The sequence below is a fragment of the Ruditapes philippinarum genome, unplaced genomic scaffold, assembly GCF_026571515.1.
Source record: "Ruditapes philippinarum isolate M1 unplaced genomic scaffold, ASM2657151v2 ctg570_1_1_1_1, whole genome shotgun sequence".
Lineage (NCBI taxonomy): Eukaryota > Metazoa > Mollusca > Bivalvia > Venerida > Veneridae > Ruditapes > Ruditapes philippinarum.
The window spans coordinates 67,210-185,087 of NW_026859409.1; the positions used below are offsets into that span (position 1 = coordinate 67,210).

General features: G+C 32.4%; 4 protein-coding genes across 4 annotated transcripts; 2 read left to right on the forward strand and 2 right to left on the reverse strand.

Annotated features, from left to right (window-relative positions):
- Positions 1–6,697: 6,697 nt before the first annotated feature.
- On the forward strand, positions 6,698–7,890 carry LOC132756395 (BTB and MATH domain-containing protein 38-like). The gene has a single exon (XM_060747463.1). The coding sequence runs from the start codon at positions 6,782–6,784 to the stop codon at positions 7,865–7,867; it is 1,086 nt and encodes a 361-aa protein (XP_060603446.1). The 5' UTR covers positions 6,698–6,781; the 3' UTR covers positions 7,868–7,890.
- Positions 7,891–15,454: 7,564 nt separating this feature from the next.
- Positions 15,455–17,310, reverse strand: LOC132756396 (uncharacterized). The gene is made up of 2 exons (XM_060747464.1): positions 16,813–17,310; positions 15,455–16,134 (listed from the first exon to the last, which is right to left on the reverse strand). The coding sequence occupies exons 1-2, from the start codon at positions 17,230–17,232 to the stop codon at positions 15,577–15,579; spliced, it is 978 nt and encodes a 325-aa protein (XP_060603447.1). The 5' UTR covers positions 17,233–17,310; the 3' UTR covers positions 15,455–15,576.
- A 5,850-nt stretch (positions 17,311–23,160) lies between these two features.
- On the forward strand, positions 23,161–26,580 carry LOC132756397 (histidine N-acetyltransferase-like). Its single transcript, XM_060747465.1, has 4 exons — positions 23,161–23,314; positions 23,811–23,992; positions 24,911–25,132; positions 25,545–26,580. The coding sequence occupies exons 2-4, from the start codon at positions 23,828–23,830 to the stop codon at positions 26,106–26,108; spliced, it is 951 nt and encodes a 316-aa protein (XP_060603448.1). The 5' UTR covers positions 23,161–23,314; positions 23,811–23,827; the 3' UTR covers positions 26,109–26,580.
- A 6,651-nt stretch (positions 26,581–33,231) lies between these two features.
- LOC132756394 (protogenin-like) lies at positions 33,232–111,024 on the reverse strand. The gene is made up of 22 exons (XM_060747462.1): positions 110,688–111,024; positions 84,999–85,322; positions 81,969–82,110; positions 68,543–68,679; positions 62,693–62,821; positions 61,928–62,086; positions 59,165–59,316; positions 58,363–58,480; positions 56,665–56,802; positions 54,762–54,867; positions 52,969–53,045; positions 51,734–51,922; positions 49,295–49,405; positions 48,493–48,675; positions 46,937–47,207; positions 44,488–44,615; positions 43,579–43,746; positions 43,062–43,271; positions 42,721–42,960; positions 37,136–37,253; positions 36,529–36,703; positions 33,232–35,976 (listed from the first exon to the last, which is right to left on the reverse strand). Exons 1-22 carry the CDS (start codon positions 110,746–110,748, stop codon positions 35,626–35,628), a joined length of 3,687 nt encoding a protein of 1,228 aa, XP_060603445.1. The 5' UTR covers positions 110,749–111,024; the 3' UTR covers positions 33,232–35,625.
- Positions 111,025–117,878: the final 6,854 nt, after the last annotated feature.

Here is a 117,878-nt window from a genome sequence, read left to right on the forward strand (position 1 = left end):
ACGTCAATGTGACCTTGACCTTTGACCCCTTGACCCAAAATGAATAGGTCATCTGCTGGTCATGACCAATCACCATACCAAGTTTGAAGTTCCTAGGCCTAAGGGTTCTTTAGTTATTGATCGGAAACCGTTTTAACATACAAGGTCAATGTGACATTGACCTTTGACCCCAAAATCAATAGGGGTCATCTGCTGGTCATGACCAATCACCATGCCAAGTTTGAAGTTCCTAGACCGAAGCGTTCTTTAGTTATTGATCAGAAACCGTTTTTACTTACAATGTCAATGTGACCTTGACCTTTGACCCCTTGATCCCAAAATCAATAGGGGTAATCTGCTGGTCATGACAAATCACCATACCAAGTTTGAAGTTCCTAGGCCTAAGCGTTCTTAAGTTTTTGATCAGAAACCGTTTTTACTTACAAGGTCAATGTGACCTTGACCTTTGACCCCTTGACCCAAAACTCAATAGGGGTCATCTGCTGGTCACGACCAATCATCATACAAAGTTTGAAGTTCCTAGGCCTAAGAGTTTTTAGTTAATTGATCGGAAACCATTTTTAACTACAAGGTCAATGTGACCTTGACCTTTGACCCCTTGACCCCAAAATCAATAGGTCATCTGCTGGTCATGACCAATCACCATACCAAGTTTGAAGTTCCTAAGCCTAAGGGTTCTTAAGTTATTGATTGTAAAGCATTTTTACCTACAAGGTCAATGTAACCTTGCCCTTTGACCCCTTAACCCCAATATCAATAGGGGTCATCTGCTGGTCATGACCAATCACCATACCAAGTTTGAAGTTCCTAGGCCTAAGGGTTCTTTAGTTATTGATCGGAAACCGTTTTAACCTAAGAGGTCAATGTGACCTTGACCTTTGACCCCTTGACCCCAAAATTAATAGGGGTCATCTACTTATCATGAACAATCACCATATCAAGTTTGAAGTTCCTAGGCCTAAGGGTTCTTTCGTTATTGATCAGAAACCGTTTTTACCTACAAGGTCAATGTGACCTTGACCTTTGACCCCTTAACCCCAAAATCAATAGGGGTCATCTGCTGGTCATAACCAATCACCATACCAAGTTTGAAGTTCCTAGGCCTAAGGGTTCTTTTGTTATTGATCAGAAACCGTTTTTACCCAAGAGGTCAATGTGACCTTGACCTTTGACCCCTTGACCCCAAAATCAATAGGGGTCATCTACTGATCATGACCAATCACCATACCAAGTTTGAAGTTCCTAGGCCCTAAAGTTCTTTAGTTATTGATCGGAAACCGTTTTTGCTTACAAGGTCAACGTGACCTTGACCTTTGACCCCTTGACCCCAAAATCAATAGGGGTCATCTACTGATCATGACCAATCACCATACCAAGTTTGAAGTTCCTAGGCCTTAAGGTTCTTTAGTTATTGATCGGAAACCGTTTTTGCTTACAAGGTCAATGTGACCTTGACCTTTGACCCATTGACCCCAAAATCAATAGGGGTCATCTACTGATCATGACCAATCACCATACCAAGTTTGAAGTTCCTAGGCCTTAAGGTTCTTTAGTTATTGATCGGAAACCGTTTTTGCTTACAAGGTCAATGTGACCTTGACCTTTGACCCCTTGACCCCAAAATCAATAGGGGTCATCTACTGGTCATGACCAATCACCATACCAAGTTTGAAGTTCCTAGGCCTAAGGGTTCTTTAGTTATCACTCGGAAACCATTTGGTCTACGGACCGACGGACCGACGGACCGACGGACCGACAAGTGCAAAGCAATATACCCCCTTTTCTTCGAAATGGGGGCATAAAAAAAACAGCAGACACAATACCTAAATAGACCCATATCAACCACATCAAATGAAAGTTTGGACACTGCCTTACAATTCCTCAATTATGGGAAAAAGATATACAATTAAACAAATCTTATTGAGTTAAAAGGAATCTAATGACATATGACCTAAACGCTTCTATAACTGGATTTTTATCTCTATGGTACATGCATATCAAGGTTGGAAATTCTTTAATTACGGGATATTTCAATTCAGATTTAATAGAAAATTTATTATGTCAACAAAGAGGAATCATAAATGGTTTAAATACCAATCCTATTCTAGCACAATATGGTCCATCTCAAAATGCAATTATATTAGGACAAAATATTAATAGTTCAAACTCTGGGGCAAGTACTGCCTTATTCACAGCAAATAAGCCATGCCGACTGAATCCGAATAGAAAAAAATCTGCGAAGAACGCTACACTATCAAAATTATGTAATATATATAAATATCAATAAATGTGTGCATGAATATCTTGAACACCTATTAATCCAGATTTTAGTAGATCTACATTGAAGATTTTCCTCGATTTTTACATTTCCGTATGTTTGATCAAATGGACCTTTCCGGTTTTTCGTAGCGGAAGATTTAGCCACAGCTTTACCATTCATTGCTAGGTCAACTGCTCACAAACAGTATCACAAACATAAGCACGTGTTCTTTTGTGCACACCAGGTCAACCAGTGACTATGTTTTATCTCAGTGTAGCGATTGGATAACAAGTTAGCCAATTTACATAAAACTGTAAACACCGGAACGGTCCATACGATTACTTAAGCCTTTACTGTAAAGATCATAGTATATAATAATAATATGTCTTATAAAGGTCATGCGATGTGCATTTCTAATTTAATTTAAGTACAACAGAGCTAAATCAAACAAACAAACATAAAGTTGTGGTGATGGTTACTTGAAGTGATTCCTTTACCCTACATGAAGCGGCATTGAAGTATCTGACGATAACTTTCTATTCTTGAGATATTTAAAGTGTACTTACTTCAGAGAGTGAGATGTTCCTGTTCCACAAGAGACATTCAACACAAAACTGTGACCATATAGCCAGTAAAATTGCCTCTTCCTGCTCTTGTCCGGTAAAATAGCGGCAAACGGTAACTACTCATTTCTATTTTAGTATAAACATTCAGCCCGGAGCAGTATAAGTGGTGGCGTAGTATAAGTGGTGGCGTCAGCGCATGGAGTCCAAGTTCTAGCCTCAAAATCTATCCAATAATAGCATTTTGAACTGTTCTTTGGGTATAATGTTTATACACTGATAGAGAGCGCTTTCGACCGCACAACAACTTTCGAACTGCTGCGAAGGCAAGATTTAATGTATGGATTCAACCAAAAGTCCCAAGAATAGAGGTCAAAACTATAAGCAGGATGTAGCCAAACCCCATTTCTCTTCTCCATTTATTAAGCTTGAATCAAGGCTGACCGGTGCCCCGGTGCATTATCATGGAGTAATTTGATCCTGGGCACCCCGGACCTTGGGTTAATGTAGCGATTAACAACAGCAGTGAAAACATGGTCAAGGTAAAATGTTCCAGTGACACTACCCCCCCCCCCTCAGGCACAGCGACCCTAGCCACTATTCTATCACTGTCAAAACAGAGCGTACATAACTCTCTTAACGTCTCTGCTACGCCGAGAAAGAAGTTGGTGATCGCTGTTTTCAACTACCCACATTTTGTTACTGACTTTTTTGTTGGGCTTAAAAAAGCAACGTTTCATTCTCATTTCAATTGCTCTCTCGATCTTTGAACCTAGTCAATAAAGCCGAGGCTTTTTCATCCCGCGCCATTTTATAGTCGAAGTTATCCAACGGGCGAAAACTTTCCTTAACTTTAACTTTTCTTTCAAGATGGAATACACATATGACGCATGATGAAGGCCAAATGTGTCACTTATCTCCCCCAAGGAATATCTTGCATTTTCATCTACTATGGCTTTGTCAGTGCTCATGTCTTTTACAGAGGTAGCGGAAAGTTGCTGCCAAGGGCGGGGTCATCATTTACATTAGTTCTACCTTCCTTAAACATTGACACCTACCTGGCAATTGTACGATATGGAATGGCATTTTTTTCATAAACTTCTATATCCGTTTTTATTTCTGTAGCGCATTTTCCCTATAACCCACGAATTTTGCAATAAGCTCTTTGCTCCTCTCTCAAATCACAATGCAACTCAGCCATGTACAAAACTCCATGTGTATATTTGAATATGACCTTCTAAAATTTTATTGCACGTGCCAATCGTGCGAAAATAGACTGTTGGTTAGAAATATCAATTATCTTTCCAACGGTATATGATACATGTATTTTCACGTGCAAATCATGGTTAAATTGAGTTGTTGCCACTTATTATGTAATATATATGCCCCTCCTATATAAAGTATAGATGAATAGTACATGTATAAATTACTTCTGGTAAAATAAAAACTTCATCTGTTCAGTTTTTGAAAAATTCCTATTGTAAGACTAAGAAATGTGCAACAAATAGATACTAACCAGTAGGTAAGTAGCTTACTTCTACAAATACATGCACTGACGCAATCAGCAATAGCTTTGTATTTATAGGTGAACTTTTGAAATTGTTTAGATTGTTTTCTAGAATCTATAACAGTAATTGAATAGATTTTAGATTGTACAATCTAATTAAGTATAACTGAACTTGAACAAAGGGGAAGCCATTATCTCATAATTGACAAATCTACATGTAGCCTTGACCAAGAGACATTGGCTCATAAGGCAAAACTACTTTCATGGTATCTTGTTAAATTATCAAACTACCTTTACCCTTGGAAAACAATTTATTTTCCTGCAAACAAGAACATTTAGAAAATGGCGTATGTTTCAGTTAACGGAACTTTTATTGTCATTTTTTTATTTATTAAATTTTCTTTATTTATCAATAGTTTGCAAATTTGTAAAATGCATAGGAACTCGAGAACGGGACCGCAGATTGCGGCGTATATTTTCGATCTTGTAACGGTTTTTAAATACGTTTTTGCTACATCTAAATATCTTTTAGTATTATCCGAGTGTATGGACTCAAAAAATATATTATCAATTGAACCCAATCTGTCTCTTTTAAAATTGGTCAAATTTTACGGTATTATATAAAAAGACAAGGAGTGACATCCGCCATTTGCCGCAACGTTTTCGGCATGAGTTTTTCCCCTTTGGCTACAATTGATTACTATTTTTTTCAGAATTTTGTGCCCGTTATTTTTGTCAACTATCAGGTATCGTCCGGATATAACGTTAACGGTTTATTGTTTGTACACGTGTTGACATGTATAGGCGGCATTATAACGGGCTTATTCGTGTATTGATTTGTTAAAATGGAGGAAACAGACACTTTAGTAATATAGTCCAACTGATTTTGTCTACCTGAAAAATGGAATATTTAAACATGATCCATAGATAAATATTTTAGGCACTCATCTCGTATTCATTACTAGAAAAATTAAAACAAAAATCAAGCATATCAAGGGGGGTAACTTACGCCGAACGTTGCGGCAAATGGCGGATGTCACTCCTTTTCTTTTTTCAATATACCGTATGTTTGACTGATTTTTAAATTAGCAGATTATATCTAATTGAGATTAGATAAATAAAGACCATCCGCTCGCATAATATGAAAAGATATTCAAAGGTCGGACAAACAATATGTAAAGCCGGTACGGATTCGGATTTATGCGCCGCAATATGCGGTCCTGTTCCAGAGTTCCTATGGTAAAATGTTGATCTCTTGGTAAAACACTTAACATGTTAAACTATTTTGATTGAAAACTTCGTTTTTCATGAGTATGAATATTAAAGGTCAACTTTGACCAATGTGAACACCAATGTGAACACCTTCCACGTGGATATAAGTCATTACCGCAAGATAAAGTAAAGTAAAGTAAATAGAAAGTAAAGTAAATAGAAAGTAATGTAAAGTAAAGTAAATAAAAAGTAAAGTGAAGTAAAGTAAATAGAAAGTAAAGTAAAGTAAATAGAATGTAAAGTAAATAGAAAGTAAAGTTAATAGAAAGTAATGTTAATAGAAAAGAAAATAGAAAAAGCTAGTAAAGTGAAGTAAAGTAAATAGAAAGTAAAGTAAAGTTAATAGAAAGTAAAGTAAAGTAAATAGAAAGCAAAGTAAAGTAAAAAGTAAAGTAAATAGAAAGTAAAGTAAATAGAAAGTAAAGTTAAGTAAAGTAAATAAAAATTAAAATACTAAATAAATTAATATATAAATAAATATCAAGATTATCAAGCTAGTAAAGTGAAGTAATGTAAATAGAAAGTAAAGTAAAGTAAATAGAATGTAAAGTAAATAGAAAGTAAAGTTAATAGAAAGTAATGTTAATAGAAAGTAAAGTTAATAGAAAGTAAAGTAAAGTAAATAGAAAGCAAAGTAAAGTAAAAAGTAAAGTAAATAGAAAGTAAAGTAAATAGAAAGTAAAGTTAAGTAAAGTAAATAAAAATTAAAATACTAAATAAATTAATATATAAATAAATATCAAGCTTATCAAGCTAGTATAAATAAGTAAGTCAATAAATATATAAATAAATAAATAAATAAATAATAAATAAATAAATAAGTAAAGATTATCAAGCTAGTATAAATAAATAAATAAACTTTATGGTAAACTGGGCTGAAATGTCAGATACCACTGAGTCCTTATTTAACTCTACGTTGATTTAACAGTGTTTGCATAAGAAAAAAACAACTTCTCTATCTTAATTTTTCTGATCAAATCATAAATAAGTAATACAGATACAAAATGTATAAATAATGCACATTTGATATTTAGAAAATGCCGTATGTACCGTGCTCTGTCTTTTACTAGTGTGTTGCTATAATTCACCAAATAAAAACATCCGGTTAAACGCTTGCGAAATACATCAATTTTACTAATAACATTAAACGCTTGAAAATGATATAATACTACCCCGAAGATGGAATCACAGCTTGTTGAAGAAGTTGTAAACGTTGAAAATGACGAAAAATGTAAGGAAGTTGGCAATAAAGATGAAACGCCTACTTTCGATTTCACAGAAAAAACATGGAAAGACGATTTTGTTCTTATTGTTGAAAATAAACGACTACACGTTGTAAAGGGTATTTTAGCGTACGCATCGCCGGTGTTCGATACGATGTTTCAAGCAGAATTTAAGGAGAAAAACTCAACTGAGCTTGACCTGCTTGGGAAAAAAGTTGAAGATATTCAGCAATTTCTGCGATGTATTTATCCATTTCCGGCCGAAATAAGTTCTGAAAATGTTAATGCCGTTCTACCTTTGGCCGAAGAATATCAAGTATTAAATCTTAAATCAAAGTGTGAGGCGTTTCTACTAAAGCAGGTCACTGGAACCATATCATCTGATGATCTTTACAGAGTATTAGAGCAGGCTAACCTTTATAACATGACCTGTCTATTGCGAAAATGCGTTGATGTTGCTTCATGTTTGAAAGTGGAATCATTCCACAGAGCAGAAAAAAACTTGAAAATCAAACCGGAAGTGAAATATATGATCCTTGATAGAATGGTATCTCGTCTTCAACCAAAGAATTTTCTTGAAGTTTTGAAAAGATACTATGAGTCTTATCTGGAACCACACCAGATACCTGAAATTACAGATTATAAGGATTGGGATGGAAACTTGCTGCAGGTTACGTCTTATATCAATAAATGGAAACCTTTTAAAATATGCATGCATGGTATCGAAGCTAATTGTGCCTTATTTATTGCAGACGCGACCTACGGTTCAAGCATCTTTAAGGTAAAAAGCAGTACTACAGGAGCCGAAGTGAAGAAGATCAAAATTTTCGGGAGAATCGTCTTAAAACCTGTCAGCTGCGAACATAGTGAAAAGAGAAGCCAAATTAACTTTGAATGCAGCAGTGAACAAGCGGAGGTAGATATTAAAATACCAGATTTACGATGTAGCAAGCATTTCCCAAAAAGTGGTTTTGTCTACCATGGTAAAGTAGATGTAGAATTACTATTGTTGGCGAAGAAACTAGATATAACTGAAAATTAAGTTTTGAGGCATTTGCGGAGCACGTGACCTGCTTTCGGTAGATGGAGGAGCACGTGATCTGTAAACCTTGGTTGTTTAATAAACACGGGGGAGGAAGTGTTACACGAAGGATGGAGTTCTTATGATAACTTGTTCAGGAGTTCTTGTGATAACTGTCACGGAGTTCGTCGGAAAACATCTGTATATATTACAAAAACTCTCGTTAAAAATGGTTATTTTCATCGTTCAAAATGAGTTTTAGGTGCTAAATTAAACTTTAATAATTAAGCTTGTCTTACATCTTGTATTATGTGTCAAAAACTAATTCACTGGCCATTTTTAATCGCCTTTTAATCGCCTCTTGCTATAAATCTGGTAGTTTTCAGTAAAATTTCCAAATTATTTGCCAATTCACAAGTATTGATCGGTTTATTTCTGGTCTTCATCCTTGCCATACATAATTACCTAATAATAATGCAAAATTGCAAACATAAAGCACCGGCTAACAGATTTATACCCGATTTTTCAAATGTCCCGGAGTTCTTGTAATAACTCTGAAGATGTCACAGAGTTCTTATGATAACTTTTGTTATTGCCAGTGTGTTTCTTGCGCTAAATCACGGCACGTTTTAGTGTTTTTTATTCTTTTTTTTTTAATTCTTTTGAAATATCAAACATTTGTTTAATAATGTTTCAATAATAGAATAAAAGCATGTGAAATGTTAATTAAATGAAGAAAGTTGCGCTGAATGTGCAGTAACGTGTCGTAAAGGTAGCAAAATGTAATCAAAGAAATAATTTGACTTCCATTACAAGGTACTAATTCACTATAATTATACTAATTACTAACAGTGAAAAAGAAGTAAAAGATGGGTCATCTATTTTGCCAATGAGCATTGTTTTGATACATTACTCTAAAAAAAATAAAAATGATAGCATTTCTGAGGCAAAATGGGCCTTAAATTATTTCTTTGCAAACGTGTATAGTTGCATTTTACTTGCCAAGGTCCATTTGTCTTTGGAATAAAAAAAAAACCCACAAAACAATTGTAAGGCACACGTGTTGGCCAATGAAATTCTAACTCATTATCATTAGGAATTCGTTTCACCTAAAATACTTTTTTTGTTTTTTGGTCATTAAATAAATATAAATTGCTAATTGTTTTACAATGTCACATTACATGTTATAGAAATCAATTTACAAAAGTGTTGGTATTCTTGGTGTTGTTCTAAATGTTGTGATTTACATACAATCTGTTCACCCTTTTTTCAAATCACTATTTCAATTTGAATGGTTACAAAATATTGTTTTTGTAAAATTATTTTTGTTAAACCACTTCCGGTGATCAGTCCTACTAAACGTTTCGGTCTTTATAGAAGAAAACAAAGTTTATATCACATATTTTTAGGTTGGGTATATATAAGTCAGGATAAAAAAAATATAAAGGATTTTTTTTTTGATAATGTTGTTCTTTGATCATTACCTAATAAAATTTTTTGCAATGTATGTTGTTGTTTTTTACAACTGCGTCCTTCATGTACTAATTTTCCTTGAAAGTGACACAAAAGAGGTCCAACGTCATAAACATAAAAGATCGACCGGAAAAAACATGCAAAAGATATTATTAGATATTCTCAATTCTTAGCTCAATTTTAGTAAAAATGCTTATTATGCGTGTTATTGACGGTGTTTTTGTGCTAGGGCAATAAGACGAAATTGAGTGATTAAGTGAATTTGGCTTATTGTTGTCTGTTAGAATTGCAACAAGGTCAAACATGCATATGGTACAAGTCTAACAATATTTTAAGAATAAAGACAACGTCAAAGGGTTTGAACAGCACAATCTAATTAAAACCTCTAAATAACGCTCCGCATTTAGATCTAACCGTGACCAAATACCAAATCATTTCTGGTGACCTTTCACACAGCCAATCATCGGCGAGCTTTCATAATTTTGAAAGCGATGTGGTTTATAATTTCAACACTGGGAAAACCAATACTGAGTAGGTAATTTTCACGATTTCGAGAATAAACATGGCGTCGTCCATTTATATTAGCCGACAGGGAAACTGGCAAAACAATCTTGCCCATTAAAAATTGACCCTATAATTTCAAGTTAATTTGTTAAAAATTACTTCAAACATTTTTTTTTAGCAAAAATCAACAATTTGTTTAACTTGCACGGATAACGGTATTTTAATACTTTAATACTTTTTCTAATGCCTATGTAACATCCGGTTTGATTTCATGGATAAAAATAGCTTTTTCGGGAAATCCGAATTATAAAGAAGGAAAAACATATGCGGTGGTTATCAGATCTACATAAAAGAAATAAGGAGATTTAGTCAGATTGTGAACAGCATTAATCATTGTACAAATGTTTATACGAACGAAAATTGAAAAAGTTCCAATATATATCCTATATACATACATAAAATAATACTTCGCCCAGTTAAGAAAAGATTCAGATAGAGTACATCGGTATGCATTAACAATATGAATAGATGATGTGCATTTGTTAATATAAACATTATTGTCTAATATAAATCAGAAAGAAAGGTTTACTTCGTCAAAAACAATTAGTATGCGTAAGTTGCATTTTATACCTGTAAAATGCGTTTTACATTACTATTACAAAGGGAAAAAACGAAACAAAAACAATCGTAACATTTTTTTATGAAAATTAAACTTTGTCGCAGAAAAACTGAATATATGAGACATATTATTATTTTATACTATGATCTTTACAGTAAAGGCTTAAGTAATCGTATGGACCGTTCCGGTGTTTACAGTTTTATGTAAATTGGCTAACTTGTTATCCAATCGCTACACTGAGATAAAACATAGTCACTGGTTGACCTGGTGTGCACAAAAGAACACGTGCTTATGTTTGTGATAGTGTTTGAGAGCAGTTGACCTAGCAATGAATGGTAAAGCTGTGGCTACGAAAAACCGGAAAGGTCCATTTGATCAAACATACGGAAATGTAAAAATCGAGGAAAATCTTCAATGTAGATCTACTAAAATCTGGATTAATAGGTGTTCAAGATATTCATGCACACATTTATTGATATTTATATATATTACATAATTTTGATAGTGTAGCGTTCTTCGCAGATTTTTTTCTATTCGGATTCAGTCGGCATGGCTTATTTGCTGTGAATAAGGCAGTACTTGTCCCAGAGTTTGAACTATTAATCTTTTGTCCTAATATAATTGCATTTTGAGATGGACCATATTGTGCTAGAATAGGATTGGTATTTAAACCATTTATGATCCCTCTTTGTTGACATAATAAATTTTCTTTTAAATTTGAATTGAAATATCCCGGAATTAAAGAATTTTCAACCTTGATATGCATGTACCATAGAGATAAAAATCCAGTTATAGAAGCGTTTAGGTCATATGTCATTACATTCCTTTTAACTCAATAAGATTTGTTTAATTGTATATCTTTTTCCCATAATTGAGGAATTGTAAGGCAGTGTCCAAACTTTCATTTGATGTGGTTGATATGGGTCTATTTAGGTATTGTGTCTGCTGTTTGTTTTCTTCTAGTAATGAGATTTAAGATAAAAGTATTTGCGAGTCGTACATAGTTTGTTTTGGTAAGTTTTCATTCAGAACATCATTTCCTTATCTAGAACTTGAACTGCTATATGATTTCGCATTTTTGCAGCAGTAGTTAGTTATTTGTTGTATGGGGTATGTTTTGTATGAATAGAGCATCAATCCATTCTGAACTGAAATTGATTTTTTTTTTCAAATGATCCTATACAATTTTGCCGTTCAAAATAAGAGATCTGCCTTGTTTTGAAGAATTTGATGAAAAGCTAGATTTTTAATTATTCCGTACTTTTTCAAATCATGCATTATGTCTTTCATATGATCAACAGTATTATGATACATAGGCACAGGCGAATGATATCTGGATACAATATTATAGCGGGGTTCTAATTATTTTACTAAGTTCCTAAATCCGTCACCTTCAGTTGTAGTTAATGGCTACATATCCGTAACTATATATTCAGCGATTCGTTGCTTGACTGGAATTGAGAGAAAAAAGGTTTCTGCTTATTAAAAAAAACTAGGAACTGTTGTTTTTTGTTGTTGTTTTTTTTCAAGTTGTTGGGGTGGAATGTGAACCGTAACTTGATCTTCTTTGTATGATGATTCCATTGGTGGTAGACTTGATAGTAAAAACTTCGGGACATTACTGCTGGTAGACCTACTGGTACCGGATGTCACAGAATCATTGCTTACTTGAACCCTAACACTTTTGAACATTGTCCGGGACATAACTCTAAAACTATAAGAGGTACGAGGGCTGTCCAAATAATTCGTGCACTGCAGTTATTGTCGTGAGTTATTTATAAGAAAAATCATGAATTATATATCACTTGAAGGGGAAGTCTGTATCAGATAAGAAAACAAAAGAAAAAGCTGCGTAACTGGCATGTCGTAAAAAAGAATCGTCATAAAGTTACCTGAGTAACTTAATACCGGCGCACAACAAAAAAAATGGGTTAGTTTATTACTGTGATTGTGCTTGTAAAGTGGCATTTGCATTTTATGTCATATTTTGTAGAGAAATAATTGATGCCAAGTATTTTGTAGTTTGTATTGTACTTACGCATTGTACATGTAACATATTCCACCAGTGCACGAATATATTGAACAACCATTGTCACATACGCCGGCATTACGGACGGACGTCTGCCTGACCGGTTGTCATCGTCTACCGACTCTCGCCCCTCTACAGAGCGTTCATTGTGCCATTTAAAAATCAGCCTTCGTGACACTGAAGTTGTCCCGCTTGCCCTTTTAAGTTCTTTGTAGGTATATGTTGGTGTTTTACCAATATTTGCGCAAAATTTAATGATCGTCCCTTTTTCCAGACGCTGAGCGACTGACATTTTCACGCAATTACAGTATTGACGACCACACAGGAATGTTTGATTACGACCGTTACAATAGGACAAATAACATAATATTTTCTACTTTCGTCCGGAATACGAACACACACTTTTCCCTGAATTTTGACATTTATATGTAGTGTTTAAAGAATACTGTAATGCACTAACCCAACTTTTGTCGTGGGCCGGTATTACGTTACCAAGGAAACTGTATGACTATTCGTTTTCACGACACGCCGGTTACACGACTTTTTCTTTTGTTTCCTTATTTGAGACAGATTTCCCCTTCAAGTGATATATAATTCATGTTTTTCTATGAATAACTCTTACGACAATAACTGCAGTGCATGAATTTTTTGGACAACCCTCGTATCAACATGAAACTAGATAGATCTCATTGAGTAGGTGTGCAGTGCATAATAACCATAACTCTGCTTTTCCTAATTTTTAAATTATTGCCCTTTGTTTATTTTTACACTTTGAACTTTGTCCAGAACATAACTCTAAAACTATAAACGGTATCAACATGAAACTTTGTAGGTAGTTAGATCTCATTGAGTAGGTGTGCAGTGCGCTAGAACCGAAACTCTGCCTTGCCTTAAGTTTGAATTATTGCCCTTTGTTTATTTTTTCACTTTGAAATTTTTCTTGGCATTTTCCCTTTATAAAGTCTGAATTCGAGGGTATTTTGGCGTTGAATTCCGTTCTCGTTTTGGAAAACTGTTTACCTTTCATACCCGATATTTGAAAAATGGAATCGATATTGAATCGGATTATAAAGATCACATGTATTTAAAAGACTTGCTAAAATTTTATTGCATGTGAAAATCGTGCTAAAATAGACTTTTGGTTAGAAAAAATATCAATAATCTTTTCAACGATATATTATACTTTTATTTTTACGTGCAAATCATGGTTTAATTGAGTTGTTGCCACTAATGCCCCATTTCATTATTAGGGTTATTTTCAAAATATGTATAATGACTGAGTAGCGAACAGTGCAAATTATAATTAGACGGTACAGAAAATCCAACGAATGCTAAGTCACGTTGAAGAATTCATATACAAGTGTCAAAGAAAACTAGGGTTTTCTATGGTGTTCCGTTAGTGACTGCCTATATCGTATGCATCCACTATAACTAAAGTTATCTTAAATCTTAAAAAACTCAACCCCAAGAAAGCACAAAGACGCGAAATTGCGTTTTTACAATAGTACTTTCGCGTTTTTATCATCGCACTTATGTGATTATTACATTTTCGAGTTTAGCAGTTTCGAACCTTCATGTTTTCATTTTCGTACTTTCATAATTTCGTACTTTCGTTTTGTAAAACATAAATGTAAACTTTTATTGAAAATCGGACAAACTACAAGGCATTCTTTTTGAATGCTTTTGTAAAGTATGCTTTAAGATCATGCAAATGTTGTTGTTCCCGGTCATACCTTTGAAATAAATGGCAAAACGTTTAAAGTAGGAAAAGTGGTGCCCTGGTTTCAAAAGACAATCCTCTGTAGTGTGTGTGTGTGTGTGCGTGCGTGCGAGCGTGCGTTTGTGCGCGCGCGTGTGTGTGTGTGTGTGTGTGTGTGTGTGTGTTAGTGACGTGTACAGTGCTGAATGCCTAAAAGCAAAGTCGCATAGAGAACACAAGATTCTTTATGTTAACCTTTGGTATGTTATTACATTCTTTAAGACGCTTTTTGGTCCTTTACTATATACGTTGAATGTACGTGTTTGGACGTCGACTTAAGATTATTCCACATGATTTTGTTTAAATTGAGTGCAGAGCCGGACTTTTTGATGGGGGATTAATGTATTAATTTTGTAAAACAATATAATATTGACACGAGCAACATGGGGTATGTCATTATCCTTATGTAAGATCGTTATTACGTTAAGAGTTGAAGCAGAGGGACAACGAAAGGGCATCGAATTTTTTCGACATTTAAATTTCCCTTATGTGATGCCCATAAACTAATAACTTCACACCAAAACAGGCCTTCCTTTCCCTACCAAAAAGGATCGCTCTGAAGTACGCAACAGTCAGCATATCGTTCTTTTAAATATTTGGTCAATATTTTTATGGCCATCAAAACCCTTTAATCTGATTCCTTTGCCGATTCGTATTTCCATTAGTTTGGTGGGCCTTCATTGTCCAAAACCCTATCCCAAGCAAAATGTCCGTGGGAATTTCCAAGTGTTACGGTCGTTTTATTTTTTGACCGGCGATGATTCTTTCTCTTACATGTGCCTTAATGTGTATAAATTTTGACAGAAATATCATACTTTCGACCCGACCTTAAAAAAACACTTCTCTTATTTTTTGCGGATTTGTTTTCCCATTAGTTTGGTGGTCTTCTTTACAGCAATATAAGGTCAAAAGCCCTAGTCTAACAATTGCAAAATGATTTCCACGCATCATGGTAGTTTTTTTGAACCGGCTCTACATAATGTGTATAAAGTTTCGTAAACAAAATGAAAGCTTTTTCTCTAGCAAACCGTTAAAACACCATCTAAGTGATTCCGTTGCGGGATCGTTGCAATTGACCTTGACATAGCTGTTTGATCAATATAAATGCACATTGTTCTACAAGATCATATAACACAGTATTTATACTGATTACATAAAGCTATTATTGATCTTCTTTGGGGATGTTGAACAAAAAGAAATTTAGATACACATTTTATTCCAGCAACGCTAAGCACTTCAAACTTATTTATATTCAATGTTATATCGATATTTAATTCTATTCCCATACATATACATAAACGGTCTTAATTAAAACTTCTAAGACAGAATCAAGCAGCATGTTTTTTTTAGGCTAGATGTTTTTCGTACAGATATAGTTTGGTACACACTCGTTCTGGACATGAATAAATCAAGTCATTTCTCTGCAATCCAATACACTGAAAAACGTTGTCCAGTTCTGTCATATCGAAGACCTCGTCAACATACAACAACAAACAAACAGAACCAATTGTTTCCTTCCGGATGTGACGTAGATGGTAAACCACGTGGCTTTTCAGTGAAGAAATATCTGTTCCAAATACATCCAGATTACAGACAAAAGGTGGGACTTGTGACGCATAGGTTGTGCATATTGTTAAAAGTCCTTTTGCCTTGGTTACTTCACTTATTTTCACGTCTGAAACTATTTCCATCCTGTTTGGTGCCTTAAGGAAAGGCACGTTTGCTGGAATAGCCCGGTAAGGAACCAAATCTACTACGATCCTGTCTTTACGAAAAAAGTATTGTCGAATGACATCATTTGATAGGAATGCTGTCAACTCTTCATCAGTTGGAACAATTAGATTCTCTGTTTCTGTTTCCAGAGTCTGCAAGTCACATTTATCAAACACAAACCGTACAATAGGCTGAAAATTAAAATATTCTAATCGTAATGTATGTAAAGTAATGCTCATTTACGTGCAATACTTTTGTGACACGTTCTTGTTTCGAAAACTAAAATACTCTTAAGCTATTCAATGTAGTAACTACGTACTCTTTTCAACGGCAAAAGTTATCGAACTTAACAATTGCCAACTAACAGACGTGCTTCACCCATTTTCATATTTTTAATGACACGTTTGCTCACAGATCATTTGGACGATCTTACAGCTTTTTTACTACATGTAATACATGGTTTGATATTTTGAAAATTAACAAATTTTAACCAAATTTTGAATCGTTTTAAAAAAGATATTAAATTCAAATATGTACTGATAACAAATAAGTCTTAGATTCCATGTTAAATATTAGAGTTAAAATAGATTTTATCATAGTTTGGAGACTTTATTATTGGAAACGTGCCACAGTGAGTGCAGCTATTAGCTACCCGCACTAACTGTCTAGAGCATGTTTGCTGTAAGGTTAATTTTTCTAAGGTTTACTTATTGTGAATTCAGGAAAGAAATGTCATATTCAGATGTTCGTTCATTGGTTACATTTTTCTAGGTTTTAATATTGTGACAACAGGGAACGCCTTTTAATTTTTGCCTATGAAGAACATCAAACACTCGACAAATCAGATAGCCTCGTGTTTATAATTATACCTTAGTGATAAGTAGTTGGTTAACAGATTTAAATGACTGTTTTTCTGTTATTGGGTTATCGTCCCCTGTAGTAAATGCATGTACTTTGATCTTAGATTCATTTAAAACGTGTGTTTCCAGTTTCTTGTACAAACCCCGCCCACTCACGCTCGAATTTACTCTTGCGGCCCGTGTCACCACCGTCACCCCGTCGTCAACGACTACCGCCGCAACAAAGCCAACCTGTAATCGGTAAAAAATACTTTTAGGAACAAGCCAAATAAATAGAAAAATATGTGCATAAATATTACTGCGGCAACATAGAAATGGTTCACATACAATTAACAAATGTAAACCATTTATATCCGTACATCGCCAGCACAAAAAAATATATGAATAGAAAAATCCATATAATAACAAAATAGACAAGGCAAAATACATCAAAAAGGAACAACTGCTGTCATACTTTAGTTGGGATACAAATATATAGAATAGAAAACGAAGCTCTAAACCAGTTTGGTGTAGAGTCTCGTCACCGGCTCAAACAGTAACCATAGAGCTGGATATTGCGGTTTGTTTCGGCAGCCGATGTAAGATCCGTATTACAATAACGTTTTTACCCAACGGCTAAAATTTTTGGGTGCGTAACCACGAGAATTTGTTTTTACAGAACGTGCATTGCTAACATTTTTCAGTAAATTTTACTAGAAATTTTGTAATTAAACGAAATATTTTTCTTCTTCTTTTTACCTCCCAGTCAGCTCCAAACATTGAACTTACCGAAGCCAAAATAAATGTTTGCGGGCAAACACTGTTATTCCATTGACGCCTCCAGTGGTGTGTCATATACTTAAATAGCGGTACTTACAATTTTGTTGTCAAGGACAGCCACATAGGGCGTTGTTAATGGACACGTGATAAAATCCTCATAGTATGCGCTCAAGTTATCTAGCCCATCATACACAATACGATTGATATTGATGACATCCTCTTTGTCAGTGGCTGTTGCTAGTCGTATTGATACGCCGTCCATCTTTGTAACTGTCAAATTAACGTTTACGATATGAATAGAAGGATAAAGTCATTTGTCTTAATCCTTGTTGCTCTTGTGTTAATATATATTTTTATTATTACTGACGTTTATTTATTTAAGTACATGAACAGTTGAAACAGATATGTATTTATATGTTTACTGAAGTCGTTAAATTACTTCTTAAACGAATTGAATTTTCTGGCATAAATCTTTTGCAGATGTAAAATTTTCACGAAATGCTCAAATATTAGGAAACTAATATGAAAAATATGAAATAGTTAAGCCAAAATATCATGATAAAGTTGAAAACAAACCCATAGAATCACGCATAAAATCGCCTCATAAATTCACTAAATTATCCTCGTCTTCAAGTTAACACTTGTGGCTTTTAAGTTGAATAAGTTACAACTTACCTGAACTTTTTCATGGACCGACATGTTGTTCGTTATTGCTCATTATTGAACATGTCAGGTGGTTGTGTCATACAATAGCATGATGACTATCATTAGCATGTTGTCTCATTATATAGATAACATTAACTAATTGAAATACTATGTATATGTAATATAAATGTATATACTAAGTAATGTTATACAGAAAATATACCACACTGCTCCAACACTTTGGATTTATTATAATCTAATACCGAATGTTTAGATTATTTCTTACATTTGCATTGAAGCAAACCATCAAGTATGACAAGAAATGTTTTTAAAAGGCTTTACTTTGTATTTTGTCCGAAAAACAGTAATACCTCTCTGTTTAATAGGCATATATCTTAACTTTATAAACTGATCCGAGTTATTTCGAAAAAGTAACATCATCGCATAAAAACGCTCACGCTATGACACTGACTGGAAATAAATTCAAAGCAATTGGCTTTTGTCACCAGTAAAGGTCAATGCCAGCCTCTTTACTTTTGGTCAACCAATATTGAATTTTCGTTTTTTTCCCTAAAGTTGATAATCAATTGTTCCAAAACTAAAAGTCCATTCCAGAAGTTCAGCAGGTAAGGGGTAAAATAAACTTGATGTTCTAACTTTCTCCTCCTTTTGTTCCTTCTTTGTTGATTGGTATGGGCCGAGTGGTTAAAGTCGTTGTCTTCAATCATTTTCCCCTCACCGCTGTGGGTTCGAATCCCGACAGGGACTTTGGATTCTTTCATGTGAGGAAGCTATCCAACTAGCTTACGGAAGGTCGGTGGTTCTACTTAGGTGCCCGTTCGAGCCTGAAATAATGCACGGAAGGGCACCTGAGGTCCTCCTCCACCAGTAAAGGTGGACCATCGCCATATGACCTACACTGTGTCGGTGTGACGTAAAACTCAATCAATCAAACAAACAAAATTGTTGGCTGGTTGTTGCTTTTATACACATATATTTTAACTGACAGCGTGTGGCCTGGTGGTTAACGCGTCGTACCAATAACCTAGGGATTGCTGACCGCGTGGGTTCAAACCCCGTTAGGGTCAAGTCGTTGCTTTAATGAGCAAGAAACTTTACATTTATTGCTTAGCACTGGTTGGTTCCAGAAACGGACTCGAGAGTGTTTAAATAAGTATTTAGCTTCCAACACAATCGAACTAAAATAAATTAGTATAAATATCTAACACCCATACGTAATACAGCTGATAATCAACTATAAATAATAAAAAAACACATTAAAGAGTTCATAAATCTTGATTTATTGTTTCAGTGTGAGAAAAGGAGCATACATCTCATTTGCACATGTAAATGTATAATATGACTTTTTTTTATATAAATATGTTCTCAACCACACCAATTACGAAAATTAAACTATTGTAAAAGTATTAAAAAAAGGAAAACAAAAGAAATTTTGTAACCATTTTGCACATACATTCTGACCATCACGTTAACATATTAGCAACAATTATTTCAACTTATGGTAATATCTAAATCAAAAGAAAACCAAAAATAACTATATAAAACATAAAAAAATAATGTCAAGAAATACAAATATAAACATAAATTAAATTATTCAACAAAGAATCCTATTCTATATTATACTGTTATTTAATTGGTGTTTGTGGAAGACGCAAAACTGTTGTCCCGATTCCAGGGTTGACAGCAAGCTGTTCCACAAACACCAATAAAATAACTGTTTTATTACCTAATGCTTTGCAATCAAACTATAATATTTATTGCAACAACATATAAATAATATTTTTACAACTGTTTTAAATGAATCCTACAGACGTTTGATTTTCTAATAACCACTACCGTACATTGAGCTAAGAGTTCATTTCATATAAGGACATGAATGGTGACATGTTCTGGATCCGTACTCTCAGTGCCTGAAAGGGCGGTTGACCCTTTTTAAGCCTAGGATATATACATACAGTACATTACATCACTGCGCATGCACAAGAATTAAACAGTTGTAAATTAGCAATTCATATTTACGAAGGCATGAGGTAATAATATAGAATGTAATGAAACATATAACTTATGAAATAAAAGTATTTTCAAGATCATTTTTAATTATGATAAAGGGTGATTATTTATTATAGCTCTTAATTACCTATGAATGCCTTCTATAAATACAAATTGACCAACTATGTTAAAATCTTTCAAGAAACAAACATTAGGTTATGAAAAAAAAGCTTTTGTTGATTTATTTTACAAAATATTTCATCAAATATATTTTTTTTACACTTCAATTTCCGAGTAGCAAATTGAGATTAATATTTTAGCGGGATAAAAAAAGAAAGACCTGTGGGGACAATTTTACACTTTACAAAGTCACAGTGTCAACTTCACAAATTCACGATTTTAACTTATTATAATATTGCTAAAAACATTAAGTTGGACCACTCACAACCGTCAGTAGCATCTGATACACACGAGATTCGAGTTTCAAACATTTACACGGTCTTTCAATCGCTTTCTACGCCATTATGCATCCTTGTGTGAAACGTTGCGGTTTCGTTGCTATTGGCCAATCAGAAGACTCGTTACAAAATATCGAACAGCTGATTGACAATGGCGTTGAAAGGAATCTAAATACCGTGGAAAGGTTTGAAATTCGAATTTTACGTGTATCAGATGCTACTGACGGGTGTGAGTGGTCCAACTTAATGTATTTAGTAATATTATTTAGTAAATTCAAGTGATTTTGACCCATACTCAGCTGACAAACATGTATTAGTCTATGTTTACGTACCGAATCGTTGTGCCGCAATTCTGTCTACCAAGGATTTTTAGCACGAATTCGCTCGTTTCCTGATAGATATTTCATGAACGGGAAGGGCTAGAGACTTGGGGTTGGTCTCATTTGGAAGCTTTATACAAACGTGAAATAGTGATGAAAGTCGTTTTTAATTGTCCGGCCAATTGTTTTCACAACGGCTCGGGAAATGAATCCCTTGCTCGTAGGCTCGAATCTGGAGTTTCCGGCCTTCTCTTAACTTATAGTATATTTTAAAGGGGGTCATTTTTTACAATTTTTTTTTTGGTTTTTGACACTTTTAAGATGAACACAGGTTTTATTATCAATCTGGTCATATTTTTTCATCCCAGGTCCGATACTCGTGCCTGTGCTCGGAGCATATATCTCACAATTGCCAACAACATCATTAATATAGTTCTTTGGTGATTTGTTGTTATGTAAATGTCAAGTGGTTAACTATAGTTACTTTACGCGAAAACCGGATACTTATCTGATGATCACGTGGTTAACTAGTTAATTAACACATTAATTACTTATTACTTATCTGTTTTCAAATATGGAAAGTGGAAAAATATTTAATACGTTAAACATGATCGCTATCTGATGGCACAGAAACGTCACCATACAAAATTGAGCAACAAATTGTTCCATCATTAAATTATTAAATAATTATTATTCATCATTCAAATGATATCATCCGAATATTAATTTGCCACGTGTATGATAAGTTTAAGTTTGATAGTTTAATTAGGTGTATGAATCTCAATGATTATCATTATCTAGAATATCTAATGTCATTTTGTTGAGGCTGGATACCATTGAGGTTATTTTTAGAACTTTATTTTGAACTGTTACTTCATAATATAAACATGTTACTGAATGAGGCAATAAAAACTTTAATTGAATCTAAAATAGTGTTGTCTTATATCTTTTCTGGTAGCATTACTGTTACTTAATGCATATCATTATACGATAAGTTATACGATATATAGAGGCTACTGTATTCAAGTTTTTTTTCGAGTGGTATGAAAATAATTATTTCATGATTGGCGGTAGCCACGAGTAAAATGTTTTAATTTTCATACAACAATAGAAATAATTATTGGTCGTAATCGTTATCAATTTATAATAGGCCTTTTTTTATTTCGAGTCAAAAAGTCTATATTAAATCCACATCGTAACATACACAGCCTCGTTTTCAGTTTCAGAATAGAAATTTTTGGATCAAATACATAATTATCATAATCCATATTGTCTCGTTTTCATCCAAATACCCCACCCAATACATATATGTGGGTATAAATCGGTTTTACAAGACAGTTTCATAAAGATATTTATAAGCATTTTAAAAAAATACTAACAGCACTTATGCAAGGAACAATAACTTTTTATTCATTTCCCATTTTAGAGCCGTAGACACGATACAGTGTCCAGTCTGATATGATTTATATATAATTTATTTTTTGTATTATGAAGCTTGTAACTGAAATGATAAAACATATGCCCGTTTATGCGTAGGCCTACTAATGGTATTTCACAATGTTTTACGTGACGCGTTTTCCATCATTTCTCTGCTGAACTAGTAATACATTTGCAAATTACAGGTATTTAGGCAGATGACATAGATTAAGGAATTTGTGTATGTGAAATGTTAATAAACGTTGTGATAAGTTCTGTTACGATTAACTGAAGTCTTACTAAACTTGATTAAAGGTAACAAGCAATCATTGGAGAGGTCATCAGACCTCTCTACAGTGTTAAAATGATTGCTGGTGGCATCCATTTTTTGCGAGTCAAATTTAAGTTAATGAATCTTAAATCAAGCCTAAAATCATTACAGCCAGTGTACAAAAAATGTTATGTTATTATCTTAGCTATTTAAGGGATGTAAATAATAAAACCGTCGTGAACACGCAAGTTGTTCGGTTATATGAATGCATAGTTTGCCTTGCAGCTGGTAAAGATACTGCTTTATTTCGTAAATGCTATTCCACTTACTAGTTTATGACCCTAGTTTGTTCAAAAACAAAATTGTAAATTAATGTGAACGATATTCATAATTGTTGCATATTACGTGCTTAATTACTACGTATTGTACTGCATTAATATATTTAAACATGGTGTTGAATAGTTATTATTATCTCCATACAGAAGACGGACAAAAGTTAGTTAATAAATGGCCTTTTATCATTGACCTCAATCTTAACATTTTACAAATCTAGAGATTCAGGTGTGTTTATACTTCAGCGTACAAATAATTCGGGTTTCTTATTTGGTGTATTTGGACTGAATATTCAACAGGTTTGTTTTAAAATTTCATCATGTCTGCCATGCTTTACTTCTAATTGCAAGAAGTTGTTCAAATATTGAGCAATTCAATCGCAATGAGCGCCGCTAGCAATAAAATGTTAAAAACAAAGAACCCTGTGCAATTGAAATAAAGATACTGTTAAGTACTTTGAAAGCTCTCTCACATATGCAAATTTTGGAACCAAGATTGAAATATTTTTTATGTCGATGTTTTAAACTCTCGCAGACAGAAGACTTTCTCTAGTGAATGTCAAAGCATTTTATTTAAGATAGAAAATATTCTTAAACTTTTAGAAATAGTTCTGTATAGCTTAAACAATGAAAACATTTGTCAAGAATTGATTACGGTATTCCTGTGTTTTTTTAATTTTATTTTCGTATTTGCGTCTGGCGCCAAATGGAGCAAAAACACGACATGTCACAAGTCAGTCACCATACATACTATACATGCATCTATAGTATGTTTACAGTACAAATACTGTTTTAGACAAGAATAGAGAAACTATGTACAGCTTATCAATAAGACCAGCCACGCCCTCTGACAAGGATGAAGTCCTTGGTATCCACTGTAATGTGTATGATGGGCGGGACTATCTGGAAGCATACTATGACGATTTCATCACGTGTCCTTTATCAACGCCCTATGTGGCTATCCTTGACAATAAAATTGTAAGTGATGCTATACTTTTCTAATGTTTTCTATTGCTATAGGTCGTTGAGTCGTTTTGCTTTCTTTTGCTTACTAACATTCTTTCAGTCACGCCTTTCATATGTTTTGTCATCAATTAGAAAGGTTTAAAGGCCAATAATACATCAGAAATGCTATCATTTTTATTTCTCAAAAGATGTTTATTTTTGGTATCTTCTTTTTTTTCCCAAAAATTTACTCATTTTCTACATACATGAACTATTTTTTGCATCTTAAGGTTTTGGCATTTGATACAATTACAGTGAATGAATATTTAGTATGTGTGAAAAAAAAAAACAACAACATTATATAAAATTAAATGATAGTGTTTCCAGTGTTTTATTGTAATATATCAGACGATTATATTCTGATAAATCACTAGTGAAATTTATAAAATATAATTTTCACTGTAGCCGGACTATATCTGAATGCGGATGAAAAGAAAATCATAACTAAATGGAATAACAGGAAGAAATAAATGCCGTCATGCGTAAATTTTATTTCTTTAGGACAAGAAAGTCGATCTCATCATACATCATCTTAAAAATGTAACAAAATAAGAGAAATTCAACAGACCTGTATTTCAAAAATTGATGATGTGACGTCATGATGTGATGACGTCACAAAGGAGGAAGCGTGACGTTACGCGGCAAAATTGGTAAAAAATACTTAAAATCACTTAAAAAGCATGAAATAAAAAGAAAATTTATTTGTTTTACATATGAGATTGAAAAATATTTCATTCGTGAACACCAGCTACTGTATTTCCATTCGTGGCCACGCCACTCGTGAAAATATTGCATCTGGTGTTCACTCAGTAAATATATTTTTCAATCTTACATGCAAAACAAATAAATATCCTCTATTTGTCGTGACGCGGCTCATTTTATTATGAACAGGTTGGTTTTATAGCGACGCTAGTCATTGATGACGGGGAAACTGTGATTACTAGAGCAGCAAGGATAAATCCTAGCATGAGTGGGCGTGGTTTGTACAAGACGTTAAAAGCGTATGCGCTGAAGTCCTCAAATGTAAAACGACATGCATTTACAAAAGTTGACGCAAATCCAGAGACTTCTAGAGAGTCGTTTATATCAAAGAACCAACTAATAACTTCAAGGGTAGGATATATTTTAAATCCCCTCTTGAAATCTAAAATGAAACCGATAAAAAGGGTATGCTTAAATATAGCTAGTAAAAATATTAAGCCATAAGGATATTTAGCTGGCAACTAATCCAAGAGAATGAATTGCTAATATGTTGATAAGAAAATTCTAAAATGCTCTGTTGTAAATCAGTTCAGCTTCTTTTTCACATAATTGATCTTGAAACATGGCATGTACATATTTTGATCATTCTGTCCTTCGATTTTATGCCGATTGCTTGTAGAATTATTTTGATATTAATCAGTTCCGTCCCTATAGTGTCTTTGCTTTTATACTCCAAAACTGAATCATAGTTAAATTTATTATATAATGAACAGATATTATTTGCCACTTATCTTTATATTTCCACTCTGGTTTCCCTTTTTAGCCATTTGTACGGTTTGTGTTTGATGCACGTGACTTGCGGTCTTTGGAATCAGAAACAGAAGAGATTATTGTCCCAACCAATGAAGAGTTAACAGCATTCTTATCAAATGACGTCATCAGATCATACTTGTGTCGTAAAGACAGGATCGTAGTGGACTGGGTTCCTTATCGCCCTATTCCAGCAAACGTGCCATTGTTCCGATGGGCACCAAACCGGATGAAAATATTTTCTGATGTTTCCTTGAGTAAAGAACAAACGGTAAAAGGACTTTTAACAATATGTACAACCTTTGCCACAAAGGACCCACCTTTTGCCAGTAATCTGGATATATTTGGAACAGACGTTTCTTCACTGCGAAGTCACGTGGTGTATCATCTACGTCATATCCGGAAGGAAACGGAAGGTGCTGTAAGTCTGCTTGTGTTGGCAGAAGACGATTTTGATATGGGAGAATTGGACAAAGTATTTCAGTCGGTTGGATTGAAGAGAAATGACTGGTTTGATTCTTCATATCCCGAAAGAAAATATTCTATACAATATTTGTATGAAAACCATTTAGTTTAAAACAGAAACACGCTGCTCGTCAACTTTTTCAGATGTCATTGAGGACCATATCCAGACATATATTCAGTTTTTCTGCGACAAAGTTTAATTTTATAAAAAAAAAATGTAACGATTGTTTTTGTTTCGTTTTTTCCTTTTGTAATAGCATTGTTAAACGCATTTTACAGGAATAAAGTGCAACTTACGCATACTCATTGATTTTGACGAAGTTAACCTTCCTTTCTGATTTATATTAGACAATAATGTTTATATTAACAAATGCACATCATCTATTCATATTGTTAATGCATACCGATGTACTCTATCTGAATCTTTTCTTAACTGGGCGAAGCATTATTTTATGTATGTAACTATATAGGATATATATTGGAACTTTTCAATTTTCGTTCGTATGAACATTTGTACAATGTTCACAATCTGATTAAAGTTCAGATCTTCTTATTTCATTTATGTAGATCTGATAACCACCGCATATGTTTTTCTTTCTTTATAATTCGGATTTCCCGAGATTCTATTTTTATCCATGCAATCAAACCGATTTTTACATAGGCATTAGATGAAGTATTAAAATACCGTTTTGTTAGAAAAAATGTTTGAAGTAATTTTTAACAAACTAACTTGAAATAATAGTTAATTTTAACTGGGTAAGATTGTTTTGCCAGTTTCCCTGTCGGCTAATATAAATGGACAACGCCATGTTTATTCTCGAAATCGTGAAAATTACCTACTCAGTATTGGCTTTCCCAGTGTTGAAATTATAAACCACATCGCTTTCAAAATTATGAAAGCTCGCCGATGATTGGCTGTGTGAAAGGTCACCAGAAATGATTTGGTATTTGGTCACGGTTAGATCTAAATGCGGGGCGTTATTTAGAGGTTTTAATTAGATTGTGCTGTTCAAACCCTTTGACGTTGTCTTTATTCTTAAAATATTGTTAGACTTGTACACTTGTACCATATGCATGTTTGACCTTGTTGCAATTCTAACAGACAACAATAAGCCAAATTCACTTAATCACTTAATTTCGTCTTATTGCCCTAGCACAAAAACACCGTCAATAACACGCATAAATAGCATTTTAACTAAAATTGAGCTAAGAATTGAGAATATCTAATAATATCTTTTGCATATTTTTTCCGGTCGATCTTTTATGTTTATGACGTTGGACCTCTTTTGTGTCCCTTTCAAGGAAAATTAGTACATGAAGGACGCAGTTGTGAAAAACAACAACATACATTGCAAAAAATTTTATTAGGTAATGATCAAAGAACAACATTATCAACAAAAAAAAAATCCTAAATATTTTTTTATCCTGACTTATATATACCCAACCTAAAAATATATGATATAAACTTTGTTTTCTTCTATAAAGACCGAAACGTTTTGTAGGACTGATCACCGGAAGTGACTGAACAAAAAATAATTTTACAAAAACAACATTTTGTAACCATTCAAATTGAAATAGTGATTTGAAAAAAAGGGTGAACAGATTGTATGTAAATCACAACATTTAGAACAACACCAAGAATACCAACACTTTTGTAAATTGATTTCCATAACATGTAATGTGACATTGTAAAACAATTAGCAATTTATATTTATTTAATGACCAAAAAAAGTATTTTAGGTGAAACGAACTCCTAATGATAATGAGTTAGAGTTTCATTGGCCAACACGTGTGCCTTACAATTGTTTTGTGGGTTTTTTTTATTCTAAAGACAAATGGACCTTGGCAAGTAAAATGCAACATAGATACGCGTTTGCAAAGAAATAATTAAAAGCCCATTCTGCCTCAGAAATGCTATCATTTTTATTTTTTAGAGTATTGTATCAAAACAATTCTCATTGGTAAAATAGATGACCCATCTTTTACTTCTTTTTCTCTGTTAGTAATTGAAATAATTATGGTGAATTAGTATCTTGTAATGGAAGTCAAATTACTTCTTTGATTACATTTTGCTACCTTTACGACACGTTACTGCACATTCAGCGCAACTTTCTTCATTTAATTAACATTTCACATGCTTTTAATCTATTATTGAAACATTATTAAACAAATGTTTGATATTTCAAAAGAATTTAAAAAAAAAGATTTCTGAAGAATAATGTGCCTTTAAATTAAATATGTCCTATACTGTCTTTATTATGATTTTAATTTGGAACTTTACATTGAGGAAGAAAATACTGTTGAACATCTAATTAAACTGAATTGGTCCACACCGGAAGATCTGCAATACCTTAAAAAATTATGTTGATACTATTTGGTATCATTTGATACAAAAACCATAAAATAATTATATATGAATGTTGTAGGTAAGCAAAAGTTGTATGGACATTAAATATCTATAAATAGCAGATTAAAAGTGTTCTGGAACAAAAATATTATATTATTTCTTCATATAAATGCTCATGCTAAATCACTTGGAACTAGATTCAAATGATACATTTCTATTGTTTTTATCAATATTTGAAATATTTATTGAAAATTTGCACATTTTAGACTAATCCACTTTAAGATTTAAGCTTTTACAATCATTATTGACTTATGTCATTTTAAAAGTTCTAAAAATAACCTCAATGGTATCCAGCCTCAACAAAATGACATTAGATATTCTAAATAATGATAAACATTGAGATTCATACACCTAATTAAACTATCAAACTTAAACTTATCATACACGTGGCAAATTAATATTCGGATGATATCATTTGAATGATGAATAATAATTATTTAATAATTTAATGATGGAACTATTTGTTGCTCAATTTTGTATGGTGACGTTTCTGTGCCATCAGATAGCGATCATGTTTAACGTATTAAATATTTTTCCACTTTCCATATTTGAAAATAGATAAGTAATAAGTAATTAATGTGTTAATTAACTAGTTAACCACGTGATCATCAGATAAGTATCCGGTTTTCGCGTAAAGTAACTACATTGTATAGTTAACCGCTTGACATTTACATAACAACAAATCACCAAAGAACTATATTTTTCAAGTTGTTGATAAGTGTGAGATATATGCTCCGAGTATTACATATATTTATATAGTAGATAATAAAATGTTCTAGAACAAAATATTATTTTTCATCCTAAAGCATTAAAACTATATCAATATTTTTTTTTCAAACAACTTTTTATAAGAATATCCAAGTGATACGTTTATGTTGTGTTTATCAATATTTGAGCCACGCCATGACAAAACCAACATAATGGGTTTTCGACCAGCATGGGTCCAGACCAGCTTGCGCATCCGCGCAGTCTGATCAGGGTCCATGCTGTTCGCTAACAAACCGTATAACAAGTAGAGAAACTGATAGCGAACAGCATGGATCCTGATCAGACTGCACGGATGCGCAGGCTGGTCTGGATCCATGCTGGTCGCAAACCCATTATGTTGGTTTTGTCATGACACGGCTCATTTGTAAAAAAAAATCATGGAAAATGTGCCCATTGTAGACCAACCCACTTTAAACCTAACCTAGTCACAGAAATAACCTATCAATTGACAAAATAAATTATATAAAATTTTCTTTTATTCACAAGGAGCAGGGAAGAGTTTGGTTAAAAAAAGTTAAATATGTCATATTTTACACAACAGAATCGAAATACTTTGATTGAGAATGAAAGCTGCATGCCTCCAGATGAGCCGCATTAATTTATGAAAATCATGATTGAGCAAAAATGTACTAAGATTTTATTAAAAGTAAAACAATTCACAATTCAAGTACTTACTTACATGTTATATGTACAAAGAATGGCAGATTTTGCTGTATTTATTTCAATATTTCTACTGCGTGACTAACGCAGTAAGGGCTTTTTTTCGTTATATTTTGACCTTTATTTGGTAATTTTTGTGTATTGAAAGTGCCGTTCGCAATGAGTAAATTACTTTCTTTGTCCGCTTGAAAATATTTCACTTTTTATTTCATTTGCAAAATTTCTATGAAAATGAGCATAAATCTGGCGGAATGGTGCTTTAAGAAGAAACTCTTAAATTATGATTTTTTCCCCCAAAACTTTCTTTTTAAATTGTTTTTACACACATCTGGAGGCACGCCGCTAAAAACCCTGATGGAGCCGGTGTCATCCTACAAGCATCTTTTCAGCGTATAAATAGCATGACCGTTTTTATTGAAGTTTCTGTCAACATCTAAAATTTTATTCATAAAACACACATGAATACAATATTTGAGCCGCGTCACGACAAAACCAACATAGTGCGTTTGCGACCAGCATGGATCCAGACAAGCCTGCGCATACTCGCAGTCTGATCAGGACCCATGCTGTCCGCTTACAAACTCTATAACAAGTAGAGAAACTGATAGTGAACAGCATGGTTCCTGATCAGACTGCGCGGATGCGCAGGCTGGTCTGGAACCATGCTGGTCGCAAACCCATTATGTTGGTTTTGTCGTGACACGGCTCATTTGTATACATAGAATAATGATGTGCTCAGAAATGATATTGACATAGATGTGGTTGTTGTAAGCAGGTAATTGTTTAACAGAGTTTGAACTGTATATCATATCGGTACAAACGTCTGCAATTTGCCAGAAGGAAAACAGTTTTAGGATTGAAGCAGGTCTTATATTATTTGGAAGACGTGGAAAAGATTTAAAGAATGAAATACAGTATCACCTCGGCAGATCGTCCCCCTAAAGGGAAATGGCCACTTGCAACAAAAAGTATTATTTCTTCTAAAAGTAAGCATTCGCAATAAATTTAACCTCTCTAGAGGACCACCTCTCAGGAGCAACCGAAATTTCTGTCTGCCATAGAGTGTCAATCTGCTGAGGTTTCACTGTAACTTCAATATTAGTAAGTACCCTAGTTGCTTCTTTATGAATTTCTACTTTTTTCTTGACATCTATTGGTTTACGTGAATTTCTATTTGATTAATGAGAATTTCTTCTAAATTCATTCGAATTTCTATTGATCCACTCGAATTTTTATTATTTAACGTGAGATTCTATTTATTCATGTACATTTCTATTGATTAATGTAACAGCTATTTTCTATTGAGTCACGTATTTTTTTCTATTTGTTGCCACGAATACGTTAAACAGCATGGTTTCAATGAATGTAATTCAAATAATTTTGTTGACTAAATACTTTCTTTGTTAGCAATAAATCAATTAAAATCTTATATGATGACCTGTGAACTGTGCTGCATTGAAGATAGTGTATGGAAACTTTTATACTTGGGTTTATCTCTAATAGAATATAAAAAATAACGCTTTAAACGTGCTATATCATGACGTCATAAATAGTGCTTTATCGAAGATATAGTATTGTAATCCGTAAACAGTGCTTTATCAAAAGTATAACACACTCTTTAAACTGTGCCCTATCGTGATATATGGTAAATATATTCTGTTAATCTCTATTAAAAAAACTAGAAATGTGTCCATAGGACACGGATGCCCCCACACGCCACTGTTCTGTCAATCTTATGACTCTAGGTCAAATATTTTTTGGACTACATGTGCCACAAGTTAAAAACTAAAAATCAACAAAGGGCCATAATACTGTTAAATTTGGTCGCAGCAAAAATTCCTTCCTTTACTACCATCTACACATTAAGGTTGTTCATCCCTGGAAGTTTAAGCAAAATCTGCCATCCGGTTTAAGAGGAGTTGCGTTCACAAAACTTCTACATAGTATATAGTGATAAAATCAGCAAAGGGCCATAATTCTGTAAAATTTGGTTGCAGCAAAAATTCCTTCCTTTACTACCATCTACACATTAAGGTTGTTCATCCCTGGAAGTTTAAGCAAAATCTGCCATTCAGTTTAAGAGGAGTTGCGTTCACAAAATTTCTACTTAGTATATAGTGAAAAAATCAACAAAGGGCCATAATTCTGTAAAATTTGGTCGCAGCAAAAATTCCTTCCTTTACTACCATCTACACATTAAGGTTGTTCATCCCTGGAAGTTTAAGCAAAATCTGCCATCCGGTTTAAGAGGAGTTGCGTTCACAAAATTTCTACATAGTATATAGTGAAAAAATCAACAAAGGGCCATAATTCTGTTAAATTTGGTCGCAGCAAAAATTCCTTCCTTTACTACCATCTACACATTAAGGTTGTTCATCCCTGGAAGTTTAAGCAAAATCTGCCATCCGGTTTAAGAGGAGTTGCGTTCACAAAATTTCTACATAGTATATAGTGAAAAAATCAACAAAGGGCCATAATTCTGTAAAATTTGGTTGCAGCAAAAATTCCTTCCTTTACTACCATCTACATATTAAGGTTGTTCATCCATGGAAGTTTAAGCAAAATCTTCCATCCGGTTTAAGAGGAGTTGCGTTCACAAAATTTCTACATAGTATATAGTGAAAAAATCAACAAAGGGCCATAATTCTGTTAAATTTGGTCGCAGCAAAAATTCCTTCCTTTACTACCATCTACACATTAAGGTTGTTCATCCCTGGAAGTTTAAGCAAAATCTGCCATCCGGTTTAAGAGGAGTTGCGTTCACAAGATTTCGGGACGTACGGACAGACGGACGGACAGACGTACGGACGGACACTCGGACGGACAAGTGCAACGCTATATGCTCCCACTCTGTGGGGGCATAAAAAGTGTGATAACTTCAAAACTGTGATAAATCGGAAATAAAGTGCATGTATGAAATATTTTAAATATTGCTCCGCCGAGCATAAAATGTAATAATAAGTGTTCAAATGTCTCACAGTCGGTCAGCCTGTGCACTTTTTTGCATGGACTGATACCCTGAAGTAAAGGACAATTTATGTAACAGTATTCAAATTTTTTCGGCCATGACTACAGTCAAATGTGTATTTATGAGGTTATTGCAGCAAACAAACAAACAAAAAAAGAACAGAAAAAAAACGACTTTTATTCAGGGATATACTGTAAAATACTATATTTTCGCAAATTTTCGCCAAATTTTTGTGACTCCAACATTTCGGAAATACTGGCGAGGTTAAAGACACAGGAATTTCCATGTTCAGTTCTATTTGACTTTAATATTACTTAGATACTTAGCGAACATTTTATGTTCGCGAAACAGCTTTAATTCGCGAAATTAACGAAATGTAATTCGTTCGCGAAAATTTCTTGTTTTACAGTATAGGAAATAAAAGAAACAATCGAATCTTTAGGACCTTTAATTATCTGGCCATATCATTAGGAGACATATAATTTTTTTCATAACTTTAGAACAAAAAAAATCATTACAATACAATTACACTGACTGAACTAAAAAAAAAGTCTTACACGTATTACATAAAATGGTATGAGTTACACATTACATAGAAACGTTAAAACACACAATGTATAAAAATGATATGCTAAAACATAATAGGCCTATGCGTATTCTAATGTATGAACTGTAAACATATATAATTTCTAAAATCTCTAACAAGATTTTCCGTAAAATCCTTCATATTTATAATCATATTTGAAAACAAAAGCTGTCAAGTCGTATTTTAGTGTGCGGGGTTGGGTTCGTGGTTAAAACATTTATTAAATAGTATGTTTACATATTTCCTAACAATTATTTAAGATACTTTTTCTACTAATAGCATAAACATTTATAACTGTAAAAATTTTCAAAAAATCTAAATGTATGTAGTTATTGGTAGATAGAAAGTGTTACTTCCAAAATAATTCGGTTTTTATATAAAAATCACATAAACAGGCATTTAATACATATCCTATACATGTATATGTTTCACCCTTAACCACGCTAAATATCAAAAATGAACTTGTCCATCTGCCAATCTGGACAAAACCACTTATCATTTTTAGGGGAAATTTCAAAACATGTACTGATTGACTAGCGAACAGTGGAGATTATGATCAGACGACACAAGCGCGACGGCTGATCTTGGTCTGCACTGGTCGCATAGGTAGATTCAGTTGCCGCCAAACAGGCTAACCTGAAGGTCAAGGTCACATGGACCAGACGCACAAACGCTTACAGCAGCCGATGAGTTACACAGAAAACATGCGTTAAATACATGTATTAAGTTGCCAATGCCATAATTATAATCAACTAATGTTAACTTCAACACAAATAACTTTAAGATAATAAATCAACAGTTTGAAAAAAAGGTTCAATAAGGTTATAGTTTTATAGTTATAAATTCATCAGCAGATCGTATGAATTCGGCAAACTACGGCAATTTCCGTATCGTGTATTTATTTTTACGACACGGAAAGTAACGGAATATGCCGATATTTCACGAGCAAATGATGCATGAATTTATTTTTTACATTTGAGCAAGTCGGTGTATAATAACCATATAAAATTACAAAAATCATGTGACATCTAAATTGAATATAAAATCCCAAATTACGAGTGATTTTTTTGAAATTTGAATTTTAAAACATGTTTCCATTTTATATGACATTTACTATTTAACATGTACATTTGCAGAGCATGTGGACAACATCAACTCTTTCAGCGAACATGCCTGAATTTCCGTCATACTCTTTAAAGATTCATTTCAGAAAATTTATCTCAAAGAAATGAATTATGTTATTTGTTTTTCAATATATAATTACAATTAAAAGGGGAAGAACATTTCGAAAAAGCTTGCTAAAGATAACGGTTACCAAATAGTAATCTTACAGAAAAAAAGGGGCTATTTACAGCTCAAATATTTAAATTATGTGATTTGTAATATGTGAGAATAAAAACACTCTCTGATAAAGAGCAATGAACTTTACATAACCCTTCCCTTACCACCCTAAATATCCTAAATGGACTCGTCCGTCTTTCAATCTGGACGAAACCATTCCTCATTTTAGGAAAAAAATCTAAATATATACTGACTGATGAAGCAAACAGTGCAGACTAAGAACAAACGCGCACGTAGGTGCCACACGGCATGATCTTCGTCTGCACTGGTCACGTGGTTAGATTCAGTTGCCGCCAGCAGGCTAAGGGTTAATCGAGGTAAACGTCTTGTGTCAAATGTTCACCAATTATCAAAGCACAAAATGCAAATAAAAATTTGTTTTCCCTGAAACTATTTGAAACTGATGCCAAATTAATCTATGCCCTGAACGAGTGGCAGCGCTCCGCCTTTTCAAAAAGCACACTTGAGGTTGAATCCCTGTGAAACATATGTCTGAGGTAGTTAAAAGTCTCGAAAACAGAACAGAGAAAACGCTTGTTCGGTGCTGGCATGTCACTGTGTTAATTATGATACTTTTCCCCTCTAGTTATGCGCCTCAGTCAAAACCGTTTGAAGTCAAATGGTAAGAAAAATATCATTTCTTCTTCGAAATATAAACATTTCTAAAGCTCACCGTCTTGCCTACTGGCAATAAAATATGAATTTATAGGTACAAATTATAGATTTTAATTTTAAATTTAAATCAATTTAAAAATTAAATCCATTAGCAGACCATTAAAATCAAATGTTAGACTGTTGGCAAGACTGTTGACAAAGAAGACTTCTGACGGTTGTCAAATTGACTTTGGCGTATACACGAGGAAACAATTAAGAAAAATAAAAAAAATACAGCTGAAAGTTTATTTGAAATGATTTTCTTCGCCTAAGTTGCCATTTTCATCATTTTCAACAATGCCTGAAGCATTCAGCGAATCAGCTTCTGAATTAACCGGGTCTTCAACACTCTTTCTACTGTCCATAAAGCAATCGTCACTAGGGGCAATGACAACGCGAAGGTCAATGTCTTTGCTCCCTTTCATCATCGGTTCCTTCTCCGGTAGCTCACCGTTCTTTATCGGATGATAAACAATGTCAAAGTCACTACTGCATGGTGTGGTGTCACATGACTCCGTATTACTGGTACTCACCGTCGGATTATTTACACTTCCGGTTGAGCTGGGAGACAGTAAAGCGCGTTGCTCGTTTCCAGCCTGTAGCAAATTAAAGAAAAGAAGAATAATGGTTTTAATTAGGATCGGAAATGTTAATCGAACACGTAGCTGTACAGTGTGCTGTAATTTGAAAGGTCTACATTTAAGCTGCATGAACCATTTAACAGTAGTATCGAGTAAGTTTTTCTTTTTGCACAATACACCTTATTTTATTACACGTAAAAATAAAGATCGCCCCTTGGGGCATTTTGATTATTGTAAATATATGTCCTTTGATATTTTGTCTACCTTTGTTACCAAGCTTTGGAGTGAACTAAAATATGATAAAAACTATGTATTGGCTCTGACCATCTCGCATTGGCCCTGTTTTACCAATCGGATCCTCTCGGCCCTTTCCGTCAAACTTAATATTGATAATAGCCAAGATATTCCGATTGCCTGTTTAATATGTATCATTTATGTTGATGTGAAAGCTATCTACTTCAGAAAAGGCAGAAATTCTTTTAAACTCGTAATATGGGATATTTATGCTATTTTATCATTTTATAAAAATGAAAACCTCTTGTGTTAGATATCAAAATATGTGTTCACCTTGTAAGTATAATCAGTGTTTTCCAGCATCCGTCTCAACATAGGTGAATATGTTGAATGGTGCTGGAGGCGACTTGTATCTGCGTTGCCAAGGTAACGTCCTGGCTGCTCAGCAGGATTGAACCGGCAGGCTAGCTCAGTCCGTGGCCGGTTTTGGTATCTTGACCTCATTTCCCTATAGGTACAGAATTATTGTATATTTCATAATTTGTTATGGATATAGAATTATTTTAAACGGTTTAATAGAGCGAGAACAAACACTGTTTTTCCCCACGTGGTTTCTTAAGGCCAGAATACGATCCTAAAACGGCAAAGTCGTCAAAAAGTGTCAAAAAATAGTAAGGGACTTAAAAGTTCAAAATGGCAAACCTAATGTAGCCAATAATCTTAACGCTTCAGTTCAACCCCACAAAATATTTGGTAGCTTTTTTCATTTCTTTTTCCCCCCGATACTTGTAATAGGGTTTGTAAGCGAACAGCATGGATCCTGATCAGACTGCGCGGATGCGCAGGCTGGTCTGGATCCATGCTGGTCGCAAACCCATTATGTTGGTTTTGTCGTGACGCGGCTCATATGTTTAATGTGTCTATAAAATAGAGTGAGTACCTTTGTTTGAAGATAACAAAAGTAATACAGATGACTATGCAGACCAAGCCAACAGCACACCCGATTATGATGCCCAGGCGCTGTTCAAACACACTTCGTTTACTATCGCCTTCTTCCTCTGAAATATAACATACATATTGGCTGGTTAATTGATTTTGTTTCCTGATATACAACAAATCGGCACGTAGATATCATAGAAACAAAAGGGCTAATCAGCCTTGCAGTTACGTTTATTGATTTTGTTTCCTGATATACAATCAAACGACACGTATATATCATAGAAACAGAAGAGGTACTTAGCCTTGTGGTTAAATTCTCTGTCCTTCAACTCCTAAAAATCGTAAATTTTACTTTTATTACCAGTTTTGGTAAGTTCAAAGCGGACTTGAAGCTTGCATCAATATTCTATAAATTTCCTTTACTACTGAGTTATATATTTCTTCGTTATAATTTTCACGTTCTGTTTAAAGTGCCCCAGTTCATCTATGTAAGATTTTCAACTTTTACCATTTTAGGCGTAAGGACCTCTGTGGAGCTTTTTTTTAAAATAAATAATGTTTACACTAAAACAGAAACTAAATGTAAGAGTAAATATATATGTACTTCCTTGCCAGAATTTATTCATATATATTAAGTATTATACAAAGAAGCTCTTATTTTATATTGTATTTATAATTATAATATATTTTTTTTATTAATGAAATTTCTCGTTAAATGCCTTTTTTCTTTTGAAAACGCTTTGAAATAGACTCTATCCTTATAAAGTAGTAGACTTCGTTTTTAAAAAAAATATTTGAAAAATACTTTTGGCAAAAATGTATCATCAAAATTAATCAACCGCACAATCTTTTTAAACTTTAATGGTTTTTACGTTGCACCAACACAGTTAAGGTCATATGGACGACTCTAACTTTACTGGCGAAGGAAGACCTCATATGCCTTCTATCGTTTGGTTTATGCAGAATTTGTTTTAGCTCGGTTGAGAAGGAAGCACATAGCTTATAGAGACACTCTCAAAGCTTATAGAGACACTCTCAAATCTGTTACTTGAACACTCTCAAATCTGTTACTTGAACCAACCAGATCTGAGTAATGAGTGTAAAGTTTCTTGCTCAAGGAAACAACGGTTCGCACCTTACTGGTGTTTCTAAAGTAAAATAACCAAGGATTCAAGGCCATTTTAAACAGGGATATATGATACTCAATGTGAAAAGATACTTTGCCTTAATAACAAGTTCATCTTTTACTGAGCTGATTTCATTTCAGTACTAAATTATTTCAAATTTAAACGAGTTTTACAAAAACTGACTAGGTATGCATGACTTAACCTGGGCGAAAATGGGAACAACTTTAAAAATCAAGAGGTACGTCATGTATCGCGCAGGGAATTATAGACAGATCTGATTTTGAGAATTTGGCTCTCTATAAGATGCTAGAGGCATTTTGTAGTATAAGTGGTATCTTGGTGTATTTTACCTATTTAAGGTATGCTGAATCCGATAAAGGTGGATACCAAACTGAAAAACTTGATCTTGACCATTGAAATGGCCATTTAAATTGACCACTAAAATGGCCGCCAAATTTCTTTATCATAAATGGATGATATAGCAAATAAAACTTTTAAGGAAAGCCTGAAATTTGTCACATCATGTTCAGGTAAAAACAAATTAGACACCAAAACAGAATTAAACAAAATAATTTGATATTGCCGAAAAATCCAAGATGGCGAACATTTTCTATAGGCCAATATAATAGTAACAAATAAAATTAAAGAAAATTTTAAGGCATTTATGCAGCGAACATTACACTAGATATAGAGCTTTCATGTATTTTATCTGGCACTCTATGCAAGCATATAGGGTGGCTACTCAGATTCCTATTAAAGGCATCCTTCTCTTGATTACTATTGGATGTTTGGTGTTTCATTTTTCCTGTTATTGAGTCGTCGGTCGTCGTTCCTTCGTTCTTCTGTTATTTGGTCCTTTGCGTCGCAGTTCTTTTGTTATGAGTTTCTTCTGTTATTGGGTAGTGGATCTTCATTCTTCTGTAACTGTCATGGTCTCAGTTCTTTTTGTTGTCAGATGTTCTGTTTCGGGTCCTCGGGTTTGTTGTCAATTATTCTGTCCTCGGTTCGCCGTCTCTGTTATCGTATCGGGCCTGCGTCTCGTTATTTTTTCTTTATAAATCTTCGTCTGTTCCGATTTGGCGTTGTTGCAGTTCTGAGTGTGTCTCCTGTTCTGTTTTGGGTGGATTCAGTTCTTCTGTTATGGTCCTGTCTTTGTTATTTCTGAGACGCGTGTTAGATCGGTTATTGTCTGGTTCTTCTGTTATCGGTCCCTGGTTCTGTTTTTCCTGTTAGCGGTCCTTTTTGCTTCGAGTTGTATGTGTTGTCAGTTCTTTTGTTTAAATGGTCCCTGTCCTGTTTTAAATGTTCGCCATTTGTTTTCAGTTTTTTCTGGTTTATCGGTCCTGTCTTCTGTTTGTCATTTTTCTGTATGGTTCCTGTCCTGTTTTTTTCTGTTATGGTCGATGGGGCCGCGTTCTCGGGGGCGTTCTTTTTGTTTGTTGCCGTTTCTTCTGTGATCGGTCCCCTGTTTTTGTTTAACTGTAAAGCGGTTATTGTCCTGTTCTTTGGGTTTCAGTTTTTCTGTTATTCGATCCCTTTTTGTTCTTCTGTAAGCTGTTATTGTCTGTTCGTTTGTTATCGGTCAGTGTCTCTGTTCTTCTGTTATCGATTATTGTCTGTTTGTTTGTCGTCAGTTCTTCTGTTATCGGTCTGTGTCTCTGTTCTTCTGTTATCGGTTATTGTCTGTTCGTTGTCAGTGTCACTGTCACGGTCACTGTCTTTGTGCTTCTGTTATCGGTTATTGTCTGTTCGTTTGTTGTCAGTTCTTCTGTTATCGATCCCTGTCTCTGTTCTTCTGTAAGCGGTTATTATCTGTGCGTTGTTTCTGTTATCGGTCCTCGTCTCTGTTCTTCTGTTAGCGGTCCTTGTCTGTTCGCTCGTTGTCAGTTCTTGTCTCCGTTCTTCCTTCTGTTATCGGTCGTCGTCTTCGGTCTTGTACTTTCGGTACTTGTTTCCTGATCCGTTAAGGTCTTCTCTTGTATCTATCGTTGCCGTCATTCTGTGTCGATGTCCTGGTTTTGTCAGTCTTGTAGTCGTTTATTCGGTCAGTGGAGTAGCGGGGGATCGAACTCACGAACCCCTTGATTTGTAGGCAGACAGTGTTACCACTGCACCATAGCGCCCGCTCTGAATAATAACCATTTTTGAAAGTCCTTTATACATTAAATACTATTTCAATGGATCACAAAGGGTGTATTACAATTATATTTTAACACCTCTATTATGTAGCCAACCCACGTGACTTTATAGATGGTCAAAGAAAATATTACTCGATTTATTACAAGTAATATTTTTATAGATAACTTTGCTGTAACTTTAAGATATCCTGGAAATTTATTCGAGGGTACCCGGAATTCTAATGTACATCAAATGATGTAGAATTTTCTCAAAATCATGACTGAATTCCAAAATTTTCGAGAGCTGCCATGGTAAAGCAAGCACACGTAGCAATCTCCCGGTTTCAGACATTTTATGACTTGATGAAAATATGCTGTTGTTATTATTGTTGTTGTTGTTGTTGTTTTTGCTTTAACTTTAAATTTCAAATTAAATCGCCACTTATTTTTAAACAAGATGGTAAACATTTGTTGTTTTCTGTATTTTCGTTGAGAATGTGATAAAGTATACACTTCTAAGTTTAAGATGACTTTTTAATATTATCGATTATCCATCGTATACCTTAATGCAGGTATAAATGAATTATGCAGATATTATTTTCGGCAGAAAACAGCAAATACAAACAAAACAACACACAAAATGCAGCATACATGTGTAATGTTCACAATGTGCTGAAAACGGCTCTTTATTAATTTCAACATTTCAGCAAGTGACACATTTTATAAAAGAATGGGACAGAAATGTTGTTGTAACCATTTAAAAAGTAGGATTTGTAAATTTGTAAGTTGGATATTTTTTACCTAGTTTGCTCAACAGGTACAGAAAATAGACAGAAAACAACTTTCATAGATTGAGATAGAGCCATAATGTCGTAGATATTTGGGTTACAAAAGGAGTTTTTGATCCTGATAATGTTTTAAGTAGGATAAACATAATACAAGCTTATATTCTTAGAATTGTGTACTGCCTTAATTCATTTTTTTTTAAATACGTGCAATTATGTTTTTAGTTAGTTTCTAGAGAAAAGTAAAGTGATTGACTGATGTGTGAGAGGTCTATGGTTCGATTCCTACTGTTGCCTTTTTTAAAGACCTATTTTTTTTTATTATTTTTTTTTTTTTTTTGGGGGGGGGGTGTGTGGTTGCAGTATATATTTTAAAACACTTTTTGTCTCGGTTTGTGTTGTATTTATGGCATTGAAATGACATTTGGTGATATTTCAAAATAATATTTTGATATTAATTTCAAACAATAAATACCATTATAAGTGCAAAATATATGAAAACAAAATGAACAACTTAAAAAAACATAGCTACATATAATGTTGAAAATTACGGAACATCTGAAGTGACATTTTCCACACTTTCTCCCGGAATCGAATTCGTTTTTACGAGATAATAATTCCCAATTAGAAATATTATTTCGTTTTAACGAAATATAAAATCTAAATTACGAAATATTGATTCGTTATTACGAAATATTATTCCGTAATTACGAAATACTAATTTGTTATTACGAAATATTTATTCTTTGGTAATACATATAAAGACGGATTTAAAACTGAGTTTATTGTTAAATATAAGTCAAGTTAACAAAACATAAATTTAAAGTGATTTTTTTCAATCTAAGCCATATAAATTAACTAGCTAGTAAAACAGTACTGTATATAACTGTTAATTGAGCCATTTGGCTTATAATCGTTATATTTGGTGGCCAATCTCATTAAAATCTGGTCATATTGAATAATCATTTGATTTTGACAAGAATAATTAATTGCATCATATTGTATCATAGTTTTAATGACCTATTTTAGTATTTTTAAGCGGGCATTTTGAATTGACCTTTTGAAGGTCAATGTCAATTTTTTTTTTCTTGGTATCCACCCTCATCGTCTTCAGCATACCCATATTAGGTTAAAACACTCAAGATATTACTTGTACTATTACATGTATTAAATGCCTCTAGCATTCATATTTTCTTAAAATCATTCCTGTCTATTAAATCAACCGAATCTTTAGACTCATTTATAAAAAAAAATGTTAACTTGCTGGTAACATTACATTATTTCCTTTCATTCTCCATTGTTATCGTATTAATACAATCAAATGATGTATTTATATCATTGTATGAAACTTTGCTACGAAATAATGTAAACTTTGATGAGTACGTGATGAATCTTGACTCTTCAAGCAACTATCAATCATAATGACACGTGACGTATCCCCTCCCATGTCCTGCATTAGTACACGCCCTTTAATTTAAAATAATGGACCTCGTTCTTTAGGTCCTCAGATACCAAATATCTGTGTGAAACTATGGAAAAAACAGACCTCGTTCTTACCTGGGCAAGAATCGGAATCTTTACACTTCGGGCAACTGTTACAATCAAGAGTGTCAATCATAATGACACGTGACGTATTCCCCGCCCCTGCGTTAGTACACGACCTCAATTTAAAGTAATAGACCTCATTCTTTAGGTCCTCAGATACCAAATATCTGTGTGAAACTATGGAAAAAACAGACCTCGTTCTTACCTGGGCAAGAATCGGAATCTTTACACTTCGGGCAACTGTTACAATCAAGAGTGTCAATCATAATGACACGTGACGTATTCCCCGCCCCTGCGTTAGTACACGACCTCAATTTAAAGTAATAGACCTCATTCTTTAGGTCCTCAGATACCAAATATCTGTGTGAAACTATGGAAAAAACAGACCTCGTTCTTACCTGGGCAAGAATCGGAATCTTTACACTTCGGGCAACTGTTACAATCAAGAGTGTCAATCATAATGACACGTGACGTATTCCCCGCCCCTGCGTTAGTACACGCCCTCAATTTAAAGTAATAGACCTCGTTCTTCAGATCCTCAAGTACCAGAGATGTGTGTGATGCTATGGAAAAAATTATTGTTATTCACACAAGTTAGTTTCGCCCCAAGAAAATACAAAATAAAAATCGTACATGTCTTTATAATATAATATACTATGAAGAAGGAGATATTTTAATATCATGAACTATTCATAATTTTAAAGAAATTATTAAAGTGTATAATTACAAGGGTTATGAAAAAAGACGTTTATATAATATACATATGATAGGATTGCATTTATTAAACAAAAGATAGAAAAGGACATAAAAGACTTATTTTCAGATATGATTTCTTTTCACAAAATGTTTATAAATAAACAGTACTCTTACCATTTTGGTGTATAAAAGACCACGCTACATCAGGGACGTCATTCTTTGAATTATAATAAATTATATAAGATGTTATAATGCCATTTTGTTGTTTAGGAGGTCCCCATTTTAGCTTCACCGTTCCAGGGGAGACAACCTCAGCACGCAATATCTCGGGAGGGGAGGGAACTGTAAAAGAAATGTTATTATAATTACATGTTAATTTATGCAAAAGTTGAATCGGATTATACAGCTTAAGCGGTTCATTAATTGGCATAAGAGGAAATTTAAAAGATGTATGCTCTGTTTCATAAAAGTTTTGTTCTTATAAGATTTTTTTGGTTGAATTCTTTTTCGAAAAAAAAAAGTTTAGGTCATATGGCACGTTTCAGCTTTAATGGCGGACGGAAATTTCAGGTGCCCTTTTTGCATTATTTCAGGTATAAACGGGCAACTGAGAAGAACCACCGACGTTCCGTAAGCTTCCGATAGCTTCCTCGTATGTTAGAATTCGAAGCGGCTCGAACCTACAGCGGTGAGAGGCAAGAGGTTTGAAGTCAATGACCTTAACTACTCGGCCACGCACGAACTTTTTATAAGATAAAGAACATAATATGTTCAAAGATGTAAACCCATGCAACATAGTATCCAATACGAGTTTTCATTAAATGAAAACAAATACGTTTTTCTTTGAACTCTCTCCCTTTTCGCAAAATTTCATAAAAGTTTTATATATTTACAACTCAAGTTAATTTCGAGGTTTACTCATTTAGTGTTGAAATGTCTCTCTGAATTTGAAGAACCGTTGCCTTCGTACTGCTTTTATCATGATTTAAAATTTGTCAACTGGTTTTAGTATGTTTTTTCACAGATGTAGATAACATTATATTTATGTCTCTGGTTTTTTTGTAGTAGTTGTTTAAAACTTACTTCCTTCTTTAGTCTGAACAATGACGGGTTTGGAGAAGGGTCCATCAGCAGAAGTTGTATGTGACTGGACAGCCACGGCATACCAGGAGAACGGTTGCAACTTGTCCAATGTTATATAGGTGGTAAAACTGAAATTGACACAAAAAAAAAGTTAAAAAAGGTTACCTTCTAAACACTAAATGGTTTATTTGTAAATAAATATAGTAAAACAGCAGTAGTTTTATAATATATAGCATCGGTTATCACAACTGAATAGTATCGCATTACATAGTTCTTGCTAAATACATGTATGTAAAGAAAGCATTAAAGGGACTCAACCGAGTTGTTTTAACACGACGAGACTGTAAATTATTTTTTCGAGGTTAATGTCGCATTTGATGTAGGTCTAGACAAATAACTTATGTGCAAAATTACAGATAACTTTTTTTTCAGAAAGAAAATATTCTAATTGTGAAATATGTCCATAAAATTGAAAAGCATTTCAAAAACGTTTTCACTCAAATCGGGCTAAAAATGGCTTTTAAATACGATTTTCAATTTATTTCTCATCTACACAAAAATCCATAAGTATATCCGCATAGCTTTAAAGAACCATCAAATGGTTTTTGTACTGAATAATTTAATAACAATGTCATTTTTCAAAGATAATTATACGATTGACATTTAGCCTGCTATCAGCAACGTATTCTAACAATGCATCTGTGCCGTTTGGTCATGGTTTTCACTGTTCACTATTCAGTCAGTACATATTTCGAAAATTTCCCCTAAAATGATCGATGGTTTTGTCCAGAGTGTTCATTTAAGATATTTAGGGTGGTAAGGGTTCAAGGTGTCTATGTAATAATGGAATGGTAGACACAGTTGTTAATGAAGAATTCAGTGATCATATAACTCATTTTTAAGGTGACATATCATATGCGCAATGAAGAATTTGAGAATCGTCTAAATCAAGTTTTAAGTGACAGATGCTATGCGCATATTCATTTAAATACTTTCATGTACATATTTTGTATGACCCTTGAAAGCTGTTTACACATTAATAATAATGATTTGCAATCGTTTAAGAAAACTGTCGCAATAAAACAAAAAGACAAGGAAAAAGAAAACCTGCACTCCATTCCTTTTCGTTCCATTTTCTAAAGATTTACCTTGCGTCAACAGTAAAGCGTTAGACCGGAAGTCTGCGTCAGACCGGAAGTCTAAGTAATAGACTCTTTGCCCTACTTTTTCATCCAATGAGAACGCACTAATTCGAAACTTTCTGACAATCTACCTCGCACAGGCAATAAATTTTTATAAACTATTCATAACCTTATCGTTGACCTACTTTTCGTAGACACGCGCAGTGTTTAAAGACAGTTTATGTCAGTTATGTTCAAATTTAGGCCTTCCTATTGGACATAAAAGTAGGGCAAATAATAATCAGTTTCAGATATAACATTGTAATGTTTTGCTTTAAAGATACTTATTAATTTAATCAATTTTCAATCATGTTAGTTCCATAACGTAGTTAAATTTATACACAGCTTAACCATTTACTTAACACATTTCAAAAGCAATGACAGAAAATTGAAAAACTATCTTAATTTTCAGTAAACGGCATTGACAATTATTTTTTTCCTGAAATATCATGTTGTTTTTTTTAGTGAACGGCATTGGCGGTTTGAGCAAGGTGCAGTTCTGTGAAACACTCTGAAAATGTTACTTACCAGGATATGAAATATAATAGTGCAAATTTACGTAAAATAAATTGTTGTATTGCTGATAAATAAACCCTAAAAACTATATTTTTTCAGAAATATCATGTTACCTTATTTTATGTAAAATTATCTGATTTTCAACGATGAACGACATCTCCGGTATAACCCGGAATTATCAAAAGATGAACTGATATACTTGATCTATCAAGACATTTCATCTAACCAAACCATACATTAATTACTGCCACCTGTCTCAGTTTTAGTGTCAATATTTATAAATGTTTAGCCTTTGATTCGATGTACTTTCAGGATCTTGATCCTTATAAAAATTTGTACTTTATTTAAAAATATTTCCTTACTTCAAATGTTCAAATGTTAATTATATTTGAATAATGCTTTTAAAAGATAATCCAAATTTTAATCAATATATTAAAATTGCCTCGTAGTGTTTTGGTTTAAAACCTTTTGTCATTTGTATTGTACCATAAATTTGTATTCCAAAAAGAGTCTGTTTTCATGAAAATAAGCAATCAATATTTGACATTTATAAATGTACGAGTACATTGTGCCAAAATGTGTTTTATTATATCTACAATACCAGCTGTGTAGTACAAAAAAAGCAAAAGCCTTAAAGCCTTGTCACGGACGGAATGTACCGAAATATTCCGAATTATCACAAGGCTATAATGGATTTACTCACTGAAGTAGGCGGGCCTAACCATATTTAACCCTCCCCCATTATAACACACCTGTCTATTTCTACTGGTAGATTGTCCAGGACAGTTTCATCCTTCCTCTGGAACTTGACAGTGTACTTTACTATATTTAGCCTCGTTTTTGGCTTCTCCCACGATAAATTTATAATTGACGACGAGCGTGATTCTGGGTTAATAATATATGGGGGCGGGGGCTCCATTTCACCTTCGTGTCCAACACACTGATACAACTCCGTCACATAGCCCCTCACCACGTTCCTCTCATCTCTTTTCATGAAGTCAATCTTATAGAAGACTTTATGCTCTATATTAAAATAAAAAATATGTTTATATTAACATAAGATTTATAACTTTTCCTGAAAAATAATACATGTCTTAACACTTCTACTGTGGTTACAAAAAAAGAGAAGAAATATTTGTGACTTAAAAAAGATTACTTCACAATAAAGGATTACATTTGTACATGAAATTTAATGCTAGAATATAAAATCATGTTTTACTTTTTGCGTCTTTTTTTAAATTAATTATGTTCCATTTTGTCATATTTGACTTTCTTCTTGCACACGTTCGTCTCGTCAATTCTCACAATAGAATTTAAGAACATATTAAAACGGAAGTTAAATTTGTCGAGGGTAGTTTATTACATGTTTTATTAGGAAAGTCTATTGCTTTTCAACCGCAAACCTGTAGATGAGTTTTATGATTTTGTAACATATATAGATCCACAAGTTCATAGGGGCAATGTTCCATCACCTTAGAACTAGAATTGTTAGAACCTCTGAGAAGCTTAGATTTGAAAGTACAACCGCAACTCATATTGATACTACTTAACAAGAAGTATCATTAAAAATATACTCGGACGAGTTAAAACTGCTTTTACTTGCATGGTGGCTTTCAGTTTGCACATGTTTTGTTTTTTTTTTGTGTGTTTTTTTAGGGGGGATCTCAAATATCCGAGAAAATTAACAAGAAACTGTGTTTCCGATACTCCTTTAGATTATTTATACTTTTATATATAATTTGGACATGTATACGTTTCAGAATGATCCTTTAGATTATAATACTAATTTTAGAATGGCCAATGATATTCTCGGATTTCAGTTTGCAATTTTAAAATGACCAATGAAAATCCTTCTTATATTCAGTTCTTCCTTGTAAATTTTACAGGAAGTCAAACCGTTCTCAGACGGACTTCGTCAAAATTCATTTACATGATAGGTAACCGTCATAAAATTCCACTTAGTTAAGATCTGGGATTTACATCACTTTCAATATACAGGGGTCAAGTTGGTTCAGGCATTAATGCAAGATGTCCAACATCTGGTCCAACCATTTTAACTCTTACAAAAACCATCATCTAATTAATACATGACTTACATGTAGTAAAACATTTACTACTGTACTGCAAGGAAGCAATTTTTATGAAGCCACTATTACATTTTTTTCTGCATCCAATTGGATGCAAGATATAAAGAACTGTGCCATCCAAGTAATATTTAAGGGATATATGAATGTCAGATACTGCATCCGTGTAATCACTGGTTAAGATATGAAGAAATTACTAAAGAAGAAAAAAAAGACCAACATACCTAGCCCGGCCACGTCAAGACGTGTAGTATCTGCTGTAATATTGAATTCCCTTACAGGTCCACTTTCTAGCAACTTCTGAACAACAACCCTATAGCTTCCAACAAAGTTGCTATCTTTTTTCCATATGATTGAAACTGCCGACGAGTTTAAAGGTTCAAAAGTCAATGAGGGAACTGTTGATTCTGAAGAAATAGGTAAAAAGAAAACAAACCAATTTAAAGTCATGCAATGGACTATTTTTACTAGATATCTCTTTGGTAATAAAGTAAATACTTCGAATTTGACGAAAGGTCAAATGATTTTATACGACTGTGGATGTTTTTGATCCGGCTGTTGCAAGAAAATGGTGGTTAAATGTCAATTAGAAAAACATTTAAAGGCACATTATGTCTCTAAAACGAATATTTTTTTCTTTCTTTAGAAAATGCAAATAGTGGTTTTAAAACATTTTATTAAAAAAATGATGGTTCAGGTAAGTGTACAAATATGGTGATAAATACTGCACAATCAGTTTTTAATCGCACATATTATGTATTTTTTTACTTGAATCTTGAATCTATGCACTTTTCTTGGAATCTAAATACATTTTCTTCAAGTGTCATACAATAATTTTGTTTAATAATACTCTTCTAACATTGTTTTTTTATACATAAATAGTTTTCCCCTCTTTTTTGCGTTTGGTTTTTTATAGCAATTTACAAGCAAAACCAGATATTGCATACAATCTTGGGTGAAAATGACAAACATTGTTTTGTTTTACATGAATCTTAAATAGTCTCCAATTACCACCACTCGTCTTACCATTTATATTAGACACAGGTGTACGATATGATATCCAGTTATCTATGTCCGGAAAGCCTTGGGAGTTTCCGGCAAGAACTTTTACCACGTATTCACTGTTGGACTCAAGCCCTGAAACATATGCAACAAATTATTTATAACTATATAACTATTATACATTACATGTTTTGTTTGTGTCAGCGGGTGTGGCATAACATTTAATATAACTTTAATTTATCCTGAGAGGGCACTTGTACTACTTGTGTTGGACATATTTAGAGTTGTTCAACCCGACAGAAAATTTAATATATTTTACAAAAGCCATATTTTACGTTACTGTCGAAACAACATGCTGACAGCTATAATGATATGAGACCCTGCATTATTCCTTAAAAAAAATAAACGCTGTATGCGTATATGATTTGAACATCCAGCTTAACACTGTGTTAGTTTCTTCCGCTAAAGTTTTATTTCTGCCATTTTGCAGAAAACACGCAAAAACAATTCTTTGTCTTACAGTCTGGCTTCTTGTTTTATTTGATAGGTTAAACAATGTTCAAGAAATATTACGACATTCATATGAGATCGTGTTTGTTTGGAAAAAAGCAACAATAAATAAAACATTAAATTTCAATATCAGTATTAATTCGGTGACACTGTGTATCATTTAATCGTCCTTGGTCACACAGTGCAACATTTTTCTTGTCGCTCCTAAAATTGAGCGCTGTCTTAAGGTGAAGCAATGCTACGGCGTGAATAGTTTGCGTCAGGAAAACTGAGTGTGTGTGGGGTTTTTTTTGTTGAGGTTTAAGGAGGAAATGAAACGAACATCTAAAATTTCAGTGACCGGGAAGGATAACGTATGACATTGATTTGTCAGGAAATGCACCTTTATTTAAATTGACTTTGATTTCGTTATAAACTCGTGTGCAAGAAGCATTTGTGGGGTTATGCGATTAGTTGTGAAGGTTGGATTTTGTTTTACGTGTCTAGACGAAAATGAAAGTTTCCAGGTGGTTCTTTTGAAGGTCATAGAAGTAAATGCTAGTATTTTTTTCATTCAAATTCCTACATGCGCAATGATATAGTGAGTGCTAAAAACTTAAAGGTCAAGGTTTGTATTCTACTGTTTCTAAATGCACGGTGATGACATAGCCTTTATGCCGTGTCATTGAACGCTTGGAATTCTTCACATTTTTAAGTGCACGGGGATGCTTTACGTATGCTAGATCATTGAAAGCAATGCTTGGAATTCTTCACTTGTCCAAAAGAATGGCCCGAGACGTTGTGTGTATGATAAATCATTTAATGAAATGTTTGGCATTCTAAGAATTTGCAAATGATATAGTGATATAGCAGTTCTATTAATGACCTTTCAGTGCAATATAATAGGGCAATGGTTTGAACAAATCACATCAATTGCAAGATTGTATTGGAAAATGTATCTTCGTATATTAGCGAAATGCTTTATCATGCGGGGTTGCGCTACAATTCATATCGGGACAACCCACATCGGGACCATCCGTACCGAAACAATCAAAATCGGGACAATCCATATAGAGGCAATCCATTACAGATATATTCAGCTCCTGCTTTATCATAAAAAGCTGTTCTATTCATTTAATTTTCTATTTATTTTTATTGGAAATTCATTTTACGACGTATATTCGCACATTATTTGTCATATTTATCAAATGTACCATATGTTTAAACAGAAAAGGAACGTGAGAGGATCGGAATTATTATGTGGGACAAAGAATCTCAAAAGGGAGCGCCAAAGATAGAAGAACAGTTACATATATACGTACCGTCTTATTAAGATCAATGTATCTTAAATAGTTCTCAACTCTGTCAAAAATATTACCAGAAAAACATAAAGCATAATGTTAAGGGTTAAAATATCAATTTATTATAAGTCATTCAAGTACTTGTTTCTTTAGACACAATGTTATTCCTTTGTATATCCTTGTAAGGCATCTTATAACAACTGAGTTATTACTGGTATTTAAGAAGATACGATCAGATTGTACAACCATGATATGATATGTATTTAGATACACCCATATCGGGAAAATCCATGTGGGACAATCTATACCGAGACAATCCATATTGGGACAATTTATATCGGGACAAGGGATATCGGGACCATTAAACCGGTACCATCCGTACTGGAACAACCAATATCGGGACAATCCATATGTAGGCAATCTATAGCATATCAGTCAAGTCTGCTGTAGATTAAGCACATAAACAAGATACAAAAAATAATAAGTGGTGATACGTAAATTTGTCAGTTATTTTGTACAGGCAATGCCCTACTTGAATAAACACCATTTTCACGAAAACCCATATTTAATATTTTAATTATGACGGATTAGTTTTACTTGTTTCATAATGATTTCAATATCTATTCAAAAATAAAATGAGAATTTTTTTTTTAACAAATGCCGGCACCCTAACCTGTAACGAGGTAGCTTTTAGTGTCTTCTGGGAGTTGTATGACTGTGATCATTTTGTCTTTGGTTCCGTAACTCAGTTGATACCTGTTGATCCATCCATTCCGTTCTGATTCCGGAATTTCAGTCCAAGAAACGCGAAAACTCGTACTTGAGTCCGGTATTATCCTAACATCAGGTGCCCCCGTTGGAACTGAAAAAAGTGTTTTATTTAATAAAGTACTATGCATTGCGGAAAATTGGATAATTAAATAGGTATTTAAAATATTACTCTGATTTCTTCATCAGTTACATCTCACTAGTGTTGCCATTTGTTTTCTTGCATGTAGGGGCATTGATTGAGTCTTGTTTTAAACTTTGTTTTGAATCAAGCGTGTTGAATACTAACTACTGTGGGCGGTGCAAAGAGGTGTTTTTTCTTCATTATATGACATAAAAAGAACGGGGGTTTTGTTGTTGTTTTTCAAGGTTCCATGCCATTTATTTTCCTCGCAGTAGGCACCGTTGCCAAGAGTGGTTGCACTTTTTTTCTATCTTTCGTGAACAGACTTGGTTGGTCAATCCTAGTCTGCAATTTTCATGTATTTTTATTGTATTTATTGCTTCAGGGAGATCTCCCCAGAATTCTTATAAAAATTATACAGAAACAGTTCTGGAAGCCAATAAATTTCTTTGTATTAATCTAGTGAATGTAACTAGAAAAAAAAACATTTTGGAAGATCGGTTACTTATATGGAACAAACGAACTAAAAAATTGCAAAATCTTTGTTGCAGTCTGTTACTTTAAAGCATCGCACTTGATTGATGTCCTTGTACGCATAGTATTTTCTTCTTGATTTTCTCGATCACAAATTGCATTAATTCGAATCAGCCTTGTGTTTTAACATTGTCGTAATTGCAGGTTTTAACCTTCATTTTCAGGTTTGTTAGGACAAAAATTGTTACTAAATATTAAGGTTTTCTTGAAGATGCATATAGTGCACTCTAATTTTGAATAATATCCTACCGTTCTTATTTTATTACAAATAATATATATATATATATATATATATATATATATATATATATATATATATATATATATATATATATATATATATATATATATATATATATATATATATATATATATATATATATATATATATATATATATATATATATATATATGGCTCGCATATAAGTAAGAAAGAATCAGAATCAATATATGTAGCACGTCATTACGGAAATTATTCCTACCTGATTCTAATGTACGGACTGTAACAGATTTAGACATGCTGCTAGCGCCTTTGCCACTTATGCACTGTACGGCAAACCTGTAAAAACACAGAACAATTTTGTTATGATGTAAGTTGCAAACTATGCACATGCTTTGAAAATTGTCGTCTGCTAAAACGTCGTCTGCTTTATCCAGTGAATTTAAAGTTTTACCCATTTGTCTAAATATTCAAGTAAATGGGCGTCTGGTGTGACAAACGGTTTTCTTTTGACCGCGCTAAACAAGCAAATTTCAACTCTTTTGTAAGAACTAAATTGTAAAGAGTAGCTGTTAAAACAACTTAATTATCTTCACAACTAAGGCAAATGTTCCTGCTGGAAGGAGACCTGAGTTACCCTTTTTGGCATTTTTTCAAGCCTGTGCAGACGTCTGAGTAAAAGAACCAACCCCTTAAGCAAAGATACCGGTTTTTAACACTGCTGTTCTGTTGTTGTTGTTGCTGCTGTTCTGTTGTTGTTGTTGTTGTTGCTGTTGCTGTTATGTTGCTATTGTGTTTGATAAAATACTTTCTATGTTTGTATATAAGAGTTATGATTTACATTATACTAATTTTGTCTCCATTTGACTTTTTTTCCGAATGTCAATCTAAAAGGGTATTATCAAAGGAGTGTGTAAAATCAGTTTCAAATAAAACCGCCATATCTGACGCATCAATATTTATTGTGTAGCAAATATTTTGCAATCTTTGTAAGTTATCATTACAAAGCTATTGACTTTTTTTCCTGTGGATTATTTTCCAATACTTCAATATTAAAAGGAGATTTTAAAGATTGCATTTAGATCTGAATTTCTATCCTGTAAATTTGCTTATTGTATAGTTATCATATATATAGCTACATAAACATGTCACCGTGTCAAAAGAGTGGGCTGAAATAAGTATATTCATACCCCTTCCCCCACTGCGACACCGCCATAAATTATATTTTCATTTCTCCTCTTGGGGCTTTTTATTAGTAAAACTCATGCCTGTTACAATTTTATTGTTTGAATCGGCTAGGATCGCCATTATCTGGTTTATGACACTATGAAATAGTCTTAAAATAAAATTATGAAAATATGCTTGCTGGTAATCATTTATGACAAGACATTTAACATTGCAGTCATAAGGAATATGAATATGAAAATACCAGTACTAGTATTACGTTATTTGAAAAAAAATAGAAGTAAAAAAGACTAGCTTGATAAAAATATGCAACAAATCTTTAGTACCAGAAGATACTAGGAATTCAGAAGTAAATGCTTTTTATCATATATTTATAATATATAGGTAATTTGTAAGTGTAGAAAGTCAAACCACTTTGATACTTTTGTTTATCTTTTTTCCTGTAAATTTATTTACTGTAAAATCATATATTTTCGCGAGGCACAATTTTTGCGAAATTACAATTTTGGACTAATTGGCGGGATGAAATATGTGCAAATTCGTGTTGCTGTTTCTACTTGCCTTGTATATTGTATCATGAACTTATTTTACTTCCCTGTATATTGTATATGAACTATAGAACTAATGCTACTTGTCTGTATATGAACTAACAAGCTAATTTACTTGTCAAAGAACTTCTTGTATATGAACTTAAGAACTAAATATATTCGCCTGTATCTTGTATATGAACTAAAGAACTAATTCTACATGCCTATATCTTTTATAGGAACTCATGAATTAATTATACTTGCCTGTATAATGTACATGAACTAACGACTTAATACTTCTTGCCTCTTTGTATATAAACTAAAAAAAACTGGTTCTACTTGCCTGTATTTTGTATATGGTTTGAGGCCGTCAATTACTTTGAAATAATGTTTGGAGACCTCCCTCTCGCTGTCTGTTTGGAACCAGCAACGTCCTGGGCATTGTAGATCTAAAATAAAACCATATATCATTCAGCATTTAAAAAGGGTACATTTGAACAAAAAAAAATTTAAAACATATATGAAATATACGAGTCGCCTCAACACAAACGCTTTTGGTGATGTTATAAAGTAGTTGACTCTTGAATTAATACGCTAGTATACATAGTTAGTACCAAAAACACCATCAACGCCTCATTAACAAGAAATGTAAATGAAAGAATTATCATATTCAATGAATTTAACGAAGTAGAAGAAAAAGAACAACAACAATCAAAGGTTTTGTTGATTTATTTTAATCACACGTAGTGTTATGCACTTGTAAATAACATTTTCATTATATCTGCTATCTATTTATAAGTTCTTACCTATATTAAACAATGAAATATAATTGATATTGGCTACTTTTTACAACTTCAATATTAAGAGAGCTTTGGGACTACTATTTAGGTGTCGGCCTCTCATCTCAGGTATCGTGGGTTCGAGACTTCCTGGGGTCACAACAATGTTTCTTCAAATGACACCAGCACTCGTTAGTTTCAGGAATTGGATTAGAAACTGGTTTTAATAATTTAAGTTGCAATCTTTCTTCACATTTGAGTTTAAAATAATCTAATACTTTGTTTAAATGCACATAAAGTAATAAAGCAGAACGTAAATAAATATGTTTATCACTTATTTCAACATTAGACATTGTTTTAGAATTCTTGTAGACTTAGTCATGATATTTGTGGGACAGTATTTTATATACACATAAGTGCAGAAAGGCGAGGGTGTAATGAAACGAGAACGATTCAAATCAAGTATGAATGATCTGACAGTCTGGAGGATGATTCAAGTAATGTAACGCAGCACGCATGCGCGAAAAAATAAAGATAACAGTTAATATAATCATTATATTTATAAGAGTAAATATAGGACAACGGAAACATTAATTTAAGACCTCTTAACCTTGTTTATATGACACGGAAATAGGAAATTTTAAATAACTAAATATGAAGTGTGAATGAAAAGGAAGGACGAAAATAGCATTAAAATGCTCGCTCTATTATCAACACTTCTTTTTTTAAATTTGTTAAGAAAATTTCCCTCAAGGTGATGAATGGCTTTGTCCAGATTGAAAGATGTACATTTAGGTTATTTAGCTGAGTACATGTAAAGGTTTTACAATAATATATTTCAATTAGTTAATTCAGTTTAGTTAAAACATTTACACTGTCTGGATTGAGTAGAAAGGTGCCTGTGGCTTATCTCAACCGCAAAACCACATTAATTACTATGCAAATGAAAATAACAATTAGGAGAAAAAAAATCAATGATTTCAATGGTAGAATACTACGTCATCGCGCACCTGCAAAATGCTTCCAATCGAACTGATTTTTTGCAAACATCGGTAAAAATTTTCTCAGTCTAAGAAATCCATTATTAAAAGCCAATCTTAAGTGCTCTACATTATGTTTTGATATCTTAACGATTTCGATTTCTTAAAATAAAAAAGTATCTTATCTTCGATTCGACAAGAAAACCAATCCGATTGACAGCATTTTGCAGGTGCGCGATGACGTAGTATCCTACCATTGTATGTCTTACCGTTCGAAAGCCTAGTAGTATAAATAAAATAAAATAATACAAAGACCTTATTACACCTTTATTCGCGTTATGTACTGCGTTTTTTGTTTGGCGTAATAACGCATTTTAATTCGCGTTATAACGCCTTTCCAATGTTTTATTTTATTTTCGGCTTTCGTACGGTAAAAATTACTTTGTGTGTGACATTGATTTTTTGTTTTTGTTTCTTTCAAACTTACCATGTACAAATTGATAATTAACCATGTAAGCTACAATAGGAAAGCCGTCTGGAGTGTCGGCAGGTGACCATGTCACGTTCACTTCGTGTGAAGAAATAGAAGTAGCTGTCACGTTTGTCACGATATCTGGTGTGTTTGCTGTGACAAGAAAATAAAAAGAGTAATTCATATTGACTCGTATTGTACATATTAAGCAATTCTCTAGAAGTTTTTTTTTTTTGGAGTCGACGATCCCAAATAAAACGTCGGTATTTCAACCGTGTTTGTAAAGTTTTATGAATAACGGACACCAGCTTTTAGTCTTTTTGATGTACAAATTAATCCAAAGCATAAAAATAGTCAAGTTAGTACACAATTGTTAACATTGAATCATTAAAGATTCTGTATGTTGTAATTAAGGTTGTTACCACATTTAAGTGAAATTTTATATACGAGTATGTATATAATTGAGCCGTGTCATGACAAAACCAACATAGTGCGTTTGCGACCAGCATGGATCCAGACCAGCCTCCGCATCGGCGCATTCTGATCAGGATCCATGCTGTTCGCTTACAAGTAGAGAAACTGAAAGCGAACAGCATGGATCCTGATCAGACTGCGCGGACGCGCAGGCTGATCTGGATGCATGCTGGTCGCAAACGCACTTTGTTGGTTTTGTCGTGACGCGGCTCAATTATGCTTCAAACATCGAAGAATATGTAAAATATGTACTGCAAATATTTGTCCACATTATACGTAATCATTAAAATGTATGCATTCATTTCTTATTGAAAAATTTGACTTAAACTTTATAGAAAATAAATTTCTAATTACCTCCCTTTATTAACATGAAATGTAAACTCGGTTAAATCTTTACAAATAATGCTTTTTGGAACTTACAATATTGATAAATCTTCATTTGAGCATTATATTTATGTTAATAAATCATAAAATGACTTACAAGATCTTTACAGATCATGCAAAATGAGAAAGAAAGATTTTATTTTTGAAAAATGCACTAAATTAAAAAAGTTTTAATTCCCATCGTTGGTTTCATACTAGCACAAGACAAGATCGTAAATTATATGATATAATAAATTATAATATAACAGTATTCTATTGTTTGTTTAATAGTCCAATGACTTTGTGAGTACGCGTTGTTTTTCTCAAATAGACTTTATGATGGATAGAATGTACGCATAACATACCGCTATAATGATTAATTCAACTTTGAAAGTATAATATTATAACAGTCAATGGAACGACAAAGTTCCGACCGAAATAAGAAACGGGACCGATAAGACCTACAATTGAGACGGAACGAATTTAGAATTAGGACTGACTAGATCTATAATTGGGACGAACTAGAGCTGCAGTTAGGACAAAATGAGGACAAAACTACATTTAAGATGTTAATGATTGGGACAGGCTAGAGCACAAAAGCTACAATTGGGACATAAAAGAGTAATTGGAACTGACTAGAGCTTTAATTGGGACTATGGGTACAATTAGGGAAGCTACATTAAAGACAGACTAGTTTGAATTGTGATAGACTAGAACTACAATTGGGAGAGACTATTCGATAAGGAGACGATTAGGACTGACTTACTTAAATTAGCTAGGACGGACTAGAGCTACAGTGTGGACAGAATAAAGTTACAATAGGGACGAAGGACTAGAACTTCAATTTGGACGGACAAGAGTTACAAATGAACTTACGTTGTCTCTCAAAGATCACAAAAGATGTCGCGACATTTATGCCAAGTGAGTTATTAGCTATACACTGATAATAGCCGGTGTCTTCAAGGCGACCATACAGTATAAGCTGGGGATTGATCTGAAAATGAAATAAAAAAAATCAAACAAAATAAAAACACGACTGCATTTGAGAAAACAATATCTTCTGATAACCTTTTTAAAAATCTCATTATTTTTACGGCATTAAGTGTATAGCCTGCTCATTTAAGTGAATGTTACTTGGTGAAAAATTCAGTATTTTTTCAATTAAGTTGAACAGTAAGAAATTCCAACGAGGCTTCCGGTTTCGATTCACAAAAAAGATTACTGATCAAGAAATATTCTATATATGGGTTAGTTTTTATAGTAAAGAGCTCGCATGTATGCCAAGTAAAAGGCTTTGAGCTCATATATGTTAGCTTTTCATCTAGGCAAGTAAGACACCTAGAGGACTTGACTTTTCGAAATCTGAACGTGACTCAATAGGCTTCGTTTAAAATTTATAATAATGTATAACAGCGAAAGCTCATCTTTCATCATGTCACTAATATATATATTTCCTTGTGCAGTTAGCCTTGAACTTTAGCAAGACATAATTTATAGTAAGATAGATAGGTGATACCTGTTCTGTTTGTACGTATTTGTTTTTGGTTTTACCTTGAAATGAAAGGTTGCTATGTAGCTAGTAAATAAAAACGTAATATCACCATATCATATGATTTTCTTCCATTATTGTTCATCATAACAACAATTACGTGTAATAAGGCTGTTCTAAAGAAGTTACCGTTACTCTTGGAGCTGGATAAATCTTCAGACCATTTTTATACCATTGCACCGTCGGCTTCGGATTTCCGGTTGCCTCACACGTGAGTCTTGTAATGGCTGCCAGTACATTTCGGAAGTACGGCAAGGGTGTTACGATAAATTTTGGTGGCTCTGAAAACATGTGAGAGGTACATTTTAGCAAAACATGAAACTAACACAGATTTAAGCGGTATTTGATTCCCAAAACTAAACAAAATTGGAATCAATATTTCCGGAAGACCAAAATAAAAAACCACAACAAAACAACACAACCACAAAGTAAGTAAAGTGCAAGGTCGGTCTAACAGCTGCCACGCATCAGTCTGTTTCAGAGACAAAGCAGCAGATCTAACTTTCATTAAGTTGTTAATTGTCTGTCCATTTTAAATACAATATGAAGTTTTGTACATGTAGCGCAGACAATCAGTTACTTGAAATGTTCATCGGTTTTGCTTCCTTAAGTGTGGTAGATGAACGAAGAATTCAATCTTATATCTCTGATTTAGAATTCATTTATACACTTTTTAACTGATCGATTATTTAAGGATATTTATTTTAACATTATACAAATTTACAATATAAATATTTACATGTGTCCAAAAATAATACTAATATGTGTATTTATGTAAATATCTATGATTTTCAAACTGTAACCATAGAAACTCTTTGATAATTAACATTGCTAACATTTTGCGTGTTTCATTATAATTGTATGATTGTAAAAATGTAAAGAATGTGCTCTTCTTTTGGAGAAAATAAAGATATAATTATTATTATAATTTTTATTAATATTAATATTATTATTATTATTATTACTACTATTATTATTATTATTATAAAACATATTTTATAGAAGGAAAAAATGCTTGACAAACGGTGTTTATTTTCAGACTTAGAAAAGAAGCTGAAAATCTTAGATCTAGAATACACATGACTTTTGCTTAAGTTTTTTTCAAAGCAATGCATAATAAAGATTTAAGTTCTAAAGTTTCAATAGCTTTTTATTACGGAATGCCGTTAGGGCCATCGCCTATGAATGTGTTGATCTGAAACGCGATAGTCGATAGTACGATGGTGAAAACGCGAAATCACCAAACTACGATGGTGAAAACGCGAAAGTACGATGATGAAAACGCGATAGTACGATGATGAAAACGCGACAGTACGATACTACGATGATGAAAACGCGTTAAACTATCGTGTTTTCACCATCGTACTGTCGCGTTTTCACCATCGTAGTTTCGTGATTTCGCGTTTTCATCATCGTATAGTCGAGTATCGCGTTTCAGATCAAACCATTCATAGGCGATGGCCCTAACGGCATTCCGGAATGCCGTAAGGGCCATCGCCTATGAATGCTTTAATCTGAAACGCGATAGTCGATAGTACGATGGTGAAAACACGAAATCACGAAACTACGATGGTGAAAACACGATAGTGCGATGATGAAAACGCGATAGTACGATGATGAAAACGCGATAGTACGATGATGAAAACACGACAGTACGATGGTGAAAACGCGATAGTACGATGATGAAAACACGACAGTGCAATGATGAAAACGCGATAGTACGATGGTGAAAACGCGTTAGTACGATGATGAAAACACGACAGTACGATGATGAAAACGTGAAATCACGAAACTACGATGGTGAAAACGCGATAGTACGATGGTGAAAACACGATAGTTTATCGCGTTTTCATCATCGTAGTATCGTACTGTCGCGTTTTCATCATCGTACTTTCGCGTTTTCATCATTGTACTTTCGCGTTTTCACCATCGTAGTTTCGTGATTTCGCGTTTTCACTATCGTACTATCGACTATCGCGTTTCAGATCAACACATTCATAGGCAATGGCCCTAACGGCATTCCGTATTTTATTGATATGGTGAAGGTTAATTCTAATGTTACAAAAACGCTGCTTTATTTGCTTTATAAGGAATCTTCGTCGTAACAGCTGTGTCATATGTTGAACGAAACAAGGCTTTGAAACTAATCACAGCTGCGATGACGTTTTTTGTTTCGTTTTTTTCAGGTCATTTAACGTTATATTATTAGTTATAAAGATTGTTGACAGGTTATATGGCCCTATATAAACGGCTGTTTGTAAATATAACCCGAGCCGCTAGGCGAGGGTTATATTGCAAACAGCCGTTTATATACGGTCATATAACCTGTCAACAATCTTTATAACGAATTTATAATACAGCAAGCATCATTTTTAGAGGAATAAAGCGAGATTTCTTTACAAATCGACAACAGCCGTGTATATAAAACTATATAAACGTCACGATTATCCAATGAAAAGCGACGTTACAAACGTGCAGTATTATAAAACGTTATATAACCCTGACACTCATTTCATCTTTGGTAAAAATACAAAAATTCATGGAATTCTTTAGAGTAAGTCTTTTATTCCGTTAAAATACGGAAACTGAGAATTCTTAAAAAAAATAAAATATACTATTTTTAAAAAAGAAAATTGGCGTAGGTTTAATTTAAGAGGAATAATTTGACTAACAGCACTAATTTTTGAATTTTTGCATAATGGTTTCAATTCAGCATATAAAGAAACAGCAAAATAAGGCTTTGCTAACCTTAGTTACGAATTATCTGCCCTTGAAATTTGCATTTTTTTCTAATTCAAGGTGAAATACAACGTAAGATTTGTATATATAAATTAACAAGAAAAATATGCTTTTCTTAAAATATTTAAGCTCAAAACATCCAAAGAATCGCACCTTTGACTTTGATACTGTAATTTCTAGTGATTATGCCCCCTGCATGTTGGACAACACATTGGTACGTCCCGGCATCACTGCGTATGGTGTTTGAAAACTGTAGGTTTAATCGACCGGACAAATTAATTTTCCCTCTCTCCTGTCGAACATCGCTTCCATCTTGATATATAAAAATATCAATGGTTATATATGAAAGACATACTTTATGTAAGGCTTCGAGAAATGACGAACCAATTTTGTATCTTCAGATTAGCGAAGTTATGCGCTCCTAATACATTTAACAAATATATTTGAATACACAGTTTAACCTGAGCTATAAATGTGTCTTCCATTTTTCAACATTTTATTTAGAATAAGGATCACTTACTTTTCTATTATGATAACCGTTTTCTTTTCTAACTATAGAATATGGATAATTTACTTCTCTGTTATGATAACTATAGAATAAGGATCTTTTACTTCTCTTATATGATAACTTTAGAATAAGGATCACTTACTTCTCTATTATGATAACTATAGAATTAGGATCACTTACTTCTCTATTATGATAACTATAGAAAAAGGATCACTTACTTCTCTATTATGATAACCATAGAATAAGGATCACTTACTTCTCTATTATGATAACAATAGAATAAGGATCACTTACTTCTCTATTATGATAACTATAGAATAAGAATCACTTCTCTATTATGATAACTATAGAATTAGGATCACTTACTCGTACTTCTCTATTATGATTACTATAGAATAAGGATCACTTACTTGAATACCTCCATGAGATTTTAACATTCTGACCCCCCTCGACGAGACACTCGAGAAGGGCAGGTGTACCCGATATTACACTGAGATTCTGAGGTGTGTTCAGCAGTGTTGGCGTTCCAGGCAAATGTCCTAAAATAGAGAAGATATGTCCTAAAATAGCAAACATATCAGGTACAAGCTCATGTTCTAAAAAGAGAAGATATGTCCTAAAATAGCTCATGTTCTAATGTTCTTAAATAGCACATATATGAGATACAGGTTCATGTCCTAAAAAAAGAGAAGATATGTTATAAAATAGCAAATATATGATATACAAGCTCATGTTCAGTTTGTCCTTAAATGGCACATATATTAGATACAAGCTCATGTTTATAATATAAAATATATGTTCTTAAATAGAGAATATATGAAATACAAGGTCATGATCTAATGTCCTAAAATATAAAGTATATGAGATACAGGTTCATGTCCTAAAAAGAGAAAATATGTCGTTAAATAGAACAGATATGAGATACAAGCTCATGTCCTCAAAAAGAGAAGATATGTTCTAAAATAGCAAATATATGAGATACAAGTTCATGCCCTTAAATAGTTAAGAAAATAAATATAAGATTATGGACTGAAATAGTGTTAACATTTTAAAGATTACAGTCATTGTCTGGGGTAACCTGTCTACATATTCATAGAATTTCATCCCAATTGTCCATCAAAATATACAAATATAGAATATAGCTGTTTACAGCCAAGCGAACAAATCGTGTCCTTCAAGATCACTTTTATATTACAGTACTTTTAGAGTTGAAAATAATAACCATATAAAGGCATATTAAACCGCAGAAATTACAATGTCTTTTTTTCTCTCTTGAGGACAGACAAATCGTTGTTATATGATATTGTGATAATGGATAAGGAGCATATAAGATGATAATCACCAAAAGATAGCAGCGTTGAATGTAAATTAATTTGTCAATATTAACCAAAATTGGGAAAACGTAAACAAATTTGGTATTTTGTCTTCCATACAAAATATTTAATCAATTCTTACTTTAGTTATGGCAAAGATGGCAAAAAGTTACAGTTTGTATAGTTATCAGGCCTATAATATTTCAGAAACTATAATAGTACACCAAAATTAAAAGATTTGTAAGAAATATTGTCTTTTGGCGGTGTGGGAGAGGCGGCTAAATAAGTCCTTAAGGTAACACAGTATAAGACAATGATTTATGGTAAAAATCTTATGGAAAATGTTTTAAATTTGCCAAACATAATTTCAGATGACAATTTATAATTCCCTTGAATATAAAAAAGTGTAAAGGAGCAAAATAAAAACTCGGTTTCGTTGGATCGGTTCATTAAAGGTAATGAAAATTATAGCCCATGTATTGTCACCGGATCAAAACCTTATTCAGTTTCCAACACCTCATGTGTTGGAAAAAAAGAATAAAAAACAACGAAATAAATTATAATGAATTTCAGAGTAAAAATATAAAATATGGAAATACAGCAAATATCTCAAATCAGTTTTTATGCTTCACAAATAATCCTTTCGGCGCGATATGGCCAGAAATATGTCTTAAGCTTTGTTAATAAGCATTTAACAATGACTTTAAATGGTCAAAATCGTTTTTGAGCAATATTTTTTAAAGACAAAAAAAACAACAAATGTTTTATACGGTTTCTTCAATGTTTTTATTCATGTATATGAACAAGGCCTACGTCATAAATGTGAAATAGAAATGCAAGAACGCATCAAACGTCAAAATTGAAAATGACGCAGCCTTCTGTGATTGACCTGTTAATGGACAGTATTGGCCGTCAACGCTACCTGTCACCGCCTTTGCCATTATTCAACATTTACACAGGAAAATAGAGAAAACATTTAGGTCATGTAATTAAGAATTCCTTTCAAATATTTACTGGGTTCAGTTGTCAACGGAACCTTATTCAGTATTTTATATTGGAATTTTTCTTTTTAAAACACGAGAGCTGCATATACATCACTGTGTAATTTTTTTGTCGTATGTTTAAGGCGTTAACATCGCAGCCTGAGATAATTTACGGGAAATAAGATATCTAAATGTGACATTAAAATTGGATAATAATGTAAAAAAATGCATTTTCCGTAAATGAATCAAATGTATGAATCAAATGTCAGAAATAAATATAAAGCGTCGAAAGCAAGAGCCTTTAATAAAGTAAACTTTGAAATAAATTATATACCAGAAAATTTGTATAGCATAAAGAATGGTTTTAGATATTTGCTTTTCCTCCAAGTTCAGTTTTTCTTTCATTACATTCTATTTCGGTATCTTTTATTCCAGTGCTTGTGCCGTTGAATACTTCTTGAACCGGTGCCAATATTGCACTTTCCACTACCTCTAATGAACCGACAAAATCAAACGATTCTGGAGTAAGACATCTTTTGGTTTGACAGTATATGTTCGGCGCCTATTTTCATATGTAAAGAACCTTGCACCTAATACTGACTAAAATGATTTCCGTTTGTTCAAAATGATGTATCTAAATTCAAAATTTCAGCATTTTCCTATTTAAATGTTGATTCTATTTTAGCCGGTGCTAGGGGGCGTTTGCATTTTCCAGTACAGTCCATGGGCAGGTTCAACAGCAACATTTTCAATCGTTCTTTTGGATTTTTTCTCTATTAATCAAACTAGACAAAAATAATATGTTTAATGAACACATTTTTTTTAAAAAAAATAGCTGATTTTTTCAAAAAAAAACCCATACATTTATTGCTGAATATATAGGAATAATGATTAGCAAATTTAATTTCTTGATCAACAAAATGATCATTTAGGATCAAGACTCAATATTTTTTATTTGGATTAATATTTCAACGCAAACATCTTGTACTTTAATCATATTTTTTTCTTACATTTCTAAAACATAAAAAGGTCATTTTTTAATTCAATCTTTAAGTTAACATTGAATATTAAGTCTATGAGAATAAACTTTTGGAAAAAATACATATAAATTTTGAGATTTATCCTTAAAGATAATGACTTTGTTTTAGCAAGAATTCAGGCTTGTGTTAAGGTTATTGTAGATGTGATAGAGAAATCAGTTTAAGGTAGATAAAAAATTTCTTATGTTGTCCAGTATTAAAAAACTTGTGGTTTAATTTGGCGGTGCTGCCCGGCCTTATTTGCAATGACTTGCTGATCGCGGTATAATGTGTTTGAGAGAGTATTTATATATATTTTTAATAACCAAGAGGTCTTATTCATTAATTTACTTCATGTGTTGATCGTTACTTTAACCTTTACCGACATTTAATACGCATCTTCAACAATTGGCGAAAACAATTTCTATCCACAAATAAAACAAAGATCGTCCTTGGATTATTGTCTCATATTTATGAATGTCAGGCATGAAATAATTGGAAATAATAAGTGTTCGTGTCTTTGATGAAATTACGTCCACCTTTCGCATTGTTCATTACTATCGTGAAAATTAGACACAGTCATGATATTTTGTATACTAAAATTCGTCTGCAGAAAAACAATTTTCATTTTACTCCATGCGAATTCTAAGAAATAATGACAAAAAAAAACAAGAACTAAATATTGGATCGAAACGGACGTTCCCATATATAACTTTATCATTGAAAATATATAAAAATGCATCTATCTGAAAATAACTGCAAGAAGAAGTGATAGGAAAGGTAACTTTCTACGAAAGACCGGTGGGGACATTTCAACTTCATGAATTCCCGATTTCAACTTCATGAATTAAACTACGCGAATTCACGTTTTGAATTTAACGATTTCATCTTCGTGAATTCATGATTTCAACTTCATGAATTCACGATTTTAATTCTATGAAGTCAACTTCACGAACTCATGTTTTGAGCTTCACGATTTCAACTTCACGAATTCAAGATTTTATCTAAAAGAAGTTGAAATCGTGAATTCACGAAGTTTAAATCGTGAAGTTCAAAACATGAATGCGTGAAATTGAATTCATAAAGATGATATCGTTATAATTAATTCGCGAAGTTGAAATCGTGAATTTGTGAAGTTGAAATCGTGAATTCACGAAGATTATATCTTGGGTTCAGGAAAATGAAATCGTGAATTCGTAAATTCTGTATGTTGAAATCGTGAATTCATGAAGCTGAAATTGTGATATCGTGAAGATGAACCCGATAATTCAAGAAGTTGAAATGTCACCACCGGTCTATCATATCTTCTTTATATGTCTACCTGAATGAAGCGAGATGAAAGCACTTTCCATATGGAAGGCACTTCTCTTATTCAGATAGATCATAATTTATGAACTTATATGAACTGTTTTAATCAACTCGTTAACAATGTTCAGTTTTCAAAATTATTGTTTCTAATAACGTATTGGTAGAGATTTCTCTGCAATCACTAACTTTATGTACCGACATGAAGGCATGTTTCTTAAAATAGCTTTATTAATTAACCAATAGAAAGGCGTTTTTAATCAAAATCTACCTGACGTATAGGAGCGAATTATTATCAAACTAACCAATAAGGGCAATACTCTCAGCTCGCTCAATTAACGAGACTGGTTTCAACATTTATTTCAGCTCGATTGCGAAACAAGTTCTTTGCAATCACTTTCGAATCGTCACCTTCCTGGCACCATATGAGGAAACATGGTTGCGACCTGATTAGGGCTCAAACCCATGATCCCTGGGTTGAGAGGCACACACCTTAACCACTAGGCCACAGCACCCCTTTAATGAGACTAAAAGAAGGCTCTTTCTTGAAAACTATCCCATGGAAGTGCCAATAGGAAAGGCACCTTTCCAAAAAATATCCACTTAAATGAACCGTTACAATAACTATAGTGTACCTAAATGAACCGACAGGACTTTTTTCTTCAAAAAAAGTATCTGCATGGACCGATAGGATGGCATTTTGTTTTTAAAAAGTGCTGCCTCGATAAACCGATAGGAACTTATTTTTTCTTAAAGGAAAGCTACCTTAATAAACCAAAAGGAGCTCATTTTTCTAAAATTATCTACCTAAATATACCGATTGGAACTCATTTTTCTAAATAATAGCTACCTGAATAAACCTACAGGGACTCATTTTTCTGAAACTAGTTACCCAAGTTAAGCGATAGGAATTCATTCTTCTATATAAAGCTGCCTGTATGGATTCTGATAGGAACTCATTTTTCTTAATATAGATAACTGAACCAATAGATACTCATTTTTCTAAATATAGCTAACTGAACACTGAACCGATAGGTACTAATTTTTCTAAATATAGCTAACTGAACCGGTATGTCTCATTTTTCTAAATATAGCTAACTGAACCGATATGTCTCATTTTTCTAAATATAGCTAACTGAACCGATATGTCTATAGCTAACTGAAGCGATAGGTACTCATTTTTCTAAATATAGCTAACTGAACGTTTAGATTTTAATTTTTCTGAATACAGCTTACTGAACCGATAGGTACTCATTTTCTAAAAATGACTGAACCGATAAAAGTTATTACCTGAATAGCCGATAAAAGTAATTCCCTGAATAACTGATAAAAGTAATAACCTGAATGACCGATAAAAGTATTTAAGTGAATGACCGATAAAAGTAATAACATGAAAAACCAATTAAAGTAATTACCTGAATCACCGATAAAAGTAATAACATGAATAACCAATAAAAGTAATTATCTGAATAACCGAAAAAAGTAATTACCTGAATAACCGATAAAAGTAATAACCTGAATAACCAATAAAAGTAATTATCTGAATAACCAATGAAAGTAATTACCTGAATAACCGATAAAAGTAATTACCTGAATAACCGATAAAAGTAATTACCTGATTAACCGATAAAAGTAATTACCTGAATGAACCGATAGGAAGGCACTTTTCTCTAGAACGTCATGTGAGTGGAGACTTGTGAAATATCTACAGGTATATTTTCCACCATCCGTATCTGAGACATTGTAAAGTTGTAGGATACCCAGATGACTTGACAGTCTGTAAATATAAGAACACAGAACATATTAAAAACATTATTTTCACACATTGGTCGATTCAGTGTCTCGAATAGTTTTGTTTAGCATGTATTGTATTGTTATTCTGTTGTTTTTTTTGACACCGCGTTTTGATCGGCGGTCGATCCGCTTAACCGGTTATCCTGGATAACTAACCAGTAATTACCACGTGACCAGCAACTACTCCAACGTGATTTCGGAAGCAGCAATGAGAGACAAATGATCATGAGACTCAATGTCTGATATCTTATATCACGGAGAAATAACGCCTCACCCGAGAATTGAACCTGCACACAACAAAATAGGCCCACATGTGTGGTTTGATTATATTTTGAAGTTGTGTTCATGCTTTACTCAGGTAAACAATTTTTCTAAATGTTAGTGAAGATGAAATACGAAACTATAAGCCGTTAAACTCATTACAAATACAATACACATAACAAGCCAAATGAGTACTTTGTTGTAGACTCTCTAGTAGCATACAAGTTCATACCAGTTGTCAATTATGCTGTTTAATTTATTGCAATTTTTCAATTTTGATATAATCCGTTGTTATTATTTGTTTTTGTTGCATTTTGGCTAATAGAAAAGGATTGGTGACTGTGATAATGATTGCTAAACTTACTTTGTCACCAAACACACCATTTTAGTGTGTGTGTGTGGGGGGGGGGGGAATGGGGGGTTAAATAAGAAACGAGGATAATAGACATAATTATAAGACAACAAGGGAGTCGCACATACTTCTTTCATCATATGTACCTTAACTGATAAACGACGTGCGGAAATGACGACAATATTCGTTCCAGAGAAAGACATTCAATTTGATGTGAATAAATTATATATAAATTGCGAAAAAGCAAAGCATAAATGGCATTTTTGAAATATTTCTGATGTAACGCTATCTTTGGTATACATTAATTAATTTATGTTTGTTCCTCTTTAAACAATGGCTTTAAAATAACGAAAGCGTCGAATTATCCCACATAATTATATCATCCAAGAATAAGTGATCGTTTATAGATTTTTAAATGAAAATATAAGTGAAATGATGATGATAATAATGATGATGGTGATAATTTGATTTGATATGGCTGAACTGTGCCACATCGTATTTTCGCTTCGTAGTGATTTTGCCGTATTATCGTATTTTCGCGAAAGTACAACAAAGGCGTCACGTTGTACTTTCGTGTTTTTCGCCTGGCGGAAATACGACGTGGCAAAAATCAGCCACCATAATTTGTTATTTTTCTCCTATTCTTATTGCTTACGAGGGAGGTTACCTTTCTAGAATGTCGATGGCTTAATCTTTAATAACGAATTTAGGTATACGTTATATACGTTTAAAATAGTCTGAATGAAATATAGATAAACAAATGCACTATAAAATAGTTCAGTAATTTATTCATTTATTATTTATTTATGTTTATTGCCACGCATGAAGCACTTGGTTATTACTTGTTATAAATTATTCACAAATGGGTCTATAATTTAGATGATAATTCATGTGTTGATATGTAAAATACTATCTTAGTTCATGTCGTTATATACTTGATCAAAGGAAAAGAAAAGATTGTTGAAAACTGATCTGATTTGCATAATGACATACTGACTAGGACAAGGTCAAGATTATGTAGGATAATGCGAACAAAAAAAAAGCACAAAATAATGTTATTGTAAAATAATTTTAACAGTTTTACGGTTAAAATATTCATAGTAAATCCAGTGCCACTGTTCCAATGTCTTTTTATTATTATTATTATTTTCTACTCGTAGAAAATATAGATTGGACTAGAGCATGAAATCTAACATTAATCGAACCTTTTCAATTAATATAGGTAGATAGATAGATACTTTTATTTCCTCCAAAGATGAAGAGCATAACAGTATTTACAGATACAATATTTACAGTAACAATACATGTATAATACCATTTAAATATTATGCGATAACATTACAAAAATATATCATAACAAAAACAAAAATCATATATATTGTGGGATCTATATCAAATCTTTCATTCTATGGCAAAAATAATTCACACCTGTGTTTAATTTATTGATCTATTATCTAACAAGAAAACATGGCAACTACAAGTGTATCCTTAATATGATTGTAAGCATTTCCCCTTTATATAGCTTCAACGAAATCGAAACTAAAGCTTTTTAAAGTGGGAAACACATTTTATTGATTTCTTAAAAATAATGAAGGGGAATTGGCAAAAAGTGCTAAATAAAAGTCATATCTTCTTCTTAACAGAAGATATAGTTAATATAAAGCTGTAGTTAATTATTTTAGTATTTTCTTCATTTATACAAAATTGATGAAAGATTATGAAAGGAAAACCCGATTTTATACAGTTTTGAATAGTGTAAAACTTTAATAAATAATTCATGAGATATTCTACTTATTCATAGAAGTATTTATATTTTAGTTTCCTAGCACTCGAAGATTAAATATATCATGGTTTATTTCTTACATAATTACAGATAAGACATACGTATCAGAAAACATTTCTCATTGGTACCAATACAAATTACAATATACACAACATATAACGTTCGAAATCACAATTCATGTCAATACATCACATAATCTAATAAACGTAATAGTGATTTATATTAAACATACAGATAAAGCTACTATTATTTACTATTGTGTGGGTAGTCTTCAAAAAAAAAAAAAAAAAAAAAAAAAAAAAAATAGCCATTCTGAAAGCGACCAACTGTCTCTACACAATGCCATGCTTTTCTGCGAAAAGTATCATATGGACCCCACTTTAATCAAATTGAATAATTTGAGTTAATCAGGCAAGTTAAAAAACTAATCAGGCAATAAAACCAGCGTGTCACATATATTATTTAAATATTTTTGTTGTTTTCTACTTTTACAAAGAAGGGATAAAAAATAACGGCTTTTCCGAGTATCAACCATATGTTTATGAACGTTTTTATGGCATTTTTGAAACACCTGCGAGCGTGCACTGAGATGCTATTGCATTCGGTAACTATTAAATTTTAAATAATGATTTCTAGATATTTTGACATTTTCATCATCATTTCACAATTTTTCTACAAAAATTACAATTCTACTAAAACCACTGCTAAAAATATTCAATGTTACCATTTCGCTATAAATCTAAATTAAAATTTTTTTGGAAAACGGTAAAAAGTCGTTAGATAATGCAGTTTTTCTAGTTATTTTTGATAAATGAATTGTGAAAAAATATCATGATTGCTATTACCATTATATTGGCGTTATGTCTGTAAAATTATATCATTGTGTTATAGATCATGTACAATGTACAAGCCTATTAAAAATATAACAACAAGAGGGCCATGATGGCCCTGAAATAGCTTACCTGAATATAGAAACTCTCCATGACAAAGAACAAATATTTTGTAAACTTTAAACAAAAGCAAATATATAATCTAAATCTTAAACTGATATCACAAAGTTCATTTTTGTATCTGAAATATTACATATGTAAAAAACATTATTGGTTGCTATTGCTAAGGAAAACCAACAGTTTCATAAAGATGTGTACATATAAGGAAAATCAACGACGCCCGGGGCGGGCCAATTTTGACACTAGGACTTTTATTTGAACAAACTTGGTAGACATTCACTAGAAGATATTTCATGCTAAATATCTAAGCTCTAGCTCTTTGAATTTTTAAAAGAATGTTTTTTTAAGTTTTTACTATATGCATATAAAGAAAATCTATAACCCTCTTGGGTGGGGTCAATCTTGACCCCAGGGCCTTTATTTGAACAAACTTGGTAGACACCCATAAAAAGATTCATCATGCTAAATATCTTAGCCCTAGCTCTTTGGGTTTTTACTATATACATATAAGAAAAATCAATGACATCCGGGCGGGGCCACTTTTGACCCAAGGGCTTTTATTTGAACTTGGCAGACACCCACTAGAAGATGTTTCATGCTTAATTTCTAAGCTTAAGCTATTTGAGTTTTTTACAAGAAGATTTTTTTTCTATATACATATAAGAAAATCAGACCCCTAGGACGGGGCCAACTTTGACCCCATGGTTTTTATTTAAACAAACTTGGTAGACACTCACTAGAAGATGTTTCAGGCCGAATATCTAGGCTCTAGCTCTTTGTGCTTTTTAAAGGAAAATTCCTGTGAAGTTTGATTGCAATTGGCTCAGTGGTTTATGAGAAGATGTCGTTTAAAGTAAAATTTTACGGACAGACGGACGGGCGGACGCCAGACGAAATGTGATCACAAAAGCTCACCTTGTCACTTTGTGACAGGTGAACTAAACATAAATGAAGTTGGCAACAAGTTCTAGCAACATTACATGGACCAGTACTGGTTCCATAAAAGTAAACATGATCATGACACGAGTAGGACTTCAACTTACAACCTATCGATTAAGCTGCATATATCATAACCATTAGGGCAATGTTGCACTTAGACATTTTTAAAGTGAACACGAATTAAGATTTAACATGAATGCATATGCAATGTAGGTTAATGCGTTTAACTAAGTTGAGGATAAACTTGTTTTTAATTTCTTCATTTTGTTGCAGTTCCAAGAAATATGAAGAGAACGTTGAAATGGTATCGGCAACTTTGTAAACTACCTATAGAAATTCAATTTAAACGTCTGTTAAGCGAGATATGCTACATGATACTCCTTTTAAATTCAGTTTAAATGTTTGTCAAATGAGATATATATATACACTTAAATAGTTTTTTTGTTTTCCAAATGTATACATATAACATTACCTGTACGATTTTTGCGCTTGCACTTTTCTGCATAATCTTGACATTGTCCTAGTAGGTATGTAAATCAGCTAAGTTTTTAACCTTTTTTTTAGTCTTTTTTTGCTTTGATCTAGTTTACACCACCATAACATGAATTAAGAAAGTACATACATATCTGCATATGTACTTTAGGTGGACGCGTTTACGGACAGTTTATAATTGCTTCTCATAAACAAGTACCATTACAAAAGCCTTCTGCGCGAAAATGAACAATCCAGAAAAGGGGAGATCATCGCCAAGAACATTCTAGAAAAGGGAAGATACTCGCTATGAACATTCCAGAAAAGGGGAGATCATCGCCATGAACAATCTAGAAAAGGGAAGCTCATCGCCACGAAAATTCCAGAAAAGGGCAGGTCATCGCCACGAAAATTTCAGAAAAGGGGAGGTCATCGCCAGGTGCATTCTAGAAAGGGGGAGATTATCGCCATGTGCATTCTAGAAAAGGTGAGATCATCTAAAAGAAAATTCTAGAAAAGGGGAGTTCATCGCGACGAACAATCTAGAAAAAGGGAGGTCATTGTCGTGAACATTCTTGAAAAGGGGAGATCACTCGAGAGCTAAGAAAGCTGCGAACACACATTGAAAATTGCAGACACAGTTTATATTAAAAGATAATTAAAAATACAACGTTTCTAACACTCACTAATAATATTGATAGATTTGGTCATTGTCTGGTAAAACCGACAATTTAAAGGAGATCTTACTTCAGAGGCGTGAGGAATTTAAGATTTTTTTTCATTATTCCTCATGTACACGGTCAAACAAACAGAGTCTGCAATTTTCATGAAATTTTGTTCGGATTACACTTAATTATTTTAATATACCTTGCATCACCAATTTGCTTGCAGCTTTTGCCACGACAATTTAAAGAGGACTTGCTTTTGATGGGATGTTGCCATTTATCTATTGACAAAAGTTTGCCAGAAAAAGCATACGTATTGAAATTTATTAATGAAATTGTAAGTAATTAAACTATCTATATATTGTGACATCAAATATGTATTTACAACATGACTGAATTTATATGTAAAAAGGGGGAAAATACAATTTTATGAAGCAGCCGGGTTAATATTTTACAAATGGTGCATACTTGATATCCGTAGGTTTTTACAGGTTTGGTTAACGTTAAATGAGCCGTGTCACGACAAAACCAACATAATGGGTTTGCGACCAGCATGGATCCAGACCAGCCTGCGCATCCGCGCAGTCTGATCAGGATCCATGCTGTTCGCTTACAAACCCTATAACAAGTAGTGAAACTGATAGCGAACAGCATGGATCCTGATCAGACTGCGCGGATGCGCAGGCTGGTCTGGATCCATGCTGGTCGCAAACCCATTATGTTGGTTTTGTCGTGACGCGGCTTAAATGTTATAAAAACTCTTGACAATGATGTATAAAAGTCAGAGAGGACAGGATATAATTGTCATAAAATGTTATGGCTTCTTAACATTTGAGCAACATGCACAAGACCACATTGCTAAATTATAGGCAATAACTCGATCAAATATCATATTATGTATTATTAATGCTTATATTCATATATAGAATTATAATTTACAGGCATGCAAAAAAAAACCTGATACACATGTAACCCTGTTGACCTCGTTTTTCCGTTTCGTTTTGTTGTATTGTTTGTTTTGTTTTTTGTTGTTTTTTTCATTCAAAATTAAAAAAAATAAAATCTTCTGGTATATGTACTAATTTTGATATATCATTATGGTGCTGGCGATACCTCGGATTCCACCCATGCAACCAGTACAGACCAAGGTCATTGTCTACTGTTCGCTATTCACTCAGTATTTTTTTCTTAAAGATCCTGTATGTTGTTAAGGACATATTATAATTTAAATGATGTGCTAAGGTTGGTAAAACACTAATTAAAGTAGATAATTAAGTAATTAAGTAGATACAGAGCTATGTTTTTCGCAAACGACTCTGAAAATAGATAATAAGACAGGCTTGGTTTCAAAGAACAAAAAAGAAAACCAAGTAATGCTCACAGAGGATATTTATAAGATGTATTAGATAATATGTGATATTTGACACTATGTGTTACTTTTTTGTTCTATGTACTTTATGATTTGACGTATACAATAGGTTAAGTAGGCCTTACATAAGTAATCATTATTATTCTAACAAATATTTTTAGACGTGTTAGTGAATTTCAAACTAAAGAAAAAAAAAATAGAATTATAGCATTATTATAGAATTATAGCATTACTTGCACGCGAGTATATTTGGAAAAGTTTCATTTTTCGTGTATGTTTTGGCGATGTGAAAGACAAAAAAAGCCTTATTGTTTCTATAATTGTCTGTAAGTGGCGTCTACAGCTTAAAAAAAGAGTTAAGAGATCGCAACCAAAAAGCTCTAAAAAGAGTTAAGAGATCGAAATCAAAAAGTTTTAAAAAGTGTTAAGAGATCGAAACCGAAAAGGTTTAAAAAAAAGTTAAGATAAAGAAACCAAAAAGCTCTAAAAAAAGTTAAAATTTTGAAACCAAAAAGCTCTAAAACAGAGTTAAGAGTTCAAAACCGTAAAGCTTTAAAAAAAGAGTTAAGATATCGAAATCGAAAAACGAAATCGAAACCGAAAAGCTTTTAAAAAAAATTAGAGATCGAAATCGATAAGCTTGAAAAAAGAGTTAAGAGATCGAAACCGAAAAGCTTTAAAAAAAAGAGTAAAATGATCGAGACCGAAAATCTTTAAAATGAGTTAAGAGATCGAAACCAAAAAGCTCTAAAATGAGTTAAGAGATCGAAACCAAAAAATCTCTATAATTGTTAAGAGATCGAAATCAAAAAGCTCTAAAAAGAGTTAAGAGATCGAAACAAAAAAAAACTATAAAAAGGGTTAAGAGATCGAAACCGGAAAGCTTTAAAAAGAGTTAAGAGATCGAAACCGAAAAGCTTAAAAGAGAGTTAAGATTAAACGAGAGTTAAGAGATCGAAACAGAAAAGCTCTAAAAAAAAGTTAAGAGATCGAAACCGATAAGCTTGAAAAAAGAGTTAAGAGATCGAAACCGAAAGTCACATCATGGGAATAAATGGATATTTAAAGGTTTCAAGTCTATCCGCTTTATCATTAAGTTGACATTAAAAAAGTTTCGGAACGTTGATATAACGACTCCAAATCAATTCAGATAAGATACTGAGCAATTTTAAAATCCGGCGGATTTAATTTTTTATATGATTTTTTTTCTCTAAACCATACCCTTTTTTATAACTTACTTGTCAACATTACTTCCATTGATTTTCAACCACAGGTGTTCGGCACATTTGTCTTGCCAATTTTAATCAAATTATCATAAAATAATCTCCCCTTGATCACCAAGAACAAAATTTCTATCCAGCACCCGTTTACTCTATATTATAGAAACTATATGTAGTAAACAGGTGCTGGGTCTTGGTTATCAAGGGGAGTTTATTTTATGATAATCTGACCATTACTGGCAAGACAAATGTGCCGAACGCCTGTGATTTCAACGTGTTGACGAGTGTTTAAAAAAAAATTAAAACTTATTTCATACATAACAAACGGTGCTTTGTTTTGTTTTGTTTGACTTCAAGTCCCGGTTAAACAATTATTCGAAGGAAATGGTATTTGTATATGCCGCATTTTAGGGTATCTATTTGCTTATAATACTATCCCATTGGTTACTTCTGTTATTTTAGAATATATTCATGAAATGAAATTTCTCTATCGACAAATGCATGATACAATTAGAGAAAAAAGTAATTTTCTATTGGGTTTTTAAGTCACACCGGTAGGTCAAATGGCGATTTTTTCCAGCTGGTAGGGTAAGACCTCTGGGTTTCCTCCGTGGAATATCGTTACAGGACAAGCAGACACCCAGATTGAACCACCGATGTTTCCTTAGATTACTGGATAGCTTCTAAACATAACAAAAACCAATGTCTCTGAAGGAAATCGAACCCATAGAGGTAAGGGGCAAGTGATTCGAAGTCAACGACCTTAACCACTCAGCCATAGACGTTCTCAAAAAAATGTAACGAAAACATTCATTAATGACTTTCGTTATAAAACTAAAGCAATTAACACCGCAATTAAGTTATGATTCTGATACTACAATTGTCAATCAAAAACATTCAATTTACTATTCTAATATCTCTAGTATCAGAAAATTAAAATGCTTAAAACTTTATTTTGCAGTTGGCGTTGTTATCACTCAGATATCATTATCCCCCAAAACACCACAATGAATCATTGTCAACCTGATTGATAAAAAAATCTTTTTTCCTGCTATGATATTTATTTGTTATCTCTTTTTTTATATTTGCTTTTGATTGTATTTTGATAAAACATGCACTTTATTTCGATCAAAACATACACTCTGATATGATGTTTTTGTAAAGGTTTCACTAGGAGGGCTAGTTGTTACATTGGTACAGTAGTGATTTGAATAAAAGAAATGCAATATACATGTAATATAAAGCTTGTGTTGCATGGCATACATTTATGATTATTAGATACAATTATATCAATAGAAACATTGTACTTGGAAAAGAAATCAAAATCAGTCGATAATATTGCAGTAAACTCGAAACATTTTTTTTATCAAAATAATGGTTAAAAAAAGTAAACTCAATGTTTAAAACCACAATAAAAACTCCTCATAGCCTTTAATTGCACCAAGATTAAACCTTGACAAAAATGTTTGAAGTGTTAATGTTCTAATTTGAACTTGTTTTGATTGTTGTGACATATATCAAACCTTTAAAACAAAAGGAATATCTCAAAAATTGTATATTTCCCTACCTTTTTACACAAAAGGCAAACCTCCCTATTTTTTAAACAAAAAGGCGTACCTCCCTAACCCTTTTTAATAAAAAGATATCTCCATAACGGTATATCCCCTCACCTTTTAAAATAAAAGGCAAACCAACCTGGCTTTTTTTAAAAAAAAACAAACAAAAAGACATTACTCCTTATTTAAAAAAAGCCATATTTCCAAAGGGAAAAACGGAATCGCTAAAGAACGCCCAAACGACAAAATTGAAAATGTTGCAGGCGTTGGATTGAGCCTGTTCATAAAGGCATAGCTCCCTCATATTTTATTCACATAAAAGCTAAATGTATGGTATTTAAAAAAACTCTTAACTTGCTGAATTTGTGTCATGTCATTGCTCTGCTTTGAATTTGACAGAGTCTATCTCACGTGTAAGTGATTTCAATATCAAAATACAATAATAGAGCTACCAAAAGTATAGATCCTTGTCGCAGTGCACAGATGTGCAGGCTAGTCTAACTCCGTAATAACTCTGTAATAATGGCAAAGGGAAATCATTCTTGTTCCATTAAATAAACAAACACATCACTGCATGTATAATATGTCATTTATATCTCGACTTAATACATACAATGTTATTTAATTAGACAATACCATTACCATTATATGATTATAGAAAAATAAAACAGGAATAGAATATAAAAAAGGGAAAATATAAAAAACATCCTGCAGAGAAGAAACTACCTGCCTTCAAGGACAGCTAGTAAATGATACCATATGTTGTATTCTTTTAGTTCTTTAAGCAAACATTCAAACATTATGCTTGAAATATGTAAACACGTTCATTATCATTATATATATTTTTTCTCTTTTTTACATGTTGTTTTATGACAAGCAAATTTTTGCGGATTACAAAATCAGACTTCAACAAATGGTACCATATTGTCCATGAATGTGCACTAGTGTCAAATCTCGGTATAATGTATCGGTTTCTGGATGGTATGACATAGTACAAATTTAAAACCAAACAAAAAATATAGGTTACAACAAATGATACTTTTTAAGGCCAAATGATCCTTTTTTTCAGGCATGTGGAACAGAACGGCAAATAAATATATCAAAACGAAGTGTTTCTTCCTTTGTGATCTAATTTGCAAACAAAACTAGTACAGGAGTAATTAGATTTCTCTTAAACGTTTGATAAATAAACGGAGGACTTTGATTATCTAAAGAGATGAATGATCATTTGACTAATCCAAATAAGACAAAGTATACTGTATTTTCTAAATTCGTTAAATTGTCAGAATAAGTTTTAATTTCGCAGCATCCTCGATGGCTAGAAAATTCTAATTTGATTTAGTTTATTGTAATAAGAAAGATACAAAGAAAGCTGCAAGATATTTCTTGCCAACACATTGTCTTGGACATCCAATGTAGTTAACAAGAAATTAAACATCTCAAAAGCCACAAAACTAGGCTAAGGTGAAGTACTGGGCGATATTTTACCACCGCCACACATATTTTTACACACATTAATGCAAGTCAATAAACTCAGAATTTGGAATCCCTCGAGAGCTGAATTTTCTAGCATTCTGGTGATTGTCACGTATGTTTTAAACAACATTAAATATATGTGTTATGTTGACTGTGAGCATTATTTCAAAAATTCACGAACGCTGACATTTCACGCCCGATGAACGCAACGTGTAATAAAGGACAACTTTCATTGACAATAATTGTTATTTTTGGGGTCTTAATTGTGTCACTGCTTAATCTGTCCGCACTCCAGTAATACGTAATACAGATTATAGTTATCTAACAAACTTTTAAGATGATATATTTCCTTTTCTTTCATCCTAGAAAGGTGAACTGTAAAAATGGCAGCTCTTAAAACGGCCTTCAGCTTTTATTTTCCGTTGGAAAAACAATTCTGTGTTGTTTCAAACTAAGTATTTCATTACTTTATCTTGGAAAAGAGCATTATATCACTGTTTAGCATGAAAACCGTGACCCTAGAACTATTAATAACGCGTAAGGGTCTAAGGGACGTTCGTTTCTAAAAATAGAAGGTCGGGAAACGAATTGTCCTCTTTTCTAACTTAAATGTAGAGAGCGGACCGATAGATAAGAGGTGTCATTGTGGTGTTTTCTAATTGTTTATGTATTTTATGGTCTGTAATGTAACATTTTCCACCTTAATTCTTTTGATTTGACAATTATATGAAACGATTTAACTAAAAATAGCATATTTAACCTTTAGAAAAGCTAAAGGCCTCTTTAAAGTCAGAGGTAAACTATAAACGAACTAAAAGCAATAAAGAAATACAGGTTATCATGTTTGCAACTTTGTTACACTGACTTACATTGATTCTAAATTTTCTAGAACATTCGTTCCCTAAGAAAAAAGAAAAAAATATTCCATTGCTATTTTAAGTTGGGTTTAGCGATAATTCTACACATAATTGGCAAGCGAAATACTTTGAATGGTTTGTACTGCGATATGAATAATTATTATGCTCCGTACAACCTTAAATGTAGAAATTTGCACGATCTCTGCTTTTTGACCTTTTAAAGGCCCTTATAGCCAAAGCTTTGTATTGTTGTGTTTTTTGTTTGTTTGTTTTTTCTTTACAATTTTCCGAAAAAGGTACACATAGGCTATAGAGCTATTGCTTTTTTGGCCATTAGTAAAATTATAGTAATCAAGTATATTGTTTGGAAGACAAAATATCACTTTTTGAGGCTTTGCTATTTTTATGACAATTGATTACACATTCGATGCAACTTTCATCGCGTCTAACATGCGAAAAACATTTAAAAATGCGGGTTTGTCCTCATGACCTTTTTTACTTAACAGGTTTTTTAATCAAATAAAATACAACAATTTCAATTAAAATTGTGAAAAAGTATCTATCTACCATGCTTTCCAACTTAAACCGCTGACTCTGCTCTTCATTTGCAACAATCCAGTCTATTTTGAAGTTAATAAAAGTGAACTTGATATCAAAATGCAAAATCAATGATAGTTATAATAACTAAAACAGCACCTTATAGTATAGAACCTTGTCGAAAGCCTAAAGTGGTAACAGTTGTTGCCAGCAGAAACTGTGGTTAAAGCGGTTAATGTGTCATATATAGAAACACTTTATTAGTCTCATAAAATCAAATATAAACAGAAAAGCAACTATTTCTAGCAAAAAGGTATGGATTTATAACAGTATGTGAAATTAGATATATTTCCTTCCGCGAACATCAATTATTTCACACCTCGAAACTGATAGTTCACTTTTTTGTCTGAATGAAATTGTGGAAAGGAAAAGACCACACATGTAACTTAGCGATAGAAACATTATTATCAAGGAAATGTAAACAGATTAAAAACAAACGATAAGAAAATGTAAAGCGTTTAGCCATGGTGCGATACAAAGAGAATTTAATCACAAAAGGTGCAAAGCAGGGTCAGAATTTAAACATATTTGTTTAACTTTTAGTATATACACGTTCTTTCCGTTTTTACGAAAAAATATGTTTTTCAAGGTTAAAGATTCAAATTAAAAATTTGTTGAATTTTATTTTTAAAAGTCTTGAGACTTTAAGGTTCAGACACTCTGTAAAGGATCGAACCATTATCTCTCACACAAACACTTTGTAACTTAAAAAAATATTCATAATGATAATAAATTGTACTAAAGAACACTCCATATAGAATAGCATAAACACTGACCTGTTTATTTGACTGTCTTGTCTTGGGTGTTCCCATACACAAAATGGTGCTTTCGGAGAAGCAGACTCTATCTGGCACTGAAATCTTGCGACCCCTCCAGTAATAACATTAATGTTCTCGGGTTCAATGCGTAAGGTAGGCTCTGAAATAAAAAGGTTAATCGTACAGTGTAACCTCTCTAGAACGACCACTCTGTAAAACAATCACCATTTTATAACAACTGTTTGAAACATTCCCAAATATATACATACATAAACAGCACTCAGCAATAAACAAAATCTTTTGAAATCTTAAAATGATGGAAAGATGGACAAGTCATTTTAATATATTTAGCGTGGTAACAAGTATTAATGTTTAGCTTCCTAAATTCTGTTATTATTGTAAGCAGTATTGTAGGTGTTGCTTTTTTGGGGGTCATATTCTCTATTTATTATTCATAAATATCTGTTAATGTTCTACATTGTTGTAAACCATTAAATGCTCAATGCATTCTTAAATATACAAACGTTTAAAGCGAACCATTAACATCAGTATTTAGATTAAAATTTTAAGGTATTTCATCAGTGAAAAAGAACGATCTTTTTTTCTTATTTATTAAGCCCTTTGATTGATCTAAACACGTATCTTTAATTGATAATTGAAGTATTTTGTCTGTTATTAGTATAATTTGTCTTTAAAAGTTGTATGCAATGAGTAAGCAATATATTTTTACTGTATTTTAATGTAAGATGAGCACAAACTTTTCTTTTATGAACGCGTATTTTATGTTTGACAAACTTTTTAAAACCGCAAAAAATTTACATGTACTTTCAAGTACGTTATTAATTAAATGATAAAGCATTTTTGCAAGTAAAAGTTGGGTCAAGTAATTTTCAAAAATCAAATTCAAATATATCTTAAAAGTTTTTAATGAAATGTTTGATAATTTAGAGTATTTATCTATTAGTCATCCATTTTTAAAACGTTTGTTTTCATAAAAATAAATTGACTCAAGTCACTGCAAATCAAGACAAGTAAAAACTTATTTGAATTTAAATTGAACGCTTTAGGTCTTGTTGAAATATATTGAAGAAGTGTTTTGTAACGTTTAAAAAGTGTGTAGCTTAAAGTATTTCTATTACCGCACTTGCAAGAAATAAGATAAATCAAGGAGTAACTAATTGTGTTTTTTGTTTTTGTTTTTTTTATTTTTACCCCGTACTAACCAGCTTCATACTATTGTTTTATTGAATAATTCCCGACTTTATGCCCAGGACAAAAGAAAAAGAAAATCAGGATCAAATGATCCTAATTTTGTTGCATTGCATCATGAATCTTTCATTGAATATATTCAAAATGTTTCTTGTAGCTGATTTGAAATAAGGATTAAAAATTTAGGATTAAAGATAAAAAAGTACAATGGTAACAGGATCAAAATAAGGATCGGTTTTAAGATCAAGGTCAATTAGATTAAGTTTTTAATACTTAGATATCTTGAATAGTAATAAAGGAATGGTTCGGACATTTCGTCATCTATTATATCATATCAAAGTCCCTTTTCTAAGATAGCATGAAATGTTAAACCCAGCATATTAATAGTGAAATTTTTTAAACATGAATTTTGACCCTGACCTCAATCCTGATCTCGAATCCCTTGTGTCTAATAGACCTGTATGTGTTATACACATTTGATATTTTACTTAACCCTTTTTTTTTTTTTATTTTTTTTATTTTTTTTTTTTTGGGGGGGGGGGGGGTAATCGGCCTCTGGATTTCTGTTATCTACAAGAATTCATTAAAATACCAACTCTTTATCAAACGCAATAAGTACTTCCATTGTACTCTATGTGTCACCTTAACATCTAGAGTAGGAAATTGGAACTTCCAAATAAATAAATGTTTAAATAAACCCTAATGGGAAATAGGAAGTCAGACATTTTCAATTTAAGACCTTCTCATCGGAACAAAACCTAGGTCAAAGACTAGTGCAAAATATGACATAAATTTCAAGGTCTCTATTACTGACAAAAGAAGGGCGTTTTCAGCATGTTCTGAGACATGAAAGGTAGTTTTTGCAGACAAAAAGTCCCTCAGGCTAGCCAGATTCACGTGACAATTGTTTACTGATAAAAAATGAGCCGCGTTACGACGAAACCAACATAATGGGTTTGCGACCAGCATGGGTCCAGACCAGCCTGCGCATCCGCACAGCCAGATCAGGATCCATGCTGTTCGCTTACAAACCCTATAACAAGTAGAGAAACTGATAGCGAACAGCATGGATCCTGATCAGACTGCGCGGATTCGCAGGCTGGTCTGGATCCATGCTGGTCGCAAACCCATTATGTTGGTTTTGTTATGACACGGCTCAAATATTTTTCTATCACTATCAACCGTGCTATTAAATGCGATAAATGCATGAATAGAATATCATTTCATTTGTTAATTGCAGAAGAAGAAAAAAAGTTAAATAAATTGCTTTATTGCAAAGAACAAAATCAATGAATTCATAGCAAAAGCGCCGCACATTATTTTGTTTTTTGTAGTGCGTACAGGACACACAAAACTTGAAAAGTCGTAGCAATCATCTCTAAAAGCATTGGTGTGTGAACTTATAACTTTTGATACATTTATTCAAAGTTATTTATAGGAAATGCATTCGTTAGTTTTTATTATTGTAGGTATAATTAAGAATGAAAAATGTTAATTTTCATTTTAATTGTCAACATTTGTCCTGTTTAAACAAATTACGTCATTTATATTACATAGCTATTATTTCTTTATTTTCACAGCTCTACTCGGTCCTTCTAGAAAGAAATAAGTGCTAGTGCTAATAATATCATCACCAATGTATATTCTTATTTCTGTTTTGACTTCACTTGAAAGTGACAATAATAGCTTCTTCCCAAACTTTCTGTCGGGATTCGAACCAACAGCGGTGGGGGCAAGTGGTTTGAAGTCAACGACTTTTAACCACTCGTCAATGGACGCCCCCCCCCCCCCCCCTCTAACACACACACACAAAATAACAATTGGTGTAAGTTAACTTACTTGCGACTTTTACCTCCACTTGTCTGCCAATGAAGGTACCAAAACTGTTTGTTGCATAACATTCATAAAACCCAGTGTCGTCACGTGACTTTTTGCGTTTGTTGAGGAATTTTTCGATGATAAGAGACCCGTTAGATGCTACATATACCCGTTTCTGAGGTAGTACAGTAACTCCATCTTTAGTCCATGAGACGTCGGTGTGAACTTTGTCTTCTGAGGTAATAGGACAGTCTATAGCAAGACGACTATTTTTGAGAACTTCTATTGTATTAGCAGACGGTTGAACGATGACACTGCTGGGAGGTGATTGTATTTCCCCTGAAACTGTAAAGGTGAAATATAATTAGATGACGTCACAAGTACGTGTTACGTTGATTCAATAGTATTTACTATATCAGACACGCTATCAAAACGTTGCATGCAGTATCATAAGCGTACGACATATTTATTTCCAACGACAACAATTTTCACGTTTAAACAATACACAGTACCTAAGTTGTTACACAAATTACGCCATTAAAATTACATAGTTATGCATTCTTTCTTTTTAACTCTCAACTCATTCCGTTTAGAAAGAAATTAGTGCTGTGCTAATTATGTCATCAGCAATGTATATTTTCTTATTTCTGCTAATTGGGCTTCACATCACCCGTTATTGCAAGTGAACAATACAAACGCTAGACGACAAATGACGTCACTAACGTCTTTCACTAATCAGCAAATGCATATCTATCGATTGCATAATAGTGAACCTTTTTATGATTCGAATATACTAGCGTCAGATGGACTTTTGATTCGATGAGATACCAGATTGTCATTTTAGATCTATATACTATTATTTCGATGAGATCATTATCTTATCATTGTCGATCTATAGTCTACTGTTTCGATAAAATAAAATTATAAAATGGGGGATCGATAGTTTTGGTTCAAATGAGAAAGCATATTATCATTGCTTTTTAAAAATAATTTTTTTCGACATACATAAAATTACATTGCAGTTTTATGGAAATATTCCGCAAATACGGGAAAAATTATCATTGCGGGTTTTATAGATGTTTCAAACAAAAAACCGAAAATTTAAATATTGCAGATAAAACACTTTCGTTTTAAAATAAAACACTTTATAAAGGGCCAGATTACTATTGCAATCTATAAACTATTCTTTCGACGAGGTAGCAAATTATCATGGCAGATCTATACACTATTGTGTCAATGAAATACCAGATATTTTCATTATAGATCTACTGTCTGTAATATTGATAAGTAGACAAATCTGTTACCGTTACGAAGTTCGTTAAAGTAAATGAAATGAAAATATTAATTTGATTGCATTGTTTTGCTCGCGGTATCCTTTGTAGTAAAGGCAATTTTGCATATAGCCATTGTTATTTAATCTTTGTTATTGACAAGTGATGTCGTGCCGTTCCTTTTTTTTATTAGATAAAATATTTTATAGCTTAATAAAGTTTAGTTTAGTTCAGGTATTTCAATGACAATTTCGCAGTTATAAAACCACTCATTTGTTGAGGTTTTTTAGAAGAAGTATAGAAAACTTTTGTTGTTACTGGCAAAGGTGTAGGAGTATTTTGTAAGAACATGAGCTAAAAATCTATGTTTTTTGTATGTTTATCTTTTAATGAAAGGTCGTAAAAACATAGAGTTTTACGACAACACCCACTGTTTTTCAAGACCACTTTACGACTTTTATCAAGATACTCCAGAAATGAATCACTAAATGAATAACTCGTGGTTTTTCTTTTCGATCATAAAATTGGAAAAAAGAGAAAAGCTTTTTACTTAAATAGAAATTATTATTTATCAAATATATGCTTATAGTAAGAACCGCATAAAATGTTGCCAAATGTATCTCACTTTAGAGATAAATAATGTATCTCACTTTCGAGATATATCATGTATCTCACTTTAGAGATATTTAACGTATCTCACTTTGGATATAAATTATGTATTTCATTTTAGAGGTATGTAATGTATCTCACTTTAGAAATAGATAATGTATCTCACTTTCGAGATATATCATGTATCTCACTTTAGAGATATTTAACGTATCTCACTTTGGATATGAATAATGAATTTCATTTTAGAGGTATGTAATGTATCTCACTTAAAAATAAATAATGTATCTCACTTTTGAGATATATCATGTATCTGTATTTAGATATATTAAACGTATCTCACTTTGGATATAAATAATGTATTTCATTTTAGAGGTATGTAATGTATCTCACTTTAGAGATATGAAATGTATCTCTCTTTGGAGATATATAACGTATCTCACTTTAGAGGTATACAATGTTTCTCACTTTAGAGATATACAATGTATCTCACTTTAGAGATATACAATGTATCATACTTTGGAGATATATAAGCTGAAAATTAAAATCGCTTGGTTATCATGCATTCAAAAGATGCAAAAAATCTATCTCTCTGGTTTTAATTTTGAATTGTATGCATTTCTATTTGGCATCAAAAGGTTTCATTTGTAATCCTCACACTAATCATTATTGAAAGGCCATTGTGAGGCGGCAATTTACCTGAGAAATAATTTCAACAATTTCAAATATTAATTTCGCCGTATACGTGACATTTATTTGGAAATATCAAAACATAAATTAAAATATTCGTGAAACTAAAATCCCTGAAAGGATAAATGGGCTTTTTTAAAATTCAAATCCGGGGTATTTGAAACACAAAGACAACACGTTTGTTGACATATGTTACAACTAGTATGTTGTTTTGACCCTGATGTCTTTATCAAAGTTTTATTTCGCGAAATGACATTGCAAAGTAGCGGAAAGATATATTTTAACATGACGGAACTGTAACCATGTATATCAGCGTTTATCATTTCAAACATTGCTCTTTCACAATGCTTCCACGATGTGGCCACACACAAAGAAATAATATTATGCATACTTCTATTTTGCCATGTTCCTGATTTTGCTCATATTGTTTCATCACTTGGTGTGCTTTGTATTTTGTTTTCGGATGTATGACAAATGAACCTAGATAGCCAAGACATGATGAAATATGTCATAACGCTACATTGAACTTGCAGTCAGTTCCATGAAAATAGATTATATTCATCATTACTTATACAATAGCATTTTGACTGGCAACAAACAGTTTCTCTGTCTCTGCCAGTCAAAATGCTATATATTTTTCTATCCCAAGTCAATCACCGTTTAATTGTTTGTCAGTACAAAATGCTCTATGTTTGTATTTGTCAGTATAAACGCTTGACTTTTGTATATGTCAGGAATAAAATGATTGTCATTTGAATTTGTCAATTAAAATGCTTGAGCTTCGTCAGTAAAAAGGTTTGACTTTTGTATTTGTCAGTAATAAAATGCTTCACCTTTATATTTGTCAGTGATAAAATAATTGTCATAAGTATTTGTCAGTTAAACAGCTTGACCTTTATTTGTTTATTAAATGGTTGCTTAATCTTTGTATTTCTTAATTAAAAATGGTTGTAAAATGCATTTGTCAGTTAAAAGCCTTAAACTGCTTGGCTTAAAGTTTAAAACTGTTTGACCTAAAATTTAAACTGCTTGGACTTTGTCAGTTTAAGAATGCTTTATCTTTATATCTTGCAATGACAAATTATTAACATTTGTTTGTTTTGTTTTTTTTTGTCAGTAAAGAAATGTTTGATCTTTATAGTTGCTTGTTTAAAACTGCTTTATTTCTAACACATTATTATCACCATAAATGTACAATATACATGATATTTCTATTTAAAATGGCATTATACCCAGTCATGTGTCAATGGTGGGTGCAAATTTAAAGTTAAAATACTTTAAAATTTTGCCACAATTGTGTTCAATTTTATATTTAACTATGCAAAAATAAACAATAATAATCCATAAGACCTAAAGACATTTCTATAAATATTGTTAGGAATGAAGCAGTATCGTTCAATATTTAAAAAAGAGAGTTGGGTAGTCATTGTATTGTTAAGGCAGTTTTTGTATTTTATCGTGAACATTTTTCATTATCAATTGAGCCGTGTGATGACAAAACCAACATAATGGGTTTGCGACCAGCATGGATCCAGACCAGCCTGCGCATCCGCGCAGTCTGATCAGGATCCATGCTGTTCGCTTACCAACTCTATTACATGTAGAGAAACTGATAGCGAACAGCATGGATCCTGATCAGACTGCGCGGATGCGCAGGCTGGTCTGGATCCATGCTGGTCGCAAACACACTATATTGGTTTTGTCATGACACGGCTCAATTATTTGTCAATACAAGCAAAAGTCAGTCTCTTGAAATGTATCATTAACTGAAATCAGCTTGACAGCGACAAAATGAGCAATAATGCCACTTTAATTCACTAAAACATTTGAGCAAGAGGCTATGTTCAAAGATGTTTCAATAATATTCTACGACAACCTGTCTATATCAAGATAAAGTGCAATTCAGGACAACATAAAGTACATTTCAGTGTCCCTGATGTCATGCCATATCATTATTTATCTGGCAGAACTGTACATACATTACCAAGGACAAATGGAAGCCTTATGATTTGGTACAGAATGGAAGAAAAGTGTTGTGTACAGAATTATTGCAAAAAACTTTCTCGACTAGTGAATGTACGTTATCTTGCGTTATGTTATGTAAAATTAATGTTATGTTGATATAAAATTAGGCTTCGTTGCATTGTGTAGCACAACTCATCAATTTGCTGTAATTTAACGTGCTGTAAATAAATGTTCTTTGTTGTGTTGTAATGTGTGGTGTGTATTTTGTTTTCCTATGTTATGTTGCACTATGATGTTTGATGTTATGTTGTGTTGTATGATGGTGTGATATGTTTATCATTGTGTTGTAACAATATGATGAGCTTGCTTTGTGTTTTATAGTTGCTTTTTTAATAATTGTCATGTTGCAATGTGTTGTGTTGTGCAATGATGTTTAATGTTATTTTGTGTTGTGTTGCGTTACATGACGGAGTGATAAGTTTGTTGTAGTGTATTGTTATGACATATTACTAATGTTTTCGTATTGTGCACTGTTGTGATAAGTAATTTATATCAATGTCGTGTTGCAAAGTGTTGTGTTGTCCTGTGTTTGAAAATGTAGTCCGAGATTGTACTATTGATTAGATTCGTGTTGTGACAGGGCACTATACGTCACACTGTATACTATTGTATCTCATTAAAATGTTTCTAATCATTTCTTTTTCTTCCATGTAAAATTTTGGGATTTAAAGATAAAAGTATGGTAGGGCAGTAACACATGTAGTCACACGGCAACATTTCTTTAAGCTTTTCGTTGTCATACTGACGTGTTTGAAGCCCGTAGTCGCTCAAAAAATAAATAAAACAACAAATAAAACAACAAAAAACAACAACAAAAAAGCAAACAAACAAAAAGAAAAAAAGAACACTGATAAATGCCTCCGTAATATCTTCATTTAAGTTTTTTGAACAACTATATCATGTCTGTTGCACCGTCCACATTAAACGTGACAAACACATTTCCATTGTTTGACCTGATTTCTAACATGTGTTGTGACACTGACAAAAATAAATCTGCAGCGTTTAATTCTGCGTTTCCCCAGCAACAGATGCGCAATAGAGTTTAACATTTTCAAGTTATCATATAAATTTCATCGCTGTCACTAAAAGATGAATAACGCCGTTGGGGACGAATATTTGAATGTGCAAATTTAAATTCGGCGCAGCAGCTAAATCTCCAACCAGCATGTCCAAATCGAACAAGATACTGTAGTTAGTTGTGACTGAATAATTAAATAATTTAATAAGTTTGAGACAGCGCGTCTATTTAGTATTCATTAGATTATTTGTGAAGCATTTTATGAGTGATTTAATCTTTTTTGTGTGTAAGGCGACATAATAATGTTTCCAATGTAACATGATATTCCCGAATTTCGTACCACATGGAGGGACGTTGTACGACTTTATTTTCACTACATGAGCAGCAATTGAGAATAAAGTGAAGTATTATGTTAATTCCAACCTACCTGTCACTAATTGCTATACATCAAAATATGGAAGCTTTAATTGTCATACGCTTTTCATGACAACAAAGATTTGTTCGAGTCGGCTTTGAAAATATGAATTCACATAATTTAATTGGTGCATATTTACGTTATTTGTTGACGTTTCGTCCGACACAAAAAGTAAGTAGATCATTCAAGGAACAATGACCCAATGCGGAATGTTATTTAGGTAAAAAAAATGCAAAATGCCTGTTTACAATTATAATTTATTTATTGCTAACCGGTACAGTCATTGTGCATGCCGGCGCTGTATTTTCTCACGCTCGACGTCACTTGCACCATGCTTACTCGACGGCACTGTGTTGTATAGATCAGAATAAATATTAGCTATATAAGAAGCACTTATCCTTTACAAGATCAATGGAGCGTTATGACATATTTCATCAATTCATGGCTACCTAGGTTCATTTGTTACACATCCGAGAACAAAATACAAAACGCACGAAGTGATCAAACAATATAAGAAATGTAATCAGACACTTGGCAAAATAGAAGTAAGCATAATATTATTTCATCATGTGTGGCCACATCGTGTATTTTGTTGTGGGAAGCATTGTGACAGAGCAATGTTGGAAATGAACGCTGATATATATGTTTACAGTTTCGTCATGTTAAAATATATCTTTACGCTACATTGCAATGCCATTGTGCCAAATGAAATTATGATAATGATAGGAGGGTCTAAACAACATACAAGTTGTATGAATGTCAACAAACGTTGTGAATTTGAGTTTCAAATTTACCAAAGAATGAATTTGAGACAGTCCATTTTATCCTTCAGGGAAATCAATATCAAAGTAAATGGATTTCGAATAACTGCAGTCTATGCATCTCTAATGCCCCAAGAGATGAGCTGGTTTTGACCCCTGGTGTTGCTTTGAAGTTTGTAACACCCGAGGTTAGCCAAAATCACTTTTCCTATTTCGGTGCCCTATGACCTATACTGTGTGGATGCGCCGTAAAACCAGAAAGAAAGTTCAAAAATGAGCTACCAACAGTAGAGAGCCTGGCCAGAATGCATGGGATGTGTAGGCAAGGGAGAAGCTACACTGGTGGCAAAGGCAAATCACTTTTAGTTACAGAAGAATAAGGGTTAATTATAGAACGAAAATGTGACTTATGACCGACCAAATAAGTGTTTTAAATTAGTATTACCACAATCTATTTCATTTATTTCAATTTCTTAAATACATTCACAAAGCTATATCAATATAGATAAAATTACTTTCAATTTATAGCAATTGAGACAACAAAATGTAATATTTCAGCGGCAGGAGTCAAAATTTTTGTTTTACTTTTTAACATTTGTAAATAAACGTTTAAAGTTAGGGGGCAACGTTAGCGATTTGATGTATTATTTAAAGGCATATTATGTCTAAGAAACCAACATTTTTAAATTTCCTTCTTTAGGAAGGGCTTACATAAGTTTTATAGCGATTACATAATGTTTAAGAGCATTTTAGATGCTTATCACCTGTAGAAGGTAGAGTGTAGTTTGAAATTATCTGTAGTAAAAGTAGCAAAATGTAAACAAAGTAGTATTATGACTTCCATATAAAATAGTGAATCATTATAAGAACACTAATTGTCAAATGGCAATAGAAGCAAAAGATGGTTCAGGTATTTGGCCAATGTGTAAACTATTGGAATATATAATATAACAGGTCACCAAAAATAAAATAAAAAAGTTTTGAGAAAGAAAAGCATTGCTGAGGATTAATGGGTCTTTAATGTATAAGTTACACAATACAAATCATATAAAAAATAAAACATTACTCTTAGCTGGTACAATAATTTATTCAAAGAAAAATACAAACAAAAATCCCTCTATTTCAGCAGACGACAAATAAATATAGACCTACATCTATACTCATGTATTTATTTTCCTCTTTTCAAAAGTTCTTGCTTATTTCTTTTCTGTTTTTCCCCATTTCTCAAAAGGTTTATTGATTAGAGACTTTATCGTATGCGCTGTTGCGTCTATAGTTACATACGTACATACGTTTTGGATTGTGGTCTTTTGCAGAGAATGTGCGCATATTGGCTTTTTTACTTCCCTTTCTTCTCTATCTTACAGCAGCGAAGGTTTGCTGCGAAACAGCAATACCTTACCTACAAAACGGAAAGACGTACACACTTTTCGCAACAATACTCCAAAATCCACTCTCGTGCTCTTTGTATTAGCCTAGATTGTTCACCTCTATGTTTTCATAGACGCGTTAAGATCTCAGACACTTCGAAATATGTTCTTCGCATACTTATGCACAGTATTTATGAATTCTCAAAAGACGTGCATTTAACTAGTGAGGAGCAAAAGCTGATGTGTTTAACGATGGTTGGGTTCAATTGTTGCTCATTATTTCCAAGAATTGTTTGATTCGTCTATTGTTTACAGATGTCACAAATGAATTGTAATCCCTATGTTGCAATAAAATCATAAATAAAAGAAACTACCTTGCCGAGTTATCAAGTCATTTTCAAAAGTTTTCAGATACAAAATGTATAACTATGAGTTACTCTTTAAAAATATTTTTTAAAAAGAGAAATAAAACAACAACAAGTATTATTTATTTGGAGGCGTCAAGGTCACGCTAATTTGTTAACCTTAACAAACACTTTGCACGTTAGACAATCAAATAACGTTTGCTGTTAATTTAATTCTATGGCGTTAAAGGGTTAAGGTCGGTGTATTACTTTGGCAAGAATAAAACTTGAATAAGATATCTTGAAAAACACGTTATTTCGAACAAAAAGTTTTTAGATCATCCAAAAGTTGTTGAAAACTTATGGATATACACTAAACTTTAATCTGCTTTAAGCAAAAGTGTTCATTTGATAATAAAGTTCGTAAATTTTCAAGCGCACTGTTCTAAATTCAAAGTTTGTCACATTCGTTGTACAATTTCAATAAGTTAGAAACCTCCAACAGAAAAAAAAACCAAACGATTGCTCGGACAAATTCCCCGCTTACAATTGACAGCTTGGATTGTTTTTAATGCAATGCTTTTTGCTCGGAACATTTGTTGCAAGCGTTTACAGTTCAATAAATATTGAGTCCCATAAAGCCACCTAGATGTTGTACGTCAGAAAACAAGACAATGTGATTTATGATTAACATTAGTACGTTTACAGTTCAGTTTGACTGTATCATTTTTCGATATATGATATATTGGAAACCACCATTTGTAAACTAAAACGAAAGGAAGTAACAAGTATAATGATTTAATGTTTATTGCAAACTATAACTATGTTCATATTATTTCTGCAAAATTAATGTCAACAAAGACTAAGTGTAACGACCATATCTTTACGCGGACTACTTGCGATTATTTGGCGTATGAATACATTATATTTAGTGTTCCCCCTGTAACACTTTCAGGCCAGGTACCACTTATCCGAGCATCTCACTTTTACTTTACAAGTGCAAGAAAATAGGTAGTATCTCATGTTTGAAAGGGTGTGTAAACAACTTAGATAACGCAAAGTCCCATATATCTTAACATTGTCAACACTTAAACTACAATTATACACGATAGGTGGCGCTATTAAGTCAACAATTTTCCAGGAAGGAGCTATACGATCCAAACATTCATCTGTTGATTTTAACAGCGGTTCGCTTGTTTAAATATTTGTCAGTGTTTGATACAGTGTAATTGATTAGATAGTTATATATAAAGACTTAAAGAAACACAGACCAGCGATTTTAAGATTTACAGAAAAGTCTCCTTTGATTATTTTCACTTTTCGAAATAAAAGAGAAATAAATTACACAGTTATATAGGAGATTATTTTTAAAGAAAACACACAACAAACTTTTGATTTCAACAGCGGAGATATTTAAATGACTCTTGTATTTCATCTAATAGGGATGATCGATTTTCGATTCTAAACAATCGGTTCTTGACCTCTCTTAGAATTTTAAGTAAAACATTCTATACAAAGTTCATATTCAATAATATTGTTACTAATGATTTATGTTTTTCAATTAATTCTTGATCACAATACAAAATCTTATGGGGTTAATTTCGTGATATCGCCAAATTCAAAGGCAGATAACTCCTTGCCTCCATTTTTCCTTAAACTGTTTCTGTTATCATATTCTAGGATCATACAAATTTTGAATGAATTATACTTTTCAGTTTCCATTCTGCCAATATGTCTATATGAATATGTAGCAAACGCCTTTAGGTTTAGACATTTAGATTAATTCATCCCAATGGTATAATAAAGTAAACATGTTCGATTTTCCTACAAATGTGCTGTGCTACATTAAATTTTAAACGACACATGTTTTGACCTTTCCAAACTGTTGAGTTTTAACATTTTAGAACTTAAACATTGTTTTGAAATCAAAATATTTTGTAAAAAGAAAAATAAGCATTTAGGTGAAAGGCATTAGCCCTAAAGATGTAAAATGAACAATTTTCCATAGACCTGCAGAATGAGTAATGGTGAAATAAAACAAAAGCATTAAGTTACCAGTGCAAACTTCTTAAAACAAGTTATAATAATAGAAAACAAGAACATCTATCGTGGTAAAATTATACAACTGTGGTATTTTGTTATTGAAGATTTTTGAAACTAAGACACGTTTGTATGTTTAGGTGTAAATTCTTTGTTTCACATACCCTTTTAAAGTTTTTAAGGTTTTGCTTGTTGATACAAATGTTTGCTTGCCACCGTGTATATTCTATATTCTATATTTTCTTAAAGGGCCAATCAAACCCCGAAAAATACTATCACTTTTATTTTTCCAAAGTTTTCCTGTTTTTGGTGTTCTGTACCATTATCTGGAAATAAAAGATTTACTCATTGGCCAAATAGCCGACCCATCTTTTGATGTTTGGCCTTACTAATGTTATGTTGGTTTAATACTTTGTCAACATTTTGCTACTTTCATGATAAGTTCATTTGCACTCAATCAGGCTTTGTCAACGATCTAGGCATAACACGTGCTCTAAATCCATAGTTAAGACATTATAACCGATACACAGACTTTCCTTTACTTCTTGGGAAAATCCTATAAATTTCAGTGGCTTTCACGTGCCTTAAAATGATTTTGACGAATCCGAAATAAAGGCTACATTTAATACAAGTGCTTGATCAAATAAATTCGTATAACAATGTCTGTTAGCTTAAGGTCATTTGTGGAAAAGCTGTAATGTTTCTTATATTGATATAATACTGTTCATAAGGAAAAACAATGTGATGAATTATATAAAATGGACATAAGATACTGAATCAGTTTTTTGTGTCTTTATTGCGTATTATGCAACAAGAAAACTAGATTATCGCATGCAATGAATGGTTTTCTCATTTATGTCCTTTAATTGTTTTGTTATTTTGTGGTCTATCAACAGACAGAGGTAGATTTCAATTATAAAGGAAGAAAGGTTAATACAAAAAATGTATTTGAAATTTAATACCATGAAATGTATAACCGGAAAGGTTGGAGTTAGTAAAGTCAATCCTATATATACAGAAAAAGTGTTAAACTTTGTAAGAGCAACAAGAACCAACTAACATTTAATGACCTTTGCTCCAAATGATATCTTGTATAATTAATTTCAAAATTCTTCTTTTCCCTTAACATTTATTATTCAAGACTTGAAATGTGTGACGTAATGAACTCAATTGTAGACGTTTATAAATCATTAATTTCTCCATTCTCATATATACATATGTTGAAAGCGGTTCAGCCGGTGATAGGGAGGGTGGAATGTGGCTTGCACTAGCCACTGCTGTCCTTGAATTGGCTCACACTTATCGAGCTTGAAACGTTTTTAAGTTTGCCTGTTCGGCAACCTTCTGAACAATGCTAGATATTCTTAATATATCACTTTCTATATTCTTGATATGTCAGATACTGTATTATTCATATATCAGATAACTTTACCATTAATATGCTAGATATCATAGTCTTTATAAGTATTCTGTATATATCACATTTTTTGTTCTTCATGTCTCAAATAATATTCTCTTATATATCAAATAACTATATTCTTCAGATATCAGATTATTTTTCCTGTATGTATATCAGACGCTACATTCTTCATACATCCGATAATTATATTCTTCATATATCAGATATTGTCTTTACTTAAAATTAAAATGTATAAAGCTATATCTCTCTAAAATATTGTGAAAAAGAATAACTCAAAAATGCCTATATGAATGAAATATAACTATATTATTCATATGTCAGATATATCTTTTAACTGTATTCTGTATGTGTAAGATACTATATACTTCATATATCAGATACCATATTCTTTATATTTGTCAGATACAATATTCCCAGATGTAATATAGTGTGTTTTTCAAATGTCTAATACTATTTTCTTCATATGCCACGTATGTCAGGTACTATGTTCGTCATGTGTCAAATATTACATTCTTTATATGTCTGATACCATATTCTTTATATGTCTAATACCATATTCTTTATATGTCTAATACCATATTCTTTATATGTCTAATACCATATTCTTTATATGTCTAAAACATTTGTCTTCATGTGTCAGATACTGAATAGATTTACTTCGATTGCCATTTTTACAACAACTCTTTATGATACACCATTACGTTTTGTCTTTACAACCATTTGTCTAAAAGGTATTGACACGAAAAGTTATTTTGTAGAGTTCTCGTCAATTATTTCAAGCTCTCTACATATCATGATGAATGTCGATGATCAATTACATAGATTAACTCTTTAAGGTTTCGAAACTTTTGGTCTGAAAACAAAAATAACAATGAAATAATGAAAACATAAAAGTAGAGAGAGTAGGTTTGGAAAATTTAACCAAAAACACAATACAGTATTGATACTCTCTCAAAATATAAAATGAGCTTTTAAAATATGTGAGATTTAAGTCGTTTTACAAGTTCTATAAATTTACCTTTTGAGGATAAACGATACAGTTCATATGCAATAGTTAAGTCTACTCAAAACAAAGTTTTATCAACTAAAAGGGGCATGAAGCTATATATAATGAAACATTTATATATATGAATATATATTTCTCTAGTTTAATAATGTTTGAAACTTTCTGCACTCAACTCTCAAGGTGTGCCGTTTTAATTTTAATTTTCAGCTACTTTTTATGTTTTTTTCTGTAAGCACTCTGTCTAAAAATGTTCAGTGTGGTTTATTTCAAAGAGATAAATGCTCTTTTAGTATCATTTCCATACAGGTTTTTACTTCCATTTGCATCCCCTTGTTATTGCATTACATCAAATGATGTATTTCTAACTCAAGCATGCTATTTTGTATTGGCGATAAAGGCATACCTTATCAGCATTTGCAAATTTGGATTGAATAACGATAATAAATATCCGGTTACAATATTTTTCAATTTGACCCTGTCTTAACCCCCCATTAAAATACCATTAAAATGTTTGGTTGAATGCCAAAGGCTCCTAATTTTAATTCTTGTTACGTTATGAAATTTATGCCTGTCAAAGTAGTAGTGAAAAGAGTTTTAATTGAAGACAAATTAACCGCGAAAAAAGCAATTATAAAAAAAAGTATGAAATATAACAACTTTATTTGCCTGAATAAAATGTTATAATAGTAGTGTGACAATGCAATTTGTAAGCGTATAATGTTTATAATATTTAACCGAGCATTATATTGTATTTCATACTTCATTAAGTAAAACGAAATTTAATATTTTCTAACTAGGACTCTTCTGAGGCTTTTTTGACATCACGGGGATAGAATAAGTGTTTTCGTGTTTTTCCCTACCATTTGATGTAGGTCTATACCAATAACTTGAGTGCAAAATTTCAGATCATTCGCTGACTCTTTTTGCTTTTCCAGAACAATCATTGTTACTGAGCAAAATGACCTTGGACTGAAAGCGTTAGGCGCGAGTTATGAATTGCACTGAATACTGATTTCCAGTTTCCAGAGTATATTTCTTTATTATACTTTTCAAAATTTTAAATTTTGTTTGGCCCAGTTCATCTATGTTTTATGTCTGTAGGTTGTTTAACCCTATCAAATTATACGCTTATAAAAACAAAAAAGTAAACTGCCTTATGAAGCTATAAAATCAAGATATAATGTTGTATTTTCTACGCGGCCAGCAACAATGTATTTTATTTAGATTTAGGATTTTAGGCTTTATATTTTCAAGAACAACTTTAGGCATTTTGTCAATGCACCTATAATGTATTTTTCTAGTGGATTAATTCTTTCATAATATTGTTATGACGATTATGAGAAGCGGTGTATTTCTGAAAAATCAACCTACAGGCAAGTCTATTTTCATTAAGCTAAGAAAAATACGCATCCATTTGCCCTAGATTACGCTTTCTTTCTTGTTGTTATACAAGGAAGTTTTAAATATTCGTGTGACCGTTTTCTTCATAAAATTGTTACTACATGTAAAAATAATGTTTCTCTGGAAAAAAGGAGATAAACTTGCTAAAGAAAATATAATCGGAATGGTGTTCCAATGATTTATTTGCTATAAAAGTCAACCTCGTAAAAGGAAATAAACCATGTTCATTTTCTTGTAACGTATTGCTTTTCAATAGAAAAAAATGACACAAATACTATTTAAACAGTAAGGTGTTTGTCCTATTTTAGTTAAGACCTACTGTAATAGTTCAGGGCATTACCGACTTGGTGTTTAATGGATTTTAATTTCAAAATATTGAGCAATTGAATATGTCATATTTCTAATATTTGAGCAGGTGAGCAAACTGCTCAACAAGAAGATGATTTTCTCTATGCTGACAAAATGGGGCACTTTCATACTCATACTACATGGAATAGGGGGTCGCTCTCGATTTAAACTAGTTGCAAAACGTTGAAATTATTGTTTTAATGTTTATAGTGACCAAAAAGTCCAATTCATAATATTGTAATTTTGTTTCATTTTTAAGATTAATAAAAGACACAAGTTCTGTTTGAATCTGTATCATTTCTACTAATTATTTATATTATTATTATCATTATTATTTTGCAGACTCGGTAAAATAAGGAAGTGGTAGTTTGCAATATCTGAAAATAATACCATATTTCCAATGATATTAATAATACTTTTTGTATTTTTGGTTTACCAAATTATCTTTTTTGGATTGTCTTAATTTAGTTTTAAATATTTATGTAAGCTAGATTGTGAGAAAAAAATGAAGCTTATTTGATCCACGCTTGATCCACTCTCAGACTATTTTTTTCCCTCTTATACAAAGTCAAATGACATGCCTATAAATATTAAAACAATAAAGGCATTTCTTTCTTTAATTTATGGATCTAATATTTCAACTTCAGTCAATAAATCAAATTAATTTAGCTCTACAAGCATATGGAATGTTGTAAATAGCAAAGGTTATAAAATAATATTATTAAAAGCGTTACAAATCGTGGGCACATTGACCTATAGCATGCTGTATTTTTAAGGAACGCAACAGTCCTTGAATCTTTGAATAGAGAAAAAAAGGAGAGTCGCATTTCTACGAACGGACACAAAGCATACGAAATCTAAGCTTCTTCGCTATACATACATCTTTGCTCTAGATGTCATTCAATAGGTAGTCAACCCACATTTCTTTTTGAACAAATCTTGAAAAATAGACTTTAAGTGTCTGTTTGTAATACCGGCTATAGAAAAATGCTTAATAACTTAGCTGGGAAAAAAACCATTTGGTATAAATCATTAAAGAAACCTGAATCCAGAAACCATGTGCAATGGGAGCACCGCATGGGAGAAACCGTAAACCGTGATTATATAACTTTCTTTGTCGGAAGAATTGAATACAAAATGAACAGAATAATAAATGCAAGTTCATATACATGCACTAACTTTCAGCCTACTCTATCATTCTTCCTTCACAATCCATTAAAACGCCACCCTTCTAGATGAGGAATCATAAATATAACACAAAAGAACAATCAACTAGTAAAATGAATGCATACATATATTAAAAATTTACAACATTTATGTTTCAATTGCAAATGACGCTTAGCCTGTTTTAAACAAAACTTTGACTGATTTTTTACCATTTTCTTTCATCATATTCCTACCTCGTTTCTCTTTATTTGTTTACCCGACAAAACCAAAGGATTTAACTTGGGAATGCAAATATGAAACTTGCCGCATGCAAAGGTTAGAAAACAACTGTAATAAAAGTTAATTTCTTATTGGGAGCCATCGATATTAACAGATGCCAATGAGTATTTCAAATCGTATTTAGTGTTTCATTACGTAATGTGTTATTATCCGGCAGAGTCCACACACCCCAGCACCGGCTGCATGTCAGTCGGAGGCATTCAACAATAAAAGTGGACATGACAATCGAATATAACTTAGTTCCTCTTCATAGTGGTATTTAAGTCGACACCAACCACTATATGTATAAGGGACGCTTGGCATTATGTAAATAAGTATAAATGTTCTACATGTTGTAGGATTATGACGTCATATAGAATCTTATGACATGGACAGACGACATTCACAATTGAAATATTAAAAGACATCTACTGCGCATTTTGTAAGTGTTCACGAGTTTTGTCTGTCCTTGCACATACATTCTCAAACTTCTTAGTAAGGAAATATCCTGGATTTTTTTTGGCAATTATAAGCAAAAGGCTAATTGATTATTTGCGGTCTGAAAGAGAAATGTTAACTTTGATATAGTTAATTTTGTGGTGGCTCCACAAGCTGGCAAAATGAAAATAAATGAATATAAGCCTCAAAGCCATGATACCAGATCGTTATGTTTGAATTAAAAATCAGTATATAATTGAATTAAAAATCAGTATATAATTGAATTAAAAATAAGTATATCATATAAAGAACCAGATGTTATTTGAAAGTGGGACATTGACACAGTCAACCAGTTTCACAGTTTGTTATCAACAACAACTTAAAAGCTAGCAGATTTTACATGATTAACCGTATATTGTTTAAAGCAAAATATGGAAAGCAGAGAGTAATGGTGTAAAATCCAAGGTGTTGAGCAAAATCGATTTCATACTTTAGTATTTTAATATCTATCTTTAACGTGGTTTAGAAATATTTTGTATTTGTTCTTGTTAATGCGGTCCCACATTTTATAGGGACTGTAAATACTTTTTCGAGATTTTATACCATTTGATGTAGGTCTATACCAATAATTCTTGTGTATATTGTCATTCGTTTTTTCCAGAACAATCATATTTATTGTGCAAAATGACCTTAGACATTCAGCATTTAAACACCTTTAACTCAAATGCACGTTATATCGAGTTTCAATTCAATTCTGAGTTAATTTCTTTATTGTCTTTTTGATATTTACCCGTTCTAAGTTCCCCAGTTGATCTATATAAGAATTTGAAACTTTAAATTTTCAGGATGTTTGGACCTAAGTGGTGCTATTGCTTACAGGAGCACCACTTAGGTCCAAAAATCCTGAAAAGTGTAAAGCGTCAAGCTCAATACTAGCTTCAAATGTGCTTATTTAACTACTAAAATTTTCATATGAAATTCTAATCTTCAGGTTTGATTTAAAAGGTAAAATTAGACTAATTTATATAGAACAAGAATAATGATTTAAATTAAGAACTGTAAAAGATGTCAAAAGATTAATGTCAAATTGGTCCATTACACAACGAAGAATGGTCAAGTGTTGTACATGATTTTAAAAATGAACTAGGTTATGTTATGACATATTACAGATACTAAGAAATGAGCTTTTCTCTTGACTGGTAGATTTGGAACTCATTATTGCCGCACCGACCTTCTTAAGAAATACTTAGGCTTGCAAATATTCTCAACTTTGAAATATGCTGATATATACATGTACTTGGAATTTTAGCTAAATTCATTTATTTTATTTATAGATTAGTATTGTAATGTTGTAGCTGCTACAAAATGTTTTGATATTAATTGTGCACACGAGATGGTAAATTTAAAAAAAAAAAGATACGGTACGGTATTTCTTTTGGTATGTCACATTTGGTATGTCACATTAGCTATGTTTCATGGATCGAATGTGAAAATTACGGCACAACATTTAAAACGTCAACAACAAAGATACATTTAAAAAGATAAATTTAAATAACCCAAAAGATATGATATTTCTTTAGTATGTCAAATTTATTTTATTCAAATATGTGTTTTTAGGCAGAATGCAAAAATCACACGACACAACATTTGAAACACGTCAACCCAAATGTAAAGCGTGTATTTTTAAATACGCGTTATATTTACTATATTTAGTTTAATGCATTCTGATTTAGATACTGTCAACATTTCAATTTAACAATGAATATTTAGTATGACGTTTATCTCTTTAAAAACCGGATGCTGCAACACAAAACGGCGTAAATACATTAAACATTCGGTATATAATATGTCATCCTAAGAGCCTTCAACTTTTGTCATGTCAAATTTTGCATTATTGTAACAAAAAAACACAACAACCAAAAGCAATCTCATTTGTATATTTTATTTTAATATATCTATATATGCACCATAGATATGAACGTTTCAAATTATGTTTGCATGTGAAAGAAAGCCTTAAGTAGGTTTTTCTTGTCAGAAAATCGAAAACGCTTTAATTGAAGCAAAATCATGTAAAAATTTCAAAACATATTCAGTTTAACTTTATTTGTTAAAAATACGTTTAATAAATTGAAAACAAGGGTAAATGTACTAAGCATTTTGGTATAGTTTAAGTCAAAACGAAAAAGATTTTTTTTCAAGTTCAAGCGTCATGTTTCAGTTATCTTGTCACTATTCAAAACAATATATGTCTATATTTGCACCAACAGAAGAATACAATTGTTTCCTCAAACTAACAGAACGAACTAATTCGACTGTCTTTGAGGCAATAAAATCCAATATTTCTTCAATCTTAAGGTACAATAAAATGAGTCCCCTAACAGTTAATGTCAAGATTTGCACGTCATCATTTCTCAAGCTTAGCATTTCTTTGCCCAGTATTAATATCTTGAGACAGTTTTTAGGTTAACAGTTATCCTTGGAATTTACATTTACTTGAAAGCTTACTTAACTAGATTCAAATTATAAACAGTCATCAATTTGAAAATGACATGCAAATGACATTACTTAATTTTGCATATTTAGAGCGTCGTAGTGAAAGGTATTTTTTAATGTTTTAAGAAACTGGTTTTAAGCCACTATTTGTTTTAAGTGTCTAGTATGTACTATAAAACCAGTGTGCAAGATTTAGCCACAATGTTCTGTTACATAATTTTCAACAATTCAACAAACATTAAGTTACTTGGAACATTTAGAGCAGATAAACTTGTTTCAGCCTTGTGCCTTTGCAATTTTTGTATTATATACATTGATGCATTGGTTTAAGAAGCTTTATTTCTACATTGAAAGGCTGGAAATATCTTTTAGAGATATCTGAAACTAAACAAATAACTTGTGTGCAAAATTTCAGATAATTTGCTCACCTAGATTATTATTTTTATTGCGTAAAATTACCCCTTTTAACTTAAATCCGGGCAGGAATCGCAAACAAATCGAATTAACAATTTATATTAAAATGAGCCGCGCCACGACAAAACCAACATAGTGCGTTTGCGACCAGCATGAATCCAGACCAGCCTGCGCATCCGCGCAGTCTGATCAGGATGCATGCTGTTCGCTTATAAACCCTATTACAAGTAGAGAATTGATAGCACTATGTTGGTTTTGTCATGGCGCGGCTTATTTCTTTATTACATTATACATATTTTCCGGTTTTAAGTGTCCCAAGTGATCTTTGTAAGAATCTCAAATGTTATGTTCTTAGGCTTTTTAGACCTTAAAGGTTACTTTCTACATTTCATTTAAGTTTTATTTGAAGTAATGAAATCTATTTGAAACATAGCTAAGAGCAAAGGTTTACATGAAATCTAATTTCTTCGTTAACATATCTTTAAAAAGTTGCTTTGTCCTACAGGGATGCTAAAGTATCGGATTTTAACGATGACTTTTTTGGTCTAGTTAAATTCCTGCATGTTGACATGCGAGATTTTGATTAAAATTTATTGTGTCGCTTTCGGCACAATATTACGTAGGTTTGCGAAACAACAATAACCATTATAATATACGATATGAAGCTATAACAAAAAGATTTTTTACAGACTAATAGAAACTGAACATAAACAGTTCCTCGTTTTCAAATACACGTATAAAAGCCTAAGGGTGATAGTACTTTGTTTAATCAATCAATTGTAAATTAGAAGTAAAAATAAATCTTGAAATGGGGAGAGCCTTCTGGAGCAGTGAAAACAAAGTCTAAAAGTAAAAACTTCAGACGACTCGGTTGATTGAGTCTGTTCCTCTGAGGTAATTAAAAGTCCAACAATTCACATACCCCCTAGCACCGGCTCAAACCAATGGTATAGTAAGATATACTTGTTTCTTCTGTAATCAAACATTTTAAAATCTACTAAAAAATTATAACTGAACCTTTTCATGACTAGAATTTTTCATTCAGCTCAGTTCTTTTTTCCTGCGATATAATTATGAAAATAGTCCACCAAAACTTCAAACTTTCACCTTTTGATTTATTTTTGGAATATTGTACATAACATCTTGACAACAATGCATAACTATATCAAATTTGCATCTCACACTGTTATATATGTGCATCAAAAATTAAAAGCATTTGCATCTAAAATCGTAGAAAAATGTGTATTTAAAATAGTAACACCTTTGCATAAAAATTGCTGAAGATTTGCTACTAAAACTGAAACAAAGTTAATGTATTTTAAATCGAAATTAAGTTTCTCCTGAAATTGTAATGTATTTGCATCTAAAAATGTTAAAGGTCTGCATATAAATTTCTAAAATATTTTGCATCCATGTTTATAATACATTTGCATTTTAAATTGCGTCACACTTACAATCATAATATATTTTCACCTGTAATTGTAAAGTTTTTGCATCTTAGATTTTATTTATTTGCATCTAAAATGTAATGTATTTGCATCTAAAATTATAATGTGCATTTGCATCAAAAATAATAATGCATTTGCATATAAAACTGGAATGTATTTGCATGTAAAATTGCCATGTATTTCAATCTAAAATAATATTCATTGTAATCTATTTGTATCTAAAATTGTAATGTTTTTGTCTCTAAAGTTAATTATTTGCATATAAAATTATAATTCTTTTGCATCTAAAATTGTAATGTATTTGCATCTAAAATTATAATTTATTTGCATATAGGATTATAATGTATTATAGAAACTTGATACTTTAAAATATAATGTCTGTTTATCAACATGCAATACATCTGAATTCAGAGAGCTAGTTACAAAAGTATGTTTCATCTTTGATATTTTCATATGTATTGCTGTTTTCTTTATAAAATATTAGTACTCTTCAAAAGCAAAGAAAATTAATGATAATTGTCATTATTCGTGGGATATGTGCCTAAATTTATATACCTCTAGTTAACAATTGCTGTGAATGTTATGTTTCCCAATATATACAATATAATTATACAATATAACAAAATATTAAAGATAAAAAACACGTCCTGTTAGTGGCGTATGTATTTTTGCTAACACACTCAATGCCATTTATGTTTATGCACTACCTCAACTATATAGGATAATATATTTATATACCATCCAACAATACATTTTTATAATACATGTATAGTTATAATAATAATAATACTCCTAAAATAATACAAGCATAAATGCAGCTGTTGTAGTTATTCTGCATATTAACTCTTTCACCGTACAAATACAAAACCGTTAAGGATAATTTGTCAACTTGTAAGGAACGGTATGTTACATGTAACAAATTTAATTTTGCAACTGACATTTATAAATTACTGAATTGATTGTTCGTTTTCGTTTGCTCATAAACTGTTCACAGAAGTGTTCTGATGTTGAAATACAATGAATGAAGTAAAGATTAAAGGATCATTTAAAAAAAAACAAATTGTCGAGAATCGTGCAATCAACATGAAGTGGTTGAAATTGTATCGATTCATTTAAATACCTTTATGCGTTTGACTTACAAAGCAGAAGCAGAGCAACACGACCTTATCCGTGCAATCATCGGCAGATGTTGCTATGAATTTGCTTTTTACACAAATGTATAACGATAACAGGACTTTTCCATGCAACAGTGAACACATTTTACAATAAAATTGTTTTCTAAGCATAACTTGTCAACGCAATGGTGAATAATTTTTACAATGAGATTATTTAAACTAGCAATGATTTACAAAATTGTATCACGAGGTCATATTAAGCCTTGTCCGTGTACATAAATCATGAAATAAATACAACTTAAATGAATAATGTAAATACATTTTTATTACTCAGTCATAAATCCATAGCAGCATAATTATGTTTGCAAAATGATACCATGTCATTATTTCGTTTCCGTTTGTAAAAAAAGATTTAAAGATAATATTTGTGAAAATTTATGAACGCCGAAGAATACAGTCATTTATTAATGTATTTTTGCACGGGGGACTAAATCAAAATAACAGATTTGTTTTTACATCTACGTTTAAACTAGGTCATGGCAAAGATAAAAATCATTTTAAGGATTGTAATAAAAATATCTTTTACGCAGAAAAAAAATAGCATAAACAAACCAATAAAAAGAGCTTTTAAAACATCGGAATTAAAATAAAAGATAGCAAAGCTTGGTTAGAAATTGTAGTATCTTAGTTTATGACAATAGACGGCGGTCTGTATTAATTAATTATGCAAACAATTGTCTCATTCACATAGCAATTAGGCAAAACAAAAAATATTAAAATTTGATTTCAGAGTGTCTAACAAACGGGTTTCTGCATATTTACACACTTTTGTATTCTATAAGTTTTTGATTGTTTGTTGTTGTTGTTGTTGTTGTTGTTGTTTTTAAACATCTATAATTTTCCACAAAGAATTCAAATTCAATCTTCAAACTACCATATAAGACAATTATAAATTTTACTTACGAATCTTTACAAAATATAGATTAAAAAAAACAACTGCAATTTTTTAATAAAACTAAGAAAATTTAAATAAACATAAGAATAAATATAATTACGTAATCAACTTAGTTCAATTGTTGTCTTCTGAATCAGATATTCCTATTTTCATTCGACTTAAAGAAAAGATAGTAGGAAGATACTGTATTATTCGTCTTTGATCAAAATACTTTTGAGCGGTGCTGGACTGCTGCTTTAATATACCGATTTATGGACTTAATTCACAATTCGATTATATCACAAAAACAGCAAGAGCTATACTATTCGCTTTTGAACATTACTTGGTTCCGCTGTTCTTATGGGATTATTGTATTTCTGTATTTGTATCAAGAACGAATGTCTTCAAATATTTTCACCATTTGCAATGTATTGTCATTATCGGGAAAAGAAGAAATATAGATTTAACAGAAGAATAAAGAAAAGAAAAGGAATTCAAAGAAACTCATTTTTTCGTAAAGGTGATCAGGTTACTTATTGTGAAACTTATGGACATTTTTACCCCGTATGATATCGCTATGATAAAATGTTTTGAAATAACTTTTAAATTTTGAAGAACAAAATGTGTCACTTAATAGATTACATTAATCTTAAAGTGATTTCTTTTGAAACTGGAGGTGGGGGGTCCTTGGCATATGTCAAACTCATCTCTTAAGAGATCATATTTCTTATGTTATGTGTGTACATATGTGCAAGTAGAGAAATATTGAAAGAAATCTTCGACCTACTTGCCATAATGGCTTGTGATAAATCATCATGATATATCATATAATTATATTGTTTGCGGCCGTAAAAATCTTTCTACATCCCATCCATACCTTTGTGTTTCATATTTAAGGATCTTCCCTTGAGTGCATAGTCTTGCTTTTGTCTTGTTTAAGCATGACCTGAATCGCACTAACAATTTCTTTTAATGTTAAAGTATGTTCTGGTGACGTGAGTTTTATAACTTGAGCAGTTTACCATCACAAAACAATTACTCTTCAAAAGCCACATAACGCATCAAGTAAAATATTTACAAATCTTAGTAATCTTAAAAACTGTAAACTAATACATGTATGTCAATATAAAACTCAATTTGAAACCAAAGAAGTCGCCAAGTACAACAATCATTCAATGTATACTTTGCATAAGAAAATAGTAATAAAATTAAAACAACTTCTAATAATAAAATAAAACAAACTTCGCGATTTTCTAACGATGCAAAGATCAATTCGTCAGGTGTAAGTCAAATTTGCGCAAGTCTTCTGTCCAGCGTAAATCATATTTACGCAGTGTAAGTCATATTTGCTCAATGCTTCTGTCCTGGCAGTGTAAGTCATATTTTCGCAATGCTTCTGTCCAGCATAAGTCATATTAGCACAATGCCTCTGTCCAGCGTAGGAGATAATTGCGCAAGGATTTTTGTCCAGTGTCATTTTTGCGCACGGCGTCTGTCCAGCGTAAATCATATTGCGCAATGCTTCTGTCCAGTGTAAGTCATATTTGCGCAATGCTTCTGTCCAGTGTAAGTCATATTTCACAAGGCTTCTGACCGAGGCTCATTTATAGAGTAACAAAGGTCAATACATCGTCAATATCATTAACTAATTACAAGTACATTTGTATGGACTCTTTTCTATTACAAATCACAGTCCGTCGGCGCTGAAATAAATAAACCATGTTGGTTTGTCATAATTTAATTGTATTGGCTTGCAATCATTAATCATGGTGGCTTATTAAAAGTAGATCGGTTTGGCATAAATGATCGGCATAATACATCAATTAATAAGCCTTATATTGCACAGTTGAATAACGATAATAACTATAGCGTTTGTTAATATGGTCATAAAATATATATTTAAATAGACATTTCCGAAGCAAGACACTATGTTGCTTTGCAAAACGTTTGTACAAACAATCAAAAAGAAATCTCTGTCCGGAACCTTGTCAAAAAAGAATACGAATGGTGCATGCAAAACAAATGCATGTTAAGTTTATGTAAATAATTCGTTAAGTAAGCTTACTTAACGTTAAACACAATGGCTTTACATCTAAGAGAAAACAACAAATCTTTTGTGATTAATGTACTTCTGCATTAAATGTGAATGTTTTGAATATTAATTTAAACGATAAATCAAAGAACAAAAAAAAATCAACCGCGATAATGTTTATTTTTTTATACAGTAACAAAATACTAGTTAAAACGCGTATCGTAACTAGGACACAGTTTGATGTTAAGATAACATGTTATTAAAACAAGTAAAAGGCTTGCCGTTTGCACTATAAGCCATGGGTTAAATCATCGTAAACTTTTTTTATGCGTGTAAAACCACGCGATGCATCGCATCTCATTTTCTATGTCAATATATTCACTGAATTTGAAACTATGATAACGCGTTTATTTTTATACTTAATTCAGAACAATATTGGTATTTAACACAAAAAATGCATAATATCTGTATAACAAAATTCATAAACACTTAAAACAATGCAAACTGCTCGAACAGTTAAAATTCAATGCGCTTTTGGGGTTAATTGAATTTTCTTAATCCGCCATCTTGGATTTTTTGCATCTCGGTCGAAACGTCGATTGATAAAATGAAAAAAATACAGTTTGTTACACTAGTTATTATCATATATGTAAACGTTTAAGTCAATATTGGATAAAAGACAATAGTTGTACTTACCAAGAACGACACACAAAAATGTGAAATATATAACGATATTTCCTCTAAACTCCACGCACATTTTGACGATGAGAAAAAAAAACACAACTAGGCTAAGACACCATATTTATTATTAGCATTCAAAATGCACACAGTTTTCTGTAAAGTATAACTCCAGCACATAATGTGCACACTAATAACACATTACGTAACACTGCATTCTTCATCCGAGGAATTAAATAAAGACATTGAAGGTCACAAGTTAGCCCGATTTTAACAGGGGTTCACCTATATACTAGAAAAGCTAATATCCTTGGGAATCAGAGCATGATACATGCACATTTTGAAACGCAGCCGCATTGCATTATGTGCAATATTATGCAAATTATATGAAAGAAAGGGGGACAATTCATTTTAAAATATATATCCAGACAGCGCAAAGTTACGGCACACATTAGCAAAGCAGTCAGAGCGTATCAGGTGAGAAACATTTATCGTCTGCTCTCTTTCTACACTGTCTTATGAAGTCAATTTCTACTAAATATGTACTGAAAAAACCAATGCAAGTACTTGTATTATATTGATTATTAATTTTGGAATAAAAGACAGATTGAAACACCTTGTTAAACTTTATCAGAATGTTTAATTTGAATATATCTTTAAATGTACATGTATATGTATATAACGATTTAAAAAGTTTTAATAACTGATGTTTTTTCTATTATTTTTAATGTCATCATTAACATACTTAAATGTCGAATTCTCTTTAGGCGGTGATTGGGGGCGTAGACGATAGCTTGCAATTACCTCTATTCTCCGCGTAATGATAATTTAAGAAAAAAGGAAAAGGCTGATCCTTTGGAAGCAGTGAAACAACACTACTATATGGAAATTGTAGACTGTTTGATGAAAATTCTAATATAAACGCGCAACATATCACACACACCCTAGCACCGGCTTAAGATGTATTCATTCTACAACACTAAAGTACATAAAGTCAAAAAATTTAATATTTTTATTTCTATCGTTCAATTCATACAATTGTTGTTGAGAAAATTTCATACTTAACTATAATCCTTCGTTAGTGTAGAAGCTTGAGGGCTGTTAAAGCCGGTGCTATGGGGACATGAGGTGTTGAAAGTTCCATTTCCAAAACTCAATTAAACTCCATCTGCAATTTTCGTAGCTCTGTTTTTGTTTTTTTTTCTTTTTTACTGGTTTCACCAAAGGGATCTCCTATTTTCAAAAATTTGTTACTTGTATATATTTCATTTGACATCTTCAAAACTTATGTTTTAATTGTGTGAAAACAATAAAATTTGTCTCTAACGTTAGTCAATCACTGCTCTGATTTACCGTCTACGTATTTCAAAATAATAAAAAAAATATGCATAATTTTCTTGTTTATTTATTTTTTTTAGATGACAATGAGTATTTTATCAATACTGAAAAAAACATTACTTATATTAAAAGTTTAAAAGATTATACTGCAAATACTTTGCGCAATCCATATAACGCTGTACGTGTTCAATGGATACAAAAAAGGGCTTGACTTTAACATATAACTTCCCCGTCACGATAAGAATTTCTTCACTTATTTTGTTACATTTTAGATATATTGTTAGTGATTAAGGCGAGATAAAATCATAGATATATTTGTTCACTTGACATAGTTTTAGTTCTTGACAAACTGCCCTTATTTTCATTAAAAAATGAACATACTACTTCACACATTATCGTGTTGTTTTGTTTTTTTGTTTGTAAATGATATATCTGTACATAGTTCCCTAACAAATTACACTTGTGTGGTTTTTGAACAAATGCATATAAAACGTGATGAATTATGTTATTCGAGTTAATTCCATTTTCAATAAAACAAAAATCAACAACAACAAACACACACAGAGAAAATTTCTGTCTATATCATATCTGGCGCTATATTTCTTACAGTTGGAGACGACATTTTTTAATTACACATTGTCCCTTAAGTGAAATACTGCTTAAGCCGGTGCTCAGGAGCATTTCATTTATTCATTTATTTTATTTATTTATTTATTTATTTGTTTATTTACGAAAATGGAAAACGTATCGTATCCCATAAAACATTACATTTTATATGCTTTGTTCGTTTAAATACATGAAAATGGTGAAATTTGGAAGGTCTTCTTCCACAACTAAAGCTGGAAAGTCGCCACACGACCTTTACATTGTTAGTGCGACGTACACACCAACTAAATAACTTAGGAATTTAGAAACATTCGCACTTGTGAAGGCATTTAGAATTCATTTGGTACATAGCACGATATTGTTAAGTTTATTTATAATTGATATATTGCATATTTTGAAAAGTGATATTCATGCGTTTGGAGTTAATTTGTTTCAACAATTCAACACTGCGTTTAAGTCAATAAGTAAATAATTAATATAGAATGCTAAATAATGTGTACATGATGTTGTATAATGAAATTTATATTATATTTATAATTACCTTTGTTATATGTTTGCTTTTCGTTTTGCATCTATGGAATGCCTCGTTTAAGTCAATAATGCAATATTTAAAATAGTACAACAAATAAAGTTTAACTTTTTATTCAATTTTAAAAATATAAATTGCGTATCTGCACAAACATTTTGCAATTGTAAAATACTACGTTGTCGTCAGTCAATAAATGTTTATTCATAGTAAATAGCTACTTTGTATTTGATATGCTCTGAAGGAAATCTACGTATATGAAATTCAATTTTCACTTGTTTCCCCCATATCCCTCAAAATATGGCGTGGGTAATTTCTTCCGCTATCCTTCGCAATTCCAAAAGGAGTTAAACCATGGTTACGCATGACTTGCTGGTTATGCTAAAGAAATACTAGTAAATACATGTAGACAGGACTGATTTTGAGAATTTGGCTCTCTATAAGATGCTAGAGGCATTTTGTAGTACAAGTGGTATCTTGGTGTATTTTACCTATTTAAGGTATGCTGAATCCGATAAAGGTGGATACCAAATCTTGACCATTGAAATGGCCATTTAAAATGATCACTAAAATGACCTAAAATTTCTTTATCATAAATGGATGATATATCAAATAAAATTTTTAAGGAAAGGAAAAGCCTGAAATTTGTCAGAAAGCATGTGTGGGTAAAAACAAATTCGACACCAAAACAGAATTAAAAAAACAACAATCCAATATGGCCGAAAAATCCAAGATGGCGGGCATTTTTCTATAGGCCAATATAATAGTAATATAGAAGTAATATTAAAGATAGTACTGTAAATTTTAAGGCATTTAAACATAAGAGACTAGAATGTAAGAGATAAAATTTCTAGAAAGTCCCTACTCCTTTGAACCATCACTATATTTAGGGTTTACGCAGCGAACACTACACTCTTCCCTGCACTTTTTGCTAGATTGCAAGCATATAGAGTGGCTACTCAGATTCCTACTTATATTTGCACAGCTTGCGTATGTGAGGGGGTTAAAACGTGTGCATGTAAAATATACATTAATTAAAGGCACCTTTCTCTGAGTACTCTTGGGTTTTGGTGTTCGTTGTTCTGTTATCGGTCGTCGTCTTTGTTCTTTTGTTATCGGTTCTCGTCGCATTTCTCTGTTGTCAGTTCTTCTGTTATTGGTCGTGACTTTCGTTCTACTGTTAGTTCTCGTCGCATTTCTCTTGTTCTTCTGTTATTGGTCGTGATATTTGTTCTTCTGTTATCGGTCCTGGTCTCAGTTATTTTGTTGTCAGATGTTCTGTTATCGTTCCTTTCTCTGCTTTTCTGTTATCGGTTGTCGTCTTCGTTCTTCTCTCATCGGTTCTCGTCTGTATTTTTTCTGTAATCAGTCTTGGTCACCGTTTTCTTGTTAATTCGTTTGTCATCGCTTGTCAGTCCTCCTGTAATCGGTCGCTGTCTCTGTTCTTCTGTTATCGGTCCTCGTCTCTGTTCGCTTGTTGTTAGTTCTTCTGTTATTGGTCCCTGTCAGTGTTCTTCTGTTATCAGTTGACGTTTCTGTTCGTTTGTTGGCAGTTCTTCTGTCATCGGTTCTCGTCTCTATTTTTCTGTAATCAGTCTTGGTGTTTCTGTGATCGGTCCTAGTCTCTATTTTTCTGTTATTAATCCTTGTCTCCGTTGTTTTTGTTGTCAGTTGTTCTGTTATCGGTCCCTGTCTCTGTACTTCTGTTATCGGTCCTCGTCTCTGTTCGCTTGTCGTCAGTTCTTGTCTCCGTTCTTCCTTCTGTTATCGGTCGTCGTCTTCGGTCTTGTACTTTCGGTACTTGTTTCCTGTTCCGTTAAGGTCTTCTCTTGTATCTATCGTTGCCGTCATGTTGTGTCGATGTCCTGGTTTTGTCAGTCTTGTAGTCATTTTATTCGTTCAGTAGAGTAGCGGGGGATCGAACTCACGACCCCTTGATTTGTAGGCGGACAGTGTTACCACTGCACCATAGCGCCCGCTCTGAATAATAACCATTTTTGAAAGTCCTTTATACATTAAATACTATTTCAATGGCTAACAAAGGGTGTATTACAATTATATTTTAACACCTCTACTATGTAGCCAACCCACGTGACTTTTATATATGGTCAAAGAAAATATTACTCGATTTAAGTAATATTTTTATAGATAACATTGCTGTTACTTTAAGATATCCTGGTAATTTGGAGGGTACCCGGAATTGTAATGTCTATCAAATGATGTAATAATCTTCTTGTAGAATTTTCCCAAAACCGAGACTGAATTCCAAAATTTTCGAGAGCTGCCATGGTGTAGCAAGCACACGTAGCAATCTCCAGGTTTCAGACATTTAATGACTCGATGAAAATATGGTGTTGTTATTGTTGTTGTTGTTGTTTTCAACTTTAACTTTAAATTTCAAATTAAATCGTCACTTATTTCTAAACAAGTAAACATTTGAATGCAGTTATAATTGAATCTAAAAAAATGAATTATGCAGATATTATTTTCGGCAGAAAACAACAAATACAAACAAAACAACACACAAAAAGCTTACATGCAGCATACATGTGTAATGTTCACAATGTGCTGAAAACGGCTCTTTATTAATTTCAACATTTCAGCAAGTGACACATTTTATAAAAGAATGGGACAGAAACGTTGTTGTAACCATTTAAAAAGTAGGATTGTAAATTTGTAAGTTGGATATTTTTACCTAGTTTGCTCAACACTCAATTAACACAATTTTATATATAAACCTGTGGTACAGAATGGACAGAAAACAACTTTCATAGATTGAGATAGAGCAATAATGTCGTAGATATTTGGGTTACACAAAATTTTTGATCCTGATAATGTTTTAAGAAGGATAAACATATTACAAGCTTATATTCTTAAAATTTTGTACTTCTTTATTTCATTTTTTTAAAAAACGTGCAATTATGTAATTATTATGTCTTTAGTTAGTTTCTATAAAGGTGGCATCTTTTATTTTATAGATAAATTTATTATGTGTCACATGTCGCCTTTAAAAAGATTTTGTGGTGATTTTGCACATACTTAATCCCGCTTTTGCATGTTGGAACAACAATATTTTATTTGTTTGTATACGCAGCCTAATTGCTTATTTTGTATAGTCTTATTTTATTTACCTGTCAATTATGAATACAATACAGCATTCATTGAAATATTACATTCCACTTCGATTTCGTTAGAATTAATATGGAGAATATTTGTTTGTTTGTGTGTAAGATGAAATTTTATTTCATCGAGTGGGCTTTAAAAACAGTATTCCCACGAGTGACGTAGCCACGAGTGAGAATACTGTTTTTGAAGTTCACGAGATGAAATAAAATTACATCTGACGCAACAAACAAATCATTTTTCTTTTTATTTTATGCTTAAAAATAAGTTAAAACGAAATTTCCTTGATATTAACTTTAATATTAAAATCTGCTTGCCCCACTGGTAGCCTCTATTATGTACATGTAGTCGAATTTCTCATAAAATACAAGAAGTTTTGGGCTGAAAATAAGTCCGAGAATCAACGTTAAATGGCGATGATATTATTCATTTTATTAAAAAATATGAATGATCGCTTATTTTAATAATAGAAACAAGCCATTTTTGTAGGAGAAAATGTCCAACCATCCATCCATATTTCTGTTACTTACTACTTCGAATGTACAGTATATTAGACATGGCTCTGTTAAATGTAAGCGGCGGCCATTTTTAAAAGTTGTGTATTTCAAGGAAGGAAAATAATTATGTTTGATTCAGAGGGATATCATTTGGATTTGTTAGTCATACACCTTTTTAAAAGAAAGAAAACTTATTTGAGGATTGTAACAGACAATAAATAAGTGTTGACATAAGTGGCTAGGAAATAGGAAACTTGGAATTGTTGAAAGGCTGCCTTACGAACGTTGGGTTGTTTACTTATTCTTTGGGCTGATGGCTGTCATTGCTTTTCAAGTTTTCATAAAGCATACAGCAGTTATTGCTCGTAGGAAATATGCCCAAATGTCATCAAGAGCAGTTTTGCATGTGGAAGGAATGTATTTTTCAGACTGTAAAATGAAACAAAAAAATTAAGAGACGATATTAATTTTGCTGATTGGTAATTTGGATGAATAGAAGTAAGTTTTCTTCTTTTTATTACTTTTAACATTAAAGTTATTTATCAATTTCAGCTTTGCTTTTCTCTAAACAGCCTGACATTGTCAGAATTGTCAGCAAAAATAAAATTTAGGTACCACATGGGGAAAATCTTAAGAAAGTAGTTTCGTCATTGGAAAGTGTGAAATTATATTTTGATAATTTTCACTGTGAAATTATCAAATATAATTTTCACGGATAAATCAGTAATCCACTGAAAAGCATAAAATAAAAAACTATAAAACTAATGTTATTGAAAGTCATATCTGCTAAAAATGTAAACGTTATCCGCAGTAGCACAGCCGGTTAAGTGATTGACTGATGTGTGAGAGGTCTATGGTTCGATTCCTACTGTTGCCTTTTTTAAGACCTACTTTTTTTTTTTTTTTTTTTTTTTTTTTTTGGGGGGGGGGGGTTGTTATTTCTTTAGGGGGAGGGGTGCAGTATATATTTTAAAACACTTTTTGTCTCGGTTTGTGTTGTGTTTATGGCATTGGAATGGTATTTTTAACATTTCAAAATAATCTTTCAATATTAATTTTAAACCAAAAAATGATTGCTACAAATAATTTTGAAAATTACGGAACACCTGAAGTGACATT

Coding starts and splice junctions, on each gene's coding strand:
- LOC132756396 (XM_060747464.1), bottom strand. CDS start 17,232: ATGTATTTTGCCTTGTCTATTTTGTTATTATATGGATTTTTCTATTCA. Junction 16,135..16,812: donor ACCAACTACTTATCACTAAG/GTATAATTATAA, acceptor TTTAATTTTCAG/CCTATTGTACGGTTTGTGTT.
- LOC132756394 (XM_060747462.1), bottom strand. CDS start 110,748: ATGTGCGTGGAGTTTAGAGGAAATATCGTTATATATTTCACATTTTTG. Junction 68,680..81,968: donor CAAGACAGTCAAATAAACAG/GTCAGTGTTTAT, acceptor TTATATTTACAG/ACTGTCAAGTCATCTGGGTA. Junction 59,317..61,927: donor TTACAGTATCAAAGTCAAAG/GTGCGATTCTTT, acceptor ACATGTTTTCAG/AGCCACCAAAATTTATCGTA.
- LOC132756397 (XM_060747465.1), top strand. CDS start 23,828: ATGTACAGCTTATCAATAAGACCAGCCACGCCCTCTGACAAGGATGAA. Junction 23,993..24,910: donor CTATCCTTGACAATAAAATT/GTAAGTGATGCT, acceptor TATTATGAACAG/GTTGGTTTTATAGCGACGCT. Junction 25,133..25,544: donor ACCAACTAATAACTTCAAGG/GTAGGATATATT, acceptor TTCCCTTTTTAG/CCATTTGTACGGTTTGTGTT.
- LOC132756395 (XM_060747463.1), top strand. CDS start 6,782: ATGGAATCACAGCTTGTTGAAGAAGTTGTAAACGTTGAAAATGACGAA.